Consider the following 122,953-nt stretch of genomic DNA (forward strand, 5'->3'; position numbering starts at 1 on the left):
TATAAAGCATTGCCCCTTTTCTAACTAATAATTACTTTTTTTATAGTTAAATTCTGTTCTCATCTTGAGAGCATATTAGGATCACTTAATTCTGAAAATTTATATAAACTATATAGCATGTCAACATTCAACAAGTACATTTTGACAAAATGTTTCCGTCTATTGTCAAAACGTGAGAACTTGGCATATAATATGATGCCGCAATATAATATGACATGTGTTATTTATGGATAAGTTGTTATTCTATACCCAACAGAGTAAGAAATGATGTCATGTTTGTATATAGGTTTTATGTTATTTGAGAGATTATGGCAAATTTGTTCGAGGTACATGTATATCAGATAATTAACTTCGAGGCAGAAAATTATCTTTCCCTTTATTTCCATTTGTTTTATTTTATGTTGTTGGTTGTTGCCTTGGGGTCTTACCAGTTTTATTGTTATACTAATTTGCCAGATACTATTATATTATTTGTCTGTGAATGAACACTATAATAACAGGGTTTGCATAATGCCATTATTATTCCCATTTGTTTGTTTATGATCCGTTTTAACCATTAAAATACATGGGTTTCATATACTTTATATCACTCTATTAAAGGTAAATTGTGAGATTGTCAGTCGTTCATAAAGTCATGCTTAATTTAGACAAAAATGGCACGATATAGATACAGGTAAAATGATAAAGAGAAGATATTGGATGTGCGTGGGTAATTTCACTATCAGAGTTATAAAGATAGCGAATAGTCTAGGTTGTTGAAATCTATATAAGGATGCAAAAGTACCATATCGTCGCTGGCTAAAAATGAGTAACACAAGAAATAATGACAATGCTATTCATGCATAAAATAATATAGCCCCTTGTTTTGATTCATGCGTTCTCAAATTTCATCAGCGGTTTTTTTTTATTAAAACATTGAGTTACAATATCATGAATATGAAGTTTTATCTATTCTCAAATATCACACTCATATTGTAGAATGGAGCTCTGTTAATAGAAGCCTGATAGAAAGAAATGTAAAATGAAGAAATGAATGGACCAAGAATGATTATAGCTAATGAAATATTGAATACCTATATTCAACAATAGATAAGTACATGTAAAAGAATATAATTGAATTCTAATTAAAAAAATTGGGAGAGGACAATGTAAAAAGGAAAATGTAAAAGGCATTGATAGATCCGGGAATTTTGTTTTACCTATATGCTATACCTCTGTAATTCTGCATTCTGTATGTATTTAAATAAGTATATGGTTCACACACACGCACACACACCCTCCCTCACACACTTTTTTTCACACACCATCAGGTTTGTACTGATAATACATATAGAATTTTCGTTTATTTAATGTAAGATAAAAAAAGAGCCGTGTAGATAATGTGGACACTTTTTTTTCAACATGTTTTTATTAAGGATTTCATTCAAATGAATTACATAAACTGCAGATAAATACCAAAAAATACAAATCTTCATTTCATATCAACAAGGATATGCAAAAAAGTACATTCATATTTACCAAGAACTGATTGAAGCAAATAAGGACGGAATGAAACTCCTTAAATTTATACTTTTATATCTGAAAAAAAGAAATGACTTAATTGAGTCCCCGACACTTTTACACCCCACACACTCCCACACCCTCAATCTACCTTACTCATCCACTTTCACATAGGCCCACTGACAGCATCACATTCCCATACCCACACTGCACAGTTTCATACAAACACTCCAACCAGTCCCATACTAACACCGCGAACACACCCTCACACACACCCTTACAAACACACCCTCTCACACTCATTGTCACATACTGACAGCATCACACTCCCATCCACACATATCCGCACACTGCAGAGTTTTCATACAAACACTCCCATCAGTCCCTCACTAACACCCGCACACACACACACACCCTCACCCACCTCCACATACTGACAGCGTCACACTCTCATCCACTCACATTCGTGTAAAACTGCACACTTTCATCCACACACACACACACACTCCCCTTACTCCCTCATGCACACCCCTTTCGACGCGCTCATCGTAATTTCACCAACCAAAGACCGTTTAGGATGCCACTGCTCGAAAGCATTCCTGAAAAGCAAGCAAATGTCGCTTCCTTCCTTGTCTTACCCACTTCACGTGTGTTTACCTTCTTTCATTTCCAGCTTCATTTCCATAATGCTCGGTGACAAACAACCCATCTATAGTGCAGTCTTTATACCCTATACGTACAAATTCGCTCACGCAATAACAACGCTGTCTCTGGTAACCCCTGGATGATGGATGCTCTGGCTCTAAAAGCCATCCCGCCAAACCTCCGTTTGATATTATTCAAAATCCTCAGCATTCCAACTTAAACAATATTGAGAATGAGAACGGTATACCAATACAGAGGTACGAATAGGCCTGTATACATGTAGTACATGAATCTAACCATCATGTAAAATCCCGTGTAAAATATGTTATTCCAGATTCAAGAGACAATAGCTTGACCATAATTATTGAACCATGCTTACAACATTTTAGTTCAAACTCTAATTGACTTCTTGAAATTACGTCACGGAAGAAATCAATTCTTTGTTGACAGTATATAGTCAGGGAGATTCTATTCATAAACATGAATATAATTATGATCATTAAAGGCCATATACACTTTTTCTTCAGGGGCGGGATTGTGGCAAGAATAAATGTAAATGTTTCATAACACCACAGCAAGCAAGCCATATTGTCACAAGTTTGTTCTTGCCTTGATTGTAACAATTGAAATGGAAGAATCTGATGCACTGGAACTGCAATGTATATTTTCTTCTATTTAATAAAGTAGTACCATTAATCCACATCATTTAAAGTCATATATTCAACTCTGAAAGATATGTATGATTTACGTTTAAATAATATGAAAATGCGTTAAAACGATGACGCATAGGAGTAAATCTAAAGTATGAAATTTTCATTGGTGATTAAATGGTGAGTTAGAATATAAAAACAAATCAACGTTTATTCACTCTAAGTTACGAAATCTTATTTCAGTCAATTTCATACACTAATGGATGTTTTAAAAGTTAACTTTTCACTTTTAGAGAAAGAGAGCTACACTGTTATAAAAAAAACAGAAGATTTAAAAAAAAAAAAGATTTGACAGAAAGACATAATCAAATCATTCTGTAAATTGTTGTAACAGGAAAGATTTTCTACAATATTTCTACAATTTTACAGAACATGTCTTTTTTCAAACAAAAGGAGAAAACAGTTTTATTACAATAAAGTTGTAAGGTTACACCAAATGCCAATTTTCTGTAATTTTACACAAATCTTACAAATGCATGTAAGATTACACAGTGCAGTACGGTTACAGGTGTTCTCGAGACTCTGCTGCACGAATTTGTGTTTTTAATTAGAAATTTCCCAACAGTGTAGAGACAAAAAAAAAAATGAAAGAGAGAGAGGGGGGTGGAATGAACATGAAGTTCCAGAGTTCATCAGAATTGTATTCGTGATTCCCCATCTCAGCTCATCTTCCACTTCAGATCGTGCGTGTTGTCTATTGAGCTAAAACGAACTTAGAAAATGGCCCCCCTTCCTACTTTATTCCTGTCCCATCGAATGCAGTGGAAGAGCAAATCTTGTTTTAGCGAGGATGGTCCTTACAAGCAAATAGTGTGGGCTATCAAATATCTTATACCATTGGGGAGGGGGGGGGGTGTAAGCTCTCAAGTAAACACGGTAAACCATGGTCCTACTGGGTAAACAAACTTCCAATAAAGTTAAGTAATAGGAGGGCTCTTACCGAATGGAGCAGAGGATTGTTCAGTCGTGTTATGGGTAGAGATGTGGAGAGGGCTACTCATTCTTGAAAAAAAGTGAATGTACCAGGAGAAATTATCATTTTATGGTTCTAACTTGCTAAAGCGCCAAATTGGATTTTATAATTAGCTCGCGTGTCGAGTGGAATATGAATTCAAGCACGGATGCCCTTGAACCTATGTAGACGAATCTTACTGGTGTTGAATTTGTGCTAAAATTACACCTGTATTAGTTTGACAGTATTGCAGTAACTTGATGGGCATGATTCGTAAAATGGATATTGAGTTTCTAGTGATAATGACAATAATCCTCGTGGAAATAATGCAGATAATGATGATGCAAACTTTAATTCAAATAATTCCAATCGTGCCTTTTATGTGTTGGGTGATGAAGTGAAATAATCTTACTTTAAACTGGCAAATTTCTACGAGATTACATACCTTTTGTTTATCATTTTGGCCAGTCGACAGTAGAAAAACGTATAAAATCGTGCTTTGAAAAGAATGCCTCGCATGTAAATATTATTGTACAGACAGTTATTATCATAAAGTTGGAATTATAATTGATAGTAATATTCTACCTACCTTTTGTGGCTTTGCGATAATCAGTTGTAGGCATATTGGAACGCGAATGATAAACCAAGTCTGCATTTCTTCTGACATATCGAGTGTCCAAGAAAAATATGAACGGCGGATTTCCTACTTTGTCATGAAAGTTTCATTTTTTTTGCATTGTTGGAAATTTCTTTTGACGAGGGGAACGGTGTAGTCAGACTTAAGATTTTATGTCTGTTTCTTAACATTTAATCATGTTAAAATTTCATAGATTTTGATGACAGATAAAAAAATAAATAGGAAAAATACAGGGGTATACAGTTTTTTTTTCACTCATGTCAGAATTATGCAATTCCAGTTTGGTAGATTTCCAGATTCGTTTGCAAAAATATGAGAAATTATAAAATAGCCGTATAAACAAAGCAAAAACAACCCAATGAATTCATTGATCGTGGTGTCATTTCATCCTTTCCGGTAGGAGATGCCAAAGACATGAAAGAACAAAGGTAATAAAATCAACCCTTTTTTCAGCAAAGAACTAAATATATATTCAACGTTTTATGGGACACATGCACTGTTAGTCTGTAAATAATTATGCCGATCATGAACTACCAATGGTCATCAAGCTTTCAGTTTTCCTTATTGATTTTAGTTTTAAAAACTCCACGAATAAATGTAAACTTGACAAAGTCTGCATTTGAATACTAATGTCAACAAGGAAATCCACGATCGTATGTCAAAATGTATATTCTCTATCATTGAATACTAAACATGACTACATCCGGTTAAGGCTGACTTTGTCTAGCCCTCGTCTTGGCACTTAAGAATCTTGTTTTGATTCTCGCTCGAGAACCCTCGATATATACTTTTTGTTCTACTGGAGAACAAAGCGAGTAATGAATTGTCAATATCTAAGTACTGGTAAAATACTTCGCATGTTTCATTCTTCTTCTTTAGAACTAAGGTCTTCCTCTAAAATTGATCAACTCAATATTGAAAAATAAAGCTATATACAGAGGGGTATTTTACTTAAAGATGAACGGTTTCTTGTCATTTTTCAAACAGATATTCTATTTATTCTTACATGGAATGTAATATTTTGGGGGATAGAAAAGTGTCTCTGCGAAAGATATTTAATAAACTGTTTAATCATTTACTTCTCTTATTGTTTTATTCTCTCCCATCATGATAATTACCACACGTCAAGGAAGTGGCAATGTCTATTATCACACCAGCAGATTTTGTCAGTGGGAAATCAGGCATCCTCGTGGACTGTCTTTGCTGTCTTTACGGTTTAAGATTATATTTCTCAGGAGTCTGAACGACCCAAGATGGAAACTTGATACCAACATCGGATACGGCAAACCAATGTACCATGCCATCTACAGGACTGTTTTTCACATGAATGTAGATCTATGTAGTTGTTCATGTCTGGGGTTCATGTATGCTGAAGTCATTACAGAATGGAAGGTGAAAATGGCACAGGGCAGAGTAACAAGATTGAAGCACGAATGAGTCCAACCGTGGCAGTATTGGTTGTGAATACTAAATCATGCAACGGAACACGATTTTGCATGATTACCTTCAACATTTTACCTATGGTCCCCCATCCCCCCCCCCACAAAAAAAAGAAGAAAATCACACTGAAGCCATATTATTTTCGCCAATGTAACTGCAGAATTTAATTTCAGACGTCATGTAGTTTGATGGGTGAAATAAAATAACTTTCCTCTGAACAGGGGTGGCTCTGTTTCTGCTAAATATGTCTAACGAAATTCAAATTTAAGTCACTTATAAGGCTATATCCACTTTAACAATCCATCAATATCTATTTTGACAAAATTTCATTGTCTTCATCCATTAATTGACATTGCGACATCCCCTTGTTTCGAAAGGTGAAACAATTCTCTTTCAGTTGTCATGCTACTTTCGTTCAAGTATCATTATAAGACCTAGCTCAAAGTTCAATAATGGACTATGTGCATGTTTACATGTATGTGTATAGGGGGCATAGTGGAACTACATTTTCGCTATTTCCTTTATTTTTGGTCGTGCGTTTTAAAGTTTTTATCATATATTTATTTTGATTCAAGAAATAATGTCATATTGTCTTAAAAAGGTACTATTTTGGAAATCCATCGTATAAATTAAAATATTCGTACTATATTTTAGTTTCCAGATGGGCCGGAGATGGGCCTAGTGTTAGGCTTGGATATGTACCCGTACCCTGGGAACAAAGACAGCACGATGAATATTACTCCATATAGCCCTTTTGGTGTTTAATATATTAGTATCATCATGCACTAAAGGCTTTTAGCCGCCGTTTAACCTCAGCTCACAGTCTATAATTTCCCACTACCGCCAAGGCCCCAACTGATCTCAGTGTTACTCAAAGCTAGAGCAAGCTTCCTCGAGTCAACAGTCACTCAGCCCGAGCTGCGGTCATCATTTGAATCACGAGCTTGTTCACAAAGCGACACGGAATACGAAGGGATATCATACTCCACTCCATTTTATACTCAAGGAACTGTACAGTCCTGGATATATAGCATTATAAACTTGGAATAATTATTCACGAGGCTGACGAGCTGGATTTATTCATGTGGATTCGCTTTCACATGAGGCATTGAAATTTCATTTGCATTATACAGCGAAGGGAATATGATCTAATTGATGATTCAATTGTTGTGTGTTGAATTGAGCAGATTGCTAACCAAATGGGGGACAACGTCGAAAAGGGTAAGAATTAATTAATTTCCCTTCATGCACTGCGTCCGGGGTTAAAATCATTTCCCTATTTGTTTTTCTTTATTCTCCATTTTAAGACTTTCATTCCCGGCTTTCGTTCTTCGATATTGAATGAGCTCAGACATGGACAGGGTAAATGCCCAAAACCAACATTTATTTCAAGAATGACTCCTTAAGGAATCTATTTTTAATTTGCTTTTTTGTGTAGAGTTACTAGAGTTACTAACTGTGATCGATATATAATAATGATAGAAGGGTATCATCTGCCCCAAACCTTTTACAAGGATCACTGGCGTACAGAAAATATCACGACCAAGCAAAAAAAAAAATAGAAAAGGAAAGGGGTGAAATATGATATTATTTTCTAAATATTATGTAAAAATCTATCAAAAACTTGGATTTTTAAAGTTTTGGTCGCTTGCTTTGCTATCTCGCAACTTTTTATCAATTTTAGTCGATACGCCATATCAAACCCCCGAGTTTGGCTCATTACGTCACTGCAAGGATGGATTCGATCATTATGATGAGGGATGAAAATGGATCATATCCCTGTACATCGAAGTTATTTTATCACACAAAAAGAGGACAATCCTTTGAAAACGGGGGAGGATGGGTGGTCTGTCAAATCTTAAAATTTCTAAACTCACGTTTATATTCCAATTAAATAAAAAAAAAGGTAGAAGGCACGACTTAAACATTTTTAAAATTTATGTTTTCATCTAACTATCTGTCTACTTATTGATTTATGCTCTTGTAGTAGGATGGGTCCACTGTTGTCCTTGGAGGTCCTAGCATAAATTGAACTGTATTTATGAATGGATTAAAGGGGAATCCAGCCTTGGCCATAAAATGTTGTGTTGGGAAGAAGAAAAATAAATTAAACAGAATAGCGAAAGTTCGAAAGAAATCGGACAAGCGATAAGAAAGTTATAGCTGCTTTAGAATTGAGATCACTAACAGAATGTAGATTTCAAATTGGCAACTGGGTAAGTAAATTATGACAAGGGGCAAGGACAACCTTCTCATAGGCCATGTACTTTATTATCAGGGATTTGTGGTTTTCTCTTAAGTACCTATTCCCCTGGGGCAGTAATCTAAATATAACCCAGGTAGTATATTGTTTAATGTCCTCATGAAAGAAAAATATAATTTGAAATAAAACTTTTGGGAAAAATGAACTTTTAGCCATAATATGTATTGGAGTACATGGAAGAGTAGTCCTTGCCTTACATCACTATGACATCCCATATGCGGCCAATTTGAAGTCTCCATGGGTATAGTGATTACCAATATTTACAACGTTTAAAAATTCATAACTTTCTTGTTGTTTGTCCAATATTGTTCAAACTTTCACTTATCAACTAGTCTGATTTTTCTTTTTCTAATAAAAACAAGTCTTTATTCGGGTTGGATTCCCCTTTAATGAGTATATCAATAAAGTAATCAATCATTAAACGAAATATGACTAATCTAATCAAAACCCACAATATTAAGAAATAGAATTTTGATAACAGTCATATAACATTTCATGTCAATGAAGTAACCTCGAGTTCAATATGTATCGTGTATGCGGTTTCACATCTGAACTTAAAGCCATCGTGATGCATAATAATGTGTCATCGCCGCCAAATCGTCACGGTACATCCATCATTCTCCAAGTCTTATAGCTCTCCTCATAGACATATCTATCTTATTTCATAATCCATGTACCGCTATGCTGACTATCCCCCTGTCTCGGCATTTTCAAGAGGGAGAACTTAGTAAGAGCTTGTCAAATTTTTAGCATACTCCGTGAGTATGAATTTTGCCTCTGGCATAACTTTGGTTGGTAAGTTTGCCCCTTAACTAAAGCTGCGGTTCCATTATGCACCTATGTCATGTTTATCCCAGACCTGTACCCTCAAAGTGACAAGCTGGATGACAAACAATTCTTCTGAATGGCTTCAAATGGTGTACTGATGTTCTTTTGAGTTGTGTATTGAAGAATCATTTCCCATTCGTTTACAATTCTATGTTATTATTCACCATAATCAAGCAGCAATTGTCCATATCTTTCCATTTAGTATAAACGAAGAGAGTTTGAAAGCTGCTGAACTTTCGACAGTATATAGTCATGCTTTAAGTACAACCGGAACGTGATACTTAGCAGTTCTCACCGGCGAATATTTTAATTGACAATTGCCAGAAGGAAATTGATTAAATTGCATGAAATTAAGGGAGGGTGAATTCCTTGTAATAACACACTTTGTCATGTTCAAGGTGATCCTTAATGGTCATTTGGTAGGGTAAAACCTTAATCCAAGTCTTGTTTAAAAGTAAATTATGCGAAATATATCATAATCTTTTTCAGGTTTAAATCTTGGAAAATGGCATTTTTAACAACTGCTGCATAATTAATTTCATATAATCATGATAATCATTCTTTTTTAATTTGAGGGTTAATTAATAGCACTCTCTTTCTCACAGCATAGCGTTTTCATATCAAAAAACACTTTGAGCACTTGTCTGATATAAGCTCCTGTGTATCGTAAATTCTACTGTTCTGATCAAACATTCTGAAATTGACGTCCGATTCCATGTATAATGATTAGATTGTATTCATTTATATCAGACTTACGACTATCCTTCAACCAACATATAATCTTGCTTTTAATTTGCCGGGAAATTTAAACTTTGATAATGTATAAACTTTATTTTAAAACCAAAACAAAACAGGGGCTTTGGTTAGGGACATAATGTTGCTGTAGATTAACTGTTGTGCCAGCAAGATTTGTGCATATCAGTTATGATATTCCAAGGTTTTGTCGTATGATTGTGTGAATCTGGCTCTTTATTAATTTTTTTTCTCCAAGAAATATGATAATATTTCACACGTACGTGTTTAATCAGGGAGTTCCCCGGTAAGCGTACTTGCACCAGAAAAGCACAATAATGAAAGATAACATTCACTTCCATAATGACCTATGTTTTTGTGAGTAATATCCTTCCCAGATGAGAGTCATACCGTTCTTTGTTTGGGTTTTATTCAGGAATCATTATTGTCGAATAATTGGGAAATTATTTTCTTCTACAAATTGAATGAATTATTACCTTGTCAGCTGGAATATTTTCTTTAACTTTCCCTACGACAATCACAAAATTATTTTTCGTTATATTTATTTCATGTGTATACCGGTGTGTTCTTCTATGGTGAGAGAATATTCTACAGATTAATATCGCATCCAGTTATTGCGAAAAAAATACATTCAAGATGGGTTGTCATTGACACCCCCCCCCCCCCCCCCCCCCCCGCCTCGTCGAATTGAGAATTTTGTACAGCAGGCGAAGGAAGAGGGTGACCTTCCCTTATTAGGTCATTCACGATAATAATTGACATTTTTAATGTTTTCAAACTTTTGAACCTTTGGATTACCAGGGACTGTCAATCGACAGGGAAGTATATAGTCCCAGGTGTCTGTAGAGAACCAGAAGTGAATATTATGTCCTTCATGAACAATGATCACTCATCCCAATAATTTCCTGGCGCTATGGACAATTATGGGATCAGAAACATAGCATGTTTCCGGTTTGTTTCAAACCCGCGGGAAAAGTAATGCTTATTTTAGGCCAGATTATGGGGATTTATTATTGTACAGTCCATTATGAGTCATTTCAGTTGTGACATGTATACGCATTACGTGTCGACCCATGACAATCCAAGGGGTCATAACCAAAAATAATTTTATCAATTTGAAATATGGTAAATGTGATTTCAGGAAAGTTCGTGAAATATCATTGTCAGTCCGTGTATTACGGTGGCTGTTGATATTCCATGCATGCTTGTGATAGACAAACCTGAGTTTGATCTCCTTTTTTTATCGTTTTCATCTTCAAACTGGGGATCGCTATATATCGGCAATTGCAAAAACTCGATCATCGCCTTTAAACATATTCTCATAGGCAGGTATGCAGATGTACTGGAGAAAAGAATGAGCTAATGCGAAGAATGCGTCACACAGAATTGATGATTTATTTCCAATTCTACTTTCTCTTGGTAAAAAAGGTGGTTACACTTCGTAATTCCGAAACACGTAAATTGCCTATACCTCGATGTTCGTTGATCCAAAAACGTAAAAGGATTCGTTAATCCGAACATTTGTGGCGTTATTCCGAAGGTTCGTTAGTCCGAAAACGAAACGAGGTTCGTAATTCTGAAGGTTCGTTTGTCTGAAAACGAAGTGAGGTTCGTTGTTCCGAAGGTTCGTTAATCCGAAAACGAAATAAGGTTCGTTGTTACGAAGGTTCGTTAGTCCGAAAACGAAATAAGGTTCGTTAATCATTTCGTTTTCGGACTAACGAACCTTCGGAATTACGAACCTCATTTCGTTTTGGGATTAACGAGCCTTCGGAATTACGAACCTCACTTCGTTTTCAGACAAACGAACCTTCAGAATTACGAACCTCGTTTCGTTTTTGGACTAACGAACCTTCGGAATAACGAAGTTTCGGAATTACGAATGTATGCGAAAAAGGTTATATTGACGGTCCTTCGCCAACAACAACACCATTGGGTCTTATAGGGCCTATATATATTGGGTTTTTTAAAGGAGCTATGGGGATAAAATGGAAGATGGGGGTGCTCCAGCCCCACGGTTGAAACTTTATTTTTTTTCATTATGCGAGAGACCGAGCGACATAATGATGAAAACTGAAAAGCGTTTTAGGAGCACTTGACAGATTAATTCAGTGTCTTTGACAGCATCTTTGACCAACACCACACATTTTTTTTTCGTTTAAGAGGTTAAAAAGCAAGGTTTTGTTGCATACTCCACGTGTATTTTTGCCGCTACCGGGCGTATATGGTTGTATTGCCACATTAAACTCCGCCATGAATATAACATTATTAACATCATTTTCCAGGTGAAATTATGTTGCTTTTGAAACTGACTGACTTTCGAGTATCGCCGTGTTTGTTTCTAAATACAGTCACGTGAAAACGAACACTCTCATAATAAAGCGCACTTTTGCTTCCAATATCGATATCTTGGCGGGTTTGATCGGTGTCAATGTCGTCTGCATTCATTGTTATTTCATCCGATCGAAGACAGAGTGAAAAAAGAAAAACCAGACCACAGTTCAAGAAAAAAAACCCCACATGAACAGGAGAAAGTGATTTCTATTGAAGGTTAAGTGAAAGATCAATTGTAGAGCGAGTGGTATACAGTGAATATCGAGTTTCACCGTCTAAAAATGTGGATTGTGTGTTAAAGAAAAGATTAAAAAAATGGTAGCTTACAAAATTGTTACTGTGCTTGTATAAATCACCGAAATTAGATAAAAACGAAGGGGCGGGATTGGATGTGACATGATGCTTCTAAATTTTGTATGGAAAGGTAAAATGGGAAGGACGTTTTTATGCAGTTGTCGTTTTTAGTTAATCATAAAGGAAGAGGATTTAGATTAAAAATGAAAATGACAGAGGAAAGTTGAATTAGTGTGAGACTCGATCGCAGCGAAAGAAAAAAAAAATCTCTCTGCAAATTAAAGTATACAAAAGAAGGGATGCGAACATATACCTAGAGTCATGCAGGGTTCGTTTGTTTTCCTTTTCTTTTGATAAATCTGATATGAGATTTTCTAGAATTTTAGACCATTGAATTGTTTAATTGCCAATATGCATTAGCTTGATCACTTCGTCTAATGACAGTTTGCTCTACTTCATAAATACGTATATTTGTCATGGAAATGAAATTAATTTCTTCAATCTTAAAAATACGAGTGATGAAACGGAAGTAGACCGAAATCGATTAAAACATATGGTGTTAAACAATATGACCCATATTCTGAACTCAGGTTTAAATTAAATCCTGGTTAAAGTTGTAGTTTAACTATGGAAAGCCATTAGGAAACAGATCACTAACAGAACACATTCATTTTTATTAACTCATATGACACTCAAATCGTTCACAATTGTCTGGGAATGATAACTGAAGCATTTTAAAGTATCATTCTTCTTTATGAAAGCAAAGTAGTAAACATAAGAAATATATAATATAGACAGAAAATTTGAATTTTTGGCTCCCATAATTTTAGCACAGAGTTAGACCGTGGTCTAAGTTAAACCTGACTTCGGAATACGGGCCTTAGTAAAAAAAAAATGTGGCCTTCATATATATTTGAAAACAATAAATATACTTATAGTTTTGAAGTTTTGATGAATCAATAGAATAGGAATCAGTAAAACTGATTTTCCACTTAACCTGCTAAATGATTTCTGTGAATATTCGTCTTTCTCTAATTCGATGTGAATCATAATAAAAAACATGGAAACATCTATTTCCAACACGACATAAGCACTCACTTTTCTTCAGTGCAATTTTCAGCCATGTATCATTTTAGATTGTTCGTCGAACAGATCAATATATGCAGAACGCCCATTGATTTAAATGTTTAATTATACCGTTCGATAAAAGCCATTAACCGAAGAGGTGATTGATTGAGTAGAGTGCCACAAATCATCGGTTGCTTCTTAGACGGATGTATAATGTCAACGGAGAATAATAATCATGTACATGTGAAAACAAACAAACAAGATAAATGATGTAAAAGACGTTTCATATAAAGACTTTATATTCCGGTAAATTCAACTCTGTGGCAATGACCATAATAAAAAACCCGGTTCTTGATTGGTTGCCGAGCCCTGTTACAATAATATGTGATAACATAGTTACATTCTAAAAAAAAGGTTTACCCAATATTTGGTAAAATGGGAACATGCTTATTGGTTGGGTAAAAAGATATCCAATATGTTGTAAATTTTACGTAATGTTGCGTTGAAATAGCCCAATATGGGGTAAAAAGAAATACGCAGCAAACACGCATGTTCCCTTTCTACCAATATTGCATAAAATTTTACTCAGTGTTTTAGAGTGTACCAAAATCCCTTATTAAATAATTCATTCATTCAAATGAACATTTTTTCTCCCATTTACACAACTATATACTAAAGTATACATAGTCATTTGTCATAAAATACAGAAAAATGTATTATGAAACAGCCCCTGTATACCCTTTCCGCTCTTTCTCTCTATATACATGATATACGCATATTCAAATCATCCTTCCTTAATCTTTTAAATTCACGATTTTACGGATTTGTTATCGTTTATATCATCATACTTACGACACTACGGGTGATGGAATTAGAATACCATCATTGGATTAAGATGTTGATTTTCAGATAAGAGCCAGGGGCGTATCTCACAAATCGTCTAATGTTAGTTTTGAGGATATACCTTAGAAATGCGCATGGTTTCAAATTTTATTGTGGGTTGTATAGTTTCATGGAGGTCTCGAGTAACCAGTCCCAGGCTCTCTTGCAGTCATCGATTTTAGTATTATTATTCGACTTTGCTAGATAATGTCAATTCAACATTTACATTATCATTCTCATCATCATTATATCAATATCATCATCGATAATCAAAGAAAAGAAAAGAAAAGAGTTCGAGGCCATTTGCACTTTCAGTCTCAACAGGCACCTTTCGACGTAAACCTTGTCTGAAAAAAGAAGAAAAAAGAAATCAATTACCCCCTCCCCCTGAAATACACCATGTACACAGAAGATGAACATTACCATCGTCTATCTCAGTTTTAAGCTCATGAGAAAATAGAATAAGAGGATGATGACACGGAATAACAAACATGATGAGATGATAAGTTCTTTGAAGAGAGGTGATACAATAAATACATGCAATTAAGGTTTATATTCAAAGATAACGCATTAGAATAGCACAGTCGCCTGTGCAGCAACCAGTCGCAACGGGATTCTAATTCATTATGAATTGTCATTTTATTTTCTTTCAGACCATTTTATTCAGAGATTTGAAAAGGGAAACGAACGGGTGTGTACTATTGAAAACAGTAAGAACTCTTGCAGGGAAAGGGACCTAGTGCACATTCCCTATAGGTTGTAATGTCATGAATGTATTAGTCACGCGTTTTACACCAATTGGTATAGGTGTTCCCAGTATAGGCACCCCACAGAGATATAATATATCCTCACGGGGTACCTGGGTACAAAATAAAATAATATTTCATCATTATGGCTCTGTTTCCCAATCGCTAGCACTGTTTATACTGTATAGTTGATCTGTTATGACATTACGAACGGAGGGGCTTAATGTGTAGTGTGAATTACCTGCCTTGATTGCCTCTACAATAAGGTATAAGAAATTCTTGGCTTTCTCTTGATGCTCGTATATCGCTATACATTTACTATTTATTTCATGTTTGCAATGTAGTATTTATTCCTATAGTGAAATATTAACAGAGTGAATTTCCACTGATGGAAAATAAAATATTAACATGAACTGAATTGAATCATTTATTAGGATAAGTATTGATCTGAGTGCGGTTTTGAAAGGGGGAACATTTTGAGAGAGTCGTCAAATCACGGGAAGGTTTAGACTACTTATGTATTGCCAAAGCCATTAAGTATTCCCAGGTGGGTTGTAATATCGGATCGACCCTTGAGGAATATTTCCAAGTGCAACAAGGTAACGGTTTCTCTAAAGAAGAAACCCGTACCATTTGCGTTACATCAGTCTATAAACCCGTTCTGAATGTCCTTAGAAATAATCATAATATTCCATGGAATTTTTGAAGAGTTGTTGATAATGATGATGTTAGTGGTGATGGTGGTGATTAGTATCATTACTTTTCACTCATTAGTGTTATATAGGGACATGTTTACTTAACTAGTATATCAACCGGTACGAATACAAGAGCACAGTTCATTTTCATCGTTGCCTACAAGTCATGATGCCATAATAATGCGTGTATTGCTTACAATGATGCGATAAAGATCGAATTTTAGAACCCATTCTCTTCTGACTCACAAAAGTACGTGTGGCTATTGGTGACTTCATGCAGCCACAAAGCACGTGGTAGTCTGCAACATGGCCGTTTTACGAGATGTATGGGAAATCAGGCTTTGTTTGTCCAAGCTGTCTTCTCTCGTCTTGGGAATCCTCATTACACAGGCTCATAGCCATGTCTCGCTCTACGGGGGCATCCTTCTTTGGGGCATTTCAACCTGCTTCTCTGCCCTTTTGGTGTTTTTGTATGTCCATGGTGCGGAACTTTCAAAACAATGAAGCCGCCATGTTTGATTGAGCTGTGGATGCTCTCGACTCCTTGCTCTATTTACTTGCAGGCTCAGGTAGGAGTCTTTTTCATCCACATGCCTACAGCTAATGTCAGATGAAAGGCTGTATGATGAGGGTTAACCCGGTTAACGAACGATGAGGCAAATCGATTATTTTCCCGCCTAATGTCGTTGGTTAATAGTAGGCAATTCGTACACGTCTCTCATGATGTAGACCTACTTGACGCAATTAAGAAGGATTCCTATTTGAAAAGTGGCTAAGTGTGTATGTACCTGGGGACAATGTATTGTGAGCCTAGGGGGATTTATGCTACTAAGATATTCCAAGATTTAATACCTGTGAGGCAAGAAGCTTTGTGATCTAATTCGTCAGAGACGATCGGTGAAAAAACAATGGGCTGTTTAATGGAATGTTGAATAATAATCAAGGGTATCTAGGGTAGATGTTAAAGAACAACATGGTAATGGTGACAATGATGTTGTTGATGATGATGATGATGGTGGTGGTGGTGGTGATGATCATGATGGTGATGGTATCGAAGGAAAAGATGATGGTAATGGTGGTGGCGGAGATGATGATAATGATGGTGATGATGGTGATGTTGTTGATGATGATGATGGTGGTGGTGGTGGTGATGATTATGATGGTGATGGTAATGAAGGTAATATTAAGATGAAGGTAATGATGGTGGCGGAGATGATGGTGATGATGGCGGTGATGGTGGTGGTGGTGGTGATAATGACGACGATGATACTACTGATGATTATGTAGCCGATTTTGATGGTGGTAATGATGATTGTGTTGATAATATACAGTATGTTTGGTAACTTTGATGGTTATATCATGAAATTGATGATAATAATGACGGTTACAGGCCTTATAATGATATTTGATGGAGATGATAGTGTTCTTTGTGAGGGAGATACGTATGAAGAGAGTTGTGCCAATGGTAATGATGATGGTGATGATGGCGATGATAGTAATGATAATCGTATTGAATAAATATAATGATGATGGCAGGGATGATAATGGAATTGATAGTATTTTCATTGGTCGTTTCATTCATTTCTTTATAATATTTAGTAGAATTCGTTTGAATCTAAAATGCCTGCAGGGTACAAACACACATTCGTGTGAATGCTGAGTTTAAATGATATTCCATATCGCCAATTTCATTTTGATCAAAAGATCAATGTGCCTCATGATACAACGCAAGAAGATATCATAATCAAATATATTAAGATAATTATACAAGCTAGATATGCCTCTATTCATGGTAACCCTAATTCAAGCAGGCATTAGCAATTATGCGAGAAAGTAAAATGAGAAATGCGGAACAAAATTCTACCGTTATGGTCTATTTGGCACTCACTATCGCATCATTAATGTACGATGTGCGAGCACAGTGCCTTGTGCTCCATGAAGCGTATAATGAACGAAATTGTCGCCAAGTCATGCAGAAACTACAATATACAGAGATAAGAAAAAAATCTAACCTGTTTTTACCATTAAATATATTGGCAATACTAAGGTTGTTTCATAATTTCTGGGGCTATAGACTTCGATTTGTCAGATATTGAAGAAATTAAAAAGCAGCATCGGCAAAGAGGAAACAGTAATGTTTGCTATCTTTGGTAGATCGTAAAGAACTGATGATGATAAGTTTTCACTGTGATAAACATAATGTGGTTGGGTACGTTTCACTATGATAAAGATGATGTGGTTGGGTACGTAAAGAAGATGACGATGACAACGATGATGGCATTGATGACGCTGTAGGTGTAAATGGTAATAGAAATCATGTTTTTTTATGAATATGGTGCTGTGATGATATGATTTTTTTTCAATTCTGGTTGTGGTTATGATGGTGATAGTCTTGCCGGCAATGTTGATTGTAATGATAATGTGAGCGATGTGGTGGTGCTCAATAGTGATCGGCTCAGAAATTATTATGGTTAGATTTTGCATACTAAGTTGTTGTGAATATTATTATAATGCATGTAGTCACTAAACATGCAAAGGACGCGTATATTTTTCTTTTCTAATTCAGAAACGTTCTCTATTTACTAGCCGAGTAGCCGGTGGCATTGATGCGAGGAATTCAAACTAATGTGAAACCTTGGATACATACGTACACATGCATGTATACTGTTTTGCATCATTAATGTGAACTCGACAGCTATTACGTAACCAAGGTCTAATCACAAATTTCTTGCTGTCAAATCACTTTTTGCCTGTTGCAAAGTATTAAAAATGATTATTTTGGTGCTCATAACATAAATAACACCGAGCAAGGCATACTCTTATGAATACATTTGTCAAATCTACCTCGGTATGTTTTCAGGAATTCATGAAATAATATATGATTGAAAAAATGAATATACCTTAGCCTTATGAGGGAGGGGTAGACAATATCAAAGGTATCTTAAGCCCCCGAATGGCTCCATTTTGTAATTAAACTCACATCAATTTCAATAAGTATTATTATGCCATCACCCCCCATCCTTAATGCTCAGATGCATAATGATGCCATTCCAAGGTAAAACCTGTGCCTATAATGTTAGCTGTATCAATGCAGTGAAATCAATACTGAATACGAGAATGATCAAGGTGAAAAGAAATACATCTTATCGATCCAGTTGTGTATTCCAAAAGCCTAGCAGATTTGACCCACTTTGTCTTGGTCTGAGATTTAATTTAGACATTGGATGCTCATCTTCGCAAGCTCCTCGTATGACGGTTTCATACGCGCCGAGAAGCGGTTTTAGTTTTTGCAGGACCCACAGTGAATTCCACATCGTATCTCCTGCTCGTATCATGTATGCCGATTAGTCTAATCAAGCCTCCCGAAACGGAATACATTTGCAATTAAAACTTACCTATTTGCTTACAAGTTAAAGATTTTCCACCATTTCCGTCATAAATTTACTGTTCTCATTATTCAAGCGGTTTTGTTTTTCCTTAAAATGCAGCGAGCTCTAGTATTTTAATGCGGATAATACCACACTAACGGCAAATGATTATCCGGCGAAGTATTCATTGAGATTTGCAATGATGTGAAAAATGTGTCGTATTATCTCAAATTCTAAACAAAACATAAGTGAAAGATTGATTGACGATTACCATGATAAAATTTAGCTCTTTTAAATTTTTAAACAGAAAGAATCAAATTCTTTGAAGGAAACGGCAATCGGGTGACTCGATATTGTAGTTGTATATAACTCGATATTTTTCGCCTGACGATGTCAAATTAAATTCATTTTTATTCAGCAAACTTATGGAAAAGCAAAGCTTTACATACAAGCACGAAATAACGTTTAAAATATCGTTCATTCAAATAACAAAGATGTTAAAGAAAGGATAGTGAGCAAAAAGACAAACAACATCAGCAACGCCCCAGAACAGAATGTCAAACTAAGATATAAATTTGTAAAAATCAAGACGTTTGATATTGATATTGTAATGTTAACATTTTAATCAGTGTTCCCTGAAGGTAATAATGGAATTTAATTGGGGCAAGGAGAGAGAGAGAGAGAGAGAGGGGATATACCTCTGGGTGTTTCCAAGAGTCTTGTAAAACGACGATCCCCATTTGTTTTTCATTGAGGCAGGTTACTGTATCACTAATTAGTCCATATTTCGAACTATTTGGATGATGTTATTCACCGTTCATGCCGTTAATATTCATATGTTTCCATTATTATGCCATACTATTTTTATCACTTGGTATTATTCAGGTTGTAAGGTGTGCGGTGGCTTACACTGCGGTCCCGGATTGATCTTAGGGATAGTAGCATGTATCTATTTTATCATCATATTACCATCCGGTAAGTACGCTCCTTTTGTTTTTTTTACTTTACATTCTTCCGACCCCTTTGTGTGCTTTCACCATTCTTGTATGTCCCTACCATGCGTCTTCCCTTTGAAAATAATTAATAATAGTATGATGGTGGTGGTGGGGGGGGGGGGGGGGGTGCAGTTGCATAAAGATGGTGATGATGATGGTAATGATTATCATGATGAAGACGACGACGATGATGATTGTAGTAGTAGTAGTAATGATGATATAATAATAATAATAATGATAATAATAAATAATTATGACGCTAAAAATAATTGAATAATGCAAATGATATCATAATAATAACCTAGTTCTAATACAGCTATCACAGTTCATTTTTTTCTTTTTAAACTCTGTGAGTACATGCTCTCACTTATGTATATCCCAGTCGCGATGATCATTTTCATGCCCACCTCCCTCTCTTATAACCATTATGACATCATAGAGATAATAGGAATATTATACATCATCATCGTCGTCACCATTATCATCATCATCATCATCATCACCATCATCATCACAATCATCATCATCACCACCACCGCCATCATCATCATCATCATCATCATTGGCAACATCTCATTATCATCACCACCACCATCATCATCATCATCATCATCACCACCGCCATCATTTATCATAAAATGTATATAATATTATTTTGTAGGAAATGTTGTTAAGCATAACATATACATTCAACATTTCCTATATGAAATGTGAAGGAAATTGTATCATATTTCCCCTTTTAAGAAATAAGATATTAGGCCTACCTGTATGTTATTGTGTCATTACGTGTCTTTTTACATTTTCCGTTCATCATAATACTGTTTGCGGGGAGAGGATGTCTTTATCGTTTGTCTTATATCACGTATCGACCTGCATACGGGGTAAAATGACATAGATGAATCCGGGCAGAACGTGACTTGAATGATGTAAACAAGAAAGATCTTGTCAAGCGTGACAGAAAGTAGAAAATATTCCGTCTAACAAATATATATATGTATATATATATATATAGCTCAATTCACAGTAGATCTCTAAATAATAGGGGTGTTCGTTTTGTTAATGATATTTTAGATGTACATGGCAATTTCCTCTCTTTGAATGACCTTCAGGAAAAATACAATGTTCCAATAAATTTTCTTTTTTACCGTGGATTATGTGATGCTATAAGAGACGGTTTTAGCAATGGCACACACTTTAGCAAGTTCCAAGAACCTATTATCCCTGATACAATAGCACTTGTTATGAAATATGATAAAGGTTGTTCACACATCTATACGATGCTTAAAAGAAAAGAAAAGTGGAGTGTAAAAGTTTTCTTAAGTGGAAGTGTATATTCGATATGAATGACAAGCAATGGCAGTCGTATTGCTCTATTGGATTCAGTTGTACTACCGATGTGAATTTACGTTGGTTTCAGTTCAAAATAATGCAACGCATTTTATATACAAATGAAATATTGTTTAAAATTAATTTAGCTCAACAAAAAGAATGTACTTTTGTAATGTACACCGTGAAACAGTCACTCATCTACTTTGTGAATGTACATGTATTAAACATATATGGGACAGGTTTGAGCAATGGATATTTCTTAAAACTGGAAATAGAATATTTTTCTCTAATAAAGAAAAATTATTTGGCTTAAGAGGTTCAAGTAATCATGCATTAAATTGTTTATTGATAGTGATACGGCTAATGATTTACACTTCCAGAGTAAAACATCAATTACCTGTTTTTGATAATATCAAATTTGCACTTCAGAATTATTTCAAGAATGAAAAATATATCGCAGAGTCAAATTGTAAAATGGTAAAGTTTACAAAGAAATGGTTTCAATTACGTGCCATGTTTACATGAGGTGATCTGTTCAGTTCCCTTTCCATGTACAATTATACTTATGAATATTATTGTTCATTTACTCCCCGCTTGTTTCTTAAATTGTTTATTATTATGTGAACCTGACAGTTCAATTTATATATTTGTTGCAATTACTGTTGTACTGTATTTCGTTGTTATTAATTTGATTTGTCATTGAAAAGATATCTTGTTATGTTTGAATAATAATAAAATCCCTGTGGAGGGGAAACAAATTGAAAAAAAAAAAAATATATATATATATATATATATATATAGTCTGCTTCGGCATATGGCATAAAATAATCATAAATGGCATTTACTAAACCATTGATGACTTATGATTTTGTTATCTGTATATATATATCTGTTTATATTATATATAGGCCTATAACAGATAACAAAATAATGCTGATGATAGTGCTTTGATTGCCATTGAAGTTTTTATTCTTCAGGAGTGTAGCTCTGCAAAATCACAATGATCTCAGTGACCGAAATTTGAATTTGATATTTCAGGATATTTATCATTCTCTCTCATATTATAACAGGCCCAATAGAATAAGTCCATGAATTATTATGCGCAGAGCCAACCCGATCCGACATTCCTCTCTATACGATGAATCATTAGTGCATAGCGAGATAGAGTGTGATGGAGAAGCATTACATGACCGTGATCATGACCATGAATAGAACATTGCAGAGCTCCATCAGTTTATGAAGAGGGACGGTTTCAGCCCCCCCCCTTTTTTTTGGGGGGGGGTAGAATATGATAGTCACTTATTTCGAGAATGAAAATGCAATAATATGGATTAGGTCTGATTTAAGACAGATTGAAAGGCAGGTAGATGCAAAAGGGAAGGACTTGTTCTCTTTGCTCGTTTGCAAAATTTTCACAATCAATTTTTTGTCTCTTTATACGGCTTTATTGTTCTCCGGCCGCGTTTAATATATTGCTATCTACAGCTGATAGTTAAAGCTGTCATTTTCTGTATAAGAAAAGGCAAATATTATATTTATGTGTTAACGCATTTGGAACTTATATAGGAAATGGAAAGATGGATTGCGGGATAACAACACATCTCATTTTCTCTGCATGCCTATACCTTCAATTTACATTCGCCTCTCTTGATTGCTTGACACCATCCCGCAGTCCCATACATTACGATCGGTGTGATACTGTTTATTTCATTTCATTTCATTTACAGTGACCTTTCCGTAGCGAAGAATCACAGCTCTTTACAAAAATAAAACATATATAGACATGCCAAGTTGGGTCGAGCATGCGACAGAATGCTTACACGGCGCCATATAGAGTTCTTTCTTCACACGTATATACGTGCGTGGTTGGGTGTATTTTCAGCCCCATCCCTGCGTGCAATAGAAGCATCTGCTATTACAGAGGTTGCTTTAGAATGATCCTCATGAGAAATCAAGCAAACATGAAGATGAGGGATATTTGTTATTGTAAGTCGTTCATTCCTCTCTGTCAATTCATCCAACCATACAGAGCGATACCCTTGGAGAAATGAAAACGAAGACTTCCAAATCTAAAAGCTTATTAAACCCAAAGTGATTTCACGGAGAGCCCGGTATCATTGTCAGAATAATATTGACATTCTAAACATGGAACGATAGCGGCCTTTCCTCCATCGATGGTGATATTTTGTTTTAATGTTTTCATGATCGAATCAGTTTTGGTTTACTTGTATTGTGTGTAAACATGACGTCATGTCCGAGTATCATGCACTCTCCCCCTCTATCACAATAACATGGAAAACACGATAGGCTGGAATGGTTTTAAAACATGGAGGCCAAATTCATCCAAATAAAAAAGCAAAGAGGTGACTCAGTTGGAGTTTGAAGAGAATTCATTTAGGAAATATGTCAAAACATGTTATCATTAAGCAGGGAATATTGTATTGGTATTGATTGAAAACTGGGTCTGTATGCCTCGGGCACATTGACGTTAAATTGACAGATACATGATAATGGTTCTGATAATGGTCGAAAGCATCAAGGACCAATACAGCGTTGGGGGTAAGGTGTGGCAAGACGATCTCAAACCCCTGGTCATCGTGAATGATGACACCACTGGAAACGGTATCAGTTACTTCCGGGGTATATTTTAAAGAAAAGAAGAAAAAAAAACCAATATGCCATTATTCTAAGTGGTCTCCTCGGCCATGTTGCTGACGTCACTGAGACATGTTTGCATTCATCTACAGTTGTGTGTATTACTAAACAGTTCCTCCTCAATATACCACCACGCCGCAGAAAGTCCTCCCTCGACAGATTGCATCAATGCAGCATATATTAATGTGAAGAGTCTATAATATGAATTCTAGTCAGACAGGACAGAGTGGAACCTTGGAGAGATTGAGTGTGTGGTCTGGAGGGGGGGAGGGGGGGGGGGTACAAAACATCGCCATTATCGTAGTGGGTAGAATCCATATGATTGCCAGAACTGCACTGTTAAAAAACCCTGTGATTTTACAGAAAAAAATAATTCTGTAAATTCATAAAACAGGATTTTTTCTGCAATTTAACAGAACACATCTGTTCAAAAAAGGGGAAAAGGGTGTTTTATTTAAGGAAATTTGTAAGATTCCGTACACCAAATTCCAATTTCCTGTAAGATTACGCAATCCGGTAAGATTACAGGTGTCCTCTGCTGCAGGACTTCTTTTATTTTAAGGGTAAATTTTCTAACAGTGTGGAAGGGGTGACGTGGTCCTATTCTAGAATCATTTAGAAAAATGAAGTTACGTCTGAAATAGAATGGATGAAGTGGAGTATGATAGGAAAAGGATGTGGTGATCAGTAACATCAGAAGAGTGTGAATATAAGCAGCATCAGCGAGAATAGCATAATGACGTACGAAAACTCAATGGTGACTGCTCTTTATTACGAGAAAATGGCTTTAAATGTATCATTTGAAAGTACAACCAATGGTCAATAGAATTCATACCTGCCGAATGAAGCAAAAGGAGTCCAGATGTATGGGTATGAGGGGAGACGTGAACTAGTGCAGTTTGTACTAAGTATCATCAGATATCTCTTATTGAATGCGATGTCAAAATGGATTATGAAGACCTTGTAAATTGCGTTATCATTACAAATGAAAACTAATAAAACCACCTTCTCAATCTCTCCGAAGCGTATTTTTTAAAAGTAAAACTGATATTACTTTTTTTTATCGTTGAAAAGAGGAGCATGTTCTTTCATCCGTGACCAAACTTTCAGCAACCACGCCACTAACCTCTCAAAGCTGATATATGACGAGCTGACCATCACACTTATATCATTCTCTGATGTATTATTTCGATGGTGCCCAATCAATCACATACATCCCATATGGCCTCTTAGTCATGAGAAACCAGATAATATACGAGAGGCATATGGCGGGCTAAAAACAAAGGAGATCCCTTGATATAATCAACGAAGAGAAGATAAGTTTCACTCAGTCGACCTCAGCATGCAACCCTAAAAACAAAAACAAACTAAAGTCAAACGATTGTAAGTGATAATCAGAAGGATTTAAATTTTCTAGGACTCTAATACTTTCCTTCCAAACAGGGCCTTTTCCCCTGTTTTGGGGGGGGGGGGGGGGGATCACCTTCTTACCCACTGAGATAAAGACCTACAGCAGTTTACTGATGCATAAGATGAAGTGCCTGCCGTAAACGGAGTGTCATTTATAAATAATTTACAAGTCCCTTCCTTCCTTACCCAGCTTCCTTAACCTTCACTGTGTCTATCTGAAGAAGAGCTTTAAACGATCAACCACTTATATCATGAGAAACTAGTGACACAAATTGTAAGGAAGTTTCACACGGTCCAAAATTTGAGGTCCCTGGGGAAAGAAAATAGGGATGGAAAGGTGAAAGACTGTGACCGCCATCAGACAGAAAATGTGACGTCAAACTTTGATCAACTCTGATTAGCCGGACCTTTTGTATTCTCGACACCACCTAATGCAGGATGAATATTCCACACGGATCGAATTTGAAACCCATCTGGTCACGGTGTATCAACAATCTCGTGGCATTTCTCAACGATTCAAAGACGGTCGGGGTTATTATATCTCTTCTTAGGCTAAACTGTCAATAAAAAAACAACAACAAGTGCGTGATAAACGAAAACCAATCTGACATTGACAAACAATGAATCGAACATGACATAATATAATCAGTCTACCCCCTTTCAAAAAATCCCCATACTTAACCATAGTTTGTATATTTTTTGTTTAACGTAAACTTGAAGTATTTTCTTGATATTTAGCTAAACGTGTTTTGAGTCATAATTAAGATTCTTCATTTGCCTCCGCTGTTAAACATTTTTTCATTTGTCTCCGCTGTTAAACATTTTTTTTCGACTTCAATGTTTCATCAAGCTTTTTTATGCCTTTTCCTCGATTCCTCATCACACTGGGATATAAAATTTATAACAATAATCATGTTCATTGAGTAAAGTATCTACAATAAGTAATCGAGATGATACCGATTACAAAGATACTTCTTTGTAAATATTGTATTTATCTGTTTTTATTTTCTTGACAGGTCTATTCTTAGCGATGGTTGGAGGTCCAAAGAGCGTGGTACTCCTGCTGATCGGATTGGGGTGCATCTTCATTCCTCTCCTACTCTTCCTAGTAATATGCCTTCTCATCAGGTGTAGAAGAAAGTACTCACATCCGGGAACTAGACACATGCGAATGAACGAATCATCGCCGCCAGCCAATGTGTAACGGGAAAAATGGCGCGTTTCTTCTTTTTTTCTTGAGACCATTGACGTTCGCTATCGTAACCGCCAAGATGGAGAACGAAGTACATGCACCCGGTCATCGGTGTTTTAAAGAGTCATCGGCACCCATCAATTTCTAACGAGAGGAGTGTGATGGTCTCCAATCTAACAAAATGAAGTGGATGTCTTCATCTTTCTTTAAAGTTGGTCGCTCTGGAGTTATCAGTGATGATGTAACTGCATGGACTGCCGAGTGTGGGTGCGTTTTGCGGTGAGATGGAAAGGATAGTAGTCTTCTTCTTCTCCTGCTTCTTGGTGATTTCCTGGATATTCCTGCAATTCATGACAACGGACCACCAATTATAAAGAGAGATGGGTCCCATCGTCTACGACTTCCCCTGACGTGTGTTCAAGTTTAAAAGTCTGTATATATAGGATTGACAAAACATTGATGTGATCATAATGATCCGTTCTAACCTCCACGTCATAATAGCTTGAGTGAACTATTCGATTGTATATATTTATCAAAGGTGAAGACTTGAATAATGGCATAGCCTGACAAACAAAACGTAATCTTCAGTGAATTCAGGCAACCTTCTCTTGCCTGTACTCAGAAGTATACAATATGTTCTACATGTTTGTGATGATAACAAGTTTGATCAGGGAAGATTCCCACTTCCCTGGTTTGATCATGTTTGAAGTAGAAGTGACATGTCCATGATTTTTAAATGTACAGTATAGTTATAGATGAAAGTGCCGAAGAGACGCAACGCAGGGTATACGCATTAAAATGGATATTTTTTTTTAAAGAAAGATCCATACATGATGATGACTGCCATGGTAACAAGGGGTATTTATATTACGATGTTTGGCTGTTTTTATTGCCTGAAAATTGTAACAAACATGCACCATGCTTGTTGTATATAGTCTCGATGACGCGCTTTTTATTTATTTAACATGTTGTGTCTCTGCTCTTGGAGGATATTATCATCTGAAAGGTTGTTACATCACGCGAACAAAAGAAAACTAAACCACATTACCCACGCTCTTTTCATGGATCATCCCGCCAAAACACAGTCAAAATATTTGAGAATCACATGGTTATTTTCATGCTTTTTGATTGAACCCCACAGATTTCCCCCAAAAAACAAATGAAGCAAATCAGAACGCAAACCCAATTACTCGCAAAGGGCACAAATATCAACAAGGTTAGAGCTGTACTTTATCAATGCCAAAGAGTGTCATGAATGTAGAGCAAATAAAAGACCATCTAGGAAGTATATTTGCAATGACGCCGCCATTATGGCTATTGCAGATGTTCAACTTCATCCTGAAAAAAAACAAGGTGCTGTGAATACAATATAGGCCTGTTCAAACCCTTCTATATTTAGATTACTCTTGGACGAGTATAGAATATAGACAAACTTGAAATATTCATAATGGTGAGGCACATGGGAGCAAGATATTTTACAGTTTCTTCTTATTTAAAGACCAATTGCCCTTCGCGAGGGGTAGATAATCTTATAGGGGTACATGAATTTTCTGTTGGCACTTTATCTACAACAAAGGGGTGTACATGCAGGGGATAGGAGCAGAAAGAGTTAACGAAACTCGAATTCAAACCAATCAAAATCGCCCATTTAGGACTTCGGTTTGATTCCCCCCCCTACAACTGGCCCCAGGTACATTCCATGAATTACCATTCCTTTGGCTCAATATCAATTAATTGGTATTTTATTTGGGCGCAACGATGTCTGTTGTATTAGCCGATGATATCGAGTTGACTTTTGTGAAGATGGAGAAAAGAATGGAGACCTGGTATTGATCATTACATTTCTTGAAACAAAATAATGTCTAGAATGATTCGTGTGAAACATCATCATGAATGATCAGTACAGTTTTGATAGAACAAGTCTCTTCCACTTTCCTACAGATAACGTTTGGAGCACCGATCCATCAGGTTATTGATGAAAAGTGGGGGTGGAAGGGATTTTTTTTCCCTTGGCGATTTGAATGTGATTCATAAAACTGATTGCTCTGTAGTTTGTTGGATATCGACGAGTTTGGTTTCCTTTGGTTTGAAAGGGGGGGGGGGGGGCAGATTTTGGTATTGAAAGTACTTCAGACTTAAAAATATATATGTATAAATTAGGGTGATGATTGCGAAAGACGCCAACGTTTATTGCCATACCTGCCCCGGACTGTTATCATGCAAACCTGTCTCTGAGAAAAGGTTATTCAATCTTTGCTTATGACCTTTTCAGTCTTCTACCCCTCGCATACCTTCCCGTCTTCCCCGTCGGTCGCTCTCTCCTTTTTAGAATCAGACTAAATTTCTTGGAGAAAGGGTAAGCAGAGAAGACCCCAAACTGCTAAGACTCAGTAAATTGAGGGCCAGCAGGAAATGAATAGAGGAAATCCAACACTAGGCTAGGAGCAACTGGAAAGTCTATGTTATGACGAGGGTGTGGGGAAGAAAAAGGGTACATGATTATAAAAAAAAAACCTCGGTGAACTCGGGTCGGAGGAAAGCATTTGAGAAAATATTTAAGCACCGTCCGGTGTTTGAGGCATTTAGGGTAATACATCTAAAGTAATGTTGCATCCATTATAACCACATTCAAACGCAGACAAGAATTATTCTCAGAGGTTTCGTTGCGGTTTCTTTATAATGGATTAATACAATGATCATGTACATGCCACTTGGTATGATTGATGCATGCATCATGATTGCAGTTTTTAGAATAGTGTAGCTTCTTCCCGGTGTGAAATAACTATTCTAAAGCCTTTCCTATAATGAATTGATGAGATAATAGAATTGATAACAAAGTCGTAAAACTTTCACGTATGCAATCCCCAAGATGAAACAAAATTGAAATTATTCACTTTTATCACACATCCTTCTACGGTCTTATTATCTTGACTAGAACTCGATATTCATATTTGAGAGTATAATTGAAAATATGAAGATCAATAATTGTCAGATTTCAAAGGATCATCTTGGGTCAGGATTTCAGAGAGAAATATTTTGTTTTTCTTTTTGAATGAAACAAATCACGGTAACTTATTCTAAGAATGGAAGAAGACAGAATATTACAGAACAGAATGTCGAATATTGACAAAGTATGTGAAAGATTATCTGATCATTTAAAGTCGACGTATACCTGCACTTTTTTTAAATTTCGAGTAATGTTATTAGTCAAATAGAATAATGTAGGTCCAAATATATTCCAGAGATGTATAATTAAAACAAACGGTGTGATGAAACAATAAATAATTATTCCAGTAGTTCTTTTATATCAATGGTAAGAGTCAATATTAACCGTATGCACCTTACAGACAACGAAAGCACGAATATTGAATTGTGATATTTGTAAAGGTAATCTGTACTATATCATTTCCAGCTTGTAAGTACGCTTAATGTTTTTGTGTTAATATCTTATCAATTTGACTTTGTGTTTGTGTCTGTTATGATAAGTTATTTTGTACTATTATGCTGAAAGAGACGAAATGTGCCTATTTCTTTGAATTTTTGCAAATATTATATTTTCCATGCTTGAGAGGAATTGAGAATGGGTTCGAAGTTTAATGATCGTATTATATACAGCTGCAATATTTTGTAAAAAGCCAAATAATACTTGCTTAAAGCTGAAATGTTAAGTGTGTTAGGAAGCGGTTGTGCAATCTGAAGTCAAACTCACGTCCATTAAATAGTTTGATGCTTTTAGGTTTTTTTTATATAATGGCTGAATAATATATAAATAATGTCACAAACATCGTATTATTTTTTTTATAGAAAATACCAGCCAGATACAAGTATAGCTAATGTACCACCCTTGTTCTTTTTTAAATAGTGGTTAGAATCTTTATTGTTTCGACCTTACAAAGAATACATGATTTGGCATTATATTTGTAATAGTTTTATAATTATGAACCAACTTATTACATATTTTAGTGTGTTGTTTTGTTATTTGAATATTAAATTGAATTTAAATGAAACTTATAGTTACATAATTTCATCCCACCTCGATTTAAGGTATATAGACAATCTTAAATTATCTGCTTGTGAATATTCTTTATCCTTGACGAGCAAATTCAAAATTTAATTATATTCAAAGGAAATGTTATCATGATTATGTTCTGTGTGACGTCAATTCGCATACTAATTATTAAGAATCACAACTCAGTGAAATACATAATACTGTTTAATATTATTAACAAGCTTTTAGTTTTAAAGTAAGTTTAGCTTTCTTTATTGATTTCAAAATCAAATTTTGGTATTAACATTCTTTTGCAATGCTGATCAAAACCAATGCAATTGTTTGTTTCCCTCCATCATTTTACATAATTACATTTCATGAGACAAAGTATAAGAATGTGCATTTATCTGTTTTATCTAACGATTTTAAGAGTAGAATATCATGACGAAAAGGTCGCCAACTTTTGAATGATGATCAATTCATTCCATCGCATCGTTGGGTCCAACATTCCAAGTTATACACCAAAAATAGAAGTGAACATAAAAAGACCCTAAACGAACTGCATGTCGAGATTTACGATTATACCAAAAGAGAGAATAATGTCCTAAATAGTATTGTTGAAGTTAACACATACTTTTGATGTGGGGAGGGGGTATAGGTTAAGACGGTCAAGTCTGACATATACAATCTGGTGGCAATTACATTCATGTTCGTAAGTCAAGAGTGACTCTAAGACTGGTGATCCTTGTGCTAAATGATATTCGTCATTACATGTTGATTAGTGATTACTTAGCACGTAAGAAAGGTTCACCAGTCGTTATGAAACACCCACCTAGGCCCCGTATCAAAAATCCCAGCAATTGATCGTTAGGCTGTTTTCTACGATTGATCACAAAGTGCGTATGATCAATCGCTAAGCTAAAGGTAACAGCCCCCCCCCCCTGGTTGTAATATCTGAGAAAGCTATCTTTTTGTAATCATAAATTAATACTATGCACATTTATGAGGTCGTTTAATCAAGGCTACCAAATATAGATCTATTGCAGGTACACGGTGTTTTAAAGTTAGTCAGAAAAGGTTTAATGATGTAATGGACATTCGTATATAAAACATATTCGTTTTAATTTTGCTTAAAAAATATTTGTTTATAAACCTTTGCGAAATAACGTGAGGGAAAGATGTAACGTGTTTAAACGAAAATAGTATAGAAACTGTGTAATACAATGATTCAAACAATGAATTATTATTAACACTTATATCAGTTTCATTTTGAAATGCGCTTTGAAATTAAAATGCGAATTGATTTATTACTAAAATCAGCTGTTTATATTCGTTTTTATTGTTATCATACAAAAATAATAATTCGCCATTGGATCCACCTATTAGTCCTTCCTTACTTATTTGGTTCATAAAGAGGCAAAGGCTTTTAGGTTCCTAGATTCACAATTTGCAAAAGAAAATCAAAATCTAATATTTTTCCCTTTTTGCTTCTTTCATCCAACTATTGTGTTTTCCTCTCTTTCACCGTGACTATTCCTTTTCATTTCACATTCCCTTCCCTTCTTTCCTTTATGCTCTCAGCTGTCTAACTTTAAGTATACTGGTCAGGGAGGGATGAGCCAGCAGCGAGGCGACGAGGCTGTTTCGGTCTTTGATGCCCAAATATGCTAATTCCCCCCCCCCCAAAGGTAGAGGATTGCAGGATCGTTTGGCACCCCATTCATTTATCTTGGGCCTCATTCCCCCCCCCCTTGATCCGCACCTGTAGTATGCAATATATTACGATGGTCATTTTCATATATAGTATTGCACACGTTTATTATATTTAAAAAAATAGATAAATAAATAAATAAAAGGTCGGGAAATTAGGGGTGGTGTGGATTCAATCACCTTCAGCCCCCCCCCCCCCAGGGTGACCAGAGGTCCCGTATTTCCCGGGATTGTCCCGTATTTTGCTCCTTTGTCCCGGCGTCCCGATAAACCCTTCCCGGGAAGGCTATTTCAGTGTCCCGTATTTAAGAATATTGAACAAAATGTAGTTAATACATTTAAAAGTGATGAATTTTCATCAAATAACCGACAGATGACGAAGCAGAGATAACAATGAAACTAATTTGGAGATGTAATCGGTGGAACAAATTATTGAGTTTTCATAACTAGATCTTGTTGTTTCAGCTTTCGTTTTGAGTCTTGTTTGTGTATGATGTTCCATCTAATTCTTAAGTTTGACAATGTTTTACTTTGAAATTTTATTGTCTAAAACATTTTAGTTTTTCAAAATTCTAAAAATGTATCAAGCACCAAATATCATTATGATTTTTGTTAGATGACTGGATTTTTTGTTTACTTGAAGTTTTAACTTTTTTCCTCTTTCTTTCTTTTGTTCATCTTTATATCCTTCCTGCTTGCCCTTTTTTGTTCCATCTATCTTTATTTCCGATCTTTTTTTTCCTCTTTCTCTCTCTCTCTGTTCATTTGTCTTTCTTTCCTTCTTTCTGATTTCCTTTATTAAATTTCATTTTTTATTTCCTGAATTCATCTTGCTTCCTTCTCCCTTTCTCTCTTTTTTTTGTTCTTTCTCTCCTTCCATTATTTTCTCTTTCTTTCATTCTCTCTTCCCTTCATTCTTTCCTCCTTTCTTTCATTATTTATTATATATTTCCTTCTAATTCTTTTCCCTTATCATTTCTAATTATTTCCCTTCCTTCCTCCCTTCCTGTTTTCTTCTTTGTTTCTTTCTTCCAAAGAATGAGGGAAACATTTTTCTTTCCTTCATTCTTTCTTTTCACCCCTTTTTTCTTATTTTCTTTTTCTCCTTTATTTTGTCTTTCACACATTTATTCATCTTCCCTTCCTTTCTTTCTTTCTATATTCATTTCAAAGAATGACGGAAACCTTTTCTCTCTTTTATTCTTTCTTTCATCCTTCTTTTATTCTAACTTTCTTTAATTTTTTCTCTACATTTCCCCTTCAGTTCGTTTTTTCTTTCTTTCTTTTCACAAGTCTAACATTGTGTATTTTTGTTGATCCTTTTTGTCGATTGTCCCGTATTTCATTTTGTGAAATCTGGTCACCCTGGCCCCCCCCCCCCTCCGGCATCCAATATAATAATAATCATACTCTAGTACTTTTTTGGTGAAACAGCAATACTGAATGAATATGTTCTTATACAGGCACATACACTTGGTTTTCGCAAAGTACACAATCATGACAATGCAGAGTCTGAAGTAGTGACACTAGAGTCACTTATGCACATTTTTTATGTACCGCGATTGCTTTGGGTTTGGAGTCTGTAACCACCCTAAATAAGGAATTGTTAAAGTGTCAAATTGAGTCTGTACTTGCAGACTAACTAATAATGGCTCGAGTAAAACTAGGTCAGTTCAAATCCTATGCGCGTTCTGCGTCATCAATGGATTGTCGCGTAGCAATGACATCATCAAAGGGTTTTCGCGTAAGACACAGCTACGTCATCAAGTCGCGCCCTCTGACCTACTTGCCATTGTTTACAAACAGACTGGTTTTTGGCAACGTGAAGCTTCCGAAACACAAACGTTATTCGAGATTGAGGAACGAAAGCATTGACAAAAAACAATTGAGTGATAAATTTTCAAAGATCAAAGCAACTTTCGGGGCTATGTAGGCTTTCAAAAAACGTTGACGAATTTTATATCAGAAACATGCTTTTCCATAAAGTGGCAATTGGACTTTGTTCTTTAATAATCGTTCACCCAGCATTGAAACTATTTGGCATTACTTGGGATAAGGAGACAGTAGATATTGACGTCATCACAGCTACCGAAGACGAAGAAATGAGGTAAGATTGCAAATTACACCATCTCCGTTTTTATTTTTCAGGCTAACATAGACCTTGGCCTAATTTGGATCTATAGGACTTTGCTTAACTTCACACGATTTTTTTTTCACAGTTTTGTGGTAATATAAAGAGAGGAAAAGAAGAGAAAGATATAGGGCCTAGAGTAAGTCGTAGAACGGGACAAAAAAAAAAGAGGAGGCGGAGAAAGGGAAAAGGAGAACAATAAGGAGAGAGAGAGAGAGTCGAAGAAAAGGGGAAAGGATGACGAAGAAAATGCAAAAATGAAGTGAAAAGAACAAAAGAAATAAAAGAAAATTGAAGAACAAGGAAAAGACGAAGAATAAAAAAGAAGAGGAAGGTGGGACTAAGAAGAAAAAGAATGTATAAAATATCAAAAATCTATATCAAAAAAAGGAAAAGAGAAGGCACTGGAAATTCCATCCATTAAAATATTCACCATACCAGAGACAACCCAATGTGACGAGGGGCAAATAAGCTTCCAGCTTTATGTCTCTATACATCCAAGTAAATTCAAGTAAATAAGAACGAGAGAGAGGAGAATGAGGGGGGGGGGGCCCATTGAGGTCTGCCTATGCCCGACATTTTCTTAATAAAAAACAAAATCAAACATAAGATATGGGTGAGGTACTGGACTTCATCATGTTATTCACAAGGGTTTTGATTTCGAGCATCTTTCAAGGACTCTTTTCACGTTTCAGTAGTAGGTTATAATTGGACGCTTAATTCGAGTGTTTTCGTTTTACCGTGAAGTCTAATTCGAGTGATCAGCGATGGCGTATTTTAATAGAGTGTGACATCTAATTAATCTGGAGTATTGAATAGGTGAGTGGTTGTCACACAGCATATAATTACAATTTGGATTTTGACTCAATACGTTCTGATATTTAGAGGAACACTTATTCAAAATAAATGTGTTCTGTCTGTAATAAAACAGCAACAATAGCAACATCAACAAAACCTTTCAGTAAATGATCATTACTCCTTAAATTCATCAGCATTATAATAATTCTCATCATAAATAAACATCACGCTGTTTGGTATTGTTATATATCTTCCAGTACGAACGTCTATCACAATGGGGTCCTGTTTGGTGTGTGGGTAGCAGGGGTAGCCATCTCCATGGGCCGTTTGCTCTCTGCCATCTTCGGAGGATCCGGAAAGAATGGAATTGATGCAGAAACACAGGTAGGAATCAGCTTAGATAAACAAAGAACAGTATATAACTAAACTATTCTCTCCTTTACCCAAATCATATCAAGATAGTGATATAAGTAGAAATGTAGAATAAATCCTGAGGTCTCTTAATTTTAACATTAAATCTGCATGGTTTCATTTGCGGTGCTATCCAAAATGAAAATCCTGCCAATACATTTGATATGGCACATGGTAATGATGTTAACATTAGCAACCCTTACTAGCCAACCTTTTCCCAGGCCTTTTCCCCAGTGGAAGTCGAGGTGAATCAGTTTCAGCTGCTACTATCATTGGCTTGAGAAAGAATAATACTGTTTGACAAAGAAAAAAGATGTCATGAAAACGGAACAATGCCAATAGGATGTGGGGAAGCCGTAGTCGAATCCCAGCGAAGTCATGTTAATATCTGATACGTGGGCCTTCTGCCATCTTGATATGGATAATATAGATCAGTTACATTAGCTGAAATTGCTCTCTTGGGTATAATACGTTATTATGTAATCACTGGTGAAACATAAAATTTCCAGAATCACTTTGGATCTAAAGTGGATTGCCAAAGATTTTGTACTGCATTAAAGAACGTGTGATTTTCCTTATTTATGAAAATTGTCAAAATCATGTCTTCACTCTAATCTAGACTGACCACAAAACAGAAGAGAAAGAACTCGGCCAAGAACCAGAAGAAGATGAACTGAACATAGTCACAGGAAGAGAAGAACTCGACAAAGTGACAGAAATAGAAGCTAAAGGAATCAAAGTTATCAATCAGGTACATCAAAAAGATTAGTATTCACATCTGTGAAGGAGCGCCGTTAGGGTATGTGGGGGGGGGGGCAACAAACTGAGGGTTATATTATTTTTCAATATGAGAGTATCCTAATAACTATTGCTTCCATATTATTTGCATTTATATGTTTTATATTAACAATTATAAAAGTTATGTAGCTGCCCCCCCCCCCTTAAAAAGAAAGAAAGAAGTAATAAAATATTATCTGATCCTTTCTTGAAAATCAATATAATTGTAAAGTGCTTCCAAAATAATGTGTTAATATCTTCCTTCTGTTTTCAATTTTTACATGCTTTACATCGTGATCATCAGCACGGGACATGCGACTGGGTAAAAATACACTTGCAGGAATGTCAACATTTCTCACGCCTGGTCATGAATGTCAGAGTAATAATCCATACGATTGATTGACAAGGTGACAAAAAATAACTACAACACCCCATCAAATCAGACAATAAAATCATTGTATATAATTTCTTGGCAGGAATCGTATATCAAATTAAAGGGAGTGAAACAGGAGAATGAAGACGATGATGACCCATTGAGAAGCCCACCAAACGACGATGTCACAACGCCAGTAGAAGTAGTTTCCAAAGAGGGCAAAGGCGAAGGGTCAAATATCGGTGACCCTAAACTTGATGAAAAGGAAGATAATGTAGTGAAATCTGCCACAAAAATCTCAGTTTACAAGCTTCCAGCAATTAAGCGCCATTCTTTCATGGTAAGTGTTGACCTCAGAGTGAAAATGATGGGATGTTTATATGATTGGAGTCAATCTTCCAGAACTAAAAATTTTCTTTTATGTATGGTTGGACAGGTCACACACATTCAAATAAATATAATTAATTAGGAAACAGATCATAGATACTCTAATTATATATCATATATGTGTATGACTTAAAAAAAAACACAGTTCAAAATATATGTTATTCTGCAACGTATATGGATATTTTAACAGATGACCCTTTTATGGAGCAGAAATACATAGATGGTATGAAAAAGAAGAAAGCAGACATGATACATGTATGCATAACTTTTATCATGTATAAATTCTTAATGTACAGATTCTCCAAGATGGAATGAATTCATTAAAGCAGGCAGTCAGTGGAAGATTCAGCCTGGAAAAGATCAGTCTTGATGGGGTCAGAAACTTCATCTTTATTGTGGCAAAAGGTGAGGAACTAACTGCAATAAATTGTTTTAAAATCACGAAGATGGTAATATCATTATTGATAATGTTGATGATAATGAAGATGATGATGATAATGGTGCCGATAACAATGCATTAGATTTGTCCAATGTCATATCTCTTTGAATTCATTTGCTGAAATTTCGATTGCGAGATGAACAGAACAAATTAAAAATATATAAGATGAGCTATATTTAAGCAAATACATGTAAATACATCTTAAGCACCTCAATCGAGCTAAAAGCAATACTATTTTTAGAACACAAACTCCACTTTGTAGACTCTGCAAGCATCTCATAGAATGAGAAAGTTGCAATTTTTTTTTAATAAGGATACCAATTTTCATGACAAGAGAATTGAGAGGGAACAGACAATCTTTATCAACAATTCCAATCACCAGAACTATGGCTTTTGATATTGATTGAATTGATTTTGTAATTGTACAGATAGTGATTTCCTAGAACATTCCATACATTCTTATTTTGAAATAACTTGATAATCCTTTTGTCAGTTCAGTCACGTTCCTACATGATGAGCCAATATCAGAAACTACCAGCAATTTCTTTCTTCCGCGTCCATACAATAACAAAATGTTCCGGTAGCATGTTTGAACATATGAACATGAAATAGACAAGTTTAGTCTAGATTCAGAGCCTAGTGAACTACAACCCACAAAATCAGAAACCATTTTCCTTATAATCCATAAATAAATACTATTGTGATTTCTTTTCCTCTGAACCAGGCACCCCTTCTCAGCTGAGTGAGCTGGAGTCCAAGGTCAAAGCTGACTTCCGCTGGTTGACCCCTGTAAGAGAGCCCTCACCTGCCCTGACTGGAGCCCCAGCCACCCAAGAGCAGAAATGGGTCTCTAGTACTAGTCCAAAGGCACGGGATATGTCACGCATCCCCACCAGCCCTAGGACCAGGTCCCAAACACTTAGACTAGGTCTATCTAACAAGACACCAAATCCAAAGTTCCTCACCAATTCCCAAAAATAGATAAAAAACAACAACAACAAGTATTACTAATGAGAGATACAATTACTAACATATTCAAGGTTCAAAAATAGGGAAAGAGATCAATCCAAATTATTATGGGAATATGAAAAATTTCTGTAGGTCATTCACTATAAAAGAAAATGAACAATTCCATATAAGAATGATTGACAAGAGTGCTATTGCAAGTTGTTATAGTAATAGATAATGATTTATGAAATATCATGTCATAAGTCATAGGTATATATTGGTCAGAATTATTAAAAGACTTCCAAACTGATTATTTAGACCTGGTGGAAAACTATTTTAAGGATAAAGAAGAAGCTGAAGGTATCATATTTTGAAGGTAAATGAAGTGTAACTGAATCTTAAACATGTTACTCAAAAGGCAAGAAGGTATTTTGCATAATATTTTATTTGAATGTTAAGCACTGACCAAACTGCAAAATCTTTGCAAATGGACAAAGCATGTTAATAAAGAGAGATAGTAGTAGACATACCGTGAGTTGGAAATCTCTATTTTGTTTTATTACAAATAAATTCACTTTCAATGTTGATGAAAATGAACATCAATGCAGTAAGTCATTAAAAAAGTTTTTAAAAATGTGACAAGTATTCTTGTTGGATATTCTTATGATGTCAGGTGTCAAAAGTTTATATAAACATAGGCAATTTAAGCAAAAATCTACCATATCATCAATAATTATCCTATCATAACATATTTTGTAAAAAAAAACAAAAGAGCTGATAATGCTTTTTTGCCAGATTTGTATTTCTCAAAGGTTGAAATTCATGTCAATTTGGACTTTAAAAAAACCCTGATATTGTAAGAAATGTTATGTTAGAGCATGTTTCCTTACTAGGATGTTTAAGATTTAATTTTAGGGTGAAAATTTAGATAAATGGAATAATTGAGTGACAAAATGGTGATATAATTCTTGCAAAAAACTCTTCCAAAAAATATATATATATTTACCATTGAATGACACCACCAATTTTTGCCCGAATTTTACCAAATCATAAAAACATTTCTGGAGATAAAGTAGATTTTATCACTTTTGTCAAAAAGGAGATATTGTGGAATTTTCAGGTTTATGTAACCCTATGCTCCACAGAAAGTGCAGCCATCATATAAGACTATTTTCGAAGTTACAATTGAAAATCATCAAAATAGGATGAATATCAGCAGTGATTTTATTACAAGATAAAAGAGGGTCATTTTAAATTGATAAATCATAATTTGAGACAAGTAAATGAAACTTTAACCAAAAAGGTTGATCAGTAAACCACTAAAGTACATGAAGGTAAATACCAGTAAAATTTTTAAAGTGGTTACCTTAAAAACATTTTCATGGATAGAAAGATATTTCTCAAATGATGATTTATTGATCAATTCATTGATACTGTATACTATTATATTTTGTAGTTTTGTAACTTCTGTTATCCTATTTTGACATATTATAAATGGTAACTTGACCACATTGACCAAAGTGAAAAGTGTAATTGACAATTCATAAATCAATCAACAGCTTCACTTATTTTGCATAAAACAGTAACATACACAACTCAGTGATATGCAAAAGAAAAAGTTGATGAAGTCCCTCACTCACTATTTCTTTTGGTTTTCATTGTTTGAATTATACAATATTTCAAATATTTATGGGTTTGACAAGGCTCCACACTAACTTTTATCTTGGTGGCCTGATCGGTCTACCAAACTCATCAATTTCATATTCTTGGTGGCCCGAAAAGCAAATTTGGTGGCCCTAAATCAATAAAAAACATTACAATTTATCAAAACTTTGGTAGCCTGACTGGGCCACCAATTGCAGGCTTTTAAAGAATTTTGCTGGCCCGACTCTCATTTTTGGTTGCCCCGGGCCACTGCTAATGTCGAGCCCTGGGTTTGACATTACTGACCAACTCGACTGAACCACAAAATGTTTAAACAATGGTAAATCCACATGTTCAGGGAGGAATAAAGCTTTGTTTCACAATGTAGAGAAAATTAAGATATTTCATACGTCATATAATGAAAAACAGTAAGTGAATGAGTGAGTGATGTCACCAGTCCCTATCATTTGCATACTCACCAAGATGTGCACATAGCTGTTTTGTGAAATTAAGTGAATGTCATAACTTTCTTATTTTACACCCGATTTTTATGACATTTTTTCAGTGTTATGCTTGTCGGAGTTTTCACTCTTTATTCAAATCAACGACTAGAACATGATCTTGGTCCGAACTCAATTACATAGGGATATCACTTGGCATGAGAAATGGTTACCAGTCGTGCGTAAAGTTATTCATATCTTACGAACAGCTTTATGAAACAACCACCTGATATATCCAGTCTTGATGTTCATTCTATTATGATATGTTTGTAGTAGGCCTGATGAAGTCCAGTATGGCTGAAAGCTCCCATTAATAAGCGCTTACTGTCACTCATTATTACTATATGTCTTCCAAGTACATGTATTAGACTATAATGAGTATCTGCACCCAAACAGATTTTGCAAAGGCTTCTTAAATTTTACCACAATGATTATCTAGGGATGTTTCATGGAGTGTCATAAAGGACTTACTGTACCTTTGCCATTATGGCAACTACCATATTAACAGGGCTCAGCAGCCAATTACAATCTAGCGTTTAATGGTTGATGTCATAATGATAAAGTTACCATAGTTGTAAATCTTCATGAAACAGTCCCCTTGGTCAGTGAATTCCACTGCCAAAACTGTTCTAAGCTATCGAGATCCTTGAATCTGATAGTAAGAATGCACAATTTTTAAGTGAAAATCACTGAAATGCTCCTAATATGTGCAAGGCTCCTTGGAGAAACAATAACTCCCATAAAAGAAAGATGGCACATTGGTAGTTTAAAATATGCTACTTCATGTTTATTCAAAATGTCATCATATGTTAATTTCTATGCAACTGTGTGTACTGTGAAGAGTGTGACAAATTAAATATTTCTTTCGATTAACATGATGATGTATTCTGACTGGTTTTCAATGTAAATACTTAGTTCCACATTCATAGCACCTACCGTAATACAACTAATACATGATACCTTCTATGATCTATATCACTGACGTAAATATTAGCAAAATGATTATCTGAAATACATAGGTTTCCATGTATTGTATTTGGCACATTGGTTGACTAAAATATGTTAATATATTCAAACTTATATCAGATAAAAGACACAAAATAGAGCAACAGTCACCCACTTCCATTTTAGTATCCTTACACAAACACAATCTAGTACAGTAACAGTACTGTATTAATTGACTTTGAAAGCAAATACATATTTATCATTTAAAAACACAAGATTTTGACTCATATATTCCAATGAGATAGCAAAATATATCTGATTTTTAAGCACTATATATACATATTATATACAAAAATGGACTACAGTGCGTATCAAAAAAAAGTTTACACTTTGAAAAAGCCCTGGGAATTAAAAAATATACAATATGTGGGTAATTTGTTTACATACGATCTTGGGTTTAGGTCTCATCTATCCAATGAAAGTAAAAGTTTTGACAGAATGTTACACTTGAGTGAGCACTGTCCATTTTTGTAAAGCTCGCAGAAATCTGTTTGCGCAGAAATGCTCATTTTCACACTGTGTCAAGGGGAAAGCGCGAAATCAAACTTACCCTGCACAACATTTCTCATACATTTCCCTTGCACTTTTAGTCAACTGAAATAAAACGGATACATTCAAGCATTTTGCAATAATTTTGCCACCCAAATTAAAATTTCAACACTAAGTAAGCACAACCTTCACCCTTTTTGTGCCAGCTGAATCTGAGGACATAACTGAATCTGACCAAAAGTTTATATCAGACATCTCCAGCATGTTTTCACTATGTTTTTATCATTTAAAGTGGGTTTACATTTCATTTTTCATTTATTACTTGTTTCTCCACACTTTTTCCAGGCTTTAACATGATTAATAAAATGAAAATCAAGCCTAAGCCATTTCATGTAAATCCCAGCTCAGTGTAAAGCAAGTAACGTCACGATGGCCTCGGTGTGTGGGGGAGTGGGGTGGGGTGCAATGCACTCTTCGAAGTGCTTTGGGCAAGGAAACAAGTAAAAAAAAGGTAAAAGGAATCTTCAAATCAATTTTACTAGCGAAATTCCATGTGTTCTTCATGATTATGGTCTACTTTTATTCGCATAACTATTTCAAAGTTCTGCGCAAATCATTTTTCACTAACTTTTCAAAAGTAAGTGGTGCTCACTCAAGCGGAAATATTTTTCGACAGTTATATCGTCATTTGCTCAAATGGATCTGCACCAATGTTAAAATGTGGAAAAATCTTCAAGATATGACAAATGTATGATTTTACAGGATTTTTTCAAAGTGTAAACTTTTTGGTTGATACGCACTGTATATTAGCAATAACGGTCAGATTCAATTCATTGTACTGAAAAGCCAAGGAGGCTGTGATCTTGAATCAGAGAAAACTACATAGGTATAACATTCAGAAGGAAACTTCATGAATCAAACACAGCTGCCCTGAATTTATTTTAACCTGATTATACTGTCATTAAAACTTTGTATACCGGTATGTGAAAAAGTTCTGTAAGTTCAGTTTCAACATTAGCAAAGCCGGCAGAAAATTTACCTTACAAAAGTATCAAAATGCGTACCTGCATACCCCAACACAAAGTTTTACAAATCAAGTGGATAAATGAAACAACTCTTCCGATCAGTAACCAATCGTTTTTTTTTAAACAATACTTTCATGCAACCGATCAAGTTTAGTTTTTTCTGTTTTCTAATTGCTTGCTTACCTTTGGATACTTGGTCCTTAACTTTTTGCAGCAAATGATGGCTTTTGGCACTTATGATGTCAGGTAAATACATATAACTGACAAAGAATACAATGGAAGGGTAACATATGAAAACAACCATTCGAAAGACACCACTGAATATATAGTGAACTTCAGAACTATCGCTTTTTCTTCTTCTTACTTATTTTCTTCTCGAATGGCAGAAGATTTCCTTCATCACCTGTGAAAGCAGTCATCTTATTTTCAGGCCATGATGCCTTCACAGGACTGGTATCCTTTCTTCCGTCTTTCTCTGATTGCTGCGATGTACTGGGAGAGTCTAAGTTGGGATCATTCTTGCCATACCTCTCTTTGAGTCTTTCCCTGATAAGCAGGCTTTTGATAAAGAGTTTCCAGTGGTTCATGGCTCTGGCTTCTCTTTTCTGTTAGAAAGGAAAGTTAAAAACAAAAATCAGATTCTGTATTTTGTAGAACAGTGTCGCTAAGGTGAGCACATAATACGCCCGTCTGTAACACAGAAAATGGAGCAATTGGTCAAGCAAGAAAAGTGGAAGATGGCTACTTCACCTTTGACCTTCTGACCTCAAAATCAATAGAATTGCTAGGATCTATGCTAGTATCATACACACCAAACTACATGAGCCTAGGTTAAGTTCAACTAAAGTTATCGCATTACAAGGGCTTTAGAAGGATAAGATGAAAAGATGTCACTGTGATCTTGACCTTTGATTTTTTTTTACCTCTAAATCGATAGGCTTGCTGGGATCAATGCTAGTATCATACACACCAAATTATATGAGGCTAGGTTAAGTTCAACCGAAGTTATCACGTTTAAGAATGCAGAAGGGTAAGATGAAAATACATCCCTGTGACCTTGACCTTTTGACCTCAAAATCAAAAGGCTTCCTGGGATCAATGCTAGTATCATACACACCAAATTATATAAGCCTAGGTTAAGTTCAACTTAAGTTATCGTGTTTATAAGGAGTGCAGAAGACTACAATGAAAATAGGTCACTGTGACTTCCACCTTTGACCTTTTGACATCAAAACCAATAGGCTTCCTGAGATCCATGCTAGTATCATACACACCAAATTAGAATTTTAATTCGTCATGAGGACGAATTAGGTGATCTGTCTCTGATTTTCATGATCATGAATACAATCACCATGTTCATTGAGATCAAAACGATGCTCATATTGAAAACTAAACTTTTATTATGAAAAGAACATGTTGAATACTCTTGAAAAGAGGGAAATGAGAATATGTGAAATACATGTAGGTGTAGGCGATACACATTGTACATGTTATAGGCCTATTAAAAACGATTTTAACCTACTTTATTGTGCGATATTTGAACTAATATACCTTGTAATGGTGATTAAGGAACATTTGCGAAAAGTTGAAAAGAAAAAAAAAGAAAAAAAATTTATGTTCACTTTTGGGTTCGAACCCTCGACCTTAAGGATGCAAGTCTGATTCCTTACACATCGAGCTACACACTTCCCATAGACTTTACACATAAGCTACAACACATTGAAAACTGAACGAAAATTCACCAATATTTACAGAGTTAAAGTCAAATTTGCATAATTATAATGACGTCATAAGTAGCAAAATGGGAATTTTGAGTTCCGACGCCATTTTGATGACGTCATGATAAAATTTCGGGTCAAATGTGACATGAAATCACATCTCCCATCCATACTCTATTCGAATATGAAAAAAAAATGGGGGTCAACGGACTACTTTAAAAGCTATAATGAATTTTGTATAGGCATGTTTTTGCACATATATTGTCTATGGTTAGTGCGCGCGTGCTGTAAACTTTGATGGAGGCTAATTCCTTTATTACTTGTCGTAGAAGGTTGATCAAGGTATCAAATTGTTCAGAATTATATTATCGGTGCATTGATGTGAAAAAAATGGCGATCCTATGTTTTATAGTGCCGTTACGCGCGAGAACGCGCGCGTAACCGTGCGCGCGCGCAAATTTTTGAAATGCTTAAAATGACCTGATTCGTACTGTTTTGGTCAAAAAGTGATTTTGAGCATTTTAAAATTTTGATGCGCGCGCACGTCGTGACCTTTACATGACCTTTGATGACATGGGCAGTTGCCCCCTGACCTGAAGTTAATGTGATGTAAATATTGTTAATTTTTGATAATTGATAATGAAGATATGATTGATAATGTGATTTTACAAAATGGCGTCTAGATGACGTCATGATGACCTTTTGACCTTGAACTTGCTTTATACACATCACATGATAAGTCCCCATATCTGATGATATTTTGAAGATAATTGATGATGTAGATTTGGAGATTTTGTGCTCACAAGAAGAGGTGGGAAAATAAAAATGAAGAAATAAATAAATAAAAAATAAAATTCGTACGAAATTAATAGTTGATCTGTCAATTGACAGATCACCTAATTATATGAGCCTAGGTTAAGTTCAACTGAAGTTATCGCATTTACAAGGACTACAGGAGGGTACAATGAAAATAGGTCACTGTGACCTTGACCTTTGGATCTCAAAATCAATAGGCATCCTTGGATCCATGCTAGTATTATACATTCCAAATTATATGAGCCTCGTTTAAGTTAAACTGAAGTTATCGCGTTTACAAGGAAAAGTTAAAGGACGGACAGACAGACGGACGGATAGACACCGAGCGTGATACCATAAAGATGGGCGTATCATCAAGATGGGCGTATAAAAAAGAATCATAAATTGTTGATAAATCTAAGGACAAAAACTGATCGATTCTAAACTAGAGAGAAAATTTATACCTTCACAATTGCCAAAAAATAAATGTCATAAACATTGGTGTTATGAAGTAAAGGAAATACATATACAACATACTTATGCCTCCCCCCCCAAAAAAAAAACATAAAAACAAACAGTTTATGCCCATGCCCAAATTCAGGAGCTACAACAGTTCCTGTGTGAGCAGAATCATGGTTTGTGTCCACTTGGTCTAATATCAAAAAGACTAATTTCAATAATACCACTATATTTGGGCAACTGTGTGGACAGTTGTGTTTTGGAAGACTAATCATTGTCTAATACCCATTTCATCTTTGTCTCATAATAAAACTGTCTAGCTGCCACTCTGTATAATTAGTTTTCTTCTTAACTACTTGGTCATTGCCAGTTTGTCTAATAAGATAGTAATGTTAGACCAAGTGGGAATTATATAAAATGGGCATTGTCTGACTAAAAAGTAGATGTAATCGGAAATGGGCTGCACAGGAATGAAAGGAAAACTACTGGTGTGGGGAAAATAATAATGGTGAATATTCTGGTTATTTTCATGTTATTTAGAAAAATATCATAGCAAAACAGCCCACTGCAGAGGACTGCTTCTCAGATGCCCTTGCATCTAAATTATGAGTGTAGCCCTCGTCATTTCTGTGAGTAGTGCATGTGATTCCCAGTAGACATGAGTAAATTCCTTACCATTATTGTCTCCCCAAATCTCACAGGATATGTTTATTTTTTTTGTGCATTACAATTAATATAAATTACAATTTAAAATCATATCTTGAAACTAGCTAAAATCATTGGGATTATACCATTTGGTAAAGTCTGAATGCGACCAAGTGGCAATTGACTGCATTGGTTGACAAGATCATGGCTTCAACTTAAATTAAATCTGAATAAACCAGGGATGGACAAACACACTTGTGGCAGGCAGATATATAAAAGGTTGATGAAAGACCACTTTACCTCTTTTTCTTTCTTCTCTTGTTCTGCTCTATCTTCTTCCCAAGCGGCAACCAACACCTCTGCATGCTCCTCACAGACAACAAATCCATCCATTCTATATCACAATGGAAACACGTGAAAGAAAAGAAAGAAATGACTTAATGAATTTAAAAATCAAGATTTGAGTACAGCATTTCAAGAAATTGGGTGGTTGTTTCATAAGTCAGCTACATAGGGATATATCATAAATCACACAGAAGAGCAACAAGTCTTGCATTAAGTCATTTGTAACTTTAGGACAACTTTATAACACACTCATCATTTATATAAATAGTACCCATTTTGGCACAGACAAATGCTTGAACATTCTACAGGTGACCTTGTCCTTTACAGTACATGTTAGTTCTACACTTTTTATTGTGGTCTAGTTCCCACTGTCCATTGCACAAGGGTGAATGATAAACCTGGGAGGTACTCCTCTTACTTTGAAAACTGTCAATATGCTTGTGCAACGATCCCACTTTGGCAAGTGCACCTTTCAACTTTAATTACTCTTCCTTTCCTCTGGTAAGTCTTCCTCTTATTTTGCTTCCTGCTAATATCATGAACTTTTCACCTCTTTTAATTTCCAGTTTTATAATTGATGACTACCCTTAAATCTGCAATATCAATTCCATTCCATCCTTTACATAAATGTGAATTTCACTTCCTGATAATTTCATTTCCTGATAATCATAAATTGATGTTCCCTTTGTGGCATTGATATTTGACACCTTTTTTTAAAATACAACTTCTCTCTTCCCTTTTACTATACTACAAACAGAGACAACAAGGTAATGGGAGGGGGGTGACAATGTGACCAGCAGGTGAATCCATTTGCATTCTAAATGAGAGGAAATAGGAATAACACCATTTATGATCCAACCCTCTCTTTCTCCTACTTATAAGTAATATTGCCTGCTTCTCTTCTTTTTTCTTAAATCAAGAGTAAAAATCAACAAAGGTGGGACTCCCTACCCATCCATCCCATCTACAGCTGACAGTATATTCAAGACTTACACAGGGTGGATGTAACCCGAATGGAAGTCCCATCCCATCATGGCGGGGGCGCAATCTATATCAAGCTTACGGGCAATCTTGTTCAATCCAGCAACTATATCAACATTGACAAGAAAAGCAGAAAGAAGTGAATGAAAAGTTTGAAATGTGATTTTGGACTTACACAGGATGGTTGAATCCAGAGTGAAAATCCCAGCCCATCATAGCTGGAGCACAATCGATATCCAGCTTCCGAGCTACTTTGTTCAGACCAGGAACTAGGGGAGAATATAAATATTTGAGGATGAATAGTGATGAGTGTAGAACTGCATTTATTTTTTCTCTCAAATAACTACCTTTGACCTTATCTCCGCGAAAATACACATCATAACAATAGAGTACTGAAGTGATGACATCACAAAAAAATTGTTTTTAATTACAGCATTTTTTATACCATATTTGGTAGCGCATCATGAAAAAACCCCACTACCAAAATTTGGTGAGAATCGGTCCATGGGGGCCTGGTTCCTAACTTTTAAAACCAGGCCAAGAATACTTTTACTTCAATGGGGCTAATTATGTATTCATGAGATCATATCTTGGGGGCCCCATTGACCGATTCTCACCAAATTGGGTTTTGAGGGTTTTTCATCATGCTCTACCACAATATGGTATAAAAAGCGCTGAAATGCAAAAAGTCAAAATTGATAATGTCACAATTCGGTACTCTATATGCCACAATATCAGTCATCATCGGTGTATAGCCAACCGGTGTGTTGGCTCAGTTAGTAGAGCGTCCGTCTCACAACCAGGAGGCCATGGGTTCAAATGCATCGTCAGACAAAAAAAATGTTAAAAGATGGGAGTTGCTGCTACCCTGTTTGGCGTTCAACAATTAAAGGGATAGAGCCTTATTGATCTGGTGCTGCTCAGTGGCTGCCGGGCCCACGATCAATTGGGCAAAACAAATTTTCAGAGTATTTCATTTCTGGTCTCTATTTCGAACAATATATGAATTTTAGATTTTTGGATCCCTTGGCATTAGACAATTTGGAATCATATAATGAGGGATGAAGGAATAATCACTTATTTCCAAGCTGGAAGATCTCCCCAATAGCTATTTTTCAATGTGTCTCAACCAAGATACCCATCATTACATACTCCTTCATTAGTTATCATCTATCAATCCACCTCTCCATGAAGAGGGATGGAGAATGTGGTAACCGACTGCAATACTTACTCTTGAGATGAACAGTGCCAGCAGGCAACATGGTAGGTTTGAAGAGTTCCACGTTTCCATACTCATTACGAGGAACCTTGCCATCGACTGCAGGAGGGGGGATGTAATCTTCAACTTGCCACTCCCCAAATATTCCCAGGGTACTCTCCTCTGTCTTGATCATACCTATTCCTTTTTTCTGTAATAATAATAAGTCTTTTCATATTGAGCAGCTGATATATGCATATAATTTATTAGTCTTATATGGTATTATGTGAACATATTCACTTTATAGGCTACATGGGTTAATTAGGTCGTGAAGTTTTACACACTCATTTGGAGTCAAAACTTTACATACACCTAGGTATCCTGCATGAATTGTTCACTTGTAAAAATTATCCATTTACAGAACTATTTGTGCTACCAATACAAAGTTGGTACCAAACTAAAAAACTGAAGAACTATTCGTGCTCTTTCATCCATCTCATACCATAAATGGAGGGTAAGCAGCAAAGTGCACTGGTGAATGTTTCATAAAGAGCGACTTTAAGAATGACTGGTGATCCTTTCTTGTGGTAGATGATATTTGCCATTAATGTTCATTTAGTGCATAAGAAGGGTTCACCAGTTGTTCTTAAAGCCACTCTTAACATACGAACAGCTCTATAAAATGCTCCCCTGGGTTGCTAAACCAATAACACCTACTAGACCAAATATATCCCCTAAACATCAGGCTTTGGGTGTATCAATATGCACCTATTTTCACATGGCACTACTCACTCTTATTTTAATGATATCAAGCTTCCTTACCCATTTAGGTCTTGGTTTGACCATCTTATATGGTTTCTCATTGATGCGGATGGCTTTTCCTTCCTTCATCCATGTCTCTCTTGTGTGCAACTGTTATGCATACAAACAAATATACAAACATTAAAGGGGAAGTTCACCCTGACAAAAAGTTTATTGTAAAAATAGCAGAAAAAATAATAAAAATATTGCCGAAGGTTTGAGAAAAATTCATCAAATAATTAAAAAGTTATTAGAATTTCAATTATTTGATTTGTGACGTCATATGCGAGCAGCGTTCCTACACAGCGAATGGTAAAAAATCAATGAAATGTCATTTTCTCAGAAAATTGAAAATGGTTTTCACTGTACGTTTTGTATATCAATAGACAAATCACTTCACACCCGATCATGAATAGAAAGCAAAATTAAGTCATCAGGAACCATACAAAATTTGAAATTTGTGCATTTTGTATTACATAACACATGGGGCAGCTGCTCGTTTATGACGTCACAAATCCATAATTTTGAAATCTAATAACTTTCTTACTCTTTAACGGATTTTCCTCAAACATTCACCAATATTTTTTACTATTTTTTCTGCTATTTTTACAACAAAGTTTTCTTCAGGGTGAACTTCCCCTTTAATAACTAGGTTAGTGTATCTACTTCATTTAACCCTACATAGCTAGGGTTATTTTGAAATTGCATACTGGAAGCACTTATTATTCCCCCCAGATCATGCATGTCAGCCACAACATAATCTACAATAATGCATTGTCATTTGTTCCAAAATAATTTAAATGTCTTTTGAATTAATTAACTATGCTACTTAATGTATGCATATAATCAGAAGTATAATACCCCCCCCCCCCCATCAAGTGGCTAGATATGGTTAATGACACTTTAGGGGCCCATTGTAGAAATAGTTGCATTTGAGATCAAATTCATTAAAACATGGGGGCATGTAGATTCAAAGATCAGCAGCATCTTTTAATTCAAATTTCATTAAAAAAAGTTAAAAACAAAGATATATGTATACAATGAAGAAAACAATAAAATTAATAAGAAAACACATAAGATACCCTACTTGTGAAAAAAAAAACTACATTCAATAAAAATCTAGACAAAATATAAAAAGTTTAAAAGCTTTTTTTAAATGAACTTGAGCATGTTTATGATTTCACATATAAATATACTTTATTTTTTTTATAACCAATTAATATTGCAGCATTAGAGTATCTAACTATTGACAATATTTAACTTTGAAAGCTAACAAGGATTTAATACTTACTGTGTGAACACACTCCCTGGAATAAACTGCTTCTCCCTTGCAATATCCTATTACAGCAGCTGATTCTGGGTACAAAGCTTCAAATTTCAGTAAATGTCTCTTCAAGGCATATCTACATCAATCAAGACCATGAATTATATTATTACAGTAACAGTATTTAAAATGTACAAATAAGCAAAAAAAAAAACGTATTCAATGGTTATTTGACAAATATAAGAGATGTATTATATCAGCAAGAAATTTCAATCAACGAATCTAAAAAGAATTTAAAGTTTTTTTACTTCATCTCATTTTATACACTGTTGGAAGTACATATTGTACAATAACTACAATGAATCCTTCAATTTCATCACAAAGTCACAAGTTTTTTTTTTAAATGAACAATACACAAAAAATTGCATATTACTCTTTGAGAAAACAATAAGTGTTGCATTATGGAAATACTCACAGTGGGTGATTCTTGTATTCTGCTACAGATGTAGGAAGCGGCTTGCTTGTGAGGTTACCTGAGGAAAAATAAGAAAGAATTAAAGTAGCATGTCTTTTCTTTATTGCAAGAAATATTAGCTAAAACTACAAAGTGCTATCAAAGAAACTGAAAAGTGATTCATTTTGGTATGCGATGCTGATGACCAAGTGTGGTCTTAAATAATATAGCACTTGGTGTAATTTTTTGCAAATTATGTGGGTGTACTGTGAAGAATGAATCCACTTCTACTTTGTATCAATACTATACATAAAAGCATATTAAAGGAAAACTGTACTTAAATAAAAACATGCAAATTAATAGAGGTTTGTAAAACTCTACTTTTGAAGAAATACAGGCTTCTACAGTTCCCTTTTTTTAAATCTATCTCCCTCAGAGGTTGTGAACGTGATTTGGAATACAAAAATGCCTCAAGATGAAATTTATTTTACAAACAATCAACAAAGAGAAGAGATAATGAAATATTTTAAAATAAGAAATGAAAATTCCTCCACATACTCTGAACATCTAAATCCTCTTTCCTGTCTCTATCCTTGTTACTCTGGTAAGGTTTCAAGGTTTCTTCCCACCATTCGTCAACTGGTCTTAGTTTGTGAGTCTCTGTCATCCACTTGGAAGCATACCTTCTGGTGATATCTTTCACACAACCATCTACAGTACCAACAGAAAAGATTAATCATACAAAAGATGAACTAAAATCACTGAATATTTGAGCAAATTCTTGGACATTTGTGCGAGGGTTGGAAAAAAGATTTGTTTGTAATTGTTCATTAAGTACCAAACGAACAATTAATTAAATTCTGGTTATCCTGTTCTTCTCAAGAGGTCAAACACTGGTGTGACTGTAACACCTCAATCTACTAAAGACTTCTTGAGGATATTTAGAAGTCATTTGTACTTAAGATAATTCCTAATTGCTCTACTGTGGGTAAATGGTTATACTTATAGTCAGTAGCATGATGAGATAAAAACAGGCACAACATTATGTACAGGGGAAAATTTCTTGCAGGTCACAACTCACAAGCAAGCTGAAGTTGTGATCTTTTTTTCATATGAAAATCTAATTTTGTGACAGATTTCAAAATACAAAACAAAATGATATCATAATTAACCCTTTTCCTTTAGTTTTCTTTCCTTTCCCCCAGGGCCCAAATCTACATGCCAGTGCTTATAGTATGGAAGAATCATAAATGCCATGACTAAGTGTATGAGAATGCTGCTAGTTTCTCAACTAAAAGGCATCTTATCTTAAAATTGTGACTGGCTATCATTTAGATATCCAGTACTACTCATATGTACAGAACCCATTTCAAACACCTCTGCAATTCGGTTTACTTCCGATTGGACTAATGCCAGTTTGTCCAATTCCCAACTCGTCTAATATCATTTGGTCTACCATCAGTACGTCCACTATCCACATGGTCTACTTGCCAATTCGTCCACTCACCATTTCATCTAAAAACCAGTTGGTCCAATAGCCATTTAGTCCATATATCATTTGGTCTAATTTGACTAAGTACTAATTGCGGGAAATGAATGAAAAGAAAATGAGTATTAGACCAACTGGTTTTGAGACGGAATGGTCATACACGAACTGGAGATTAGACAAAGTGATTATTGGACCAAATGGCTGTTAGATGAAATGATGATGGATCGAGTCGCAATAGACTATTGAAGGTAGACCATGTGATGAGTAGACAAGTTGGCAATAGACAAATTGGCAGTTTACCTACAGTTCACTTTGCTAGTTTGGTTTGGACAATTAACTGGTAAAGAGAAATAAGAAATGTGAGAGGGGATTAAGAAGAGGAGGGATCAAGTGAGAGTAAAAGATGAGAAAGAAGGGATGGCTTCCATCATATATTCCACTATCTTCTTACCATTTTCCACACCAATGACATATGTGATTGGTTCAGTTGCTTTCTTTTCACACATCTCAGGTTTGTTAATGAGTGCTCTCACACAGTCTACACAAATCCAACGCTTTTCAGAAGACAGATAAACCTCAAGCCAGAGATCAGAACCTGTGCAAAAAAGCAAACATTTTCCCAATATTTAGGACAGACAACCCAAGCCATATTTCATTAAGAGTGTTCATGACAATAAAATCATTGGTTCGTCCAAGTCTGAACTATTTGTTTATAGCTGTTGAGTATAGCTAATGTAAAATAGGTTTTTTTTACAAACAGAACGGGGAACGAAACCATAGATCATCCTCCCCTCATGACAAAAGGTTCTGCGCTTGGATTTACACTAGTGTCACTATGTAAATTTTGATAATAATAATAATATGCAACATTTATATAGCGCTTAATACAGTTAATGTTTCTAAGCGCTGCATACTATTACCCCGGCTTTAGCACGGCTACCCTGATTGGGCGCATCGAGCATTCAAGGAATTTCTTCCTACCGGGTACCCATTTACTACACCTGGGTTGAGAGTGGCAAATGTAGATAAACGCCTTGCCAAAGGATGCTAGTGCTGTGGTGGGATTTGAACCCCGGTCCTTGTGGTTCACAGTCCGGAGACTTATCCACTGAGCCACAACACCTCTACGATTAATCTTGGATATAACTGTCAGCTGATACCAAGCATGTTTTGGTGAATTTTGATTTAGAACACAGGGTAATATTAACACATCAATTGACCATCTTTGTCTCCCAAATACACATAGTTATATACAAATTTGGCTTTCAAACATGTACTTCTCATCAAGTATTGTGATACAAACCTGGATCCAAGATGTCCACCAACAAAATACTTTCATCAGAATCAGATGACAAGACTTTTCTTGAGACTTTCTTTTTGTTTTCATTCTTCGCAGTTTCAGCCTTCCTTGGTTGCTTTGTGACACTCATTACTTTCACTTCAAAGTCATCATCGGATGACACTTCCTCCATGGTGGACACTGATGATGACATCTTCGCTTTCTTTTTGGTGGATCCGCTGGCAGATGGTGCCCTTGATTTCCTCTTAGATACAGATTTTCTGAGTTCCTCCTCATAGTCGCTATGATCATCATCAGATTCACCTTCCTCGTCATCCCTTTCATCATACTGTGGGGTCATTTTTGAAGCCGTCCTCCTTCTGGAGGTGTTCTTGGCCCTAAGACTTCTCTTGGGAGCATGTCTTTCACTTGTTGGCTCCTGCTTCTCTCTTCCTTTCTTACCCAAATTGCCACTCATGTTTAGTCCCACTGAGCCCTCAGGCTTTTTCTTTGTTGCTGTCTTCTCCTCCTTTATGACTTTCCCACGAGGTACTTTGCCCATTTTCTCAACAGATTTGGAAGAGGTAGCCTCTTGCTTCGTTGAAGTGATCTGTGTCTTTGGTGCATTTGCTGATGATTTCTTTAAGGAACCCTTGCTACTTGGTTGCCCAGACTTTGAAGAATCTGCCTTTGTGCCAGATGGCATAGACCGAATCTTTGTGGAAGAAGTGGATGATGAAGAATGGGATAAAGACTTGCTGGGCATGAGACCTGCTTTTGATGGAGACCATGTTAAAGAAGTACTTGTTGATGACCTGCTTGACGAGGACTTAGTACTTTGTTGTTTGGATTTTAGTAGTGTTGTATTTGTGGATTGAGTCTTTGGAGTGCTTGAAGAAGAACTGCTTGATGACAGTTTCTTGGTTGACTCAGCTGATTTTGCAGGAGATGAGATGTCAGTAGAACTCAACTGCTCCTGTGGCACTTCATTTCGTTCCTGCATTGTGTTTTGACCAGATGGCTTTTTGACTGGAGCATTTGCATTTTCTCTCTTGAATTTCTGCACACAGTAAGAAAAGGTAATATATGGAAACTCAGAAATACAAATCTTCAAAACTTTGGACAAGAGTTTTTAACTATTATTTTCTCAATGTAGTAAGTTCATTCTTGTAAAATTCTATGAATGTAATTCCTATTAAAGTTAATGTTACATCATACATCATTACAACTATTGTGATTCATGATTTCTTAAGATATGATATTCATGTATTGTACAAATGTTTTAAAAAACTTCCTACCTTAGTAAGTTTCTTGGCCTTAAAGGTCAGAGGCTGGAGAGAGAAAATGAGACGGACATCCACTCCTAAGCACCTCAGAATAATTGCAAACATCTGTGGGTAAGAAACAACAAGACATTCAGGAGAGTGTTACATGAAGCAACATTATAAGCGATCCTTGCATCTGATTAGATGGAAGTGTTAAGATGCTCCATGAATTACTCCCCCAATGATACTTTTCATGAAGTACTCTGCAATGAATCCCAATGCCCATTGCATAAAAGTTACTATTATGGTAACTTTGCCATCCTTGATTTTGATTGGCTGTTGAGCATTGTTACCATGGTAACTATCATTGGATGGCAAATAATAGTAACTTTTTTAAACGATATGAATCAAATCATGAATGCTCATTGATTTAAAAAGCATCATGTGACCAAACATATTCTAACTATTTCATGATGATGTTGAAAATGAAACGCCATCTGAAGAAAAATTGCTATTCCGTGACGGCGCAAAGACTAATACGTGTTCCGCGCACTAAGCGTGTGACTTCAGCAAAAGTAAGTCAGTCAGCACAGCAGGGTTATCTTAATTCACATTTTAAAAAGATGAGCTACGAGTACAAGAACTAGATTGTCAACATCTATTGCTCTAACTTATTTAAGTAGGATAGGTCAGGCTTTTATTTCGAAAGTATAGAGAGTTATTCATCCTTGGTTGTACTGGCAAAACTACTAAATGCCAGTCCAACCTCGGATGAATAAGTCCTGCTATACCTACTCATAGCCTGGTATATTTGTACACTATGCAACAGGTCCAGGGGTGGTATCAGACCAATTGCCTATAAAACTATAGGATTTGAAACAAACATCTCCTTTCATGTTACCAGGTAAGGAAACAGCTAAAATCTGAACCCTAACTCACATGAACCAGTTGTCTCTCTGAAGCAGCCTGTCTCTTTTCAAACATGAGAGGTAGAATCCTTTCAAGTGATGCCGTCAAGTCTTCCTTCAGATCTGATTTGATCTTAAAACTATTCTTGAACCTTGTCAAAACAAAACATCATTCACAGTGTTTGTACATTAGTAAAAGTATAAAAAGGGGTCGCAGGCAGTGTGGATAACAATAATATTATGTGTTTATATAGTGCTTATCACGTAAGACCTTGTAAGAACTTTACATAACACCCCAGCCATTGGATTCTGGCTTGTCAGCATATGGACCATACCAGAGAGCAATATTTAATGATCTCATGAAATAAATTCAACTTGATAATGCAAAGGTCATCTAAAGATGCCAAGTAGGCCAATGTTATTTTGTTCTTATATTTTGAATTCCTTGGCAATCAAATATAGACACAGAAGACATAGCATTCCCATGGAAATGATGACAAATTTCTGTTAATCTTTCTACATGGAAATATTATAACATTGATTAGCTGTACTCAAAGACGACTTTCAAAAAATTTGCTCACTTTACAGACTAACACAAAACCATTGCAAAAGTATAGAATGTGGGATAAAAGTGACAACCTACCAGCCAAGAATTTTGGTGAGATAGTTGATGTTAAGTTGCTTAGGTCTCTTAGATACAAGCTCAGAAGGGATAATGGAGAGAGCCAAGCACTGGAGCTCTATCTGGTTACATATCTTGTTGCTATGGAAACTACTTGTGAGAAGTAGTACAAGGTGTGACTGTAGTAACATGCAAGAAGGATAAAATATTGTATCATCATTTTGCTTCCTTTGCATAAATCATACAATTAAATTGAACCATTTAAAACTTTTATTTCAATTGATCTTTCACTAAGAAAAAGTTCATGAGTCATGAAATAGTGTAATAAAGTGCTGTTACCTCTAATTCTTGACCTGTATTATTGATCAATCAAGAAAATTCAATATGCAGGGAATGTTATATTCCCTGATTCCGTCTTCTGTGACTGAAATATATTCTAAGTAACACAAATTATAATGATACAATAGGGGAAGGCGGGGTAAGTTGAGAATAGGGGCAAGTTGAGCCACCAGCCCCAGGCCAATAATGAATGAGTCAGACATTGTGGTGGTGTCATGTATTGATGACCCATAGCATAACCCCTAACCCCACCATTGTTTTCAACTTTGAAACAAAAAGCAGTTTTTTAGAGGGAAAAATATGAATTTCAGCCAAAAAAGTAAAAAAGAGTGTGAAATAGATAAGTGCTTTATAAACACACACGTCTTTAAATATAATAAAGACATGATAACAACATTATTAGTCCAGGTATGGATCTTCATTCTTGTCATAGTCTTTTATATGATGGATGCATAATTAATGTGTGGATACAAAATTATTGCACTAAGTTCGGACTGGGGTAAGTTGAGCCAAACAGCATGGGGCAAGTTGAGCCATGGTAATTCCTATGGTAATGTATCTTAAAGAACAAACCAATCATAAAAATCGATTGAAATGCTGGCTGAAAGGAGCAAATTTACATGACTGCTCTTTTCCTTTTAAAGGATGTTAGTATTTATAGAGAATTAGCAAGTGAAAAAACTTTAAACAAAAAATTGACATGCTGGTTCTCCCCTCTTACATTTTGTACATAGTTTTCGTGGATCAACTTACCCCAGAAGATGGCTCAAACTTACCCCATATATGGGGCAAGTTGAGCCATTTGACATTGTTTTTTTCGAAGGTCACGATGACTTTCAGTGTGGGGATAGAAAGTTATATATAGGTGGAAAATATTTCAGAAGAATTAAATTTCAAGGCAAGGTACTTATTTCGACAAGATTTATTAATCATATCAATTCGAACATGCAAAAAGCAAAAACTGTCACAACTTACTCCGCCTTCCCCTATCTATTCTAGTCAATGTCTAATTTTGGCTACCTTGGGCAATTATCTGACACTAATTACTTTACAAGTATAATATGAGGAAATTCAAATCTGTATTGCTTTCCTTACCTTGTGTAGCAAGAGTTGTCTCTCTTTGTTATATTTATTGACTTGCCATTGGAAATAATTTGCCCAATTATATTCTCTTTTCCTAAATATGAAGAGAAATTCAAAGGGGAAAAAGAAAACACTAAAATTAATCAAGATGAATGTGAATATTTACTTTAACCTCTATGCTATGGTCACAAATACCTTTATGAACACCTAACAAATGATTTCAAACAATTGCTATGTAAAAAAAATGTTCTTATGGCCATCGTAAAGGTATCTGTGACCGTAGCATAACTTCTTATAGGAATTTCAAATAAAAGAACACCCACACAGACAGAAGTGTCTTTTTTCACACACAATATTGGGAATTTTATTTTTGCGTTCTAAAATCTAGATTTTCTTCAAAATGATTAGGAGTCGTAACTCTGCATGTGAACAAGAGAAATACATTTGATTACTCTATTCCCTGCGATTAGGTCAATGTACAATAAAAATATGTTATGCTAACAAACTCTCAGAAGCCTATCAATGTTGATGCAACTCTTTAGCCACTTAAAATGATTGTCATAAATACAAATTAACACTCATGTGACAATTATTTGAATTTTCTGTACTGGTATTCATAAGTGGGATTTCCACTGACGTAAATTAATAAAATCTATCTTGATACTTTAGATTTTTTTTTACAAGCAAGAACACACAAAAAGTGCAATCTAAAGAAGCTTACCAAAAAATACAAGAAATCATTTTGGGATAGGGTTATTTGGGAAAGAGCAGGATAATTTGTAAAGATGTAGGTGTTGAAATGTTACACCACACACCTCTAGACTATTCATCTCATCATTTAAATCCCAATTCATTTCATTGGAATCCATTAGATGTACTATATGCAGGGCAAGATTGACAAACTATTGCAATTGCCAATTAGCATGATGATTCTGTCTGTCTGAATGGTTGAAAACATCATTGGATTTGGATCGTGATCAAAATCAAATCATTTCATTTTAATGAATGTTATTTGTTGTTTTAATGCATTCTTACTTTTTCTTTCCTGCTTGGGATTTTCCTGGTAGATCAATATCAATTTCCAGGGATACTTCCTGATCATTAGCTTTCTTGGGACTTGGCGTTAACATTGGTTCTCCTATTTCATTTATTGGTGTGTCTGGAAGAGAAATAAAGAATAGTCCGCATTGAATTAATCGTTAATAATGCTTTCAGCAAAGTGTCAAGTGTACATAACAATCTATTAAAATCAAATAACTTGTTTATTCAGAGCCAAACCACATACATTCTATGTTCAATATAAAAAGAAAACAAAACAAGTCACTTCTGGGTTGTTTAGCATTGAAAATGAGACATGCAATTACTGCCACTGTAACAATCACACTAACATTATAGACTTACTAAAATGTGTGAACAAAACTTAGGAAACTTATGAATTTGATTTTCCAAAGGATAAATTTTGACACATATGTCTTAATATTCTAATTCATGCAGAGCATGTCTCCAAATATGCATGCATACATATCATAACTTGTTATAGCAATATCATTCTAATTATTATTCAAATTTTTATAACAAATGCCTCATCATTTATCAAGTAAGATTGCTGAATCCCAAATATCAATTTTTATGTCAATTTCTGTATCAATCGTTATCTCACCTTCCACTTCCTCCCACTCTGATTCATCAGATGAAATATCAGCATCCTCCTCCTTTACCTCTATCTCCATCTTCTTTTCCTCCTTCTTAGTCGCCATCTTTCTTTTAGATGCTTCTCTTCCTGCTCTCTTAACAGTATCAGCTGAGGAACTCTTTGACCTGGTTGACATTTTCCTCTTTTTGGCAGGGCTGCTGTGTTCACTTCCACCATCTCCATCCCCTCTCACATCTTTCTTGACAGTACCCATCGAGGAGTTTTTCACTCCAGTGGAAAGCTTTCTCTTCTTTGTGAGATTTTTAGTGCTACCTTCTCGATCAGATTGACCTTGTGTTAAGCCTCTAGCGTTATCTGAGTTTACTACAGATCTATTTGATGTATTAGGATGGCTTTTCGTGTTACCGCTTTTCTCTGACTCAGCAGGCAAGACACTGGCATTGCTATTTTTCTTTCTTTGTTTCTCACTCTTTTCCTCTCTTATGGTAGTTTTTTTACCTCTTGTAACATCATCTGCTGCATCACGTTGACCACCTTTCTTATCTCTTCTTCCGCTTTCTGCTTTTATGACTGGATTCTTTGATGCATTAGAATGGCTCTTAGTGCTATCTCTTGTCTTTGACATAGCAGGTAAGACTTTCGGATCAACATCTTTCTTGCTCTGTTTCTCATTTTTCCTTTCCTTACTTATGGTAGCATTTTTACCTCTGGTACAACCATTTTTCACATCAGGATGACCTCCCTTAAAGCCCCCTTTTCTGCTTTCAAGCATTACAACTGGTTTCTTTGCAGTAATTCTTTCAAGCATTACAACAGGTTTCTTTGCTGTATTAGAAGTGGGCAAGATGTTGGTTTTAACATCTTTCTTGGTCTGCTTCTCATTTTTCTTTTCTTCACTGGAAGCTTGCTCAACTTTGGCAATCCTCTTCTTCAGCTGCTTTTTTGCTTTCTCAGGAGGACTTTCTTCAAAATCACTTTCATCTTTTTCCAAAATGTCACTTTCATTGAAAGTGGTGGACTTGACCACAGACCTTGCATCACTTACACGAAGCCTTCTCTTCCTCAAGTTTTTAATTTTTGAAAGGTGTTTCGAATCAGGACTGCTACACTCATCAAAATAATCTGATGTAACCACGGGTGATGTTACCACTGGTTTTGCAACATTCTTTTTTCGAGGTGTTAATTTCCCATGATCACTATCTAGATCAACATCATCAAAATACTGTGATGTTACCATCGGTTTTACATCAGCCTCTTTTTCCTGAGGCGAGACTTCCTCATGAGCACCTCCTAGCTCATCATCTTCAAAATACTGTGATCTAATCACAGATTTCACATCAGTCTTTTCTACCCGAGGTATTGATTCCTTTTGATTATCTTCTACCTCGACATCATCAAACAAGGATTTATTGTTCCCCGGTTGAGAGCCCTGAAAATCTGGTATATCATCTAAATCATCAAACATTGACTTTGTTGTCGGCTGAGATGGCAATACAAGAGAAGAGTCAGTCCCATCTGTTTTCATCTCCTTCAATTTTGATATTTGAGATGTGGCACTTCTAATTTCAGATTTATCAGGGATTGTCTTTAATGACGAAGGTTTTGATTCGCCCAAATCTGATTCATCTTCTGAAGAAGAATCACTGTCACTTAATGAAAGAAACTGTTCTTGTGAAGCTTGGCAGACGTACCTTTCCTCAAAGATTTTCTCACTTTGTCTAACAGGAACTGCTGTATGTTCCTTAGTTACTTGTTTGCTTTTATCTTTGGATTTCATTTTTCCATGATTTTTCTGCCTTGTATTTGATGTTCTCTTCTGCAATGAAGGTGTCGCTTCAAAGTCATCTTCATCCTCTTCATCATCATATTCTGAATCCAAACTAACGTAATCATCATCATCTTCTGATTCATTCTCCTCAATGCCTTCTGTTCTCTTTGCATCTTCCTGCATAGTTGACATTTTCTTGACAGCTTGTAATTTTGCACTCCTGCCTCTCCTTGGTCCATTCTGACTAATTTCAACAGGTGCTACCCTTTCATCCTGGCTTAAAGTGTTCTGACTGTCTTTTACCTTTGACCTCTCTTTGACCTTTGTATCTTTTTCATTTGTTTTTACTCTACTCTTGACTTGACCTCTGACCTTAAGAATAGGCTCAGAGTTTGTTTTCCTGCTGAGTTCACTGGATGTCTTCACTGGACCAGATACCTTGCGTTTGGCCATGATGCTCTTAAGAGAACAACTGTTATCAGGTCTGAAGATCAAGAAAGGAAACAAATAAATTAAAATTGTTTAAAGATACATGCAAGAGATATAACAGTTTGAACAATGAACTTCAAGCGACAATGAACGAAGTGATTGTTCAGAGTATGAGTGGACTAACATTTCAACAGCTCTCTGAAGTTTTGTTGAAAATATGTTTAAAATAAAATTCCCACAAATTGGTTGCTCACCATTCTGGTTTACTACATTATATATACAAACTTTGCTTCAGTCTCTGTTTCGCTGGTTGGTCCTTTGGATTAAACTTGCTTAATTCTTCACTACAAAAAAAGTACAAAAATGTTTGAAAATTCATCCCTCCAGACAGATTTCAGCTGTCTAGCATATACTAATTCCAATGTTCATATTTTCCATTTTCATGTTTCTCAGAAGTCAATCATTGACGTTTACTGCAACTTACAAGTAGACATACGCTCATTAGGGAGCCGGACGCATGAAAAATAAGTAATACTAAAGACTTGTAAAGGTTTACGATGTCAACGGACATGCATCCTGCAAGCATGCACACTTTATACTGCTTGCGCTCGAAACAAACACGCATTTCATTGAATGCACTAGTAATTTTATGCACAGGGGATTGGAAAAGACTGCACTGGAAGCCCCTGGCTGCAGATATCATTGCTCTGGTTCACTTGCTAACTGTAACCATCCTGCCTGTGGAAAATCTACATGTACATGTAGGACTATACTGTACAGAGCACACACTTCAAAAAATCATTAAAATATCACTTTTATGACCAAAATTACTCATTTTTATACAGTTGCAATTTATATTTTATAAGGAACTTGAGAATAATTTTGGTATTCACCAGAGTGCTCAAAAACTTGAATTTTTTGCATATTTTTGTGTAAGCCCTCTATTTGCGTGCTGTCGCCAAGCGGAAGACAAAGAAATCAAGATGGCGACATAAACACGGCCGTAAGCTCGAATCCATGACACATGCTCCGGCGACGATTGCTCCGGTGACAAATGCTCCCCAAAATGCGACATTTGCTCCGCGACATTTGCTCCTCGACATTTGCTCCGCCGACATTTGCTCCGCCGACATTTGCTCCGCCGATATTTGCTCCGCCGACTGTTGCTCCGCCGAAATTTGCTCCGCCGACTGTTGCTCCGCCGACATTTGCTCCGCCGACAGTTGCTCCGCCGACAGTTGCTCCGCCGACGGTTACTCCGCCGACAGTTGCTCCACCGACAATTGCTCCACATTTAGCGACAAATGCTCCGGCGACAAATGCTACCTGAACGACACATGCTCCGGCGACAATTGCTCCGCCAATATTTGCTCCGCATGTAGGGACAGTTGCTCCACCGACATTTGCTCCGCATGTAGGGACAAATGCTCCGCCAATAATTGCTCCGTCCACAATTGCTCCATCGACAGTTTCTCGGCATGTTGCTTGAAAAAAATAAAGACCTAAAAAAAATACCTGCGACAAATGCTCCTCGAATAACAATTGCTCTGCTCACGATTGCTCTACCGACAGTTACTAGGCCTAAAAGAAGACAAGACACTTGCTCTGACGAAAATATTTGTTACATCCTTTTGCGTTACATACTTTTTTGTATTGTTTTGTTTTTCCATTCAAGTTGTTGTGCCACTTTATATCATAGGCGGATCCAGGGGCGAGGGGCCCGGGTCCCCCCTATTGGCAGAGCAATAAAAAAGAGAATAAGGGGGAAAAAGAAGAAAAAAATAGGGAAAAGAGAGAAAAAAGAAGAGGAAGACAAGTGAAAGACTTGGAAAATAAAAAGAATCTTTCATATTTCACTATATAAAATTTTCGCTCGCACTTCGTGCTCGCATTGCCTGTTTGATTTTCATTATTATCTTGTTCAATATGGAGCTTAAATATCACGTTTGGAAGTCAATATGTAAAAGATATTTCGCCGCGGATATCGAACTTTCATTATTTTGTTTGATTTACAAATTGATTGTTTTAAAGTGATTTTTAAAAATGTTAGTTTTACGATCTGAACATTAATATTTTCTGCTCGTGCTGCACGCTTGCAAATGTTAACTTATCAGTTACTTTTATTAATTTCGTGTATTCCATACAGTTTTCAAAGTATCCCTTTGCAGGTCTGATAGTCAAAACGTATCAGCTAGCGCTGCACGCTCGCATTTTTATTGGCAAGTAATGTATGTCTCAATATTGATTATACAACAAGCTTCTTAAAATCCACATTTTGTGATAGTCTATCAAAAGTTTCGGCTCGCGATTTGCGCTTGCATTAATTGTTAAAATGTATTCACTCATTCATCTTATTCATAATTACCAAAAGTTCTTGAAATGTCCGGTTTTCAGGCCATGATTTCGTGCCCTACTTAGGCATATTAGCTTAAGAGATAGAAGATGGGAGAGGTTGTAAAAGAAATAAGGAACAGATGTCATTAATGTAGAGAGAGAGAAAAAAATTTTAGTACAGGAGAGAGGGACGGGGGAGAAAGTGGTTTTCAAGGAAAGAAAGGGAGAAATAATCGAGATAAAAGCGCTGATGGGAAATTTAAGTTCAGCCAAACTATTTCTTTTCGCTGAGCAATTCAATTAGGAATGTTAAAAAAGTATAGAATAATGATGAAAACCATACAGCTTTGGAAAAGAAGCGTTGTTAGTTTTACAAAAAAAAAAAAAAATCAGTGGATAGCATTTTCGGCAGAGCTATTATCAGAGGAGCATTTGTCCCTACATGCGGAGCAAATGTCGGCGGAGCAACTGTCCCTTCATGCGGAGCAATTGTCGCCGGAGCATGTGTCGTTCGGGTAGCATTTATCGCCGGAGCATTTGTCGCTAAATGTGGAGCAACTGTCGGCGGAGTAACTGTCGGCGGAGCAATTGTCGGTGGAGCAACTGTCGGCGGAGCAGCTGTCGGCGGAGCAACAGTCGGCGGAGCAAATATCGGCGGAGCAAATGTCGGCGGAGCAAATGTCGACGGAGCAAATGTCGAGGAGCAAATGTCGCGGAGCAAATGTCGCATTTTGGGGAGCATTTGTTACCGGAGCAATCGTCGCCGGAGCATGTGTCGGGTTACCGTAAGCTCTTCCCATCTTTTCATAACAAATCTCTTGTTTTTTTAATGAATTCTTCTTTAAAAATGAAATCAATATCGCAGAAATGTTGGAAATGAGGTTGGACCCCATGTACATGTTTTAGGGCTAGATCTTTTAGAGGGAAAGTAGAATTCTCAGCAGTAGAGGCGCACGGCCAATATGGGAGACTCTCTCCAATAGGGGAGACAATCTCCCACATTGGAGACTTGCTTTGCAAAAGGACAAAAGAAACAACACCAACAAAAACACAATTTTTTCCACCCAAAATTTTGTCTCGCTGAGGCCAGAAGCCCATTTGTTTTGTGTGTGGATGACAACAAAAATCCTTATCAAAACAAAAGTAGACAGTGAATTTTTAAAGTAGACGGTGAAAAGGTGTAAATTTTCATGAGGAATCTGCTTATATCACATTTTTATTTGCCGTCAAGGTAATCCTTTTGCCGCAAATGTAAACAAAGAAAATTAGTCTCCAAAACTGGAGACTGTCACTGAAATTGGACACCCAAATTCTTTACAAAAGTCTCTGATATTGGAGATAATCTCCCACATTGGAGACAGTCTCCAATATTGGCCGTGCGCCTCTACTGCTCAGGGGCGAAAGTTTCTGGTTTTGTACCCGTACGTGGGGGAATATAGGTAGGGCTCCCAGGCGTCAGTCGGGAGTGACCGTACGTACAGTATATGACTTTCACTCCCCAGACGCCTCAAGGCTACCTGTAACAGGGTGAACTTTAGGATTAAATCCTTTGAATTGATATTAAGATTAATAAATGATTATTGCTTCTTTTTCGTTTAATGGCATTCAATGGACTCTAACAAGACTAGACATGCTAGAACTTAAACTTCATTAACTTAAGTCAAACTAGTGCTGTACCCTGTTTGAATAAAACTCAAGTTAAATGATCTATTTCTTGTCTAATTTTCTAACTAACCCCTATTAAATTAACAGCCGGCAGTATAATTAACGTATCCCCCTATTCTTTTAAACTTACCGTCATGTGATGTAGATTGTATTTGTACTTGTAGTACCGGTAATGCGGTATGTACCGTTCTCGATCTTGCTGATTAGATTTTTCAATTTTGAACTTTTATTTAGGCTTTTATTTTCAGCTGTTTTTACTCAAATTTAGCTTGAAGTGGCGGGAAAACCTCTGAATCTTGGCCTTGGAATTGGTGTACCTTTAGTTGGACTTTGCACGCGATGAGAGCGCGAGCTTGAGTGGTTTTCTATGATTGTGTAAACAACGAGCATGTGTTGTTGTTGCATAATTCATTTTGCTAGTCTTGTGGAAATTCTTTCCTAGTCATTTCAAAGTTAATAGACAATCATTATCATTATAAACTACCATAAAATTAACAATTGAATCAATATTTATGATAACCTTTAATATATCAAAAATATCGAATTCCCTCCTTGCTTTGATCTTTAAAATTGGGCTATCCAAATGAAATATTTTTCAAAATAAAAAGGTTTGTTGAGTCGAACTAAGCCTGAGCTGAGATCAGTCAGCGTGGAGCGGTCGTGGAGCAACTATGGCGGAAGAATCTGAAGTTGTGAGTTTTAGAAGTATAATCAATTAATTAATTTATTTATTTGAGTGGATGAATGTTATCGGTATTGATTATTAGTGCCGGAGTTTTAGTGTCAAGTTATGATTTTCGACGCGGATGCGGACTTGACTAATAGACTTGCATCGAAAATTGGCAGTACCTTATATCATTACCATTACGAGCGCATGCGATGCTTATGCACACGTAGTTCAATTGGGATTATCACGGTTTCGTGAAATTGTAGTTCGAATAGCACAGGAGCTAAATCCCGGGGCACGCCTATAGTAGATGACATTTTATGTGTTTGCTGGTGATGACAGCAGGACAGCTGATGTCTCTGAGCTGAGTGGGTTTAATTTGATTTTTCCTTTGAGGTTTGGATGAAGTTGCATGTATGTTTGAGCCAGTTGAATAGAACAGTTTTTTTTTCGGGTGTTCATTTTCAAAATTCAAGTTTTCTGTAAATGTAAATTTCATTCAGGGGCTCCATTTTTAGTACCTTACTTACGGAGTTATGTCATTTCGGGGCCAGGGCTCCAACTCCAAGTCCAATTTTCGTAAATATGTTGTATGTATTGTGCAACCCAGGACAATTTACCTATCCTGCTTGTTTACAAATCAATAAATATTTAACAATAACATTGTTTATTTAATTGCTTTATTTTTTCTTCATTGTTATTTAGGAACAGTGATTTTCCACGATCGCGGAAAACGGATGGAATTCAAAAGTGACATTTCAAATGGAAAATCACGGAAAACATATTTTTCCTCATAAATTACTCCAAAATCTTGACAAATATGAATATTAAATGGCCACAAAACACGATCTCACCAGAGTCACCACAAATTACAATGGCGGATAGCCAAAAGCCGTTGACTGCTCAAAACTATATAAAAAAACCCAACAAATTATCAATAAAATTTTATGCAACCGCAAAATAATGCTAATAATGTGAAAAGCGAGGATGTATTCATGTTAAACGTGTTTGTCACAATATTTTGTGTACCCGCATAGATCCGATTAGCTGAATGGGTAAACGGAATTGTCATTTTTTCATGTACACACAGTCTATTGGGAAACAGAATTTCTGTTTTCTGTCATGCTGAAACGGAATTTAAGATTTTCTGAAATGGAAAAGGTAATTTTTTAAACGGAAAATCATTGTGTCTAATTGTTAAATGATTATTTAATTTCTTGTTGTTCATTTAATAGATATGTTTATTTTTGTATCTCATATATTAAATTAAATGGACCTTCTAGTTCTAAAGTTTACAATTTTGTCCATCAAATTGAATAGGATGAAGTTTATCAAATTTGAAGAGAATTTGTACTTCGAGAAATCGTTATCATAGATTTTGATTTATTTGATAAAAACTCATTGAAAATTATTTTATGAAATATAGAATGCAGCGCAGCTTGACAGCTAATGTCAACATGTCAACTTATTTCACAAGCTAAGCTACACCAGTGCAGTGCATCCACTGAACGCAGCACAGCTCACAGTCAATCATCACCACATATATTAGTGCCAATATGGTACATACATGTACATACTCGGGTACTGTTTTGTTACCAAAAATCCCAGCTAAGAATCCTAATTTCGGCCTTCAAATTTCGGAATCCACGGCATATTTCCAGAGCACCTGAAAGCTTAGTTCAGGTTTGAGAATTGGGGTCGCTGAAAATTGCGCTAACTGAAAAAAACTGATTTTGTTCAGAGTTCTCAGTCTTATTTTCTCGTAAATTTTAGGATGGTAGATTCAAAATGCAATAAAAAAGGAAAATTTTCACTATCATAGTTTATACGGAGGGACCTCATGCGTTCCAGCCGGCTTGGGCAGGGGTCGCTGAGCTCACAGCGCAGCATGCACAGCCTAACCAGTATATCACTCAGCAATTATCTCGGGGGTGACTTCCAGATTTTATGCTACCCACGGAAGCATGATTTTGGGTGAATTCGGGGGTGATTTTAGGTATTTCCGGGGCGAATTCACCCGCCGCCCTTGTGTATTTTTTCCGTGACGAAAATTTTAGTGTAAAAAAAATGAAAATGAAAGTAAAAAGCAGAAATCAGTCATCCAGAACCATAAAATATGGAAATTTATGCATTACATAGCATAAGGGGCAGCTGCTCATTTATGATGTCACAAATAAAAAACTAAATCAGGGACAGAATTTCATTAAGGTCCACTTATAGTGGGTCGGACGTACACATTTTATGGAATTGCTCCTAGAGCAAACTTTACTGAGCGAAATTCTGAAAATTTCATCAAAATTTGATAAAAAATAACAAAATCATCAATTTTAAAGTTTGGTAAAAAAAAATTTTGTACTTTGTACTTAGAGAGCGAAGTTGGCTCAGTCGGTAAAGCGTCTGCCCGTCGAACCAAAGATCGTGGGTTGGAGTCCACCCCGAGTGGATGACTGAAGCCAGTGCATTGTGTGTAAAGGTCTCTCCCCTGTTTCATAGATGCAGGCTATGTTACAGTGGAAAACACTCCGTCCATCGGATAGGATGTTATATGGAGGCCCTGTGTAGAGGAGAATCACCACCTTTGCACATTAAGAATCCACTGCACTATTTGAATAAGAGTAGGGGGAAACCCTGGTGTAGTGGTCCACCTGCATTCCCCAACCAGTTATCGGAAGGAGAGTCCTGCGGGTCACAGTTCTGTGTGCGCGCCCTTCTTGGCGACCCAGATTGACTGGCTCCTCCAATGCGCCTTTGAATGTCTTTGACAGATATATGGCGCTATACAAATGCTGTGCATTATCATCTTTGTCATGATTATTCAGTAGGTGGGCTTTCCTTTTTTTAAAATCTTATTTCATGAAATCATAATTTTTTTATTTAATATATTCATACCTTTGTGAATGATTAGAAAAAAGTTGCAGCATTGGATATCTAATGCATTAAATCAGGTGTCAATCCAATATTTTTAGTTCTTGATGGACACAATTTCATGTAATAAAATAAGAAAGAACAAGTGGGGATATGATATCAGTTTGCTCATGAATAGACATGCATTGAACTGTTTCACCAAAATAATGCAAATCATTTAAATGTCATAACTTAGTTATTCCTTATCAGATTTTGATGATTTTTTTTTAGTGTTTTGTTTGTCTGATTTTTCTTTATTTGTTCAAATTATATTTTTTTTAGGCTGGAGTACCCTTTTAATATCTGATCGTGTAGGGTTTTGTGCTTTATAATGCATTGATCAATGATCATTTTGTGCAACCAAAATGTGCAAATCAACCGTACAGTCAGTTGCTAAGATTTGTTTCACATGACTTGAATCTTGTAGCATTCGCTTATGCAAAATCGTAGTATAATTGAGTTAATAATGCAAGGCTGTTATTATTTTTTGGGTGTCACCTTTGCCTGGGATGCAAAAAATGAACTAAATCACTATGACTTGCAGGTCTCTCCCAATATAACTGATTGGGTGGAGTGCAGGTGATCCACTGACTACAGCATGGTGTCCCCCTACTCTTATATGAATAGATAGTGCGGTGGGTCCTTATCGTGTAAGGCCTCCATTTAACATCCTATCCGAGGGACGGACTGTTTTCCTTTGTAGGATCTATATATAATTTATTGTGTGAATTGATTTTAATAGATGTCCTATTGCAATATTTTGTCTTTTAGCCCACCCAACCAGCTAACACTGTGGAAGAACCATTAGATCTCATCAGACTCAGTCTGAATGAAAGGATCTATGTAAAGATGAGAAATGAGAGGGAACTCAAAGGCCAACTTCATGTGAGAATATTTCTTTCTTTGTATCTTTCATCATTTTTCCCATAAAAATAAAATCTTGAAAGTCCAAATGTTATTTTTTTTATAGCTGTGGCATTTGTTTGTGCTGTTTTCATTCCTTTATACATTTGTACATATGTGTTCATTTATCTATTTTTAATATGATTAATACTGGGGGATGGGGAGGGGAGTGGGTGCTTACTACTTAATAAAAAAAAATACATACATGGAGATGAAATGCATAGAAAGAAAGATTTAAAGCAGCTACAGTATAACTCAATTCACCTTTTCATTTCAGATCCCTGCAAGAATTCCCCAATTGAAGAAATTTTAAAGAGGTAGGATTGCCATCACTACAATGGCAAATTTTAGTGTGATAATTATAATATAATATAAAATCATTAAAATGATTCAATGATAATTCACAAATATTGAATATCTGCAACTGTCTTCTTTATTTGTGATTAGGCTTATGACCAACATCTCAACATGATTCTTGGTGATGTCGAAGAAACTGTGACGACCATGGAGATTGATGAGGAAACCTATGAAGAAATTTATAAGGTAAGGCATTTTCATCTACTTGCAATGTTTCATTTTGTGATTGATTTATTGGTGAGGTGAAAGCAAATAATAATATAAATTACATTTCTGAGAATTCTGTCTGTGGCATCTATATGTAGACTGTCATTGAATAAATTGTCAAATAACTGCTTAAGTGTTCCCCATCCACTTTTATTTCAATTGTATTAGACTAAATTTGCTTGCAATATTTTCTTAAGTGATTGATTTTTTGGTGGAGACTTGTTTTAAAAAACAACAACTAAATTTCAGAAAAATTCTTGCTGTGAACTTGGGACTGTCATGAAGTCATTGTCAAAAAACACTGCACATCCATTCCCCATCCACTTAAATTCTAACAGATTGGGAGTTCACTTTCTTGCATTACCAATGTTTTCCATTGAGGTTGATTTGTTGGTGAAATACAGAGAGACAAATGTTGTGGAGTTCACCTTGTTTACTAATAGAATATTAATCTTAAACTAATAGAATATTAATCTTAAACTGAGTATTAATTGAATAAACAAAAGGAAATTTAGTAATTGATCTGCCTGTAATGATCTTGTCAATGGATTTTTTTATCAAGATTTCATTTTCATAATGAAAACTTTTTATGAATCGAACACCAGACTACCTGTAACCTTCCTTTTTATAGAACATAGATCATAGTTTAATATTTATTCATTTTTATTGAAAGTACATGTATATAGCCACTTGCTAATAGATGGTCTAATTCCCATATACAGATACACTGTGTATTATGCTTAAATTTTTTCACCTACTACCAATGTTGTCTGTTTGTTTGGGTCAATCTCCAATGGTTGGACACCAATTGGGTATTAAATTGGTGGTGATAGGCTTGATGGTAATTAGATTTAGTGGTTGTTAGAAAACTTTAGAGAAGAAAATGGGTCACGTGCTTGTGAGAGCATACTAGACAATCATGCATTAGACTAAGTGATAGTTTTACTTACATGTAACCTCTATTAATATTTTGTCTGTAATTGTTTGATTTCAGAGTACGAAAAGATCGATTCAGATGCTGTTTGTCAGAGGTGATGGAGTCATACTTGTTTCCCCTCCACTACGATCAGGAACATTATAGCATTTCAAATGTCAGTGGGTAGACATCATCCAACATTCTGTATCAATAACTATTAGGAATAGGATGTATAAATTGTATGTATTCGTTTCTTTGTTTTGTTGTGCTCATTCATTTACATGAGCAAGGCAAGTAAAAAAAACCCTCAAGTACAGTCTTATTCAGTAAATGTAACCCAAACATAAAAAACAAGATGTATAGTAGACTCTTGCATAGGTTGAATCTCTCAAGACCACAGAAGATGTAAATAACACACGTTTTGCATATTCTGGGGCCTGTTTAATAAAGTGTTACAACGATGGTAACTTTGCTATTATTATGGCAACTACCATGGTAACAGGGCTCAGCAGCCAATCACAATCAATATACCTGTGTTTGTTATAATAATGGCAAAGATCTTGAAGGCATCATTTGACATATATGCAGATTCTACTGTACAAACATTTAGTATATCTAACCCCATCTGGATGTGTCATTCTTGTTCTGGATGATGACCTTGCATTGTAATTGTAAAGAATGAAACAACTTCAATATCAGAAAGGATCTTGTAGCTCCTGTATGAAGTATAAGAAAATCTGACAACTACTTGATATTTTTTCTCAAACTTATGATTTCAGTATATATTAAAATGATAGAAAGCTTTTACAAGGTGTGTACACGAGTACACATATATTAAAACTTCTTGACATTATTGTATGGATAAATCAAGTAAGACTAGTTCGTACAAATTTCATATTAGCTAAAATCATTGTTTTCGAAACAGTCCTTTGTCTTCAAAATACATTTATTTGTCAAAAGAAACCATCAATATTTATATATTGTCAAGCTTTAAGTTGGGCACATTACTGAATGTGTTTAGTGAGAGTACATAAGCTATAAAAAAGAAAACTTTTTAATTTTGAAAGAATCAGAATGCTTTGAAACATTTTTATCAGACTTATTTTAATATTATGTGCATTAATCTTATTTAAGTGCATCATTAATTAGCTTGGAGTGGTAGTCTCCAATCCAAGTTGATGCAATTGTGTCTTTTGGTTGGGCCTAAGGCCTTGTTACAGGTCCCTTTATAGAGAGGACCAAAAGCTATTATTCCTCTGGTTGCTTACAAAAATTTATTTCTTTGTAGTCATAAACCCCACTTTAGTGACCGTTCTGTTCATTCCCAAGTTAGTTGATGTGTATATTACATATTACATATGAGCTTACAAGGTTTGCTTGTATGAAGATCTTTTGGTTTGTAAGTACCTGTACTTTTCATTGTAAATAATGTTTTAAAATAAAATAATGGCAAATGTATTTCATTGCATGTCTTTTGTATCTTTATTAAATATACATTAGTGGTCCATTTCCTAATTAATCAAAACCAAAAAAGCACACACAACTTGATGAAGGAAATATATTTCTTTTATGATCTCTTGTGATCAATCTAATGAGAATGTCTTTTATTGCAAAGTTTTCTGTATCATGACGTAGGGCTTACTTAACTATCAATCTCTCTACATATCAATTGAGCTGTCAACACTGGGATTTCGGTGGTGGTTTTGTGTAGCAGAGACATTATAACAATAATAATGATGATAATAATAGATAATGATAATAATAATAGCGATATATTAAGGGTAGCCACTTCAGTTACGAAAACTGTTCTCCCAGCGGGCCTTGCTATTATTACCCCGGCTTAAGCTAGACTGACTAGGTGCTCAAGCATTCAAGGAATTAATCCTGCCGAGTTAAAACAAATATAAGATTAATGGAAATTACAAGGGAAAGGTGGGAGAGAGAAAGTGGGGGGGGGGGTGAGGATGAGAGAGAAGAATGAACAGTTTAAAGAGGATTAGAAAGAGAAATCTCTATCCTGCCACATACAATTGTGCTCTGAAGTATTCACATTCCAATTTAAATTTCATTTTTGATCATAAACCCCCTGTCATTGACTGCAACAGCTAGGAAATTGCTCCAAGAAAGAAGGGGAAGGATGCTTCATTTAATCATTTTTGGGTTCTGGATTTTATTGGGAAATGTCTGTAAAATTCAAGACATCTATTTCATCATTAAATGTGGAACATCACGACATATACGTAAGAAATATATGCTTTAGCCTTTTATGAGACGGTTTAGTACCCATTTTGGTTACTTGTACTCCAGATTAGCCTAATGTCCTCCAGAAGTCTAAAGATGGTAAAAGAAGGTGTTCATAACAAGGAATTTCATTCATAATGGTTGACAAAGTCATGACAAAATACATTTGAACATCAAATTCTGAAAAATTATGTTTTCTATTCTGTAATCAGGTGAATAAATAAACAGCATTCATTTTACTAGTGATACCTTAAGGTATATGCAAGTAACTCAAATTCCAATCTCGTTTGAATGAAAATTGCCCAAAACCCTTATAAAATTGAATACCTATGAGATCGACTGTATGTCCAAGAAATCATTCTGATTTCTACTTTCATAATCAGAAAAAGGGGTATTCAAAATTTCATTTACAGCTCAATGAAATGAGATCTTTTTTCTTTTCAATATTCAAGGGCAGAGCAATGTCACTCTTTCTTGCTTTATAGTCTTAATCTATTCCCTTCTCAGCCTCATTAATGATTTTCTTTTAAAAAAAAATTATCCTCATCTCACATTCATCCTACTCTGTTCTCCATTTTCTCCTCTTCATCCAAAATCTTTCTTTAGTATTTGGTTACTGTTCCTTCAAGTTACATTCAAGTAAATATATAAATGAAAATCTATTTTTTTAACCTCCCTCTTCCTCAAAAAGAGGGATAGTGATAGATTAGGGTCATTTTGTATATTTCATCCCATTTCATTTACTCCAAGGAGCGGTATTCTGAAAACGTTCTTATCTCAAATATGTTCTTATCTACGTCACAATGAAAACGTTAACTTTTCTGGCTTTACCGGGGCTTTACAACCTACATGCTGAGCGCGTAAATTTATAACTTGAGTTTAAGACTGCTAAAACTAATTATGCTTGAATGAGATAAGTACATAGTATTCTGAAAATGTTCTTATCTTGTATCTTTCACAATAATTATGATAACATTTACAATCACATCTCATGATGGCCGCCATCTTTTTTTTTTTTCTGGTACACAAGGAGATATAGTAATGTGTATTCGGTCCACCCTTTTTTTCATTCACCCATTATTTTGTCCGTCTCTTAACCCTTTATTTTTTTCTATTTTCTTCATTTCTTTCCTTCTCTGTTCCTTTGTCTTTGTTTTTCTTTCTTTTTATTTCTTCCCTATTTTTCTTCAGATTTCTTTCCTTTTCATTGGTTTTTCTTATCTTACTTTAGACTTCTTTCTGTCTCTCTTTCTCTCTCTCTTTGTTTCTTTCTTTCAAACATCCTTTAATCTTTATTTTTGCCTCTTGTTTCTCTTTCTCTCTTCTTTCCTTCTTTTTTTCATTTTTACCAATTCAAAACAAATGTACTGCATACTACACATAGATATATGAAATATACTTTCTTTCTTTTAATCAATATTTAAGCTTTATTTTGCATTTTTGTTTCTCTTTCTCTCTTCTTTTTTTCATTTTTACCAATTCAAAACAAATGTATCGCATACTACACATTGATATATGAAATATATTTTTATTGCGTGACAAAAATAGCATAGTACAATAGATTATACTGATCTGTCACACCATTCTTTACTCTTCTCCCTGATTCACTAAGCCATAGACAGCTACCAACGAAATAGTCCACCAATAGCAACTTTCATTTTCCATCATTACCCAATGGGTCACCTTTCCTCTGTACACCCATCAGTTAACTTTTCAAAGTCAGCTGTCCTTGACATTCCGTTAAGAGCATGAGAACCAAGATTCCCTTTATTCCTGGTGTAAAAGTTTGTGTTTGGATTCCAAGCAATGCCAAAGTTAGTTTCCAGGTAATCGAGAATGGCCGTCGTGCTGGTTAGAGAGTTGAAATTCACCTTCTCTGCCCCAGGCAGGTACTGATCTAACATTTGCATGAGATGATGGTGAAAGTAGGTCAGGTTGGTCCCTAGACTAAGACCAATGTCCACCTGCAAAGCAAAAGAACAACATGCAAAGAGATGAAAAATAGCTTTTTATAGCTTCCTTTCTAAATTGGGTGAAAAATTTACCTTCAAAAGTCAATATCAGTTTTTCTTCCAGATACAAGTTATAAATCAAATATTTTCCTCCCTGTCCTAGCCCCTGCTTTAGCACGACCCCCAAATGAAACCTGATAAGTTTAAGCTTCATTCAGGAAAATTATCTTTCAACAGGCATTAAATTCAAATAATTTTAGCACAAGGTCACTTTCCACAAGGGCACATTTCCATATTACAGTACGAACATGAAAAATAAGGAAGGGCACAACAAATCTTTAAGGCCAGTCATCAGGGCATCCATGGCCATGGCCTTCTTTGGCCTTGGATCAATTTAAACCACTTTTAAACCCATCAAATTACACATAGAGAGAGAGGGGGGATCAAGAGCCTTACCCAGTCTTGAATACACTGATATGGTGTGTCATCATACCCTGCATACATAGCTGGGTTACGCAATATACCCCTTGCTGCCATAACACCTACAGAAAAACAAGAAATTCATGTTAAAGAACGTTTGGACAATGTTTTCAGTAATGTTATTGGATTCTTTATTCACTAGAATGAAATAAATGTATCGGCTATTAATAACAAAATAAAGAACTGGTAGTTTTAATTGCCTTGTAAATAGAAAATATGATTTCTGTAAACTGAAAAAAAGAAAGCCCACTTAGTCTAGAAAAGTTAAGCAAATAAATCAATCAGTTAACAGTCAAGACAGATTCTCTCAAGAAAGAATTGTCTGAGGTAAATAACTTTCTCCTCAGGTGAAAAATTTTGGCTATTTTTTTGGCAGATTTTTTCCTTTGTTTCAGTCAAAACACAGATAAAGCATTTATTGAATTGTCCATTGCCAAATTTGTGTCCTGACAAATATTTCTTCTATAAGAAAATGGTGTAAATTCTTGCAAATGCCATACTCTCCTTGCTAAAGACTGTCTTTCAAATAGTGATTGATTCTCTATGGAAATCCAGCAATGACATAATATACAATTGAGAATATGTATGTTTGAGTAACATGAAGCTTTCAAAACATGACAGATGCTTGTGCAACTTCACTGATTTGACCAATCAGGGTTGTTTCTTAAAGCCGTTTGTAACTTAATACGAATGATTTTACACATAACTGGTCACAAAGGGTCCTGTATCATGTGGAACCTACAAACAGCTTTATGAAACCAGGGAATTGTTAGTGGAAACACAATCCGGCATTCTTTTGTTCACAAAGAGACAGAGTGTATGAGCTATATTCATATTATGGTGCCACTGGCTTAGCGGCCTTCCATCGTTGAGAATTACATGAATAGTCTCACCATGTACACCGGTTTGCTCCGACACCCTCCTCACATCCTCCATGGACTTGATGTCTCCATTAGCAACCACCGGTACCCTAACACCCTCTTTGATGATGCGGATGGCTTCGTGATTGGCCGGTTCACCACGCTGGTCTTTGGTGCGACCATGGACTGTTATCCACGACACGCCGGCATGCTCAGCTCTTCTGCATAGTTCTACAGTCTCCCTGTGAGGAAAGAAGACAGCTATGATGACACAGCCAAAGACAATTCTCTCATGCTAGTTGTTCCACCTAATATCATCATATATAATATTCATCCAATTTTTTTACCAATAAACAAAATGGTACCACTGAATGACTTAACTGCCCCCAGGAAATGGCATGACTAGGTAAAAGCCATATGAAACGGGACTTTCCATCTGAGATTTAACACCACAAAAGACCTTATATTCAATCATTCAAAAAAAAATTGATTTCAAAGACTTATGATCATTAATCCTTTGTTTTCTTGTTGCCCATGTATTAAACCTATGGAAATTTGAAGAATCATTTGTTAATGGGTTAAGGAATATTTATTGCACCACACACTCACTTGATGTCTTCATGAAGTCTTATCTTGATGGATGTTGTAAAGTCTGAACGATCCACCCTGTTCCTAGTTTGTCTCACCATGTCTTGGATCAGTTCTGGATGCTTGATGAGACAAGCACCATACCCTTCAGCCATTGCCCATCTGAAAAATGAAAGTGTGTGATGGGAAAAACAAAAGAATACATCAGAGGTTATCGTCATTTCAACCTAAAAGGTAACTAGAACTATCACTGAAGGTGATCAATACCCCTGCCATACACTGTTACCATGGCTACAGTTTCAAACACATGGAAAAATATGTCTTGCCTAGTATTACATGTACCCCAAGACCAATGCATGAGCTAAATATCATGAGAATTGGTTAAAAACAGATAAAGTAGTTCACACTGCAAGATTTGTACTTAATATGGGGAATATAGCATGTTGTTACCATGGCAATTTCATTTCCGACACACACAAAATATGTGTCTCGGACATCTTTACCTCGGAACCAAGGAGTGAGCCAAATTACATGAGAATAGGTTTAAAACTGATGAGTAGTATTAACCGCAAGATTTTTACCTAATTTGTGGCATATTATATGTTGCTACCATGGCAACTTGATTTCCAACACACACAAAATATCAGTCTCGGACATCTTTACCTCAAAACCAGTGAGTGAGCCAAATTTTGCACCAGAATTTATTGATCTCTCTAAAATTTCACTAAAATCCGTAGGCTTAATATCACCAGTCCTTCTTACCGTTGAGGGCACCCACAGTTAAGATCCACACCATCTGAGTATCTGAAAAATAAACACAATACAAAATATGAAAAATATTCCATCTGGTCACAATTTTAATTCTTTCTGTAATTAGAAATTCAAGTCACTCTAGTATTATAGCTGAAAAATGTATTTTCTTCAAGATCTTATCATTTGGTATCTTCTTTTCTCACCCCTCACTCATTATTCATTCTTGTCAAGATGTTGTTTTTTTTTCAATCATAGTCAATTTCAATCATGGGAACGGTCCAAATTTATATTTGATTCAGCAAATAATCTCCTAAAACAATGTTTGAACGATAAACAATGTGACTTACGGGGAAACTAATTGAGCAGCATCAGCAAGGTCCTTGGCATTACTAGCAGCAAACTGAACAATCAAAGGTCTGTCTCCTAAAAAGAAAATAAGATAATAATAGAGCTAAAAGACAATTATTCCTCCTGAGACCAATTGATTTCAAATGTGTTATGAGTTGTAAGTTTTCAAAGACATGTATCCACAGGATATGAAGCCAACCTTCAATGTTACCATTCAAGACATAACCCAGAAGCCCTGGAGGCTTGAATTGATCTTCCCCAGATACATTTGATTGCAGGTGCATCTAAAATGCCTAGATTTCAATAACGGTGTGACTAGTTTGACCTCATTTGAATTTTTGCTATTTTTTAATGTATCAATTCAATAAAGTGTAGTCATACTTCTATATTTTATTCTTAGTGTTTGAAAAAAATATACATATTTCTTAATGTACGATTTTGCATATAAATTTGTTCAAAATTACGACAGGAAGATTCAGTAACCATATTGCCCTTGTAAAAAAGTACCATACAGTACCATTGTATTACCATGGTACACTATGGTACTTCTGTATTTTAAAATAGTACTTTCCGATTCCGTATGGTACTTCTGTGGTAGTAATATAGATATAGTACTAATGAATTTACCATGGATACTATGGTAATACTATGGTAATACCATAATAATACCATGGTACTTTTTTGCAAGGGTGGGGACTTCAATTAGTCCAGTTGACCCTTTAAATAGCCTATTTATTGGATGCAATTGAAACCAATGGGATCAACTGGTTTAAATTGGAACTTTTGACCCTTGAAATACCAATTGGCCCCCTATTGAAAGCAATTTGTTTACAATTGGTCAATTAAACAAGCACCCTTAATTCAAATCAATAGCACATTGGTATTCAATAGAGTGACTCTATTGAATACATCTAAATTCCAAAAGGGATTCATTTTTTTTATTGTCCTGAGCTTGTTCTTGAATAAATAGCAGCAGTTTCATTATCAATATAAATCTACAAGATTTAAAATTGATTTTTGTATCCTTCTGTATTAAAGAAGCTCATATATTTGTGATAACAAAAAGCAAATAAAAAAAAAACCCAAACAAGAACTTGCTTGGAAATAAACACATACATATTCTAATAAAAAGAATATAAATCTATTTCAAGATATAATGAAGTGAGAAAAGTGTACCTCCATTTGTTGTAAATTCACTGTCTCTTGCTTTAGCAGATTTGACAAAGGAGTCAGATACAATCATTGGTGTGAACACCAAATCACAATCATAACTGTAATGGAGAAAATATAGAGCAATAATTACCAACACTTTCCACTTCAATTCATTCTCATGCAATTGAATTAAAATGAAATTCATTTCATATCAGAAAGCTTTAGGTTGTAGGTATGTCACCTTAACCATTCATCCAATGCTAATTTGGAGATGTGGTTGTCTAAATATATACATTTTTCATATTTCTATCTGGGGATCCAACTTTATCGAGTTAAACATTTTCAATTTTACCTGTAGAGGATTTTGATATCAAGTTGCAGACGATATCTTCATCTTTTCTAAATGTGAATTAGTATATTGTAAATGAACTCTTATTGACATTATATTCAAATTAAAGAATGACTAATCTTTATACCATTAAGAAAACTTTACATAGGTTTTGAATATGTCTCTTCTTTTTTAACTTAAGTTAGAAGTCTTTCAGTCATGGTTTACCTTCGAACGAGAGTCCTGAATGCCAGCCTATATAACAATATGCATACAGTGAAAATGAAAGGAAAAAGAAAAGAAAAAGATGTCTTCTGTCAGTATTAGCTAATAATAATAGCTTCCCCACAATATACAAGTAGTGCAAGTATGAATTGGCTGCAATATCCTGGGCCCACTGCCCCACTCCCTCCCCCTCTTGATTTTCATATTTCTTACAACAGCCAATTCCATGGCTATGCCTTAATTGGGAGATCTGGGGCCCGTTGCAGAAATAGTTGCAATCAATCGCAACTCTAAAAATCATTCAACTTGATTTTCAACCAATCAACAGCGGGCATTTCGGACTTGCGATTGATTTTTTTACTTGCGTTTAAACGCAACTCTTTCTGCAATGGGCCCCAGTGACATCTCCCGTCCGGCATCCCCCACCTGCCCCCCCCCCATATTAAAAAAAAATCTATAAAAAAAGGGATGCCCATGTAAAAAACAAACATAAAAGAAATATGAGATAAATTCTAAAACATGATAAACATAAATCATAACAGAGATCGATCAAGTCAGTCAGATTCAAAACTTTAAATTCAACTTTTGCAAATTTTGTTCTAACATGAATAACATTAGACCAAAAGCTTCAGTCTCTGTATTTTGGTTGTTCTGCTGAACTGCGTTGGCTCACTCACCAATACCAATGGGGATTGTAGTAAAATGTCAGAAATTGTTGAATAAATCCCCAGAAACGACGGTTATTCCTAGCTAACACTAACAGGTTTTACAAAATTTTAAGGTCTAACGTAAGATCTAAAAATAAATAACATGTCAAGATAGGCCCAATTCTCAACTTACTTCTGAAATTTGCGAGATAAGATAATTAAATAGCCCAATAAATAATATAAAATTAATTTAAATCTATGACTATGTTACATTTTTAGAATTGAAAGAGAATATTCTCACAACTACAATCTCAGCTCGACTGATCGGCTCAGTGATTCTTTTCATATAGTAGCACTTAGCCACTACAACTTACTTTGAATATCTAACCATTGGAGCACATATCTTCACTGGTTCCTTGGATTGGAAGAGCTCAAGTGGCCGTGTAAAAACGGGTATCGTCCCCTCTTCCATGGCCTGCCGTACCGCCGTCAGTTACTGAGTTAGCTCAGCTCAGAGTCTGACGCAACTGGCTTACACAGATCTCTACGTATGGGACCGATGATTAAGTTAAATTGTGAAACCAGCACGCCACCACGGCACTTTCTTCTTCCAACTAATGAGATAAAATCATGGATTTTTTGAAAGCCGAAATTGCAAGAAAGAAAAAGCAACTGGAGAAAACGAATCTCGTCGACGGCGTAAGTGGACAATTTATAAAATCTGTCGTCTAAAATAAATTGAATGTTTATTGCAGTCACCATTCGTCAGGCGCTTGCGAGGATGAGCTGAGTGTTGATGTTAAATTGTTAATGCGTTCCCACCTATTTATTATTTTGCACTGCTATTAATATTGAATGCCAGTTAAGAGAAGACTCAAAAGAGTGTGAAAAATTGACTGTATGTGCACTTTAAGTTAGATTGCATCATTGGAGTGATGATCAAAGACAAATTTAACAAACACAGTCTTCTGCATGAATTTGTCCATATCCAGACAAGTTATTTGTCCATGGCCATGTGTCCATAAATTCAGACTAAATAAACATATGATGATGGTGGGCCCCAAGTCTGCGCACCTAACAATTTGAGTTAAGATTTAACATGAATTTCTTCTTATTTCACGAAATCTTTCAGTTAATAATGTTCCTTATATTATTATGAGTAAGTGTACCATATTTCTCATTAAAAAATGAAAGAAAATGTAGGATTTTCTTGAAAAAGCCTCGGGCAGTCATTTTCAGATTGAAAAAAAAAATGGTACTCCATGTCTGCGCACTCATTCACTTTGCACACGATTCGGGGATTTTGTTGAGAAAGGCCGCATTTTGAGGCCGTCACATGAAATGCCCTGAATTCATTATTTTTCCATCATTTTGAGTCGGATTTTTTTATGAATACCTGTCTTTGTATTGCATGGTAAAGTTCGTGCTCGTTGCGTATCTTCTTTTACTAGAATCGCGCAGATACGCGGGTGCGCAGACTTGGGAGACTGCGCAGACATGGGGGAACTGACCATAATTGTCGCTGTATAAACAAGCTTTTTATTTATGTTAGCTAGAGTCAAGGGATCCAGTATAAACCAGGCATTACCCGGAATCGATCCATTCATGCAATTTAAAGTTAGATCTACATTAACTAAGTTTATGAGTCATAAACTTAGTTAATGTAGATTATGACTTTTGATGTGATCATCATGTGTAACTTACAGAGCTACCAAGTCTCACGCATTATGCGTGAGAATCAAGCATTTTGGAGTCTTGTTCATCCCCTCAAATCTCTGTCTCACGCAACTATCACAGCTTATCCCCATATACATTGTACACAATGTCTGTGATCTCACTCAGATTCACAGAAAATCTCACGCATAGCTGGTCTTTGAGTTTGAACTTGGCATCTCTGAACTTAAAGGTCAAGTCCACCTCAGAAAAATGTTGATTTTATTCAATAGAGAAAAATCAGACAAGCACAATGCTGAAAATTTCATAAAAATCGGATGTAAAATAAGAAAGTTATGACATTTCAAAGTTAGGCTTATTTTCAACAAAATAGTTATATGAATGAGCCAGTTACATCCAAATGAGAGAGTCGATGATTTCACTCACTCACTATTTCTTTTGTTTTTTATTGTTTGAATTATACAATATTTCTATTTTTACGAATTTCACGATTAGGACCTCCTTGCCTGAAGCACAAAATGTTAAAATAATGGAATTCCACGTGTTCAGGGAGAAATGAAACTTCATTTCACATGACAATGACGAGAAAATCAAAATATTTCATATGATAAAATACAAAAGAAATAGTGAGTGAGTGATGTCATCAACTCTCTCATTTGGATGTAACTGGCTCGTTCATATAACTATTTTGTTGAAAATAAGCGAAACTTCAAAATGCCATAACTTTCTTATTTTACATCCGATTTTGATGAAATTTTCAGTGTTATGCTTGTTGAATTTTCTTTTTATTCAAATCAAGTTTTTGTTGGGGTGGACTTGTCCTTTAATAACAGATAGGTACATACTACTCGTAGATGATGTTTGTTTGATCATCACCTAGATCTAATTTTGTAACATTGCATGTGAGTCAAACATGCAGCTGGTTTATTCTTTTTGGAAGAATATGTTTTCAAACCGACGTCAAACTCCTAGCCACACACTGTATAATATAGATCTAGCTAGCTGTTAGGCTCTTACAATAGTGAACATGACTTTATTTGAAGTACATGTAAATTCTTACTAAACTCTCAGTCTCAGCCTCTTTCTTTCTAACCTTATTTCCAGGGGAGTGGAAAAAAGACATTCAAGAGAGCTGACTTGAAAGCAAAGCAGGAGGAAGAATATTGGAAGAAACATAAAGTAAGTAAAAATAAATATAAAGTAAGTAAAAATAAACTCTAAGGCCCGTACTGTGAACTCTGGTTAAAGTTGTAGTTGAACTATGGAGAGACGATTGGGACACATTCCATTTATTAACTCATATGACACCCAGATTGTTCATTACTGTCTGGGAATGATTTCTTCATTATGAAAGCAAAAGGAAACAAAACAGAATTTTTAAATCTTGGCTCCCCATAATTTAAGCACAGAGTTTAGACCATGGTCTAAGATAAACCTAACTTCAGAATACGGGGCCTTAGAATTTTGATGGTGTTTATACTAGGCCTACATATTGTACCTACTTTAGAGCATGAGACTGTTAATCAATTTCAATGAAAATAAGTGTAACCAATGAAGTTGAAAATCAATAAATCAATAAAAAGAATGAATAAATGTTATATTGTAGGCACAAACATTTAATTTAGTATTGCAAGTTTTTATACTCTTGTACAAATTCTGGATATACATGTAGCCTTCAGAGATGTACATGTAGTCATGACTGTCATGTACCATGTACGTGTATGAAATCTAAAGTGTATAAGTGCGGACTTTGAAGCATAAGATCTAGGGTTCAAATCCCACCACTGCGCTCGCATCCTTTGGCAATCAATTTATCTACATGTGCCACTCTCCACCCAGGTGTAAATTGGTACGCGGTAGGAAGAAATTCCTTAAATGCTCGAGCACCTGATCAGGGTAGCCATGCTAAAGCTGGGGTAATAGTATGCAGCACTTAGAAACATTTGTATTGAGCGCTATATAAAAGTTGCATATTATTATTATTAAAATTCACGTTTAATTCTTCATATACTGTATGTATGTTGCATGTTTTCACTAGTCCTTGTTCATCTCTTTTTTTAAAATCAACAATATGGAAGATTTTCTTATACTATCTCACATTTTCTTCATGTACAGCCTGAGAATGATGAAGGAGAGAGTAGTAAAAAGAAAGCAAGAAGTGAAAGGCTTGCCAGTGATTCTCTTTCAGATGATCCCAATCTTGTAACTCTCTCCAGACAAGAGGTAAGGGGAAAAATGGATGGATGATTGTAATTTTCTCTTTTCATGATTATGTCATCCTTTATGGTTATGATTTATCAATTTTGCAAATGTTCTTATGGCATGGTCACACCGCCCGAGCGTTGTTTGAGCGGTTGTGGAGCGGTAGGGAAAGAGGGTCGAATTTCGCTCACAAAATTGGGGAAAAAATCGAAAAAAAAAAAAAAACAATCGAAATCGAAAATGGTGGTAGCGGTGATGATTGTTTTCTCTCCGCTCCACGACCGCTCCAACAACGCTTGGGCGGTGTGACCATGCCTTTAATTCTTATGCTACTTTTTATTTTACAAAAAAGACAAGAAGATGTATGTTAACTTAATGTTGATTTAATCAGCACTTGCCCATTAGGTTTTTGCAAATTAAATTTTGAATCATGAACACGATGTTTTTAGTAGTTTCCATACATATATAGAAGCTATTTTAATTAATATTGGAACAACCAATGCATTGCTATTATGGGAAATATTGAATGGTCAGCAATATCTAAAGAGAAGGAAAACACTGTACAATAATCATTTATTAGTGCAATAGGTTCATTTCAAGTATTAGGAATGATTAAAAATGCTTTTTTTTTTGCAGGTTGTCAGAAGATTGCGAGAAAGATCAGAGCCTATCAGGTTATTTGCAGAGACAGACACAGAAGCTTTCTTCAGACTCAGGAAAATTGAGATGCTTGCCCCAGAAATTAACAAGGTAAGATATGTGCATTAGCATTTAGATAAAGCATATTTTGTTGGCAGGTTTTATTTTTAACTACATCTATGAATTCATTTTTAAATGAAACTATCTAATATCATTGACTTTAATATTTTTAGCTTTTGAATGCTGGTGCATTCATCATTGAAGTATACAGTATTCCCTTGAATCTTTCTCTCTTGCTCTAACTCTCTCACACATACATACTGTTTAAGTACTGTTGATAGAGTTATCCCCTTCCCCAAGCCAATACCCTGTATTCATTTCTCTGTACTGTCACATAGTATCTTAGCATCCCTTCTCCCCTGTATCTTTCCACTTTTTGTCTCACCTGCGAAGCAAGTGAGACTATAGGCGCCGCTTTTTCCGACGGCGGCGGCGGCGGCGGCGTCAACATCAAATCTTAACCTGAGGTTAAGTTTTTGAAATGACGTCATAACTTAGAAAGTATATGGACCTAGTTCATGAAACTTGGCCATAAGGTTAATCAAGTATTACTGAACATCCTATTAGAGTTTCATGTCACATGACCAAGGTCAAAGGTCATTTAGGGTCAATGAACTTAGACCATGTTGGAGGAATCAACATCGAAATCTTAACCTGAGGTTAAGTTTTTGAAATGTCATCATAACTTAGAAAATATATAGACCTATTTCATGAAACTTGGACATAAGGTTTTATCAAGTATCACTGAACATCCTGCATGAGTTTCACGTCACATGACCAAGGTCAAAGGTCATTTAGGGTCAATGAACTTTGGCCGAATTGGGGATATCTGTTGAATTCCCATCATAACTTTGAAAGTTTATGGATCTGATTCATGAAACTTAGACATAATAGTAATCAAGCATCACTGAATATTTTGTGCAAGTTTCAGGTCTCATGATTAAGGTCAAAGGTCATTTAGGGTCAATGAACTTTGGCCGAATCGGGGGTATCTGTTGAATTACCATCATAACTTTGAATGTTTAATAGTCTAGTTCATTAAACTTGGACATATGAGTAATCAAATATCACTGAACATCCTGTACGCATTTCAGGTCACATGACCAAGGTCAAAGAACTTTGGCCGAATTGGGTGTATCTGTTGAATTACCATCGTAACTTTGAAAATTTATGGATCTGATTCATGAAACTTGTACATAAGAGTAATCAAGTATCACTGAACATCCTGTGCGAGTTTCAGGTCACATGATCAAGGTCAAAGGTCATGTAAGGTCAATGAACTTTGGCTATGTTGGGGTTTTTTGTTGAATAACCATCATATCTCTGTAAGTTTATTGGTCTCGTTCATAAAAAGTGGACATAAGAGTAACCATGTATCACTGAACATCTTGTGTGAGTTAGAGTAGTATTCAAAGTCAGCACTGCTGCTATATTGAACCGCGTGATGCAGGTGAGACGGCCAGAGGCATTCCACTTGTTACTTTTTTCAGGTGCTTCATGTTTGTTGTTTTTTTTTTTTATGTAAAAGATGAAGTAGTTTTGAAGCTGCTAGATATGAAATATTCAATTTAGATCTTTTTACAATTTCTGTTTTAAACTTCGATTCCTTCAGGGTCTTCGGAACGATTTCAAAGAAGCTATGGACAAGGTTGACCAGCAGTACTTGGAGGAACTGGTCAAGGCTCAAGGAGAGGATGTCCCAACCAGCGCATATGACATGAAGTTTGAAGATGACGGCCATACCATTGATTCCATTCTAGAGATGGCTAAAGAAATGGGCAAGGGCGATGAGGAAGTAGATAATAAAGTCATCCTCATCTACATCAAGGTATGTTGTTTACTTCATCCTTCAGCCCAACAACAATAGATTTTCATGTTCATGTTAGTAATTTATGTATTTAGGATTTTCAACAACATTTCAATTTATTGTTTTAATGTAGAAATATCTGTTTTGTCATGTACTTTTAATTAAATTATTTTTCTGTTCAACATTGATTTTCCAGTTTTTGCTGAAAGGCTGGGCTCAGGATCTTAACCGTAGACCGGAAGATCTGAAGAGAAAGTATGAAAGGAAGATTACAGAGCGCTACATACAGTCAAACAGAAGGATACCTAAAACCACTCTTCAATAAACTGAAGAAAAAGGTAGGAAATATGATTACTTATTAGGCATCTGCTTATTTTGCTAACATTCAATTGAGTAAGCACTACAAAATTAATAAAGCACGGGTCTAATGTCACTAATACAAATGAGCCCTGGTCCTGTGGTGGCAAGATGAACGAGGTTGGAATGTACAATATTTTTTTATATTTCTCTTGTATTTAACAAATCAAAATATCAAATAGTGCTTGAGTAACTTACATCTCTTCTTCATTAAAATAAGAAGTAAACATTCAGCAATATGGGAAATTGGGGATGTTATATTTTGATGAAATTTGTGTTTCCTGTATGTTTCAATTGAATAATGTCACTATAAAGCCAGAGAGTTCTTGAGTTTGATTGCAGTTATGACATTTATTTTCATTTGTGGTATATCTTTGTATCAATTAAAGATCTCATGCTATCTTTCTTGTTCCATTATTTGATGCTAATGTAATATTATTTACCTTTTTATTCTATTTAGTCCCTTTCTCCAGATATTTTGGATAGCTTAGTGGAGATCATAAAGTTCATGTTGGAGAGAGAATATGTCAAAGTAAGTAAGCTGTTATATCTGTTCAGCATTTTTTTTTTGTTAATTTTTTGTTTAGATTTCTGTTATTAAATAGTGCAATGATTGTACTTGGGATAATTATTAGAATTCTCATATGTTTTAATGGAATAAATTGATTCAGAAAAGATTGAATAAGATTGCATTTTCAACTTTCATAATTTTTGTGACCATTTTTTCTTGCAGGTAAATTATAAAGTTTACATAGTTTGAACTTTATCTTACTTGTAAGACCATTGACCCTATAATCACATGAAGGATTTGCTATTTAGTCTTATTACAAATTGGAAAATGATTACCCATTCCAGATAGACAGAAAAACAAATCAATGCAAAACATTACCGAAATTTACCCTTGACAACAACAACAACCAAGATTTGATATCTGTAATTATACACATTTCTATGTAATGATACGTGATTCTGTAATTATACATGATTCTCACTCTTTTTTTATACAGGCCAATGATTCCTATCTTCAGATGGCCATAGGGAATGCTCCATGGCCCATTGGGGTCACTATGGTTGGTATTCACGTCCGTACAGGAAGAGAGAAGATCTTCTCCAAGAACGTTGCTCGTATCCTTTTCATATTGTGTACCTGATTGGGTTATTTATAGCCACTTTGTTCAATAAATGTTTGTGTAGTTCCCAAGATGGTCTAACATCACTATCGGTATCAGGTCTACCATTAATTAAGCCTAATTGCAAGTAGGTATTAATCATTACTTGCAGTCACTTGGTATGTTGATTGTCAGGTTTGCTTTTAATTGAATGGTCTTAATTTCTGCCTCTTCATCAATTTAGTTTTTTTCCATTTTGTATGCCTTTAGGTAATGACCTCTCAATACAATCAAATTATACCATTTAAAATTATTACTTAATTAATCAAGAATCCAAGATCAAACCAGAAAAGAAAGGATGGACTTCCATTTGAATCTATCTTGCAATTGGGTCAAGTCGCTGAACCATGTCAGGGATTTATTCTCTACACATGCACACAATGAAAGGGGATCCCATGACAACTGAAAGACTTCACAATGTTCCCACCACAGATATCTCCCAAACATAACACCTCCTAATTCAACTGGCTGATGATCGATGCATTTCATCAAACTGTAGATATATCTTCACAAACTTGGACCAAAAGAAGAATGATCTTCGTGACATAAGTGAATGAAGAAAAATAAGAGCTATTCATACAGAAAAGACGGTTGTTTTCATTGTGGTAATATGTAGTATTCTATATGGGTATGTTTTATCCTTAATTATTTCCACTAGATGTGCTGAATGATGAGACACAAAGGAAATATATCCAGGTATGTATGCATTTATGTTAGTTTCTAGATAAATTGAGACATAGGCCCATATTCTGAAGTCGGGTTTAACTTAAACTCAGGTTTAAAGTTGTGGTCTAACTATGGATAGCCAATTGTTACATAAATCACTAACTAGAGATATCATATTTCAGCTCATTTGGCTCTCAAGTCATTCAGGATTGTCTAGTAAATATAAAAAGATGATTGTCTTCACAATCGCTGACTCAGGAGCACAGTAAACATAAGAAACATACAACTTAATGAAAATTTTGACACTTTTTGCTTCCCATAGTTTTAGCACAGTTAGACCATGGTCTAATTTAAACCTGACTTCAGAATACGGGCCAAAGGGTTTTACTTAAAATATTTTAAATATATAATTTGTTTTATTCAACAGGGTCACTAGCAATTATTGATTCAATAGGGATTACATGTATGTTACTAACAGTGAAGTAATTATGTAATGTGCTGTATAATTGTAATTGATATATCATACTGCCAGTCTCTTGCATGAAGAAAATGAAAATGAGGGAAATTAACATTTTCAGACTGTAGGGGATTTTCTTACACACAAAGTAATGTTACTACGGTACACTTTTAAGAAATAGGACAAAATCTTTATTAATTTTGATGTCAGGACTGTCAATAAAATCATATTGCTGACCTTGCTTATGCCAGTTAGTGAATTTTGTCTTGGTCAAAGCTTTTCCATCAGTCCCAACAGATTCAACTCTACATCTAATCAGTACAACAAAACCTGGGAATGGAAACAACTTCAAAACATTATCTTGTAGGGGGAATTATTGTTTAAGAAAAATAGTGAAATCATTTTTATCAGGCAGATGTGGAAAGAATATTAAAGATTTCTTCATGCTGAGGTCCACCATTGGAAGTTTGGCAATAGCAATGGTTTCAGTATCAGTTCACTGGCTTCATTAACTCTTCATGCTTCACCTGTAAACCTCCTGTATGTTGCATTATTTTAGGGTATCATTCACATTCGTGCCATGAGTCACAGACTCCTCACAATAAACCTGGCCATGGTATTGTTTTGTGAGGAGGTTTTATTGATTTTAATCCTGTCCTTTTTCAATGAACTTCCTGGCTGTGATCAGGATGTAATTAACGATTCTGTAATTTGTAAACTGCGATAATCCGTCAAACGCTAAACTAATGTCGCACGCGCGATCGATCGATCGGTACACATGTACGGTATACAAAAACGCCAGCTATACATTGTAGCTAGACAAACTCCGGGGCATGCAATTGTTCGAAAAACAATGGACCGGGACGTCTCTATTGGAAATGTGTGGTTGTGCAAAAATGCAAACGAAACACGCCTACGGATGTGCAATAATGCGAACGTAACGCATGAAGAGTTAATCGAAAATACTGACTTCATGAGGAATGGGCAATAAATTTAGTATTCCTTTGTTTTTGTTTCAAATCAGCACTGAAGAGATTGATGACACTCTGTCAGAGACACTATCCTACAGACCCATCAAAGATGTGGAGTACCAAGGAGTTAATCTATTCTGAGAGGTAATGGACAAATAAAAATAAAAGACAGAAAAACAACTGGCTAACAAGGATATGTAGATTAAGAAATATCCAGCCCCCAGATGAACCATCCTTTAATTTATGGCCTTGTATTTAAGTAGAAGACACATTTTCCAAGTTGTAGTATATGAACAGCCAAGTGTGTGTAATGCAAGGGATGGAGATCTGCAGTCCATGACATGCCACACAGCCATGAAGATGTGATTGTGCCTGTGTTGGTGGGCCACTTTTTGCTTTGTACTTTGTTTCGTAAAGAATGAGGTCTGCAATTATGAGACTACATAGAACTGCATTACTGTCAGTTGTGGGTGAGGCTCAATGTTTTGAAACATAATGAAATTTGTTAAGTATCCATAACCGGTCTGTTTCTGCATAAGTACAGCTCCTCAGACATACTGTTAATATGAAGCACCATGTGATATACAAAAACTCACACACTTCTCAATTGCCAGCTAAGTTACAGCACCTGGACAACTAGCAGACAATCCATGGAAATATCTTTCAACAACGATTCTGCTAGGATATGTAAATGCTGTAAGGATAACAGAGATCATCCCTGTTTTTTGAGGAATTAGAAATACCCCAGTTTAATAGAGTTTAAATAATATCTGGTCTGAAATGTTCCACTTTGGTGATTATTCAATATATTATATGTCTTAATTGGGTATGTTCCTATTTAATGATAGCATTGTCAAGTACATTAGAACTGGAAAAAGATAATGTAAGATTAAAATGTTAAATTTTTGTCGTTTCAGGAAAGTAGAGTGTAGCTATATGTCATCTTGTGCCATACATAAAAATATACAGGTCCAGTAAGTCCCAAGTAGGTAACTTTTCCCACTATATTCATACACTGATAATATTAGTGAGTTTTTATACTTTGTCCCATCATATCGGAGTGAGGCTTAGTTTTCTCATTGCTATCATGTCTATGAAAAAAGACTAATTGTTGTTGAACCAAGTGGCAAAGCTGCCATTCGACCAATATTTGACCAACCGGTCCTACATTTGTAAATGGAAAGGAATTTTAAATGACATGTGGAAATCAGAACAATCATTTTTATAGACAATGTACGATTTGATCAAGCAGTCATTAACCCATCATACTGGATTCTCAGAAATTATTGCTCATTTTGTGTTCATCTTGTTTTGAAAGACATTTGCTTGTTATACTTCAAGAGATGATGCTGATGCCTGGTATCTTTGTACTTACTTTGTTACCAGAATCTGTCCGACAGCTCTTATTATGAGACATTTGACATGATTATAATCAGACATTGATAAATACCTGAATCCGTTAGCTTTGCAGAAAGTACTATCCAAAATGTTTTACCAACAGATTCAGAAACTCGAGAAAAGAGTACCCTGGTCAGGAGTATACTACTGTTTGTATTTTTTTAATTACCAATGGAGAACCATTAAGGCCTTTTTTTAAACAGTTCTTTGAATATCCAATTACTTTAGTTTCATTACTTGAATTGGGTTTACGAGTACATAATTAAGGAGACACTACAAATTCCAATATATTTTTATGAAGTGATGTATTTATTTATGAATATAACATTTTCTTAAATGAACAAGCTATTCTTGACTTAAAATAGCAATTACAATGTAAATGTACTTTTAGTATCAAAACAATATCTGAAGACTGATAACAATGTCATTGTACATTTAATATTTAAATGATGTGTTACTGTTTTTTTTTTTTTATAATACTTGGTATCAAATTTTAACTTGGTATCAAATCTCAGGCACCGATAACTAAGAAGTGTCCAAGTGTAATCTATTCTACTTTTTCATTCATAAGACCTGACAACTCTACTTTTTGTTGGTTATCACAAAATATCTACATCCATCTGTGCTTAATGTAAAGAGTGAAAGATTGTACAGTGTAAACATTGTATAAATGTAAATATAAATAACAGATTAGGCAAGATTAAACTATCATCAGAAAAATGTTTGTACGTTGTGATCTAGATCTGACAAGTGTACTCACAGCATTCAAAGTATTGTATTTGAATTTGAAATACAACTGTCTTTTAATACTCAAATGGACTATGATGGAAGTATGATGATGGAAGATGATGAAAGTTAAGAGGATGAGGCAGAAAAGGAAAGAAAATGTTATCAGTCTGGCTTGGGTGAGTAAGTGGATTTTTTAATATAACAATCAGAAGATAAACGAGCTAAAGACAAAACAGTTCTGGGGCCCGTAACACAGAGCTAAGCAATGATCGCACATTTTTTTACGATTGATTGCATTGACTACAATGTACAATCTTGAAAATCAGAGCGTACAATTGCTAACCTTTGTGTTACGGGACCCAGGTCTACTTGCAACCAAACAATGCTGGATTTGAGATTTTTATAGGAAGAGAATGTGTCCTTTCCTTGGTTATTTTGGAAGGATGAATGAAGAAGAGGAAAGAGAGGGTAGAAGATGGATGCAGATGATTGGAGGGAGAAAAAGGGTAAGTTTCTAAACAAACAAATAGAAACATTATTCAAAAGGTATACAATGTATTTCATGCAGACTAGTCAAAATAAAAGAAATTACTAAGTTGTATTGCTGCAAATTGTTTACAGCATTACAAATGAACACTGAACTTTTCAGTCAATCACATGTCGGTGAATTTCAAAAAGTGCACTTGTGTATCAATTACAGTGCACTTGTTGATAATTGGTTCATATTCATAGCACCTTTCATTTGTTCATATACTTATTTACAACAGTCTATGTTGATGTATATATATTTATTTTGATGAAAACAGACTTGTTCAATTTGTACAAAACTTTTTTTTCCAAATTATACCTTATACATTTGACTCTTCAGATGTGTAGTAAATTGGAAAGTAATATACAGTTGCTGTTATGTCAAAGAAAAGATGACCAAGATGGAGAAATTCAAGCTTAAAATTTCGATCAGTGCAGGAAAATATAAGGAAGTGAGTAATTCACTGAATCAGACCACAAAATATCAAGTAATTATATTTTCAGGAAATTCATGAAATATTGGTAATATACATTCTAAAAATGTAATACCCTCACTATTACCCATGACCTCAAGGTAATATGACAATTTTTTTTTCACTTTTCAGTCGATCTTTTTCAATATGAAAAAGGCATGAAAGTACACGTTTGTTTAAAATTTAATATGATATTCATTGTGATCCACCCATCCCCATGAAATTTTGGCCCCTGTTTGAAATATTTCAGGATTAAAACAAAATTAAGGCTGAGTATGATTGATGTAACATACATTTATGTACATCCAACTAAAACCTGCATATATGTGGACTCAATCTCCAACTATATTTCAGGGTGGACTTTAAAGACCAATATCAAAACTTTAAGGTAGAACCTAAATTTTGAAGGTCAGTACCCTGTATTCTGTTAGCTGCAAACCACTTCTGTGTTGTAAGAGATATATGACATATTACTGAGCTCTTGTCCATGGAAAATCCCTCTATATAATGAACTTCACTTTAAAAATATGATGCACTTGGTTCAGCAAAAAATTGATCACAAAATGATGTAAATATAATACCTCTTTGAATGATAATGATGTGCCGAAACAAATGAAAATGAGGCATGAGGTACAGTCAAATAAAAAAAAATGCAAACTCAATACACGATACTGCCTTGGGCAATCTTGGGATGGAGGCAGAATAAAATATTTTTCCGATTGTCATACCTAATGATATTAGAAAAGAAACAATATGTAATACATTAAGTGTAGATTTGAAGAAATGTATTGATATACAAATGATTTTTATAACAAGTCCAATTTCAAACCATGCATATAAAGATTAATCATCATTGCAGCAAATAATACTGGCAGAAATTTCCTCCAGACAAAATTTTAAACCTTAATCCTAAAATGGTACAATGCCTTCCTTCAGAATGATGAATTTTCTGTGGGTTGTTAAAACCTTGTATCTCAAAGTTTGAAATTTGAGGATATCTCAGAAAAAGCTGTAAATTACGGCAAAAGAAAGGTTGCCATTTATACCATTTAACTAAATAATACAGCATTTTCAGAGCTCTCTGCAAAATTGTTGGATTTTGAGATATGAAGTTTTAACAGCCTGACATGATATCTATCTACTAAAACTATCAAGATAACAAAATGGTAGCAGAGGATGAGAGATGAAAGAAATGTCATACTCAAAACCAATCCAATCCTTACATGTAGTAGGTTGTGTTTTTTTTTGTGGCATTATATCTCATTACAAGGATTAGTGACTTACTGTTTTGAAATTTCCTGATTTTCCACAACAGAATACTAAATTTTCCTGACTTGGCAAACACATTAGACACTGATTTACAGTATGAAATTAAGCTTAGTGCAATTCAGTTGCATGTAACCAAAGCATAAATTTGTTCACTATAAGAAAATATACTGAATGAATAATAATATTGTATTGCTTGTAGAAGAATACTTTACTTTTGGAAAAGATGTATAAGATTCCCTGACTTTCGCGAAATTCTGTATCCAATTCACTGTTCTTCTTTCGGTAACAAGGACGTTTGCTCCTCTGCTAATTTATTTGAATATGCAGTGTGAAGGTTAGGTTTGTGATAGTGGTTTTTGGTTCAGAATCATGTCAGATTAGGATTCAGGATAGTTACGTTTAAAGAGAAATTCCAGTAGTTGCAGTAAACACTGATTTCATGAGAAAGTCTGTAAAACAAGGCTTAATTGTCAGTATATCATCAAGGATCTAGATCTGGTACAGTACATTAACTGAACTTTGTGAAATCTTGAAATCTACGCTGAAAAATGTTCACACCGAAGATCCCCAACACAGATAAGCGCACGTGGGACAATGTATAATTATTGCTTAGAGCGTCGGGCCCGACACTCTACCCGAATCCTGTGCTTATTTGCTGATTTCTCAGCAATTACACAATTTCTTCCAGAATCCTTTGGCACATGCGTTTTATTTATACAAACAGACACTTTGGTGGTCATTTCATTGGATTCTGTACGAACTCATTTTGATATCGTTACCAAAACTAGCATTTACCTTTAAAGTTTATGTTTGGCTTAATGCTTGGATTTTCAGTTGGAGCAAGTGTTAAAGGAACAAATGTCATTGTCAGGTGACCAGTGTTGTTCTATCTACGTAATTACAAAGATTCACTATTCAATGTGTGTTTTGCCTTTAACATATACAAATCAGTATTATCATCCATTGAACATGCAGTCGGTGTTGCATCACATATAGATGTGAGATTATCAGTAAGCCGATGTTTTCCCCCTCTTTCGTGATCTCGTTAGTCTTGTTTCCTTCCCTGTCTCTAACACATCATCAGGATTGACTTCTGGTTTACGCTTCCTCCGAATTGTTCGCTTGTTTTTCTTTTCTTGAACTGCATCAGGGCTGAAAATAAAATCAAGTAAAAGTGGATGGATCAATGCATTAAATTAAATTGAATTATTTAATTCATACATTATACATTTTTATCATGTAATTGCAGAAACGGGTCTCCTCTTATTTACTGCATGGAATATAATTTTTATATAAGTCCTTATAGAATATTGTTCCCCCCCCAAAAAAAAAAATCTTTCAGCTACTGTATAGCATAAAATACAACCAAAAGAATTTCACAGAAGGAAATAATAAAAGAATGTAGTACAAATCTCACAAAACGGGATGTATATTTACGGGAACTATATATGCATGAAGTGAAATTATTTCATTTTAATTGATTTTTTTTCTGTTACAATAATACATTTGACCATGAGACCCCACAATCTAATCAGATCATTGTCCCTCCGATATGCATACATGAGTCAAGTTTTAAGTCCATCCCTCAAACGGTTCTGTTATCACAAGAACAAGTTTTTCAATGTATATAATGACCTCTGTAACCCAAACTCTTATCAGATCATCGTCACTCCCAAATCCATACTTGGACAAAGTTTTAAGTTGATTCGTGAAACGGTACTGTTTAATACTTATCACAAGAATGCAAACAGGACAGATGGACTGACAACCCTAAGACACATTAATGTCTCCGGCAACCACATTTGGTGCGCGAAGGCAGGAAAAAAGAATCAGCTTACCTCTCCGGTATACAGTTAATGTCCCCAGGTGAAGGCACATCACCATGACTACCAGATTCACTGAAAGACTGAATAAAATGGGGAAGAATGGAGAAATTCATTTAATTTTATGAAAAAAAAACTTTTGATCAAGAGCAACTGGAAACTGGAATATCAATCATAATAGTAACTTTTTAAATTTCAACCAAAAAGACATTGTAAAGTACATTCATATATGGTATATATGAGGAAGTGCAAGCTATGACAATCAAAAAGTAACTCCCATTTTTTTAAAGTAATGTAACTGAAGTTTTTTGCCGAACACACTTTAGCAAAATAATTTGGCAGAACATTCCTATCCTCCTTACCCAACTTTTGCGTAAAAATATAATTACCTATGTCATGCATACTAAACATTGATAAAGTCAAATATAAACTATTCTAAAGCTAAGGCAAAAAAAAAACAATACTAGCACTTTTGCATAATTATTCAGTGTGCTAACTCAACCATGACATGGTAACAACCTCCGATATTCAAATTTAAATGTTAGTCCAGTCTGGCTTCTTTAAGAAGTAGAAAGTAACAATTGCCAAAGCCAGATTACCCAAGCACCAAATTGGCTACCACAAAAAGTAAAAAAAAAAGAAACAAGACCCTTTACCCCCCACCCCCAATGCCAACTTAACTATTCAAAGTTTTATGAAAACCTGTATCCTAAATCACATTCATCAGTAACTGAATAACAGGCAGACAAGCTAAAAACATTATCGTTGGTAGTCTTCTTGGTGCAGCTTTGACTTTTGTGCAGATGAACACAAACTTCGGTCGACATTTTATGCAATACTGTTTCATTTTCCCTCATCCAATATTCAAAACAAAGATAATACACTAAATACCTTATTGAAATCTATACTTCACAATACTAACTTTCCTCCTCTCATTTCATTAACTAAATATTTTTCTACAGCACTTTTCATTGGGCTCTAAATTAATTTGCAGATATTTCACAGAAGTGCCGTTGTTTAACGCGCCTGACTAGACTCTAGAAAGTCTGGGGTTCAAAACCTGGCCGTGACACTTAATCCTAAGAGCAAGGCATTCTCAACATTGCTCTTTAACCTCTATTAGATGATGACAATAAAGGTTATTCCCAGATGAAAATAATCCAATCTGATTGATCAATAACCTCTGTTAAACCCAATATGCACCAAACACAAAACCAGGGGGGTGTTTTACAAAGATTTAAGTATGACTTAGAGTCGCACTTAAATGTCTAGTTGCGCGCAGTATAAAAGGCATGACAGCATTGGTCAGATCACGCCAAGAGGACGCGCACTACTGCGTATTGATCAATAAGATTGCGCGTTGCATATCATGTACGCGTCGACATTTAAGTGCGACCCAAGTCATACTTAAATCTTTGTGAAACACCCCCCAGGAGATAATAAATGAGATGGCAACAGGCATTCCAGAAAAGTGGACTAAGCCAGTTCAGCTAGGTCACTGCTATGAGAATACAAACCAATATCTTTGGCTTCCTGAGGCAAATTTAATTAACTTACCTCTAAAGTGACTAAGCTGCTTCCTTCTGAGATAGTATCAATATCATTCAGGAGTAAGGTGTTGGGAGGAGGTGGTACTGAACTAGGTAGAACATCTCCCTGCTGCTTATCTAACATCTCAGTACCTAGTACACACAATGCAAACGAAACATATGGAATATCAAAGAATGCACATTTAATTACAGAGTATAGCTTTCATGAAAAAAGCATATTCATCACTAGCAGATCACTATATTTCAAAACATTCTTTATAAGTTGCAAGAATGGACAAAACTCATTGGGTGATTTCAAGTACGGTGTTCGGTGTTGGTGATGAGAGCGTATAAAGTCTGCTGAACCGAGCTCCAACACCGAGCTGGGTTCAGAGGAACGATACCGGTTGTGTTTATCGATAGCACATGACGTCACGCCTCTGCACTGCTAAATCATCTCAACTTCACGTGAGAAGTCTCGACGACGAAAATGAAATCGGAGAGAAATGCATTAAATTCTCATCGTACAGAATACCGATGCTTTAATTAATTCAAGAATTCAAAAAAGTTAACATTATTCTTCATCAAAATATATAAAGCTCAAATAATTTGAACTCATCTTAACTGTAAAAGCTAATTTTACCAGGATGTTTCATCGTGTTCACCGCCTGTTCACGAGCTTGAGATTGCCAACACCAACACCGAACTTGAAATCATGATTTTCCCAATCCCTGGGGGTTGGTGTTGGTGAATGGGGAAATTGCAAGTAGATCGTCAACACCAGCCGCAGTGCTGGGTTTAGCAGACGACATTCAACACCATTCTTCAACACGAACTGCCGGAAATACGTCATATTTTTCAAGGTCAATCCCAACACCAGCCTGATTTCAAGTACGGTTATATGGCTGGTGTTGTCACAACACCAACACCAGATTTCAACACCGTACTTGAAATCACCCATTGGCTCTGGCACCCATATGGTGAGAAGAGGCATCAAAACGCACTAAAATATTAAAACAGGTAATCAAGTACAAGCAATTAAAGAGGATTACAAGTTGTCAACCAGGCAGTCTCACCATCATTATCTGATTTCTTCACAGATGAACTGGACTGAGCTTTGCCACTGCTGCTACCAATGGAACAATGACCAAAGACAGGGCTGATCTCATCCTCTGTCACATCCATCTGTTCCTCAGAGTTCCCTGCCATTTCTGTCCTCTCCACAGTGCACTTCTTTATTGCACTCTCCTCTCTATCCTCAACTAGAAGTTCCACCTCTGGAGATGAGATCCGACTGTCTGTGCCATCAATGTCTTTGGTGGACTCTGTGAAATACTTGCTCTTCTTTGATTTTAGACGGCTTAGTTTGGCCCCTTCTTGTCTCTCAGTGACATCAATGTTTTCTGTTGATGCATGTGAGTCCATAGGCGGAACATCAGAGTTGTCTAAGCTGCAGAGTTGATCACTTGGTCCTGTTGATTTTACATCTATTCTACCAGTACTTAAGGGTTCCTCTGGGTTTGGAGGAGTTCTGGCAGCACCATCATTGTTCTTTTCAACAACTTCATGTCCACTGTCGGTTGAAGATGTCCCTGGCATGGCATCATCCTTTGTCGCTGGAGGTATCTTGGTTACAGATGGAAGTTTGGGCCCTTCTTCAGCTTCCGCTTTCCCTGACTTCTTAGAGTTCTGATTACGGTCTCTGATGTTCTTTATTAGATCATTAAACTGCGCACCATGAGATTTCACTGTTGAAAAGTAAGGACGAAACAAATTAAACTTAAATTAATTTTAGCAAACTAGCAACTAGCCAATAATAAATCAGTCTCTTTTCTCCTAGCTGAGGAAAACATTAAGTGCCTTGACTATTCAATCTAACTTTACTATCAGGTGTGTGAAATCTTGAGATCCTAGGACATTGAATAAAAATGCAGCATTTCTAATGATGATACATTGAAGAATTTAACTGCACATCAACCAATCTATCAATGCTAATTTGACTCCTAAGTCCTTTGCTTCGTAATTTCTCATTTGATATTGATAAAAACTAGATTCTGGAATAAAAATACACAAAAAATTCTAGTAAAATACATGAGTAATTTGCAAAACAACTATTAGCTAACATAAATTATTACAAAACAATAGATAGCTATACAATTTATCAAATTTTGACAATTTCTTGTAAACTGTAACATAGTTTCGACAATTTTTTTTTCAAAAGATCTGGCATCAAAATTTCCTCTATGTCATTTGCATTATTTTCTATAATAGAATACAAAATGGTTTCATTCGCAAAAAACTACATAGAGACACCATTTACACATGTAAACTATTGTGTTTCTCAGGTTTTTCATGGCTGAGATAAGCCTGAAGGGAGCCAAATTGACTCCCACCCCCTCCCCCCATAACACAGGCATCATATTCTCCTCTGAAATAAAAATCTAGAAAACAGCCAAGGGTCACTAAGTCACCGCCAAAGTCTGAGGCTCCCCATTTGGGGGTACAAGCTCTTGCATAGTACAGAAATCGCAAGTGATTTTTCAAGGTGAGTCTGATAGTTTTGTTATTTTACTTTAAAAAGAAGTAAAAAAAAACATGAAAATGTTCTTGGGCAAAGGATTTCATGTAAAAAAAATCTGAATTCCAATTTTAATCTGTAGAATATTATGCCTGTAAAAGGAAAATTTAAAGTTTTTTAGGGTTCTTGCAATATCATTACACACATGCATCATATAAATACAATCTGAAATAAGATTAATATTTATTCATAATTATCAACAAAACATTACTATCACTACATACATGATGTTCATGTACTTACAATATTCTTTTTGTGCTTTTGCTATCTCGTCTTCAGGAAGAGATCTCTTTACTTTTAGTCTCTGAAATAAGGAATTAAGAAGTAGAGTCATTACTGATAAGAATATATCTAGAACAGAAGATTATGTTAAAGGACAAGTCCACCCCAACAAAAAGTTGAGTTACATAATTAGAGAAAAATCTAACAAATATAACACTGAAAATTTGATCAAAATCGGATGTAAAATAAGTCATGACATCTTAAAGTTTTGCTTAATTTCACAAAATAGTCATATGCACATACTGGTTGGTATGCAAATGAGGAGACTGATGAAGTCATCCACTCACTATTTCTTTTGTTTTGTTATTATATGAAATATTTTAAATTTCTCCTCATTACCAAGTGAAACAACGATAACCACCATGAACATGTGGAATTAGCATTGTTAAATACTATATGGTTCAGTCAAGTTGGTTCTTATTATCAAATCAGTTAAAAAATGAAATATTGTATAATTCAAACACTAAAAAACAAAAGAAATAGTGAGGGACATCATCAGCTGTCTCATTTGCATGCCACAAAGTAGTGCATATCACTGTTTTGTGAAAAATAGGGAAACTTTCAAATGTCATAACTTCATTAGTCTAAATCCGATTTTGATGAAATTTTCAGCGTTATGCTCATTTGATTTTTTCTCTATTTATTCATATCAAAATTTTTCTGGGGTGGACTTGACCTTTAAGGAATAAAACAAGAATCTTCTTTACTTACTTTATATTTCATCACTGGGCTGTTATAACCTTGTATCTTATTTTCTCAAAACTTTTGAGGACAGATTTATAGAGAAAGCTTGATTTTAAAGGTAAGACATTAGGTAGCAACCTTCTTTAGCCTAGATAGAGTTCTCTACATGACAATATCAGGTTTTTCTGAGGTGCTCCAATTTTTTTATTATTATTATTATGAGATGCATTATTTTATTTGTATCTTTTACTAATTTCATGAGAGATTGATAAATGCAAGCATTAAAGTCATAAATAAACGGATAAAATTATTATCATAGGATGGTTTACCTGTTCAGCATGAGTGGGATTAGGCTGTCCCTTGAGTTTATCAATCTTGTTGAATTCTCTGACAATGGTTTCTACTGGCAAAGGATTTGCAGCATCGCAATGTGCATTGTACATCAGGGTGTACTCAAGCAATCGCTTGTTGAGAATCTGATGATTTGAAAGAGTGGACATACATATCATGATGACATGAATATATATGAAACTTAGATCAGTACCTACAAACTTGAAATTAACAATACATATCTTCCCCCTTCATTCTATCTAACTAGATTTTTTATTCATACATTTTGGCCCAAATTCACAAAGGTGGTTTTGAAAATCCATGGCTGAATCCACAGTTTATGCAGATTTCCTGTATAAATTACGCTCATATTAGCGCGTATCGAGAGTCTGTATAGATACGCTATTTTATTCATGAGTCCACTGTTTGAAGAGTGGGCTCATTAATTGAAAACAGTGGACTCATGAATAAAATAACATGGATAAGCATGGCAACAGGCATCAATTTGGCGCACTGTGACAAAAGCACGCATCAGCATTGGACATTTTTTTAATATATGCGGTAATATAAGCGTAATTTAGTCAGGAAATCTGCATAAACCATGAGTTTGGTTTCCCATTTCTATTATGTTCATTGGCTCAGTATCTGAATATTTATTTACATTACCTTCTGAAAATAATGTAGGCCATGCAGACATTGCTTTAAAACTTGACAGAGTTCCCTCCTGATGAGTTTATTTTGCATTTGATCTACTTCAGTTGGCTGTTCATCTTCAAACTTCTTAATTTCATACCCTACATTTACAAGAAAACAATCAACACTTACCTGTCTGTTCCCCTGAGAGCTAAGTCCATATTCTCTTAGTTTCTTCCTCATCTCTTTATCCGACAGCAAGCTGGAGACAATTTTAGGCAAAGGCTTCCTTTTTGGCATTCTAATAATGATAAAACACAAATATTGAAAGGGGTCAAATCCATTGAAATTCAAATGCTTAAGGCATGTTAAGTGATTTGTAAGTTGTAGGTACATTTTACCACTCACAGGAATGTTATTCATTTCTTATTATAAATAATAATACAGGAAAAGCAAGTTTTATCAAGGCCATTGAACCACAAATGTTAAAGGCATGTAAAGTGATAAGTATATCAAAGTTGTAGGCACATTCTACCACTCACACAAATTTCATTCATTTATTATAAAGGAATCACCTAGGCATGATAGAAAATACTTGAGAAATTGATTTTAATTGGCAACAAAACCAACCCAATGTGGATATCAAAATTAATATTTGCTACAAGCCAAAAATTTTAATATCATAAAAAATAACAAGTATAGAAATAGAATGGATAAAAAAAAGAGGGGGGGATGATAAAAGACATAAAGAAAAAGGGAAAGGAGAAAGAGAAAAAAAATCTTTATGTACATAATTTGAGTTCTATTTCTTACCTTCTTTTGGCTTCTTTTTCTTCACTCTTAGTAAGACACGAGTCAAGGTGAACGTTGATGTGCTTGGAGGAAATAGGCACTCCACATACAGGACATTCAACTTGAAAAGCATGATTAATAAGAGAAAAATAAAGAGAACAAAGTTACAGCTTCAAACAGATTTGTGAGAAGGTCAAGACTCAAACTTACAGGCTCACATGGAAAAGGTCCTGAAAATTTGTTAAACTTCGCAAGAGATAGGCAATGGCCATTTTGGATGGGGAAGCAAGAACGAGCTGTGACATCCTAATCCATCCTGCTTCCCATTTCAATGAATATGATTGGGAAATCAATCTTGTTCAAAATATGAATAAAGAAAATTAGTAGGTGAGAAAAATATATATAGTTTTCTTTTTTTCTTAAAATGTTTATCATTGCCATTGGAATCTGGAACGATACATTTCTGTCTCGATTAAGCCCTAATAATTTTATAAATAGTTTAAATTTAGTACACCTTTGTGAAAAATTACATACAAATGCAAATATTTTTCAAAGAAACCTACCCTTTTCACTTCGGGTGATTGGTGTTTCATTCTTCTCTGCTGCTGATCCTACATGTACACTTGTCAGTCCTCGGCTAGTGGATGGCTTGGAAGGTGTCACTACAGCAAATACATCTTCATCGCTGAGATCCCCGTCATTAGGTACCTGGTATGTGGGATCAATATTCTCTTCATTGGATTTATTGAGAGTGGAGGAAGAGGTTTCTGTTGATCCACCTGGCTCCATCAACAGATCTTCTTCAATTGAGGAAGCGGTTTTTTGGGGAGATGCAGCTGATGAAGATCCAAGGTCAGATGCATGGCTGGATATTTTGTCTCTGGTGTTCTGGTAGTTTGATCGTCTCTGTGGAAAAAGTGTTAACATGCATTTAATATAAATTAAAGCACACATGTTCTATATTATCTCCTCCCACTTATCCAAATTGGTCTAACCTTGTAACCTCACTGGAGCCTAAGGGAGTCTTTCATAAAGCATCTTGTCAGTAACTTTCAGTTAATCCCCCCCCCCCCTTCTCTCTCTTCTATCTTGCAATTATTATTCTGCTATAGTTTTGGGAACCTTGCTTTTGAAATGCCATAGGGCTATTCAAGCTTTATTAGGATCCCATCTGGATCCTAAAAAAGTATTTCTTCCATTGTACTTTTACTTATATGCGAAACTTGATGAATCAGTTCTCAGGTTATTAATCAAGCATTCGAGGTAGAATTTGTGATCCACTCGCAATCATTGGAATAATGCAAAGTTGTCGAGGACAATAGAAATCATATTTGCATATTCTTTAAATTAATGTCATCACCTTCACCAAGTTTCGGAGTGGTGTTCTGGTGAAAACTTGAGAGAATTCAATCAATATTTCGTCGATAGATGTGTTCTTGACATGTGAGTTTTCATCAGGTAATAAACAAGAAAACAGAGAATCATCAATTCACCTGTATACTCCTTCTTGTGTTTCCACACTAGACATTTCTTTGGTTCTACTGCAGTGAAGTCGCTATCACTATCATTACTGGATTCCTTCAAGAAAGGACTGCTCTTCTTAGTTTTCTTTCCAACATTCTGCTCTCTGGGAGGACTTCGCAAGGTCCCCGGAGTGGGTTTTTTCTTTCCCCCAGCTGGTTCACTTTGAGGACTAAGTAAGATGTTCTTGCCAGTCTTCTTAGCCTCCTCTTTGCAGAGTTTTAGAATAAGAGGTCTGCGAAAATGGAAACAGGATAGATTCTATGTGAATATAGAATCAAAAGCTTGAATGACTCTAAATTATTTCCCGTCAACATTGCTAACATAGCATTATATTCACGCAAAATAAAAAAGTTAACTTTCACCCCCAAGCTGACAAAATTGCTTATTTGAAGACTGCCTGATAAGTTTTTGTTTACCTGACAACTTTGAAATTTGCAACAAGCTGATCTAGGCTTCTGTTGGCACACAGCTGTGATGCTTCTGCAGGTGTGTTGCAAGTCGGACACTGGTTCTTGTAGTTCATGTAGCGACGGATGCATATGGAGCAATCTAATTAAAATACAACCAATTATTGTATTGAGAATTAATCGCCTTTAAAATGACATAAGTGGGTCTTGCTGAAAAAAACATGTACATTGCATTGCTCAAGGCACAGCCCATTCCTCATATGAATCTAAGAGTGCAATAAAGAAAAGTTACTGGTATCTCAGAAAGGCAATTCTATATGAAACATCATTGTTTTCAAAATATCTCAAGAAATATTTTGAGAACAGCAGATGTTTTCAGTGGTTACCTTCCTTGGCCCATCTTTACTCATATTATGATGTTGATTAAACTTTGTACGTCACCAGAGCTTATATTGTGATTACAATATGCCTATATGATTATTAATCACTGTATATAAGCCTATAACCCTATCAGCTTTTTTGTTATAGAGAAATAATTATTATATGATATCCATCATCAAATCATTATCTCTCATGATTAAATAGAGCAAATAATATTACCATACAATAAAGAATAATATCTAGATCTACTTACAGTTATGAGAGCACTTTGGAAGGATCATAGCTATGTCAAAGAACTCGTAGCAGATACCACATCTCAGTAGAGTATCTATGGTCTGAAATGAAAAAAAAAATAAGCTCATTATTATGAAGATATCATTAATGTGAATGATCAAGACTTGATTCAAGTGTCAATAGATATCTAAAAATGCTGAGGAGATTAAACATGGCGACTCCTTTCATGATTCATGGGCTAGATTTTTAGAATGAGGTAAAATTCTTAAATGATCTCCAAGTTTAGATTGGAAGAGCTGGTATTACTTCTTCAACTTCAAGTTGAAGATCTACTAGATCTAGGCCCACATTCAAAGTTGAAATGATAAACAGATCTATTTGATTATTTCTTTCTTAAAATCAAGATATTCAGAAAAGAGGAATACCCAGGTATCTTGAGTCACGGGGGGGGGGGGGGACTCACATATATTGGTGGTACAGGGACGTGCCACTTTTTTCAGACCTAATATTCAGTTCACTAGATACTCAGAATGACAAAAGATCTGTTCAGAAGCCGCCCTGCCCGATTCGCAAGGCCCCCGTTAATACGAAACATCTCAGTTCCCGAGCCCTGCCAAAATTGTCAAGCACAAGCACTAGTACATGCTAGAGTTACACACACAGCTTCGCAACTCTTATTAGTAGCTGCTAGCAGCTCCATGCATGGCTTGCGGCCTTGCACCCACATACATGCACGGCACCGCTAGCAATGCACCATACTACACCTCGATCACATCCCGTAGACCGTTGTCACACCGCCCGGCACTTATTCAATGTACCAGGTTATGATATAACCGCCCAGTATAAATTTAGTTCCCAAGCCAAGTATTTTATCCTTGTTACGAAGCCTTGTACTTTGTAGTCAGTACCTTAGCTTAGACCCATATTTCAGAGTTTCGTGAGGCACATCCCCATCTTATAATTTGAGTGCCCCCCCGAGTTGCTTTTCTATCTACATGTACGCCACTCACTCTATGAACAAGGTTATGATATTGCAAGTGATGGACAAAATAAGAAATTAATCACACAAACATTTTACAATAAAGTCAAAAAAATGTTTTGAAAAACATTTTTAAATGTTAAAAAAAAAGTTTTATAAAACATTTATAAACAAGTTGGGCCAGAGCCCATGAAAAACTCATCTGCACTTTACACAATGATATAAATTCTTAACAGTGACATCAACATCATTTGTGAAATCAATACAATTCGTTTCTTGTGAAATCCATTTTTGATTAGGGCCTTGAGCAGTTTGAGTTTGATTTTGATAACTCAGACATAACTTGTGTTTTTCAGTTTAGTAATATAATAATAAGATCTAGAGGTCTACCTTTAACTCCGGCATGCTTGATGGCCAGTCTGATGGATCAGTAATGGTAAAGAATTCCATTAATTCAGAATTCCTTTCGAAGATAAATGGGCAGGTCGGCAAAGTCTTCTGTATGCAACACGGTTCTCACCATATGGGACTGCACATGACATTTCCCGTGACCGCTTCTCATAGCATCGTGCAAAGTCAGCTGTTGGCGGTTCGTGGCGGGAAGTTTATGTTTGTGAGATTGAACTCCGCGCGTAAATCGAAAATGACATGACACTGTGTGCAGTTTAGCTATTAAGAGACGGTATTTGTTTACCTCCTTCCTCTTTTAATAGTAGATCGCTTTATATGAAGAATTTGGTTGCATAAAGGATTAGATCCACTTTTCACCATTCCGAGAAAATTCTGTTTTTTATTCTCACTTATTGAAATATTCTTATGAGAAACTAAATTGTCACGATGTATGTTAACATTAAATAGGGTATAAAAGAAATTATATATCTTCCTGTCTTCAATTTCTGTCACCTATATAGTTTTTCATCATTGTAGACCTAACCCTTTTTGCAAGCAAACCATGAATTAATGTGATTTCAAATTTTTATCATCAGAGCGACTAAAAATCCGATAGGTTTTGAGACAGAAAACAATAAAATTCATGATAAATAGACCTGTTCAATGAGATACATAATCTTGCTCAATAGGCTGATATGTAGCTTAAAATATCAAGTTTTGAAGTCAATATAAAAAGAAAAATACTTCAGCTCGGACATCGAGCTTTTATTATTTTGTTTGATTTACAAATTGATTTTTTAAGTGCTCTGTAAAATGTCCGTTGTATATGGTGTGAATAGTGCAGCTTTTTGCGCTGTGCGCTCGCATTATTTGATTTGCCAAGTAGGCCTACATATTGTCTTTGTTTATTCCATAAGATTCTTTATACATTGATTCTATATAACAAACTACTTTTAAAAAACCCTTTTATGACAGTTTGTCAATAATTTCGTACGGTCACGCGATTCGGCGCTCGCATTAATAGTTAAAAATATATTACCTCATAAATCCAATTCATGAAGCTTAAAATATGGAGGTTTCAAGCCTTAAATGTCAACAAATTTCACTCACTTGATTAGGCTTATGACATTAAACTTTATAATCAAATTTTCATGAATTCCTAATAACTTTACAGAAAGGAATATCTACAAGACTACAACTTAGGAAGAAGAATAGGAAGATAGTCACCATTTTGTTGACAAAATGTCCTTACGATAGGCCTATAAATGTCCAGGTCCTAGGTCAAAATAAAAGTGATAAAAATATCAGCTCGCGCTTCGCACTTGCATCATTTATTAAGTGCTATCCAGTAGCGTACCTAGAATTCCGAAGGAGGGGGGGGGGGCAAATTCGTCCGCCAAAACTTTGACAAGCAAGAAAAAAAGGACATTTTGCATCACAAAAAAAAATGACAAGCAAGAAAGTTCAAAGGAGGGGACCGCTTGTGGCTCGTCAGGGGGGGCAGGAATACGTCCCTTGCATGAATTTTAACTCGTCAGGGGGGCAGTCTGCCCCCCCCCCTAGGTACGCTTGTGGTGCTCTCCACATACACTTCACAATTTCCCTACAAAGTCCTTTGGATAGTGATTAAATTCATCCTTTTCATACCGAAACAAATATTTTCCGCTTGTGCTTCACACTCATATTGTTGATTTTCATGACAAAAAATGAAAAGTATTCAGAATGTCCAAATTCTGTCTTTCTCAAAAAAATGTGCAGACATGTTTATTGAGATACGCATGCAGCTTGATCTGCTAAAATTATTCAGTTTGCGCTCTCATTATTAATGTAGGAACTTCCTTTTTCATAATTTACAAAACATAAATAGAGTGTCCCATTTTTAGGTCTGAAATCTCGTTTTTTTTCGTTCACGCTTCGCGCTCGCGTCAGTTGTTATTTTTATATCCATACCGTTTATTTCAAAAAGTGCTTAGAATGTCATTTTTAGGCAGGGATGTCAAAACATTTTCAGCTCGCGCTTCGCATCGCATTATCTGAAAGTTGATATATGTATCGTCTTAATGGCTAACTGCAAGTCGTCCTTAACAGGTACCCTTTTCTGCTCGCGCTTCGCACTTTTACATAATTATGCATTTTGTTCAGGTTCACAAACATTGCCCAGAATATTCAATTTTCAGAACAAAATACATGAAATTCCAAAAATTTTCAGTTCGCGCTTCGCACTCGAACTATTCGAATAGGGCTAATATGAGATTATTACGTTTTTTATGTTGTTTTATTAGAATAAAGCTGAGAAATGACTGACCAAGAAAAGGGGGAGAAAAGGGAAGGGATAAGAGTGAAATATAGGCCTATAAATTTTCAAATGTTATGTAAAAATCTATCACAAACTTTGATTTTTGTAAATAAGATGTCAATTTTTTTTCTCGCTCGCAACTTATTTAGTTTACGCGATATGCCGTATGAAGCCCCCTCAATTTTTTTGTGCTTATTACGCCACTGAGACAACCCCTAAAAAAAAAAAAACTTTGAACGTCCGATCGAGAAAAATATGGGTGAAAAAAATCGCCCCCCCCCCTATTGGCGAAAGCTGGATCCGCCCCTGACCCGCCCCACCCCCCCCCCCCGGGTTCTTTACCTGGGTTCCTTATTATCAAGATTCTGCATGTTAAGTATCTCATTCAGAAAGGCATTCATGCAGGAAAAAATAAGGGTTGTGAAAGCCATTGTCATTCAAATCCCATTCTGTGCCATATTCTATACCTTATGGACTTAATAGGTTCAAATGTTTCTATATTGCTCTGGTAAGTAGAAATTTTTCGTACTTTTACCATAACTCACTCGCCTTTATGGATAAACGAAACGCATACAACTTTCCTGATTACCGTATAGTCTGTACAGCCCACTTTCATGACTGTATCGATCGTGAAGTGGAATCACATGCCCTCTGGCTCATCCATAAAACTCATTAGGGCGTGATGGGTGTTATAATGCATAAAATAAATGAAAATAATGATTATGAAAAACATTCTCAATCGTTATGAAAGTGCTTTTTTCGCTCGCTTCCTTGATTTGGTCGGATAATATTAGACATTTTTAAGCTGGGGACTAGCTGCTTCGTTAGTTTAAATCTATCCACGCGAAGGCCATTTTCATTGTATTGAATAGATTAACATCAATTATTTTTAACGTCCCCTCCTTTCCCCTGTTCGTCCATGCACACGTCACCATTATTGGTCTCTCATCTCCATCTCTCACTTAAATTCCTCTTCATTTTCTTTCCTTTACATGACGAGCTAACATGAAAACTTGAACTAAATCCATTTTTTTATCATTTGGCATTTTTGGGGCATGTTTGAATAGACATTCACCATGTGCATCAATCTGACAAAGGTCCAACTATCAAAACTTTCCCTAAAAGATATCTTTTATTTTGTATGAATTGGGGGATTTAGTGTCTTTTGCATGAAAATTGCCCAGGGTTAATAGTTCTCTCTGATTCCCTTAACCAGTGGTGTAGCTACGGGGGGGGCTGCGTTGCACGTGCCCCCCCCCCCCGGAAATCGGCAGAGCAAAAAAAAAAAGGGAGAAGCTCACTATAGAAGAAGAAGAAAAAATCTTTCATGTTACTATATAAAATTTTTGCTGGCGCTTTGCGCCAGAATTGCCTGTTCGGTGAGATTCATATCTTGCTCAATTGGCTGATAACATATTTTAGCTCGAACATCGAGCTTTCACTATTTTTTTTTCATTTACAAATGTATAGTGCTCTGTAAAATGTCCGTTTTATGGTCTACATATCAGCATTTTAAGCTCACGCTGCGTGGCCACATTGTTTGATTTGCCAAGTTCCTATTTTCTACGTGTATTCCATAATGTTACATTGAACAAATGTATTCAGAATGCCCAGATTCTAGGTCGAATCTAAAACATGCGCGATATAGCGTGCATTTTACTAAGTGCATACTTATCCAGTTTCACATTAGAATATCAATAACTGTCTGCTCACGCTTCACTATCGCATTATTAACGATACCAAATTAACTATATCCTATTTATAATTTACAAAATATGAATAGAGTGGCCCCGCTTTTAGGTCTAAAATCTCAATTTTCTTCCTCACGCGCTTCGCGCTCGCATCAATTGTTTAGTTACATACCTATTCCATTGCAATTCAATGCAATTCAATTTTTATCTTACCTATCCCATTTATCAATACAAAAATGTGGTTAGAATCACCATTTTTTAGGTCGGAATGCCCAAAAAATTTGCTCGCGCTTTGCGCTCGCATTTTTGAAATATATACCGTCTTCTTGGGTAGCTGTAAGCAGTCCTTAACAGGCCTTTTCGATAATGCTAGAACAGTTAATAAAAATTTCTGCTCGCGCTTGGCGTTCACAGTAACCATCTACTTACATACGAATCTTGTTCAGGATCACACATAACATTGCCCAGAATATTACATTTTCAGGACAAAATACATGAAAGTAAAAAAAAAAATCGCTCGCGCTTCGCGCTCGCACTTTTTATAAGGCTTATGAGATTATTTCATTTTAATGTTGTTTTATAAGAATAAAACTAAGAAGTGACTGATCGATTATTTCGGGCCCCGTCCCCTATTGGAGAAAGTCGGATCCGCCGCGGCCCTTGATACCGTACACACACACGGGAAAAATGGTGCCTCCCCCTGAAAAAGCAAGGACCCCCATGAAAAAAATCCTAGCTACGCCACTGCCCTTAACCTTCATAATAAAGTCTAGGTTTACTATTCTGTTTGCTAGTGTTTACTAGTTACATGTATAACCTTTGCCTGATATAGTAACAACTTGAAATTAATGTGTATTAAAAGAGACTAAATTCCCAAAACTATGATAATTTATATGAAAATCATGTAAAAGAAAACACACTTGCATGATGTTTTTTAATTGTCATTAATTTTCTGTTATCTATATATTGATGACTCTTAAACATAGTGGAAGAATTAACTTCCTTAATGGAAACAAATTTGGGTGAAACAAAAACGATGATTTATGAAGAATGAGCAAAAGTGGATTTGCGTTTCCTACTTTCCTACTAACAAATACAATTTCATTCATAGAGTTCTATACGTACTGTATCTATTTCAGTATGCCAGGGATCCGCATTCAATTTCCTTCAAGTGGATTCCTCCTATATATTTCCTATCATGAACTAAATATAAAAAAAATAGATGCGTGAATTTATGATTTTTCTTCAGCCATAATTTAAAAATGCTTTATCAATATTATTTTCATCGTTGATATTGATGATAGCTGGAAGTTTTGAATAGCATTTTGTTCAGATTTATATATTTATTTGTATATTTTGATGGGTTTATTTCACCATCTCAATTTTACAATCAATCAAGATAATGAATTTATCCCTCTCAATATAGGATCATTCTGAATGCATGCGGCATAACATGGTAAATGGCTAATTCGTCTACCATTTCTACTGCCAACTCGTCCACTCACCACACACCTTCATGCCATTCTGTCCACCAATGTTTCGTCTCACAAACATTTGGTCCAATGACCATTTATTGATCCAATCATCACTTCGTCTAATCATGGAGCTATTATAGCTCTATGGTCTAATCACCAGTTTTTCTATTTCGTCTCATAACCCGTTGGTCTAATATTCGTTTTATTTTCATTCATTTTGCCTAATTAACACTTAGTCAAATTAGACCAAAATAATGGCCTATGGACTAAATGGCCATTGGGCCAACTGGTTATTAATTAGACGAAATGGCAATTAGACCATGCTATTGGACGAATTTATGATAGACCAAAACATTGGCGGCGGAAGCCAACATTTTTTGGGGGGACCACTAAAATTTATTTACAAGCAAAAAAAATTGGTTATCTACCCAAAATTTGAGGGGGAACAGGCAAAAAATATTGACAAGCAAAAAATAATAAATTAGACCAAATGAAAATAAACCCATTGCCATAAGAGTGGCCCCGAAAGGGCAACTAATTTTCAACAGTGGAAGTTGGGTCCAAGTGGGGCCGGAGGTGCGCACGCGCCATAATATAGTTACGCCCACTACTACTCTTACTACTACTACTACTACTACTACTACTACTACTACTACTACTACTACTACTACTACTCTTACTACTACTACTACTACTACTACAAGGTCTTTGGTTACGCCCATTTTTTTGTTTAGTGCCCCTCTGTTCCTCTCTGTCCATGTAGCAGGGGAAATCTACTCAGATGAAAGTTGATTTTGATAGAAAGAGGGAAATGGAACGAGCAAAAAGTTGAAAATGTAATTACTGTCGGATCTATTAAATTTCTCTTTTTTTCACAAAACACAAAAAGCACAACGCAGGTGATATGCAATTATTGAGAGTCGATGATATCACTCACTATACCTTTTTTCATTTTACTGTTTCAATTTTATTAATTTTTTTTTATAGCAATGCCAATTCAGGAGAAATGAAACTTGTTTCATATCATAATGACGAGAAAATGAAAACATTTCATATTTCGTATTATGAAATACAAAATCAACACTAAATTCACTGAAAGGGGGGAGATAATTTTGACTTATTTTTCAAACAGGGACATACTTAGCACCGAATCACATTTTAAAAAATAATTGAATAGTACTGAATATAAAAGTAAGATAATATGGCTCTATGATAAATGTAGGCTTGTTAATATTCTTCCTTTGGGTGCTTCTTTTCCTCCTTCTTTGCCTCTTGGTTGCCGAAATAGTTATAGAATACTACTGCCGGTACCATGATGACGAGACCGCCGAGAACGAACGCCGTGGCGAGATTGAAAACAGGCTTCCAATGGAACGACGGATCGGGATTGAAGAGCGTCCAGAATATGGCACCGAGTGGGGTGACGAGAGCCTGGACGATGACGAGATACACGGCACCTTCGGCGAAGCGGACGAGGAGGAAGATGAATAGATTGGCGAGACAGTAGCTAATGATGAAGAGGATGGCATAGAGAACGGCATCGCTGCAGGTTGGGTTCTGACCGTACATGCAGTTAAAGCCATGCTTCAGGTTTTCCCCGAATTCTGATGGATTGCTAGCCTGGAAAATCAATAACGATTACTATTATAAACACGAAACTTTTTTCCTTTTTTTACTTACATCATGTTCATTGGTAAAGTGATATAGAATTCGTGATTATTTCGAAGAAAATAGCCCGGGGAAATCGTCTCAGTCAAGTGTTCTCTCTCTCTCTCTCATGATTTTTTTTTTCTATCCCATTCTCTCTAGATGCGTTGCTCTATTATAGGTCCTTATTGTCACGATTGTATTGATCGAATGATATTTGCTTTTACTGCATCATAATAGAAAAATTATCGAAACAATTTCAGGTCTTCATAATGTAAAGTGGATTTATAATATTAAGATAATGACAGAAAACTTATATTTACCGCTCCAAAACCAGGAATAAAATCTGTCCAGAAGAGAAGGCAAATGATTATTGTGCTGTAGAATTGAACCCAAGTCTGGAAAACTAGAGATTGTGTCTGCGTGTACAAATAAAAATAAGGTAATAATAATCATTAAGAGCTATAGAAAGGATTTAGTCGGCATATATTGGTAAAGTATAGTGACGAAGTTGAACGCCTCCCCTTTCCTACCACTTGCCATCGTACCAATTAATGACCAGATTTCTGTAAAGATTGGCAATCAATACTAATAAAGTTAGATGTGCAAAATGAAACTGAACTGAACAAGATTAATAATGGCGCTGAAAATAAACCATGGAGCATCCAACCTGATCTCGTTTGAGTTCCCTCTCGATGAGTGTGTTGAGAATACCCAATGGCAGGAAACCAAGGGCGAAAACGAAAGGCCAAAGAACTTGAGCAACACTAGTTCCATGTCCACCACCACCGCCACCACCTCCGCTACCACTGTCAGGTTGATCAATACTGAATATAACTGGCTCAAGAGAGATGAAGAGACCAATCAGGACAATTCCTGTGCATACCAATCGAGCTCGACTTACACCTATAAATGCATAGACAAAAAAACGATAAGAACATTACTGAATTGATAAGTGACATTTTTTTAAATATAGCTCGATAGCTCTATCGCTTTACTCACTCTATGCATAATCCAACCCGTCATAATTATGTTTAGAACAGTTTTCCTATTTTTAAAATGTATTTTGATGGGATATGACACGAAAAAAAGTTTTAATTAAGTCTTTTACTTCAGTTAATTTTCAAAAAGGTTGCAGACAATTCTGATGCCCATCGATCTCCATCCCCACTTAAAAAAGCAACAAATGGTATGCCGCTAATCCTGCATCGTAAAGCCCACTCGCTTATTTTGTCACACCCTATATACCCTGGTAAAAATTATCGAAGAAGAGTGACTTCTATATCATGCTGTCACGACTATGCCTTATTTCAGTATTGTCTTGTGGGATATACTTGATTTATGTAACGGCCACTCTACTGTTTCCCCTATTGTCTATTCACCTTTTCTTAAAATGATGTACCGGGAGATTACGGTAAATGGAATAACCGAAGTACCCAGGATGGCCTGTAGCTGAGGACTCGTTCTCTCAGGATCACTGGCATACACCACCAGAAGACCATTCAGTGAATTCATCCCTCCCACCATAGCCATGACCCGGTGACTGACCGTCGACTTCAGACTCATCTCTGGATCAATGAACTTGTTGATGGCCACGAGACCGAGAAAGAAGATGGGGAACCAAAGAGCAGTGAAGAAGAGAACCGGATACTCGTCCGTCGAGCTCTCCGTCACCATCGACGCCGAATAGAGCGGAAGTGTGATCGCCATCATTAAGCTGCTCAACACCGTCATGATCGTGAGAAAGACGTTTAGGACAGTCAATCGAATTCGACATGAAGTTCGACCACGGAACCTGAAGTCGTAGTACTTTGCTGGACTGGCTGCGGGGGCATCTTGGTATGGTGGTGGTTGGATGTTTATACTGGTCTCATTAGGGCCTGGTTTTTCTCTGAAGAGAACACTCACATCTGTGTCATTTGCCAACAACGGCGCGCTGTCGTGATCCATGACGGTGTCAGTACTGTATTACTCGTTTTACTATCTCACGACTATCTGCATGTTTGGTATAAGGTTGTGAATATGAACGATCAGGACAAAAATCAGTAGGCCTACATGCAAAAATATGATGTAATAAAAGCAGTGTCATTTTGGCATAGGCTATACTAGCTGGCTTCATCAGCCCGGGGGGGGGGGGGTCCGTATCCACTTTCATTCAAAATGTATTGAGACAGTGCAATTGTTTGTTTAACCACATAGACCAAGAGACGGTAATTTTTCTTCGGTACATCACTGTATAAAATTCCCTTAGCAGTTGTTTCAATGATTGATTCAGCCCCAGTTATAGAGTTGTAAAGTATTATTATTACTATTTTGCTTCTCTGTAGGCAAACACCTTCTTTATTCAAGGATGCCCAATGGTCACAATGTTATTTTTGTCATATTTTTTTTCTATCGTTTTGCTGCAAGTTAATATGATGTTGGGAATACTTTAGTAAGTTACGATGATAAAAAAACAACGATAACATTTTGGCATAACTTTTAGGTGTCTACCTTTCTCATAACATAATTATAAAAGAAAACCAAACCATCAGATATAAATGATTTGCTATTATTGGATCATAACTGCGGAAAGTATATAGGTCTAATCGAGAATAAAGGAGCAAGCAACATGGGTAAGAAGATTGATAAATTAATTGCAAGTTAAAACAACTAATCTCCTTTTCAAACTAAATCAGGGATGGTAATGTACACTCCTTGAAACTTTCCATTGAACGCACCAACATGGGGGATTCACCCCCCCCCCCTTGTTCCTGTATGCCCCTGGAAAAAAAAGGCACATGCATGGGACAAAAATAAATCTATGTCGTCGAAAACGTAATATAGCTCAAATGACTCCGGAAGATAGGCAGATGTCATTATGTAGGTATTAACGAAACTAACATTCTAGATTAGTTTATATTCAACATTTCTTTTGCGTGTGTATTATTAATCATTACAACAAAAATAGATATTACAATTTTGTGGTAGACCCGATAGGATAGGCCTCTACGTGTGTCATATTTTGTATACAAATCTTAATTTGAATAAAGAGGTATGTGATCTTATAGAGACGTCATTCTGGTAATATCTTGCCCAATACAGTGTCCAATATTTTAAAGCCGCAATTTCTATCTACTCATGTTTAATTATGTGACTGAAATAATTTGGAGACTGGTTTGAATGATAATTTTTTTAATTAATTCAAGTTACTTACAGCTGGGCCGCCTATATGCACGTTTATTGCCAACTATACTACTATGTTGACTCCGGGAAACCAGTAAACAAAATAATGAACAAAAATAGAAATCAAAATAAGTACTCACCCGATTGCTTAGTTCGTTGTGATGTATGTATCATGTTAAGGTTTCACGTTAGGCGTATATCATGTGTACTACTTTATAAAAAATAGATTTGATTACTTTCTATATAAAGAAACCTTTTCTGTAGTTATAGGTCATTAAGTGATCACGAGGAAGCAGTTTCGTTATATTGCTGCTGCTTTTTATTACTTTTCGTTGACTCTGAACGCAGTAATGCAATCGTCCAGTGACTAAATGCCCCCCAAATCAAACAAACAAATCAGTACTTTGAACCTCACTGTACAGTCAGGTGACTATTATAGTTGCAAGCGAATTTATCCACCCCTCGCATTTTGGGCATCCTTGCGAATCGGGTGACATTACTAAAGTAGAGAACCTATGATTTAATCACAAATCAAGGTTTTCTACGTCAATCTAAAGTTGCAAAGTCATGTCCGTTGGTTGAAACATTTTGCATACTGTATAGTTTTCATAATAAAGTTTAGGCTAGCAGTAAAATAGGCCCAAATGAACCCGTTTGTTTGTATAGGCCTACAGATCGAGGTCCGTTCTCCAATAACGAAATGGAATAGTGTCATAAAATGATAATGGAATTGGTATAATATAATATACAACGTGATCCATATGTCACTTATCACCCGCCCTGCCGAATCGTGATCAGACGTTTTGCTTTTACAAAATTTCCACATTTTCCACTTACCAGTACCCCCAACGCATGCTAGTAACTGGCCTGGATGAGGTGAACAAGGATTGATGGATTGATTTGCTATAAGCAGGAAGAATTAAGTATAGCGCCCATGAAAGTCGAGATGGCTACGAGTGACAATTCGCGAAACTGAATTACAAATTGACAATGTTTAAATATATAGATGGACACATTTTTCATCAAAATCATAAATAAATCTCATAATGGAAAGAAAAAAAATCATTCTCATGTCAATGTTAGCCTATATGTTTCGGTATGCAATTTACATGGATGGATGGCAAACAAGCCTGCGGGGTGATAGCTGCCTTAAAACCATTGTTCCAGTCGAGGGCACATTCACGTTCAATAGAGATATTACATCGGTGGATAATGATTAATAATCGGTGCAGATAAGAACCACAGAATAGCAGCATGAGAAAATTGAACAATACATAGACGGCGGAAGCGGGGGACGGGGGGGGGGGGCATGTCCCCCCTAAATTCAAGGTGGGGGGACGTTCCCCTAATTTTTCTTATGATACCTTTTTCCTTTTTTATTTATTTATTTTTATTTTTGCTTGTCAATTTTGTTTCCTGCGCCCCCCCCTAAATTCACATGGACCCCCCTAAAATTAAGGTTGATGACCTTTTTTTTTTGCTTTTCAATTTTTTTACCTGTGTCCATCCCAAAATTTCTGGTGGACCCCCCCCCCCTAATTTTTTTGGCTTCCGCCGCCAATGAAACAATAGCGAGTCATTCTTGTCTATAACATGAATGAGAAAGATTGCGTATAAAAGCAGCGGAGAGAGTCGCCTTGTTTGCTGCATGTAACTCGTGTGATTTCCAAAACTTTGTTTTTTGTTATATCAGGATGGGTTTTGTTTTGTCAGATGATTTATCTAAGTCAATGTTGGATAATGAAATTTACATATGAGTGTGCAGATGAATATTTACATCTTTCATTTAATTGAAATATTATTAGGAAGCTTCATAAAACTACACCACAACAGTAATTTTTTCCCCTATATGGTAAAACTAAATTGCGTAAAATTTTCGCCGAACTGATTTTTTAAGTAAATATAAGGACATGATAGTTAAGGGTTAGTCCACCCAAAATAATGAAAAGGTGGTATCAAACAAACTATAATGCTGAAAATTTCATCAAAAATGGGTGTGAAATAAGAAAGTTATACATTTCAAAATTTTACTTAATTACAAAAATTGAGTTAGGACACCTATTGGGAAGCGGGGTGCTTAATCACCCCCAAGATTTTCTCTTTGGGGGTGCTGCTTGTCGTTATTTTCCATAGGCTGCACTGCACCCCCTGGAATCTGGAAATATAACCAAAACGACTTACAATTTTTCGATGGAGACCTTTTTTTTTTGCTTGTCGAATTTCTCCTGGAACAAAAACCACCTTTTTGTAGCGAAACTTATTTAGGGGACTTGTCAAATTTGAACCAGCACCCCCCCTCCCTATAACAAAAAACAAATCGTTCCCAGGGCCCTGTGGTCGGTATGCAAACAATGACGTCTCTAAATGTTATCAATTTCCAAAGTAAAGTCGAGTAAGTCATTTTATACCGTTCATATAACATAGGCCTACATTCAAATATAATAACGATTAGTACACATAACATGGAGTTCACCGACAGCACATATGCAATTATAAAAAAAGATGGGAACTTCCTATTTTCCCTTTTTCTATTATATTTGGGCCGCTCATAGGGGGACGCGCCCGCTTCGGCCCCTTAGATCGGACTAGATGCAATTCTTTCTAATTGTGGCAAGTGTGCACATAGAGACATGAGGACGCCAGGATTTTTTTATGGGATTGCGTTAAAATATTGATAAATAGCCCTGCCAGACAACACCTGGGCACTTACGAGATTGGCACATTTTGCAGGAATGGCGAAATCATATGCCATAGACTACGGCACAGTTTCAACTTTTACCCAATCAGATGATAGGATTAGAGCAGAAGCGTTAAAAGTTGTGAGGGGGATAGGCATGGCTTATATGGGACAACTTTTTTTTTTAATATAATAGTAACAGTTAAATAGTATATTTACCCAGGGTAGCCACTTCAGTTACGAAAACTTCATATTTCGCCCATTTTTCTTTCCCTTTCACAAGGTTTTTTCTTAGTCATTTTTTTTTTGGGGGGGGTACATGGCCCCTAAGCCCCCTCTCTACACCATCTGTACACCAGTGGATTAGGGAAGGATTCTTAAAGTGATTAACATAAAACAGGGACTCTTAAAAGATAGGACTCCCGTGAAATCTAAAAGGGCCAAAGTGAACTGAAGACCAGTAGTGTAATGTGCCCAAAAGTCCTAGGGGGCAGCGAATGTCTCAAAGTTTCTATGTTAAAAATATGCGAGTTCATGAAAAAACAACAAAAGAAAATCTACATTTTGGATGGACTTTGATAGTCAGAAAATAATGTTATATTTCATCAATTCCCCTCGGGTCCTTTATTCTCTCACTCTCTTGGCTTGGTGGTGAAACTTTTCGTGGGGACATGGCCCCAAAGCCGGGGCCCA

General features: G+C 35.6%; 7 protein-coding genes across 8 annotated transcripts; 3 read left to right on the forward strand and 4 right to left on the reverse strand.

Moving 5' to 3' along the window:
• The first annotated feature begins 33,991 nt into the window (after positions 1-33,991).
• On the forward strand, positions 33,992-39,028 carry LOC121411333. The gene is made up of 6 exons (XM_041604000.1): positions 33,992-34,501; positions 35,581-35,707; positions 36,354-36,485; positions 36,988-37,224; positions 37,568-37,676; positions 38,435-39,028. The coding sequence occupies exons 1-6, from the start codon at positions 34,365-34,367 to the stop codon at positions 38,689-38,691; spliced, it is 999 nt and encodes a 332-aa protein (XP_041459934.1). The 5' UTR covers positions 33,992-34,364; the 3' UTR covers positions 38,692-39,028.
• A 4,001-nt stretch (positions 39,029-43,029) lies between these two features.
• LOC121411334 (DNA repair protein complementing XP-C cells homolog) lies at positions 43,030-66,988 on the reverse strand. Of its 2 annotated transcripts, none has more exons than XM_041604002.1 (17): positions 66,947-66,988; positions 60,627-62,872; positions 60,002-60,125; positions 58,979-59,060; positions 57,566-57,723; positions 56,954-57,074; positions 56,048-56,140; positions 54,774-55,809; positions 53,922-54,065; positions 52,540-52,692; positions 52,003-52,060; positions 51,555-51,666; positions 50,285-50,374; positions 49,496-49,673; positions 48,277-48,370; positions 47,239-47,332; positions 43,030-43,926 (listed from the first exon to the last, which is right to left on the reverse strand). In XM_041604002.1, exons 2-17 carry the CDS (start codon positions 62,839-62,841, stop codon positions 43,663-43,665), a joined length of 5,016 nt encoding a protein of 1,671 aa, XP_041459936.1. In that variant the 5' UTR covers positions 62,842-62,872; positions 66,947-66,988; the 3' UTR covers positions 43,030-43,662. The 2 variants fall into 2 exon arrangements, with proteins under 2 accessions (XP_041459936.1, XP_041459935.1); XM_041604001.1 differs by lacking the exon at positions 48,277-48,370 and adding an exon at positions 48,440-48,533.
• Positions 66,989-67,401: 413 nt separating this feature from the next.
• Positions 67,402-73,466, forward strand: LOC121411335 (U6 snRNA-associated Sm-like protein LSm3). The gene is made up of 4 exons (XM_041604004.1): positions 67,402-67,508; positions 71,159-71,272; positions 71,738-71,833; positions 72,849-73,466. Exons 1-4 carry the CDS (start codon positions 67,488-67,490, stop codon positions 72,933-72,935), a joined length of 318 nt encoding a protein of 105 aa, XP_041459938.1. The 5' UTR covers positions 67,402-67,487; the 3' UTR covers positions 72,936-73,466.
• A 2,979-nt stretch (positions 73,467-76,445) lies between these two features.
• Positions 76,446-82,816, reverse strand: LOC121411336 (tRNA-dihydrouridine(20a/20b) synthase [NAD(P)+]-like). The gene is made up of 9 exons (XM_041604005.1): positions 82,719-82,816; positions 81,701-81,727; positions 81,169-81,263; positions 79,992-80,067; positions 79,654-79,695; positions 78,913-79,053; positions 78,337-78,545; positions 77,420-77,505; positions 76,446-76,975 (listed from the first exon to the last, which is right to left on the reverse strand). Exons 1-9 carry the CDS (start codon positions 82,814-82,816, stop codon positions 76,691-76,693), a joined length of 1,059 nt encoding a protein of 352 aa, XP_041459939.1. The 3' UTR covers positions 76,446-76,690.
• Positions 82,817-82,954: 138 nt separating this feature from the next.
• Positions 82,955-92,508, forward strand: LOC121411337 (pre-mRNA-splicing factor 18-like). The gene is given in 11 exon segments (XM_041604006.1): positions 82,955-83,043; positions 85,123-85,197; positions 86,134-86,241; positions 86,857-86,970; positions 88,532-88,747; positions 88,923-88,979; positions 88,981-89,064; positions 89,544-89,615; positions 90,091-90,208; positions 90,911-90,948; positions 92,399-92,508. Coding segments are annotated over 11 exon segments (1,047 nt in total). The 5' UTR covers positions 82,955-82,974; the 3' UTR covers positions 92,495-92,508.
• A 5,031-nt stretch (positions 92,509-97,539) lies between these two features.
• LOC121412064 (E3 ubiquitin-protein ligase RAD18-like) lies at positions 97,540-109,580 on the reverse strand. Its single transcript, XM_041604976.1, has 13 exons — positions 109,310-109,580; positions 107,960-108,041; positions 107,335-107,467; positions 106,862-107,150; positions 105,958-106,300; positions 105,416-105,515; positions 104,795-104,903; positions 103,969-104,115; positions 102,917-102,977; positions 101,172-101,843; positions 100,124-100,248; positions 98,582-98,649; positions 97,540-97,895 (listed from the first exon to the last, which is right to left on the reverse strand). Exons 1-13 carry the CDS (start codon positions 109,367-109,369, stop codon positions 97,751-97,753), a joined length of 2,334 nt encoding a protein of 777 aa, XP_041460910.1. The 5' UTR covers positions 109,370-109,580; the 3' UTR covers positions 97,540-97,750.
• A 5,573-nt stretch (positions 109,581-115,153) lies between these two features.
• LOC121411338 lies at positions 115,154-118,470 on the reverse strand. The gene is made up of 4 exons (XM_041604007.1): positions 117,801-118,470; positions 117,089-117,324; positions 116,742-116,837; positions 115,154-116,391 (listed from the first exon to the last, which is right to left on the reverse strand). Exons 1-4 carry the CDS (start codon positions 118,366-118,368, stop codon positions 115,999-116,001), a joined length of 1,293 nt encoding a protein of 430 aa, XP_041459941.1. The 5' UTR covers positions 118,369-118,470; the 3' UTR covers positions 115,154-115,998.
• Between the last annotated feature and the right edge of the window lie 4,483 nt (positions 118,471-122,953).

The sequence above is a fragment of the Lytechinus variegatus genome, chromosome 3 (genome assembly GCF_018143015.1).
Source record: "Lytechinus variegatus isolate NC3 chromosome 3, Lvar_3.0, whole genome shotgun sequence".
Classification (NCBI taxonomy): Eukaryota; Metazoa; Echinodermata; class Echinoidea; order Temnopleuroida; family Toxopneustidae; genus Lytechinus; species Lytechinus variegatus.

What these genes read in the sequence shown, in the direction of transcription:
- LOC121411335 (XM_041604004.1), top strand. Translation starts at nt 67,488, where the DNA reads ATGGCGGAAGAATCTGAAGTT. An exon ending in TGGCGGAAGAATCTGAAGTT is followed by an intron (nt 67,509 to 71,158) that starts GTGAGTTTTAGA and finishes TTTGTCTTTTAG; the next exon opens with CCCACCCAACCAGCTAACAC. An exon ending in AACTCAAAGGCCAACTTCAT is followed by an intron (nt 71,273 to 71,737) that starts GTGAGAATATTT and finishes ATTTGTGATTAG; the next exon opens with GCTTATGACCAACATCTCAA.
- LOC121411334 (XM_041604002.1), bottom strand. Translation starts at nt 62,841, where the DNA reads ATGGCCAAACGCAAGGTATCTGGTCCAGTGAAGACATCCAGTGAACTC. An exon ending in GGTGGACATCTTGGATCCAG is followed by an intron (nt 54,066 to 54,773) that starts GTTTGTATCACA and finishes TTTTTTGCACAG; the next exon opens with GTTCTGATCTCTGGCTTGAG. An exon ending in CCAGGGAGTGTGTTCACACA is followed by an intron (nt 50,375 to 51,554) that starts GTAAGTATTAAA and finishes TATGCATAACAG; the next exon opens with TTGCACACAAGAGAGACATG.
- LOC121412064 (XM_041604976.1), bottom strand. Translation starts at nt 109,369, where the DNA reads ATGGAATTCTTTACCATTACTGATCCATCAGACTGGCCATCAAGCATG. An exon ending in GCTCTCAGGGGAACAGACAG is followed by an intron (nt 104,116 to 104,794) that starts GTAAGTGTTGAT and finishes TCAAATCATCAG; the next exon opens with ATTCTCAACAAGCGATTGCT. An exon ending in ATCCCACTCATGCTGAACAG is followed by an intron (nt 102,978 to 103,968) that starts GTAAACCATCCT and finishes TCCTTATTTCAG; the next exon opens with AGACTAAAAGTAAAGAGATC.
- LOC121411333 (XM_041604000.1), top strand. Translation starts at nt 34,365, where the DNA reads ATGCTTTTCCATAAAGTGGCAATTGGACTTTGTTCTTTAATAATCGTT. An exon ending in ACCGAAGACGAAGAAATGAG is followed by an intron (nt 34,502 to 35,580) that starts GTAAGATTGCAA and finishes TATATCTTCCAG; the next exon opens with TACGAACGTCTATCACAATG. An exon ending in TTAAGCGCCATTCTTTCATG is followed by an intron (nt 37,225 to 37,567) that starts GTAAGTGTTGAC and finishes CTTAATGTACAG; the next exon opens with ATTCTCCAAGATGGAATGAA.
- LOC121411338 (XM_041604007.1), bottom strand. Translation starts at nt 118,368, where the DNA reads ATGGATCACGACAGCGCGCCGTTGTTGGCAAATGACACAGATGTGAGT. An exon ending in GTACATCATTTTAAGAAAAG is followed by an intron (nt 117,325 to 117,800) that starts GTGAATAGACAA and finishes ATGCATTTATAG; the next exon opens with GTGTAAGTCGAGCTCGATTG. An exon ending in GGGAACTCAAACGAGATCAG is followed by an intron (nt 116,838 to 117,088) that starts GTTGGATGCTCC and finishes TTGTACACGCAG; the next exon opens with ACACAATCTCTAGTTTTCCA.
- LOC121411336 (XM_041604005.1), bottom strand. Translation starts at nt 82,816, where the DNA reads ATGGAAGAGGGGACGATACCCGTTTTTACACGGCCACTTGAGCTCTTC. An exon ending in CCAATGGTTAGATATTCAAA is followed by an intron (nt 81,728 to 82,718) that starts GTAAGTTGTAGT and finishes ATTGTTATATAG; the next exon opens with GCTGGCATTCAGGACTCTCG. An exon ending in AGACTTCATGAAGACATCAA is followed by an intron (nt 78,546 to 78,912) that starts GTGAGTGTGTGG and finishes CTTTCCTCACAG; the next exon opens with GGAGACTGTAGAACTATGCA.